This window comes from Ictidomys tridecemlineatus, chromosome 3, assembly GCF_052094955.1.
Source record: "Ictidomys tridecemlineatus isolate mIctTri1 chromosome 3, mIctTri1.hap1, whole genome shotgun sequence".
In the NCBI taxonomy this organism is placed as follows: domain Eukaryota; kingdom Metazoa; phylum Chordata; class Mammalia; order Rodentia; family Sciuridae; genus Ictidomys; species Ictidomys tridecemlineatus.
The window spans coordinates 74,297,037-74,418,932 of record NC_135479.1 but is presented as its reverse complement, the minus strand read 5'-3'; the positions used below and the strand labels follow the sequence as shown (position 1 = coordinate 74,418,932).

Sequence of the window (121,896 nt, the reverse complement as noted above, 5' to 3'; positions counted from 1 at the left end):
CCAGACCACTAGTGGATATGACTTGTATACCTGACCTACCTAATGTCCACACATGTGGGCACATGCCTGTCAGGGATATTGTTGCAATTTCTAAGCCTCTGTGGTACTCTTGGCCTCCACCATGTCCGGTCCAAGCACAGTCCTGACTGAGTCCTAGAGCAATGGGTAACTATGAAGGTCTCACATGGGCTGTCTGTGAGCTGTGAGCAGATGAGGGAGTATGGGGGATCCTAATACTGAAAACGTCAGGAGGGTAAGGCCAGGTGAGAGGCCCCAGGAGGATTTGGGAGTGGACAGTAGCTCAGAGACACCAAAGGTAGGAGATGGGAAGTGAGAATGGACCTAGGAGCTTGGCTGAAAACCAAGTTTGTGGACAGGGCAGAATGGAACAAGCAATCCCTGGGAAGACAGAAATAATCTCTGGGGAGGCATATCTGGGGCATAGAACAGGGATCAAGGAGGATGGTGGGAAAAGGTGAATGTGGAGGGGAACAGGTGGTCATACTTTAGGGGAAGGGGAATCTGGGCTTCAGTTAGCTTTTGAGAGTAAAACTCAGAAGGCAGAGGTAGGATGAGGCTGTGTCAGGAAGGATATGGTTCAGATTTCTCATTAAGCCCCTCAGAGAGGGATCTTGCCTGGAGACCGTCATATCCCTGCCCCCAACATGTGTGCTGAGCCGTTCTCAGCCAGGTGGTATTGGGGATTTGTTGGAAACACAGGCCTTCCTCTCCCTATTCTAACTCCCAAGCCTGGGAAACTGTGCTGGAGCCATCCCAAGTTGTCCCTTCAGATCCCATCTTTGTTCACAGCAATGCCCCTACCTCCAGATAAGATAGGTGGCACACAGAGAGTACACATTGGCTCAGGTCTCTGTTAGTGTATGTTTCATGCCTTCTGCCTTGAGTATAATGACTGGCTGTGACAGATACAGGGTCGGGACAGGTCAGAAGTCCTGGACATAACAAGAAGAATGCTTCAACTTCCTTTCCTTACTCTGCCAGGACCTTTGTGTTCCACACTGAGGGGGCAGGAACGGCTGTCAGCCCTGTGCCAAAAGATGGCCCTGGGAGCTGCCAGTTCCTACCCACAGTCCAGGCTCCTGAGCCAGGGGAGCATGCCTGGTCTGAGATCCTGGATCACCAGGGGGATGGAAGTGTCATCCCAGGGCGTGGGGTTCCAGATTGCCTTCAGAGACGGGGTCTTACACAAAGTCTTTCAGAAGTGAACTGGCATTTGTTGGGCGTCTACTGTGCTAAGGTCTTCGCTGAACCCTTTTCCTACCCCTTCCCCTGGATTTTAAGCACCTCTCAAAGAAAAGATTCTCAAAGCAAAAGAGGAAACCGTGGCGCAGGGAGGGAGGGGCTAGGCACGGCCTCCCAGAGGCATACAGTAGGCGCTCAAGTGTTAGTTTGCAGATTCCCACTGGGACCCTCTCCAATCACCGAGGGCTGGGGACTGGGGGTCTCCCCTATAAAGTATCCGGTGAGCAGGCAACTTGGGTGCTACGGCACGCATGCCGGAAACGCGTCCCAAGTTTTCGCGCAGACACCCAGCGTGTAGCTGGCCCCAAGGCTGGGAGGGGCGTCCGCTTCCCCTCCCTCCGCACCCCTCCTCCTCTACCGGGCGGGGGTTCCGGGAACCGGCCGAGGCGGGGCAAGAAAGCGGGCCGCCGCGCTGGTCGCTGAGACTCTGGCAGCCCCACAACCCCGTGCTTCCGTCTGTCCATTAGTCCGTCTGTCCGTCCAGCCATGGCTGCGCCGATCTCGGCACGACCGACCCTGTTGCTGTTGCTGCTGCTGCTGTTACCGCCGCCTCCGGGTGGTGAGCCTGGGGGGAGGGGCGGTGTGTCCTGCCCAGGGACAGGGTCACTCACTTCCCTGTGCTGCGCCTAGGACCAGCCAGGCAGCACCAGCCTCACAGTGCTCCCCTCCTAATCCTAATACCCCCCGAGGCGGTGCACCAACTTTACGACGGACCTCTTCTCCACTCCAGCACTCCACCTCGCCTGAACTGATACTGCCTAGACCCCAGGCAACTGCCACCTTTGTTCTGTCCTGGCATGGTGATGAGGGTTCAGCCTTCCTCTGATGTTCCAGGGGATTGGGTCCCCAGAGACTGGAGTAGGATTCCCTTGCCTGGCATTGACCAGGCATAAAAGCAAGGAGATGGGGCCCCTCCCTCAGAGGCTGTCCCTCTCAGCCTGTGTTTCCTGATTGCCCCCCTCCACCCGGGGTTGAGGGGGGGTTTGGCCTCCATGGCCCTTGTGTTCCTGCAGACGCTGGACTCGGTGTGGAAGAGACACCACCACCTTGTGTGTGATTGTAGACTGATGACTCATAGACTGGAGAGGCAGGCGAGGGGCCTTTTAGGGATGGGAATTTAAAACAGTCTCCTGCCCATCCTTGAAGAGCCAGAGACACTTTGGGGCTGGTGATTTTCTGGAGGAGAAAGGCTTTGTTTCCTGAGGGCTAAGACAAAACTGGAGGACCTGGGGTGGAGAAATGAGAAGGGGGAGTTCTGTACTTAGAATGAGTAACCCCTAGAGTGAGCAGGAACCTGCGAGAGGATCCCAGGCCCCATGTCTGGGGAGCCTTGAACAGAGTGATTGTCAAAAGAGCATTTGTGTTGTGTTGTGGCCTGGGCCTGAAAGACTCACCAGTATGTGTCTTCAGCCTGACCTGGCCTGTAGCTCTTGCTGTAAAGGCCCAAGTAAAGGTGGATTCAACTTAGCTGCCACAGCTGGGCCATGCTAAGAATACCTGTTTTCAGGTGGCCACCTAGCTGAGCTGGGCCTGTCAATGGTCCTAATCTCTGCTCTATAGCTTTGCTCAGAGAAGGGTTTTTCCTGGAATTGCCAAGAACAAAGTGCAGCCCCATGGCACTTTGTTTCTCAAGGAGTCACTCAGTGTCTCTGTCTTTAGGCTGCCCTCTTCATAGCCTCAGGGTGCATGATACACCAACTACTCTGGGTTTCCAGACACTGCCTGGGGGCCTGGCCAGTTTAGGGTTGTGAAGTCTAAGGCCCACATGCTGTGCCAGGATTGTTTCCAGGCTTACTTCAGGGATTATCATCAGACTTGTCCTCAGCCTACTGTAGTCATATGGGCCTTTCTGAACTGGGTGTTCCATTAGGGATCTGCCTTGGCAGAATCTAGTACTATTCCTCTGGCTTATGGGGTCGAAGTCTATGTTAAGGTAGCCTAAGGAGGGCTGGGGATGTGGCTCAAGTGGTAGCGCGCTCGCCTGGCATCCATGTGGCCCAGGTTCGATCCTCAGCACCACATACCAGCAAAGATGTTGTGTCCGCTGAGAACTAAAAAATAAATAAATAAATATTAAAAAAAAAAAAGGTAGCCTAAGGAAACATGAGAACATCTGACTGTAGCATCTTCCTCAGCGGCCTGGGTCATTGGTTTTCTCAGAATGATCTTGTATATTGAAGTTTGCAAGATTGTCACTAGGTTCCACCTCTGTGTCTGACAGTCCTTGCTCTAGGACTTCATATACTGTCACTGAGAACACTGACATTTCCTAGGCACCTGCTTTTATGGATATGTGTGATGGGTGTGACTGGCTGACTGAATTGGTCAGGAGTCAGCCTGCAGGCATTTGGGGGCTTATGAAGTCAGGCCCTTGCAGATGTGGTATTCAGTAAATTAAGCTGCTGTGGCTGAGTGATTAGGAGAGAAAATGAGAATTATAAACTGAATAGTCCAGTGTCTGGTCTCTGCAGGTGGTCAGGAGTATTACCATTAAACTGTGTACCTGCTGGTCTTGGCAGCTTCTGGAGGAGGTGGCTTGGAGTAAGGTCTGGAAGGATGAGTAGAGTTGAAGGTGGGAGATGAGAAACAGGCAGTATGGCTAGCCTGGAAAGTTAGAGTGATTTTTCAAGGCCCTTTGCAGTCTGCATCCTGCTTTGAGGACTCTGCTTGATCTTGAAGCAGTGGAAACCAAGGGAGGTCTGAGAGTGGGGAGAAGCCCAGTCAGACTCAAACTTGAAAATGTCATTCTTCATCAGAAGGTCAGCAGATTGGCAGGGGGAGAGAGTGAGATCAGTTAGGGCACCTCTGCTGAGGCCCAGGATAGAGGACAAGGCTGGACAATTGGCCACTGACAAGTATGGTCCAGAGCATGCTTGTGCTTGGTGGCTGTGCTGGGGAAGTCTCTGTGCCTGAGGGTCAGAGGGAACAGGTGTGCTTGTGTCTTCTAGCCCATGGCGAGGTGTGCATGGCTGCTCCTGGAAGCAACCTATTCCCTGAGTCCTGTCCTGATTTCTGCTGTGGTTCCTGTTTTGACCAATACTGCTGTTCTGATGTGCTGAAGAAATTCGAGTGGAATGAAGAAATGTGTGCTGTACCTGAGACCAGGTTGGTACACTGGTGGGTGATTGGAGCCTCATTGCCGCAGGAGAGTACTGCTTCTTAGGCCTGTCCACCCTCATAAGATGATGACTGGGCATTGGACCCCCTCCTCTGGGCTTGATTCACTAGACCTACACAATTTGTCCTTTGCTCTGCTCCCCCATCCTCAAGGGCACTGGTTTGCCCAGTCTTGGGCAGAGCAGGTTTCTTAGGCATCGTTCAGTGACCTCAGCTGGCTCTGTCCCTGTGGCTCACTCTGGGTGTGTACCTGTATCAACATGCCCTTAGGGTGGGCATCTGGGTGCCAGGTTGCTCCGACTAAAACCTCAGGGGTCACTCCAGGGGAATTGGGCTGCGTGAAATAACCACACAAGAGACAGAAATATCTTTTTCTTTGGGGGTGCTATGACAGCTCCTCTGACCTTAAGGGTCCACAGAAAGAGAGAGAGAGCGCCCGCAAGCAAGCACATGCTGACCCCTTTTACTAAGGAGAAGCCATTCAAATGAGGCAAGGGGTCAGGTTTCAGGAGGCTGAGTCTACTTAATGATGTCTGCTATCAGCAGGTTGACTGACATCTAGGTAGGCCACACCCAAGGACAGAGTAAGAGAAAGGGACACAGAAAAGACGTTTCCATGGAACATTCTATCCAAAACAGGGCAAGGGGTAATATTATAAAGGAACAGGTAAGCATAGCTCCACCCTTGGGAATGTAGGAAGGCATGCCCAGGCACGAAGATACAGTCACTCGCACCCTAAAAGATGGGGGCAATCATCTCCGTTACCCAGGCAACCAGATCTCAGAGTGACTGACAATGCCACAATGCCACACCTGTCAGCAGGGGAGACAGACACAGTCACCAGCTAGTCGGCCTCCTACATCTGGGTATAAGTGTATCCATAGTGTGTGCATGCATCTGGTTGTGTATGTGTGCTTTGTGCAGGGCACAGGGTATGAGTGTTATGTCCTCCCAGCATGACCCATACATTTACCCTGTATCTGGGGTGTAGATTTTGTCATGGCCTTATACCAAGGTATATCTCCCTTTGCCATATTCTGTGTTTTCTTCATGTTTGACCACAGATGTAGAGAGTTGAGGTGGTCATACTCCTCAGCTTATGTCAGATGCTCATCACTGGTTTGGGCAAGACTAGCCCCTATCTGCCCCCCATCTTATATATATCCTTTAAAAAAATATATATATATATATATATTAGTTATAGGTGGATACAATACTTTATTTATTTATTTTAATGTGGTGCTGAGGATCAAACCCAGTGCCTCACACGTGTAGCACTCTGCCAATGAGCTATAGTCCCAGCCCTAGTTATATCCTTTTAATTGTGTTCTTGCCAAGTCTATATTATGTATTATGTTGTGGGCACATATGTAGGATTACAATGAATTCCCTTACTTTTTGCATTTCCGTGTAGTGTTTGTATGTTTCTGTGTGCACATCTGGCCTATGCCCACCAGCTGTGTGATTCTCCATGGTGTGAATCCAAAAGTGTTGCCATCATAGATGGCTGTGGTAGGTATCCTTATATAGTTCCTCCTTTCCTCTTTTTATGGAGCCTGTAAGAATTACCTGAAAATATCTACTGGAGTACAATTGCTGGATCAGAGGGATGTCACTAAATTACTAAGGACTTCCCAGTGCTCTTGGGAGTGGCTGCATACCTCTCAGTCAAGATTGAGGGTTCCCAATAGATAGATCATATTCTACCCTTTTACTTTCAGTTTTTGGGTATCTTTGTATTTCACAAATACCTTAATTTTAAAAATTCATTATGTAATTTTTGTTGTTGTTGTTGTTTTATTTCTTCCCTTCCTTCCCTCACCCTGCCCCCCACCTCCTTCCTTTGTCTGTCTCACTATGTGGCCCAGGCCGGCTTCCAACTCCTGAACTCAACTAACTCTCCTGTCACAGCCTCCTGAGTAGCTGGGACTATAAGTGTGGGCACCTGGCCTATGATAATTTAAAAAAATAAATAAATAAATAAGCAGGAACATTTATTCCATTTAAGTGTAATGTATTGGCTGGAGGTGTAGCTCAGTGATAGAATGTATGCTTAGCAGGTGTGAGGTCCTGGGTTTAAACTCTGACACTATATAAAAAAAAAAAAGATGTTAAGCCGGGCACTGTGGTGCACACCTTTAATCTCAGCGGCTAGGGAGCCCAAGGCAGAAGGATCACGAGTTCAAAGGCAGCCTCCGCAAAAGCAAGGTGCTAAGCAACTGAGTGAAACCTTGTCTCTAAAATATAAAATAGGACTGGGGATGTTGGTCAGTAGTCGAGTGCCCCTGAGTTCAATCCCTGATACCAAAAAAAAAAAAAAAAAGGTGTTAAATGTAGTGAAGTTATTGATATTATAGAACTCTATTTGCTTCCTGAATAATGTCTTATAACCACTCAGTTTACATAATTCTCAACCCATCCCCCCAGATTGTTTTATATACTGTTACATTGTACACAATATACTCTGTGTATTATTATATTATTTTATTGTACTGTTTATCTCTCTTGTTCTGTACTTCTCTACTTTCTTTTTTTTCCTGTATTGTTTTTATGCCATTTTTTCCCACTATTTACTTCTTTTCTAACTCATATGCCTTTAATCCCTTTTTTCTTGCCTTATCGCACTGGCTAGATGCAGATGTCTATGTCTTATTTCAAATTTTGAGGGAGAGCATTCAGTCTTTCACTTATGATATTACCTGTAGCTTTTTAATAGGTGCCCTTTATTGGGTTGAGGAAGTTCCCTGCTATTCTTGGATTAATTGTAGTTTTTTTTTCTTTTTAGTTATAGATGGACACAATATATTTTTTTGGTAATATTTATTTTTTAGTTGTAGTTGGACACAATACCATTATTTTATTTATTTATTTTTATGTGGTGCTGAGGATTGAACCCAGGGCCTCACACTTGCTAGGCAAGCACTGTACTGCTAAGCCACAACCCCAGTCCATGGACACAATATTTTTGTTTTATTCATTCATTTTTATGTGGTGCTAGGCAAACACTCTACCACTGAGCCACAACCCCAGTCCTCACTTGTAGTTTTAATCTCGAAGGGCTATTGATTTTTTTTTTTTTTTTGTATCAGGAATTGAACCCAGGGTTGCTGAGCGACATCCCCACCCCTTTTAAAATATTTTATTTAGAGACAAGGTCTCACTAAGTTGCTTAGGGCCTTGCTAAGTTGCTTAGACTGGCTTTGAACTTGTGATTCCTCTGCCTCAGCTTCCTGTGCCACTGGGATTACAGGTATGCACCACTGTGTCCAGCAGGGTGTTGAATTTTGTCTAATGCTTTTTCTCTGTTGGGATTTTATGATTTTTCTGTTTTATTCTCTTAATATGATAAATTATGTTAATCTCATTCTAAAATAATATTTTATCTGAGCATGAAACTTAGTTTTATGGCTATTCATTGAATTTAGGTTGATTGTATTTTTCTCTTGGCATATCGAAGTTTCTATTATACACCGTCTTTTAGTGTCCATTATTTCTGTTCAGATAGGAGTAAAACAGTCAGTGTGTCCCTCATTTAAAATAAATCTGGGGGCTGGGGATGTGGCTCAAGTGGTAGCATGCTCACCTGGCATGCCTGCGGCCCAGGTTCGATCCTCAGCACCACATACAACAAAGATGTTGTGTCCGCCGAAAACTAAAAAATAAATATTAAAATTCTCTCTCTTTAAAAAAAAATCAGGGGCTGGGGAGGTGGCTCAAGCGGTAGCGTGCTCGCCTGGCATGCGTGCGGCCTGGGTTCTAGCCTCAGCACCACATACAAACAAAGCTGTTGTGTCTGCCAATAACTAAAAAATAAATATTAAAATTCTCTCTCTCTCTCTCTCTCTCTCTCTCTTAAAAAAAATAAGATAAATAAATAAATAAATAAATAAATGAAATAAAATAAATCTGGTTAGGCAAGTACTCTGGCATGACCTCTACTCCTCAATAAAAATCTCTTCTGAGGGCTTTTAAAGATTTTCTTCTTTGATATTGTTCAGTTACATTATAATATATTTAGGTATGGGTTCCTTTTAACTTTTGGTGCTATGTATTTGTGAGCTTCTTAAATCTGTGGTTTAGTATCTCTCATTAGTTATGGAAAAATTTCTATCATTCTTTTTTTCTTTTTTGGAAGTACTAGGCTTGAAACTAGGCCTGAGCTATATTCTCAGTCCTTTTTATTTTTTATTTTGAGACAGATTCTTACTAAGTTGCCCAGGCTGGCCTTGAACTTGTGATCTTCTGCCTTAGCCTCCTGACTAGCTGGGATTTCAGGCATGTGCCACTGCACCTGGCTGCCATTATTTCTTTAAATATTACTTCTTCCCCCTTCTTCTCCTTTTCTTCTGAAACTCTAATTAGATACATGCTACTCTTCTCTCTCCAGTGTCTGTTTTCTAGCTTCTCTTCCATATTTTGTCTCCTTGATGCTTCCTGAGTAATGTCTTGTAACCACTCAGTTTACATAATTTTCAACCCATCCACCCAGATTATTTTATATAGTTTCATTTTACACAATATATTCTGTATATTATGCACAAGAAAGCACACAAAATAAGTGTACAAACCAGTAATTTGTCACAAAACTTACTACCACCAGCATATACCACCACCCAGAAGAGAACATATATTTGCAACTCAGAAGTCTATTTGAGCCCACTCCCAATCAGTATCTCTCCCACCTCCTAAAAAGGTAACTATTATTCTAACTTTTACATAACTTTTTTCTTCTCTTTTCACTACTGGAAATTGAACCCAGGGCCTCACATATTCTAGGCAAATGCTCTACCATTGAGTTACACCACTAGTCCATTTTTTAGAGTTTTAAAAAATCCTTCCTGCCAGCATGGTGGTGCATGCCTGTAATCCCAGTGACTGGGGAGGCTGAAGAAGGAGAATTGCAAGTTCAAAGCCAGCATCAGCAACTTAGCAAGACCTTGTCTCTAAATAAAAAATAAAAATGGGCTGGTGATGTGGCTCAGTGGTTAAGAACCCCTGGGTTCAATTTCTGGTACCAAAAAACAAAAACAAAACTTTCCTTCCTTCCTTCCTTCCTTCCCTCCCTCCTTCCCTCCCTCCCTCCCTCCCTCCCTTGGTGTGCTTTCCCACTGAGATACATCCCCAGCCCTTTTTTTTTTTTTTTTTTTTTTTTGACACAAGTCTTGCTTAGTTGGTAAGGCTGAACTCAAACTGGCAATCCTCCTGCCTTTGTCTCCCAAGTAGCAGGGACTATAGGCTACTGATTCTGGTAAACTTTTCTTTAGAGTTATAATGCCCAGGTATGCATCTCTAAATTCCTTGGTTCAGTTTTGTCTTTCTTCTTGAGGGGAGAATAGCTTCTTTGGAACCTTGAAGAGAAACTTTTTTTTTTTTGTATGTTGGGGTTGAACCCAGGGTCTGTTCATGATAAGCACATTTTCTACTACTGAGCTACCCTGCCAGACACCAAAACTTCTTTAGGTAATAGATAACATACACATAAAATTAGACAAATCTGAAGTATATAATTTTAGTGAGTTATCACAAGAAAAAGACTTACAAATGTAAGGGAGGGAAGGGAAGAATAGAAGTTCATTGGACTAGACAAAGGAGAATGAAGGGAAGGAAGTGGAGATGGGAATAGGAAAGGCAGTAGAATGAATTGGACTAACTTTCCTATGTTTATATATTAATACATGACCAGTGTTTACTCCACATCATGTTCAACCACAAAAATGAGATTCTAATTAGAGTAAATTATACTCCATGTATGTTTAATATGCCAAAATACATTCTACTGTCATGTGTCTCTAAAAATAATTTTTTAAAAAAAACTCACATTTATATAACCATAACCTATTCAGGCTAAGAATAGAGCATCATAGTACCCAGAAGCCCCTCACATTCCCTCTCATTTTACATCTCTTCTGTTTTCCCCAAAGCAACTGTTTGCCAGCTTTCTCTTTCTCTCTCTCACATATACATACAGGTATGCCTACATACAAAATCTATATATCATACATAGATTGCCTGTGGTTTGGTGTGTTTTCTTTCTGTTAATATTGTGAGTTTGATACACATTGTGTTATTTTCCTGGTGTATGGTATTATAATATTCACCATAACTTATTTATTCATTCTAATGTTGATGAATATCTGGGTTATTTTTATTTTTTTTGTCTATTATAAATAGTTGCTGCTATGATCTATAACTGTTCTTTTTTTTTTTTTTTTGGTATTGGGAATTAAACCCAAGGGTACTCTACCACTGAACCATATCCCCAGCCCATTTAAAAATTTTTAAATTTTGAGATAGGGTCTTCCTAAATTTCACAGTCTGGTCTTAAACTTGACTTAGCCTCCTGAGTTGCTGGGATTATTGGTATGCACCACTGTTCCCAGCTCTGCTTTGGGCATTCTTTTTTTTTAAAGATTTATATATATATTAATATATTATATAATATATTATTAATTAATATGTAATATATATTATTAATTAATACATATATATATATTTTAGTTGTAGATGGACCCAATATCTTTATCTTATTTATTTACTTTTATGTGTTGCCAAGGGTCGAACCCAGTGCCTCGTGCGTGAGAAGCAAGTGCTCTACCACTGAGCCACAATCCCAGCCCCTGCTTTGAGCATTCTTGTACATTTCTTTTGGTACCCTTGTTTATGCTTTTCTTTTCTTTCTTTCTTTCTTTTTTTTTGGAGGGTTAGTATTGTGACTATGGGTTGAACTCAGAAGCCTTTAACCACTGAGGCATATCCTCAGGCCTTTTTTTTTTTTTAGTTGTAGATGGGCACAATACCTTTTTAAAATTTATTTTTATGTGGTGCTGAGGATCAAATTCAGTGTGTCACACATGCTAGGCAAGCAGTCTACCACTGGGCTACATTCCAGTCCCCTCAGCTCTTTTTTATGTTTTATTTTGAGACAGGATCTTGCTAAGTTGCTGAGGCTGGCCTAGAACTTGCAATCCTTCTGCCTAAACCTCCTGAGTTGCTGGGATTACAGGTGTTCACCACTACGTTCAGTTTGTTTGTTTGTTTGTTTCTTTCTTTCTCTCTCTCTCTCTTTCTTTCTCTCTCTCTGTTTCTTTCTCTCTTTTTTCTTTCTCTGTTTCTTTTTTCTCTCTCTTTTTATTTTTCTCTCTCTTTCTCTCTTTCTTTCTCTCTCTGTTTTTTCTCTGTTTGTTTCTCTCTTTATTTTTCTTTCTCTCTCTTTCTCTCTCTCTTTTTCTTTCTCTCTCTCTCTCTTTCTTTCTTTCTTTCTTCCTTTCTTTCTTTCATTGGGATTGAACCTGGGGCACTTTACTACTGAGCTACATCTTCCGCCCTTTTTAAAAAAAAAAAATTTGTTTTGAGACATAGTCTCACTAAATTGCCCAGCCTGGCCTTAAATTTTTGATTATCCTGCCTCAGCCTCCTGAGTCTTTGGGATTATAGGTATGCACCACCATGCCCTGCTTGCATTTCTTTTAAGTATGTGCCTAATAGTAGATTAAGAAAGAATCAAGTTTCATTTTCAAATATAGATATCCAGTTGAACCAGGACCATTTACCGAGAAAAGTGTTTTTTTTTTAATCATTCTTCAGTGATAACTTTATTATCAACTTGAGTGTCTATATAGGCATGGAAATGTTTCTAGGTTCTATTCTGTTGCAATGGTCTATTTGTCTATCTTTGACTAATAGAAGGCTCACAATTACTGTAGTTTCATAGGAAGGCTTGATATTTTTCAATAGAGTCGTGGTTATTTTTGGCCTTTGTATTTCCATATAAATTTTAGAATTAAATTGGTGCAATGGTGCATACCTATAATCCCAATGATTTGAGACGCAGGAGGCAAGAGGATTACAACTTTGAGGTCAGCCTGGGCAATTTATTGAGATCCTGTCTGAAAAAAAAGGGCTAGGGATATAGCTTGGTAGTACAGCACCCCTGGGATCAATTCTTAGCACTATAACTTTTAGAATTAGTTTCATAAAACCATCTTGTATTGTATTGACTCTATAGACTATTGTATTTATTGACTGTATATGATAGGCTGAGAATTTTCCAAAGCTTTTCTTTTCTTTCTTTTTTTCTTCTTCTTTTTTTCTTTTTCTTGCAGTGTTGGATATTGAATCCAGGGCCTCGTGCATGCTGGGTAAGTGCTCTACCACTGAACTTACCCCTAGGCCCAACTTTTCCTAATCTTTATTATGATTAGTTTTTGCTAATTCTGTCTTTGATTCATTTCTTTCTTTTTGCATTTTACTCTAAGCAGTCAAGAAAAATTAAGCTGCTCCTTCAACGTTTGCTTAGAAATTTCTTTAGTCAAATATCCAATATATTTCCTATTTCCTGTTCTCAGGATCACTCACTTTTTTTTTCTTTAGTCTTTGTAAGATCTTCTTTTCTTTAGTCTCACTGTGTTCTTTTTTTTTTTTTTTTTTTTTTTTTGTGGTGCAGGCGAGGCAAGCACTCTACCAACTGAGTTATATCCCCAGCCTTCACTGTAATATTAAACATATTATCCTAATGTGTCTGATAACTTCAGTACTTAAAGTCCCTGTGGACGTTTATATTGTCAGTTATGGCTGTTGTTTTTCTGTTCCTGTTGTTTAGTGTCTTAGTGATCCTGAAAAGTTTCGATTGTGTGCTTGATGGTACATTTGCAAAATTGATTATAGAAATTTGGAGCTCAGGACTCTCCAGGGACATTAGCACTCTAAGATCATTTTGACCTGATTGCAGGGGCTGAGATGATTAGAAGCTCCTTTCTTCTCAAGAAACAGCTTTTCAGTCACAGTACAAGTGAATGAGTGTCATCAGGGCCTCCCACCCTTGTAAGGCTCCCTGTCACCTTGGCTTCTTGAAGCTCCCGATGTGCTGGTTGACTTCCCAGCTGCCTCTCTGAAATTGGCTAACTCCCGTAGGAGAAGAAAGACCTTGGGTATGATGCATATTTATGATCTTTGTTACCAACCTTACTGCCACTGGGTCCCAGCTGTGTATTCTCCATGTCATTATCCTCCAATGCTTTCAAACGGATTATTTAATTATTTATTTATTTATGCAGTGCTGAAGATCAAACCCAGGGCCTAGCTCATGCTAGGCAAATGTTCTGTCCTAGAGCTGGCACAGTGGCACATGCCTGTAATCCCAGGGGTTCGGGAGGCTGAGATAGGAGGATTGAGAGTTCAAAGACAGCTTCAGGAGTGGTGAGGTCCTCATCAACTCAGTGAGACCTGTCTCTAAATAAAATACAAAATAGGAGATGTGGCTCAGTGGTCCAGTGCCCCAGTGTTTAATGCCTGGTACAAAAAAAAAAAAAAAAAATCTATACGGAGTTAATTTTCAGCTCCACACTGATTTTTTTTTTTTTTTAATATGAAAGTCACACTTTCAATATCAGGTGCCACTCATTGTACCTTGAGTGTGTCTTCTTGAAAAGAATATACAATTGTCAAATAATCTTTTAAGAACTACACAAAATATGGACCACTTCACAAATTTTCATGTCATCCTTGTGCAGGGGCCATGCTAATCTTCTCTGTATTGTTCCAATTTTAGCATAAGTGCTGCTGAAGGGAGCAGCCCACAGTGATTTTGGGGGGTTGGGGTACTGGGGATTGAACCCAGAAGCTTTTCACCACTGAGCCTTTTTATTTTTTTTTATTTTGAGACAGAGTTGCTTAGTTGCTAAGTTGCTTAGGGCCTAAGTTGCCAAGGCTGGTCTGGAACTTGTGATCTTCCTGCCTCAGCCTCCCAAGTTGCTGGGTTTACTGGCATGCAACACTGAGCCCAGCTGGAATTGGCTTTAAAATAATTCAGAAAAGGGGGACTGGGGCTGTAGCTCAGCAGTAGAGCACATGCCTAGCATGCACAAGGCCCTCAATTTGATCCCCAGTACTGCTGAAACATAATTGTAATCCAGGTTAAAAAAAAAAAAAAAAAGTAGGGCTGGGGATGTGGCTCAAGTGGTAGCGTGCTTGCCTGGCATGCATGCGGCCCGGGTTCGATCCTCAGCACCACATACAAACAAAGATGTTGTGTCCGCTGAAAACTAAAAAAAAAAAAAATAAATATTTTTTAAAAAAAGTAGTAGGAGGTATATGAAACAATAGAGTCCTGGTAACTATGGAAATGAGTGAAAGCTACATAGCTCCCCTGAGTTCAATCACTGGTAACCCCCCTCCCCCCAAAAAAAAGCCAATTCCAGAATTACAAGAATTTCTCCTTAACTGTTAGCTTTCTTCGTTAAAAATGAGGCCTTTAGGCTTAAAATCAAAATACTATAGTGATGCAGCCATGTCAATATTTATAGCAGCTCAATTCACAATAGCTAAACTATGGAACCAATCTAGATGTCCTTCAATGGATGAATGGATAAAGAAAACGTGGTATATATATTCAATATATTATATATATATATATATATATATATATATATATATATATATATATATATATATATATATATTACTCAGCTTGAAAGAAGAATGAAATTATGGCATTTGCTGATAAATGGATGGAGTTGGAGAATCATGCTAAACAAAATAACCAAAGGCTGAATGTGTTCTCTAATATGTGGTTGATAATTCACAATAAATGGGGGAACTAGAGAAGTAGAGTTACCTTAGATTAGGTGGAGGGAAGTGAAGAGAGGGAAGGGGTGGGGAAGGATAGTAGAACGAAACAGACATTATTGCTTTATGCATATATGTGACTGAATAACCAATGTGATTCCACAACATATACACTCAGAAAAAGGATAAATTATATCACAGCTATGTATAATATATAAAAGTGCACAAATTCAGTCTACTATCATGTATAACTAATTAAAACAAATTAAAAATTTTAAAAAATGAGGTCTTTATATTTTTATTTATTTATTTTATTTTAGGTGCACTTAACCACTGAGCACAATCCCAATCCTTTTTATTTTTTTATGTTGAGAACAAGGTCTTACTAAGTTGGTTAGGGCATCACTAAGTTGCTGAGACTGGCTTTGAACTTTTGATCCTCCTGCCTCATTCTCTCAAGTTGCTGGGATTGCAGGCATGATCTACAGTGCCAGGCTAAAATGAGTTCTTTAAAAAGAAATATGACTACCATATCAGTGACATATTTGGCGTAATTAACAGTAACTCTGTAACTTTCAATATTAGTGTGTGATCAGTTACTTCTCCTAACTTTCAGAATGCCTTTCCAGAGGTGGTTTGTTAAAGTCAGAATCCAGACAAAATTATTTTATTAATTAATTTATTTTTACAGTGCTGGGAATTGCATCGAGCCTTATATATGCTAGGTGTGTGCTTTACCACTAAGCTATACCCTCAGCCTTAGGTTACCATTTTTAATGTATGTATTGTTCCTTTGATTTTCCCTTTTTATTCTACTTTTTTTCCTCTGTTTTGTATCTTTTTCTTTTCCTTAAATAGTCTTGCTAGAGGTCTTTCAGCTTTAGATTTATCTTCTCTATTATTTTCTGTGGCTGTTATTTACTGTTCGGTTTCTTCCTTGTTTTTTGGGGGGTTTTCTCTATTACTTTCATTTTTTTTTAATGGTACTGGGAATTAAACCCAGGAGTGCTCTACCTTTGAATTATACTCCCAGCTCTTTTAAGTTTTATATTTGCAGAGAGATTCTTGCTAAGTTATACATATCTGACTCCAATTTTTTATTATTGTGCCTCAGCCTCTTGAGTAGCTGGGATTACAGGCATGCACTACTGTGCCATACTGTGTTGCTTTCACTTTTATCTTCTTGAGTTCAATAGTCTTATATATTTTTTTAAATTTTGGTATCGGAGATTGAACCCAGGGGTACTTTACCAGTAAGCTACACTCTTTTTTAAAAAAATTTTTTTTTAAATTTTGAGACAGCATCTTGCTAAGTTGCTTAGGGCCTTGCTAAATTGTTGCTGCTGGCCTTGAACTTGTGATCTTTCTTCTTTGGCCTCCCAAGTCAATGAGATTATAGGTGTGCATCACCATGGCCAGCCAATCTTGTTTATTTTTAATCTTTTTTCTTTCCTGATAAATTCTACTAAAAGTATAAATTTCCCTTCAAGAACTACTTAAGCTATATTTCATGAATTTTGATCTGTATTTTTTTTTAATAATTTTTTATCTATATATTTGTTAATTTCCTCCATGATTTCTAATTTAACACACTATAATTCACAAGTTTTTAAAAAATTTGTCTTTTTGAATCATGTTAATTAAGTATGTGGGGTGTGTGTGTGTGTGTGTGTGTGTGTGTGTGTGTATGTGTTTTGTTTTTTAAGCACTTCTTTTATTTATTTATTTATTTATTTAGTACCAGGGATTGAACTCAGGGGCACTCAACACTCAACCCCACTGACCACATCCGCAGCCCTATTTTGAGACAGGGCTGCTTAGTGCCTCCCTGTTACTGAGGCTAGCTTTGAACTCAATCCTCCTGCCTCAGCCTATTGATCTACTGGGATTACAGGTGTGCACCACTGGGCCCAGCCCTTTTTTGTATTTTTAACTTTGTGACAGCATAGTCTCCTGTTATTGGTTTGTAACCTTACCCTATGTGGTTAGAAAAGATATATTGTATATCTGTCTTTTGAGAGCTACTGAGACTTATTTGGTAACCTTATATGTGGTGTGTCCTGGATACTGTCCCTGGTGTGCCTGAGAAGAATGTGTGACATTGCAGTGTGAGATTTGGTGTGTGTAATAAGCTCTTCTGGAGACCTTAAAAACTACCAGTACATGGGCTGGGGAAGTGGCTCAAGCGGTAGTGTGCTTGCCTGGCATGCGTGCGGCCCGGGTTCGATCCTCAGCACCACATACAAATATGTTGTGTCTGCCGAAAACTAAAAAATAAAAATTGAAATTTTCTCTCTCTTTCTCTCTCTCTGTCTCATAAAAAAAACAAAAACAAAACAAAAACAAAACAAAAAAAAACTACAGTACATGATAGCTTTGGTTCATGTTATGTTTATGCCCTAAGATAGTATGTTTGTTCCTGGTATGCAGGTGGGGTTCAAGTGGGTTTCTCATGAGCTTCCTTCTTTGCAGTGCACCCATCCACACGGAGCCACTGGAGCAGCTGGGCTCAGCGATGAGGTTTGGATCTGGCTTTGACAGCGACCCCATGTCAGGGTAAATAAAACTGTGATGCAGCTTCCTAGTAGAGGTGACGAGTGGGCTTGGTGAGACCTGTAGGGGCGGGATGGTGCAGAGTCAATGCAGTGGGGCCCCAAGGAAGTTGTCATCATGTCTGACCATCAGAACTTTTATTTACCTTTTTTGTACCAGGGATTGAATGCAGGGGCACTTAACCATGGAGCCACATCCCTAGCTCTTTTTAATTTTAAATTTTTGATTTAGAGAGAGAGAGTCTCACTAAGTTGCTTAAGGCATATATATTGCTGAAGCTGGCTTTGAATTTGTGATCCTCCTGCCTCAGCCTTCCGTGTCACTGTGTTTATCATGGGTGCACACCACCGTGCCTGGCCACCAGGACCTTTAACTCTTATGTTGAAGAATTGTTTTCCTTAATGTGTTGGGGTGGGGGGCATCTGTGATGGGGTGGGGCAGCGGTGACTGATAGGCTTAGGTGATAGAGGAGGAAGTGACAGGTGGTGAGGGCTGCAGTGATAAAATGTGAGGTAATGATGGTTGTTTTAGTCAGCTTTTTTTTTGCTGCTGTAACTAAAGGACCTGACCAGTACAACTGTAGAGGAGAAAAGATTTATTTGAGGGCTTATGGTTTCAGAGGTCTCAGTCCATAGAAGTCCAGCACCATTCCTTGGGGTTCCAGATGAGGCTGAATATCGTGGCAGAAGAGTGTGGCAGAGGGAAGTGGCTCACATGATCAGAAAGCAGAGAGAGAGACTCCACTCTTCAGATATAAAATATATACCCCAAAGCCATGCCCCAATTCCCACCTCCTCTAGCCATACCCTACCACTTCAGTTATCACTCACTTATCAGGGGATTAAATCACTGATTGGATTAAGATTTGCAGCCCAATCATTTCTTCTTTGAACCTTCTTGCATTATCTCACACGTGAGCTTTTGGGGGACACCTCACAGCCAAACCATAACAATCGTGATGGTCATGGGGGCAGTGGTGATCAGATGAGGCGATGGTCAATGGTGGCAGTCATGGTGGTGGGGTAATGATGGCTATGATGGGGGCAATGATAGGGGCAGTGAGTGTGGTGATAGGGTGATAATGGTGGGGCAGAGGTGCTGGGAGAGCAGATGCCATGGTTGTTGTATCAGAGTTTATGGATCTAGTCACTGTGTTGAGACGCTCATCTCAGGGGACCTAGAAGCAACCCTGTTCCCCAAACCCCAGTCCCCTTGACCAGGCTCCTGCCCTGTCTTGTCATCACCACCATTACAGGTGTTGAAACGCATGTTTGTGTGGGTAGAGTGAGCATGCAGCCACGTGTGCATGTGTTTTCTGAATGGAGTCTGTTTCCTGAGCTGTCTCCTGCCCTGATGTGTCTGTAAGTTCCTTTCAGCAGAAGGGGCCCACTCAGGCCTAGTTGCCCCTTTGTTTTCCTTCCCTCCTTCCTTCCTTCTTCCTTCCTTCCCTCCTTCCTTTCCTCTTTTGCAGTCCTGGGGACTGGTTGTTCTTTTGGCAGGACAGGTACTGAGACCTCAGTGAGCTCTTCCACATCCAGGGAGAGCCCTCATGCAGGAACATGGGCTTTCAGGTGGCCCCATAGAAGTATTATTCTGATACCCAGCTATTGGGGGTAGCCAAGACTGAGCCTCAACTTGAGTATAGTGGGTGCTATAGAGGGTTGTGTGCAGTGCTGGGGTCTATGTGGTATTTTAGGAAGAGGACCACTCTGGCTCCTCTAGAGGATGAAAAGAGCAGATGGAATGGAGTGGGTATGGCAGCCAGCCAGTGGAAGTAGCTGTGGCCCGCTGGCCAGAGGTGTTGGAGGTGAGTGGGGAGATAGTACTTGAGGGGAAGGAAAGGGGGAGGGGGAAGATGGAGTCTGGCCTTTAGTAGCTGCCAGCCAGCAAGACACAAGAGGGTGGACAGACATAGGGGCTGCCCTGGTCTCTTCTTTGGAGACCGGGCTAGGCATCCATCCCTGTGTGGGGATCCAGGATATATGCAGGATAAGTCCTACTCATGGGTTTGGGGTGAAAGACTCATCCCAGATCCTTTGGGTGAGAAGAGTGAGAAAAATGTTGAGGATTGAATCTGGGGGTCAGCGGTGTTTGAGAAATGGCAGCAGGGGGAGATGAGAGAAAGGGTTCAGAGGGGGGAGAGAACACCGGGAAGTTCAGGAAGGTAGTATTGTAAACTGCACTGTGAGTTGGGGACATCACCTTGGCAGAGGCATGGTGCCCTTGGCAAAAGCTGTTCAGTGGAGTAGATTGAGAATTGAGTTGAAAGTGTGTACAGTGAGACAGCTCCCTGGAGAGACTTGGCAGTGAACAGAGGAGTGAGATAGGAATTGGAGGAGGAATTAGTGTGCAGGACTTTATTGGCAGTGGTGGAGACTTGAGCTGTGAGAGTACAGAGGTGATGACATAGAATAAGGAGTCTTTTTTCTTTTCTTTTTCTTTTTTTTTTGATACTGGGGATTGAACTCAGGGGCACTTGACCACTGAGCCACATCCCCAGCCCTATTTAGTATTTTATTTAAAGACAGGGTCTCACCGAGTTGCTTAGTGCCTTGCTTTTTGCTGAGGCTGGCTTTGGACTTGTGATCCTCCTGCTTCAGCCTCTGGAGCTGCTGGGATTACAGGCATGTGCCACCGTGCCCTGCTATCAATGATACTTTTGTGAACACCCTCAGGTGGTTGCCTTTCCGAGACCTTAGGAGACACCCTTTCTGCTGGGTATTCCTGTGTACCATCCTTGGCTGAGGGCTCTGTTTGCCTACTAGAGGGTTGGTTCTTTGGTGGAGGTCCAGCTCCTGCTGCCCCGGCTGTGGCCAGGATCTTGGGAGAAGCCTAGAAGAGGAAAGGCCCTGTGGGCCAGAGGTCTGCACGAGTTCTGCCCCCATTTTCTCTTATCAGCTTTCCTCTTTTCCTCATCTTGAGCCCTCACCTTTGGCTCTCATCTCTGGGTCACTTCTTGGGTTCCCAAAGAATAAGGCACCAGGTTCTTAGAGCACAGGGACCTGGAAGAGCCCAGACCTGCCTCACCTTGAGACATCACACCCTGCTTGGGTTGTGTCCTCCTTCAACGTGGACCTTGGCTTCCCACAGTATGGCCCTGTGGCCTGCATCCACTTGGTGTGTTTTCTCTTTAGAGTTTTGTTGGTCCCCCTATCACTGTTGTTTTGGATCCTGATTTCATTGTCCTGTCCCAGCTCCTTGCCACTCACAGGACTATTGGACTTGACTGGTTCGTTTTCAAGGACCTGAGTAGTAGAATCTCTGGTCATAGTAACCAGGGGGCCAGTCACTATTGACCCTCTGCCCTGACTCTGCTGTGACGATAAGCAGGAAAGACAGGTCCATGAGGTGAGATGTGAGAGCGTCATGAACCTGGGCTGTCTTCCTGACCTCAAAGTGTTCTTTCTGTGGTTCTTGGGTCCATGCACTGTGTTATAGACTGTCTGGTGTCTTGCCAGTATCATGGGTTGTCTTAGTCCAGAGATAGCTCTTTTATTGTCTAAACACTGGGCATCTGCCACCTCCTGGAGGCCCTCAAGCCCCAACCCTACCTGGGCTGTTCGCTCCATTGGTCTCCTGTTTAGGCTGACTCTGCCTTCTGAACTTGATCTTCAGACTCCTTGATTTTGGCTTGACCCCCATTTTAGGGACGCCCCTTCCTTCCTATTGGTGGTGTAGTTCCATTAATTCTGAAACCTGATGTGGCCATGGTCCTCTGCCACATTTTGCAGCCGCTCTTGAGTGTTGCTTGGTTTCCTCAGAGCATCATGCCTGACAGTCCTGCCAGGGGCTGCCCTTGGGGTCCCTGAGTGAATTTATTAATTCATTTATTAGGAACCTGCTATGTTTTAGGCCCCGGAAATATAGTAATTGCCTAAGGCAGGCGTAAGATGCAGTTTATCAAGTGCTCACACAAAGGAATTATTATTATTATTTTGGTGAGGAGGTGGTTTACCAAGGACTGAACTCAGGGCCACTGGACCACTGAGTTATATCCCCACCCCTGTTTTGTATTTTATTTAGAGACAAGGTCTTGCTGAATTACTTAGTGTCTTGCTTTTGCTGAGGCTGGCTTTGAACTCATGATCTTCCTGCCTCAGCCTCCCTAGCTGCTGGGATTACAGGCATGCACCGCTGCGCCCAGCACAAAGGAATTCTTTTTCTTTTTCTTTTTTTTATTGGTTGTTCAAAACATTACAAAGCTCATGACATATCATCTTTCATATATTTGATTCAAGTGAGTTATGAACTCCCATTTTTACCCCAAATACAAATTGCAGAATCACGTTACTTACACATTCACATTTTTACATAATGCCATATTAGTGACTGTTGTATTCTGCTGCCTTTCCTATCCCCTACTATCCCCCTCCCCTCCCCTCCCATCTTCCCTCTCTACCTCATCTGCTGTTGTTCAATTCTCTCCCTTGTTCCCCCCCCTCTCCCCTCACAACCTCTTCTATGTAATTTTGTGTTACATTGAGGGTCTCCTACCATTTCCATATGCTTTCCCTTCTCTCTCCCTTTCTCTCCCCCAACTCGTTTCTGTTTAATGTTAATCTTTTCCTCATGCTCTTCCTCCCTGTTCTGTTCTTAGTTGCTCTCTTTATATCAGAGAAGATATTTGGCATTTGTTTTTTTTTTTTTTAAAGGATACCTGTGCAGTTTTTATTATGCAGGCTTTTTTTTTTTTTTTTTTTTTTTTTTTTAGAGAGAGTGAGAGAGGAGAGAGAGAGAGAGAATTTTTAATGTTTTATTGTTTAGTTCTCGGCGGCGGACACAACATCTTTGTTGGTATGTGGTGCTGAGGATCGAACCCGGGCCGCACGCATATCAGGCGAGCGTGCTACCGCTTGAGCCACATCCCCAGCCCTTGGCATTTGTTTTTTAAGGATTGGCTAGCTTCGCTTAGCATAGTCTGTTCTTTTTTTTTTTTTTTTTTTAAAGAGAGAGTGAGAGAGGAGAGAGAGAGAGAGAGAGAGAGAGAGAGAGAGAGAGAGAGAATTTTTAATGTTTTTTTTTTTTATTGTGTAGTTCTCGGCAGACACAACATCTTTGTTGGTATGTGGTGCTGAGGATCGAACCCGGGCCGCACGCATGCCAGGCGAGCGCGCTATCACTTGAGCCACATCCCCAGCCCTAGCATAGTCTGTTCTAATGCCATCTATTTCCCTGCAAATTTGTCATTTTTCAGTGCTGCGTAATACTCCATTGTGTATAGATGCCACATTTTTTTTACCCATTCATCTGTTGAAGGGCATCTAGGTTGGTTCCACATTCTAGCTATTGTGAATTGTGCTGCTGTGATCATTAATGTGGCAGTATCCCTATAGCACGCTCTTTTTTTTTTTTTTTTTAAAGAGAGAGAGAATTTTTTAATATTTATTTTTTAGTTCTCGGCAGACACAACATCTTTGTTGGTATGTGGTGCTGAGGATCAAACCCGGGCCGCACGCATGCCAGGCGAGCGCGCTACCGCTTGAGCCACATCCCCAGCCCTATAGCACGCTCTTTTAAGATCCTCAGGGAATAGTCCGAGAAGGGCGATAGCTGAGTCAAATGGTGAGGAATTCTTGTTTACATATTGAGGTAGAAAGGAACTTAATTCTGTAAAAGCATTTGTCAAGAAGCCTGACCTCATCTGTAGGGAGCTGATGCTTTGAATTGAGGTTTGAAGAGCGAGAAGGAATTAATGATGTAGGAGTGAGGATGGAGGGAAGAAAAGCACCCACCAGGCAGAAGGACCTGCTTGTACAAAGGCCCTGAGGTAGGACACAGCATAGTACTTTCAAAAACTGAAAGGTTCATGTGACTGGAGCACAGACAAGGAGGGAGTGTGAGAGTCCCAGATCATGACAGACTTTGTAGATCTAACAAGGAGTTTTATTTAAATTTTTAGTTAAAAATTGGAAATTTCTTTATTTTAAGTTTATGTCTAGTTAGACAAACTCCAGAATTTTTTCTTCTTTAATTGTCAACTATAATATACATACAGAAAACTACACATATACCCATAATTTAGCAAGTACTTTACTTATAAAGCAAATTACTGTTTCCAACAGCTAGAAGAGTCATAGTGTACATTTGAGCAGGGGGTGCCATGGTCAGACCTGGTAGGATGGTGCAGTGGGGTGGCAACTGCCTCTTAGTAAGGCCAAATAGAAGCTTGGAGAGTATGCTGGTAGAAGAGGAGAAGCAAAAGGGACCTGCTGGAAGTATCATGTTTGTCATCCAGGGCCCTAGGGTTGTGCTGGAGCGGGTAGGTGGATGAAGGTGCTCATCTGGGAGAATGGCTGCAACAGAGTAGGCAGTAGGGTGGTGAGGAGCTAGAGGTGAGCTTGTGTGTTGTTCAGGCATGCCCAGGCTGGGGCATCTCTCAGATCCCCCAGTGGAGCTATTCTGGGTAGCAGACAGCCTAGGCAAGTGAGGATCAAAGGCGGCTCTGGAAAGGCTCCCAGTGCCTTGGCTTCTCCTTCTCCCCCTTAGTCCCCTCCTGGCTGCTGGCACCTGGGCCATGACTGTGTCTTTAAGAGGGTGGCTCCAGGGCCTCTTGTGTCTGTCCTTCCTGCCGCTGACGTCAGGGATGGGCAGGACCGAGGAGGCGATTTGCTTTTCTTTTCCTTGAAAGGGGAGGAGATTGAAACTCAGTGGCCTCTCTTGAAAAGGGGAAATTCCAGGCATGCGGGAGGCCCTAGGGTGAAGGCGGAGGCTAACATGGGGTGAGCTTGGGCGCCATTCTTTAGAGACTGAGACAGGAAACAGAGCTTGCTCCAGAACTGACGCTGGTTCTGCCTGGGCATGTCATTGTGTATGAATGTGTGTTCCTACATTCCTGCCTCTAGCTGGGCAGGGAGACAGCTATGGTCTGATGGTCCTGTCTTAAGGGCTTGTACTGGCCACTTGGTGGTGATGGCTCCCATCCTGGGAGCTTGCCTGGGTGCTTTTGAGCCTAGAGTGTGCAGAGCCTATTCTTTGGCTGGGGAGCCCAGCCATACTGAGAGTGTGTTGCCCCTCTGGGCTGTGAACTGGAAGCCCGTGTTGGGGTAGGGTGGGACCCACACCCTCCCTGGCCTCCAAGGGGCACATGCCCTGTAGCTAACAAAGCTATTTCCAACTTTGAATGTATATGTGGTGCATTTATTTACCAAGCATTACCTTCTATAAGAATACTTTGGGGCCTCTGGGAACATGGGAGGATAGTAAGGGGCTCTGTCTGTCTTTGGAAGTCTGTGTTGGTGAACTTTCTACCCTGCTTTTTCACAGGGCAAGCCCTCATTCTGTGGGCACCCGGGTTGGTCAGGGAAGTCTCCTACAGAGACCACTGCTCTGTCCACTCTCCCCCTCCAAATCATCCTGTCTACTTTTAGCTTTCTCATCTAGGAAGCATCCATGCCACAGTACCTGGCGTGTGGCACGTTCCTGATAGCCATCTGCTTTGTGGTTGCAGGGGCGGGGGTGGTGATGGACAAGGTGTATATGCAGGGTGGCTCCTTTCCTGAGAGGGGAGCAGAGGACAGACCCTGGGCTAGGAGCTTTACAGAGCTCCTAGTTCACAAATAACCCCATTTTACATGTGAGGAAACTGACACTGAGACAGGTTCAACTACACAACTAGGAAGTTTCGGTATCTATATTGCTTAGAGTCTTTTTTGGTAAGAGGGATGTTCCTTGGAGCAGTTGAGGTATGGACTGCTTCTCCTGAGGAGGGGGAGGGGCCTTGGGTCATGACCAGCTCTTTGGCAGGTTTGGAGCAACTGTAGCCATTGGCCTCACCATCTTTGTGCTCTCGGTTGTCACCATCATCGTCTGCTTCACCTGCTCCTGCTGCTGTTTGTACAAGATGTGCCGCCGACCACGTCGTAAGCATGCCCCACACCCCACCCCTCATCCTACCGGGACCCTTCTTCTGTGCAGGTCCAGATTCCTGGATAGGCAAGGGCAGCTGACCAGAGCCCTATTTTGGCCAAGCTGGAGGGATGAGGGGCAAGCCAACCTCAAGACCTGGGGAACTGGAGTGTCTTAACTGGGATTCTCTTTGCAGCCGTTGTGACCACCACCACTGCCACCACTGTGGTGCATGCACCTTACCCTCAGCCTCCAAGTGTGCCCCCCAGCTATCCTGGACCAACATACCAGGGCTACCATCCCATGCCCCCGCAGCCAGGGATGCCAGCAGCACCCTACCCGACACAGTACCCACCACCCTATCCAGCCCAGCCCATGGGCCCACCAGCCTACCATGAGACCTTAGCTGGTGAGTACCACTGCAAATTCTGTGACCCTGCCTGCCCCTCAGCTCATGCCTGTGCCTCCGTATCCCAGGGTATGTCATTGGATGTTTCTGTCCCTTTTTTTTTTTTTTGCATTACAGCCCACTGTGCCACAGCTAACCAATGTCCTCTTTACTTTCAGGAGGTGCAGCCATGCCATACCCTGCCAGCCAGCCTCCTTATAACCCAGCCTACATGGATCCCCCAAAGGCAGCCCCCTGAGTTTGCCTCTCTAGCTGCCACTTGATTATGTTGTGTGTGAGTGGTGTGCAGGCACAGTTCTTTACTGCCCTGTGTGTGGTGTGTGTGTCCTGTCTAGACACGTGGCTTCCTCTGATACTGACCAGGTAGGGAACAATCCTTGCCAGAGTAGGCTGGGACCAAACTTTTGCTTCCTCACTTGAAATCATGCTTCCTGAAATCTCAAGCATATTCAAAGAATGGGGTAGGTCTTTTCCAACTCACTCCAGGGTTACCAGGTTCAGTCTGTCACATTAGGATTGAAATTTTTATGGGCACTGTGGGCCATGTATTCTGGTTTTAGGAATGGCCAGTTGCTGCTCAAAATCATGGCTTTTTCTTAGGGTTTGGGTTACCCTTTGTAGAGCCTGTGCTGTGAAGCAGGCAAGTAGACAAAGTATGGGATCTGGCTGAAGCTCAGTGCTTTGGGTAGGTGTCCCTGGAGTGGGTGCCATACTCAGTGGAGGTTGGTCGGCTCCTGATGTCAACACACCCCAAGCACAGTCCCATCTACCTGACAGCCCTCTATCTGGACTGTCCTTCCATCCTTCCTGCAGGGCCAGATGCACTCATGATTCCTACCACCAATGGGGAAGCTGTCCCCCTTGCTGCCCAGCCCCTGCCACAGGTGGGCAAGGGGGCATGTCCACCAACACACTCAGGTATCCTTCCTGCAGTGTTTTTTACTTTTAGCCAAATGTTTTGCCTGTTTTCTGTTTTAAGATGTGTGATAGTTGATGTGAAGCTGAAATGTATGGAGAGAAATTGATCCACAACCTAACCTCTGAGACTCTGTTTCCCCTGGTCCTAGCCTGATAGGAATATCCAACTCATATACCCTAATCTATAATTGTCCTGGCAGTAGGGACACCAGGGCCAAGGGACCATCTGGACCAAAGGTGAGGGTGGGGGGCTTGGGTGGCAGCTCTGACCCAGATACAAATACCTCGGTGTACCCTGCCCCTGTTAATGTTTGACCAGGTCTGTTTTAGCTTTCAATCTGTTAATGTGTTTCTAAGAGTCTAGAGTCTGTACCCTTGTTTATAATAAAAACAAATATTTAGAGCTGCCGTCTCCTTTTTTTTTTTTCAGAGCCTTAGTAACTGGGATTGAGCCTTAGGCTGAGTATCGTTTCCATTCACTATTTGGATATATGTATTTCCCCTACTTTTACTGGGCTCAAAGGTTTGCTTATTTTGTGAAGAGAGTAAGGGACAAGGACTACTCCCCAGGTCCCTAGTACAGGTAGAGGCTCCAGCCGCCAAGGAAGCTAGGAGGCAAATGACTACTCAGTGTTGTGGGGGGTCTTTATTAGATTTTCCTTCTCAATTTACTGCCCAGGTGTGGCCAGGGATAGTCCATACAACGTGGCTATCGCCAAGGTGAGGAAGGCCAGCAGGCCCAGAGGGGCCAGCAGCCCCTCCCGGGGTGGGATTCCAGGGACTACTGTTGAAGTAATAGCCTTGGGTCTTCTGCTTTCACCAATGCTGGGGCTAGCATTCTTGGTAGTGGCTAAGGGTGTAGTGGCTGTGACTGCAGACCGTTTTGGGTTGGTCCCAGAAGAGGCTGTGACCCCATACATGGGCCTGATGGTGTGAAAGGGCTTGGCGTGAGTATCCACCCACTGCAGCAGGGCCTTTGGCTTCCACTGACATATGCTAAGCAGAGCTAAAACATCACCCTCAGCCGTGTGTGAGTCCACTGGGGCCTGCCCATATAGGCGGGTATAGATACTGCCCAGGCTGTAGCTCTTCCTTGGGCCATGCTCTGAGGGGTTGCTAGCTTGTTCCAAGGCCTTCAGGGCAGCAATGCTGTCCACACAGAAAGCACCATCCAAAATACTGGCAAGACCCAGCATAGCCAACTCTGCCTGGAGCAGGGGGAAGTCGTAGCGGTCACCGTTGTGTGCCACCAGGCACCAAGGCTGTGGCTGGCGCTGCAGGAAGGCTTGGAGCAGGTTGGCCAGGTTGTTATCAAAGCGTTGACGCCCATGTGCTGCGAGCACAGCTGTGCTCAGACCTGTGATCTCGCTGGCTGCAGGACTGCAGGCTTTTCCAGGAGCCACGCACAGTGAAAGCTTGTCTGCCACGCGTGGTGGCAGGGGCACTGTGGGTGGTGACCCTTGAGAGGTGAGAGTATTCTCCAGGGCACATCTGTGGACAGCCAGCAGGCACAACTCCGTGACCTTGGGTTGGGAGAACGGCAGGCCAGTGGCCTCCAGGTCCAAGAAGATGAGGGTCTGCATGGGACCAGGAGGTGGGGCCTGTGAGCCCATGCTGGGGTAGGTACCTGCTGCTGTGCCTGGGAAGGAGCATGAGGTTGGAGGTGGAGCATGTGAATGCAAGGGAAAGATCTGAAGTGAGCAGGCTCTGGGGGCAAGGGTGGGAGGAGAGTGGGCATAAGTACATTGTAGGTTTTGCCTGCACAGTCAGGCACTGTCTGAGAGCTCTAGAGCCCATTTTCAGGGCAGGAAATTGGTGAGGGTGGGGTAGCTTCCTTAGAGGATGACTGTACTTTTGGGGAAGGTTCCCTCTTCCTCACATGGGTTTGGTCCCGCCCTTAGTGCCCACCTAGTACTATGTGGGGGAAACCCATGACATTCTTGCCCTGCCCCATCCCCTTGGGGGTCCACACTTACCGGAATAGGGAGGCAGCAGTGACTAGGAAGAATCAGGCACGCACACTCTTGCTGGCCCTGCTGTTGGCAGCAGTGGCGGGAAGTGAAACTGGGTCTGGGCCCGCCTGCGAGCCTGCCTCGTGAGCAAGGCCCGCCCTGCTCATCAGCTTGCCTAGTCTGTGCCTCTTTTGCTAAAACCCCTCCCTCCCCAGGCATCCCAGAAGATCTGCTCAGATCCACAGCTGTGGGCCTGCTGGCTGACACTGTGCACGGGGGGGGGGGGGGGGGGGGGGGGGGGGGGGGGGGGGGGGGCCCTCATGCTGCCGAGAGCCCACAGAGAAGACAGCTGCCTCAGCGGTCTCCAGGTGCCAGGCTAGTTCCAGGTCTCAAGCAATGCTGTGAGCCCCTGCCATGGCCCTTTTGTGCCTAGTCCTTGGCCTACTTTCCCAGGTTTAGTTCTGGCCTAGGGCAGCCTCCTATCTGCCACACAATGGTTTCTCCCCACGGCCCCAGCCAAAGCAATGACTCAGGACAATTCCACCAACAGGCCAGGGCTTTCCTCAAGGCAGATTAGTTACCATGGGGACCGTCTCAGTTCCAGCCAAGGAGATGGTGGGGGAGGCGTCTAGTCTTCCTGGGTCCCTGTCCAGTTCCTTCCCTCCCACTCAGCCAAACAGATCAGAGAAACAACGCATTCTCGCATTCTCGGCAGGAACTGCCGGTCATTGCTTTTAATCAGAGGATGTGGTGTGTGAGGAAAGCAGCAGTGCTGGTGCCCCCTTGTGGCAGGATGCTCAGGGCCTCAGCCACAGTCCATTTCAGGGTCCTCCATGTCTGTCTCCGTGGCACAGAGGTCATCCAGGGCTGCCTCTGAGCCAAAAGGAAGAGGGAGGGTTCAATGATGAAGGCCTGAAGGTGCTAGGACCTGGGGGAAGTCCCACCTGTCCTCCCCCAGCACCTGCAGGAACTAACCAGTCCCTTCCATGCCCAGGCCTTGCTCCCTCAGCTATTATGAGCAAAGTGATAACAAAGGCAATTCAGATCAGGATATTCTGGAAAAACCGTGGCTCTGCAAGGCCAACTCAACAAATATGGGCAAAGGGCAGCCCAATATTTTCAGAAGAACCACAGCATTCAGGGCAGAAGGTCCTTTGAATAGGAATCTGACTTGCTCACAAGGATCAGGGAGAACCCACACGTGGGCTTATTGGCTCACCTTCACAGTCGGTCACATCAGGAAGCCCTCGAATCAGCATGCTGACCCCTGGCATCACCTGGTCATACTGATGCAGGACTTCCACACAGTGCACAGTAAAGAGCTTGTCCTTCTGGGAAAGACTGTGCAGGAGCAACACTGTGTCTCGCAGACACCGCACTGTCCGCTTCTGCTGGTCAGTCTTTGGGAGCCCCCCTGCCCTTTGCATGGTCAGCCACTGTCTGTGCAGCATCACTGTGAGAACTCTAACCACCTGGAGTGAGAAAGTGTGCAGACTGAGGTTTCCAATCTTTCTGTGCCCTAACACCCTGTTCAGCCTAGCTGCCCCAGGGGAGCAGGGCTCTAAGTGGGTCTTGTGCAAGGTTCCTTTATTCACAAACAGAGCTGCCATGTTGTTGGCACTGGATACTCACCTCTACATTGCATTGACAGTCAGAGCCAGTGACTGTGGGGGGAGGGCTATACACACCCAGTTTGGCCAGGAGCCACACTGCCTGGAATAAAAAAAAAGATTCTATTTTATCCTGTCAGAATAAGACCCTTGTCATTGTGCAAGGGCTCTTTCAGGCATCTCCTACAAGAGCTCTAGCTGCTTTGGCAACTGCTTGCCTGTACAAATGGGGTCTTAGAAGCAGTGGTATGGGGTTTCCAGGCTAGACTCAGGACTAGCACCTGAATTTCACCAATAACTCGCCTGCCTCCAGACTCGGATTTCCAACTACCAGGCCCCAAAGCCAGGATAGCATCAATTATCAGGTAACTCAGCTGAGTCCCATTACAACCTGTATTGCATCTGTGTGGGGAGTCCCTAAATGAGTTGCTTGATAAGCTGCAAGCTGCTTGATAAAAACTCTTGTTACCAAAAAGAATTAGTCCCCTTTCTCGCCAGAGAGGAGGAGAGAATTTGTGGTCTTTTAAGATGGGGCGATGAGCAATCTCCATAAGGTTCCCTGTTTTACCTCTTGTTCCAGCTGAAGCCACTGTATCTCTGAAGCCGCCTTATCAGGCCTTGATGTGATGTACATGTACAGCAGCAGAAGGAGGCAGCTTTCTGAAAAGGATACCCCTATCTCACTCAGGGTCCCCTTTCTGCAGAAGCCCTCAGGAGGCCCCTGTCCCTGCCCCAACCCCTCCCTCCCTCTGTAAGAGTGCAGGCCCACCTTTACCAGAGTGGGAACAGAGTTGAGGTGCAAGGCTATCATGGTCCACTAGGAGGGAGAGCAGCTGGACAGCCAGCAGCACACAAGGCAGGGGTGTCTCTGGGCTGAGGCACCGTGGCAGCACTGGCAACACACACTGGAACCTGAAAGATGGGCCCAAAGAAATGTGACACTCCTTAAAAGGAGATCTGGTTCAGCCAGACCGTTTTGGGTTGGTTCTCACACTGACTACTTAGTATGAAGCTGTCTCATGTGAATGAATGGACATTACCTTCACTGCAGACTGCTATGGCTCAGAGATGACGGCCCTCACCTTGCACAGCAACACCCAGTAAATGGGAGCGGATTCCCTGGACCTGGGATGCCTGGCCTCTACAAGCTCCTGGTCTCTTCCCTGCTTGTGCTCCCAAATAGGGATGCAGGGCATAACTTGGTAAGTTCTTGCTTACCACCACAGGACTCAAGAAGTGACAAAAAATGGACCTGGCTATGGCTGGATGTTATAAGGCCACTCACAGAGCAAGGAAGACCATTTTCTCTTCAGTAAACACTGGTCACCTCTGCTGTCACTGTGGGGTGTGCATGGGTAAGAGGCTCTGGGTATACTTTCTCCCAGGTCTTAGGGGGAAAGGGATAGTTATGACCAAGGGACCAAAGAACCAAGTCTCAAGGCAACTGCTGCTATTTGCTCAATCGTCCAGCCTGCAAGAGCATGACAGGGAACTGGCCTGGTGACTGGGGAGCCATCATCTAAAACACTCTGTGGGTTAGACTATATAATATCTTAGCATGAAGATCAAGAATATCCCTCAGTATGTCACTATTTGGGTGAACTCATTTTATGGCATGTCCTGTAAGCATGGAAGAAGTTGCATTTTCTTTAGTTGCCAGAGACCCTGGAACTTTGTGGGAAAATGGAACTTAACCTGGTTACCTGCTCTCATTGTTCAGCTGCAAGTGGCCCTTAATTAGTCACTAAGGCTCCTGAAAGTATCTGCAAGAACAATTCATCTTTGTATAAAACACAGTGGTTTCCAAGTTATTTCTTGCTAGAACAGGGAACTTTTTAAAAATGAAATTTCATGTATAGCCTTTTTATACAAGAGAAGTCATGCTGTTCCAGTTAAAACTGGGAATGAGCTAGGTGCAGTGGTTCACAAATGTAATCCCAGTGACTCGGGAGGTTGGGCAGCAGGATTGCAAATTCAACTTGGTAAGATCTTTCAAAAATAAAAAAAAGGCTGAGCTGGGAGTAATGGTGCATTCCTGTAATCCCAATATCTCAGGGGGCTGAGGTGGGGGACCCCAAGTTTGAGGTCAATCTCAGCAACTTAGTGAGGCCCTGTCTCAAAATATAAAATCAAAAGATCTGGGGATTGGGGCTCAGTGGTAGAGTGCTTGCCTAGCACACATAAGGTGTTGGGTTCAAACCTCAGCACCACATAAAAATGAAATAAAGATATTATGTCCACCTAAAACTAAAAAAAAAAAAAAAAAAAAAAAAAAAATTAACACCAAAATAAAAACCCCTTCTAACTCTGAACCCCAAACTACAATATAGTGAAAAGACAAGGGACAAACTGCTTTGAAGACTGGGTAGGTAAAGATTGGTAGCAGGAAAGACGGAGAGTTTCCTGGCTATTTGTACTGTATCACATACTATGTTCAAACCCTGATAGCATCCCCTGCCCTAGTTTTCTCTGAGGCAAAAAGAGAGCGGTGTGTTAGTGGGGTTCAACTTGAGCATGGAAGTATGAGGATTTTTTTTTTTAATGCTGGGGACTGAACCAAGGGTGTTTTACCACTGAGCTATAGACCTAGTCCCTTTTATTTTTTGAGACAGGGATTCACTAAATTGCTGAGGCTGGCCTTGAACTCAGTGATCTTCCTGCCTCAGTCTCCTAAGTCACTGGGATTAGAGGCATGCCCCACCAGGCCTAGTTAAGCATGGAGAATTCTGAAGAGAAGCACTGATTGAGAGATGTGTCAGAGAGTTAGGCAATGGCTCAGGACAGAGTTGGTTTAGAACCAACCCCAGAACACTCCCTATGGGATTTTTCAGACAAGTTTTCCTCTCTCACCATAGGGTTTATTCAATAATTACTGACTAACTGCTTAGAGTGAGCCAGGTTCTGTGTGAAGCAGAGGATGCAGGGCCATGTATGTCACATGAACCAGCGAATGGAGGGCATCTGTGACTGGCCTATACTGACTATCCATTAAATTGCTATTTTTGAATACCTCTGGGGACAAGTTCAACAGGAATGGAATGGGGTGCATCTACTAAGAGAAATGGTATGAACTTGGTTTCTAGAATTCATTCACTTAATATACATGAAAAAGCAAATAGTCACTGTGAATTGGCTCTTGTGTAATGATTCTGTCCCCTACTGTGTTGCCCATATTGTGCTGTAGTTGTATCCAACTCTTGAGCAGCACCTTTGGAATGGATCAGACCAACCAGAAAATATTCACATGGAAACTAGGATCCAGAAGTGTTTTTAGGGAACAGGCTGCTGAGCTCAGAGATGAGAAAACTTAAAAGTTTATGTCCAGTCAGTGGAATCATTCCAACACAAGCGCTGGCATCTTGGAAGAGTACTATGAGGGAGACTGGACAATGGTGGGTTGGATGGTGTTTCTATTTGCTCCCATCTCACAGCTCTGGACTCTCAAGTTAGGAATTTTTTTTTTGTACCAGGGATTGAATCCAGTGGCACTTAACCACTGAGCCACATCCCCAGCCCTTTTTTTAATATTTTATTTACAGACAAGAGTCTCTCTGAGTTACTTAGGGCCTCACTATGTTGCTAAGGCTGGTTTTGAACTCACGATCGTCCTACCTCAGCCTCTCTAGCTGCTGGGATTATAGGGCATGTGGCTCTAAGTTAGGAATTTATGATAACACTGTAAACTAGGTTCATTATACTTCCACTTCTAACACAGCCTATGAGAGGCAAGCAACAAGTAACTCAAGTTAGAGGTAGAAACAATGATGAGAGGCAGATATTCAGGAAGGTCAGCTTGTGGCTGCAGACCTTCCCCATACCCTCTGCTTCCTTAGGGAAATTCAACAAACTTAAACATGTTGTGCCACATAAGCTTCACCCCTGTTCCATTATCTCAGGTTCAGGGCCTCTTGGTTTAGCCTTTGTCCTGGGACAGGATACTCTTCCACAGTGGCTAACAGCTTCCTTATCACATGTGTCTTTTGCTTACCTGCAGTCTAGAATTAAACCACACAAACCCCACTTATTTGGTTATCTGACCTGTGATCCCACTTCTTAACACCTCAGAACTATCTGCACCAAGCAGAGCTGAATAGTGGGATAAGTGAAGATGTAAGCAATGTACAAGGGCCAAGAGGTCAGAGAAGACACATAAAATCATGCCTCCCTTGCTGCTTTATACCTGGGCAACAAATCAGAGGAAGCGTTTTCAGCTAATTTCACCAAAACTTTGAGGCACTGGCTCGGGACACTGATGTGAAAGTGACCTGTTGCTGCAGAAGAGAAAGCCAGTAAGTGAAGTAGCATCTTCAATAGTGGATGCAGTCCTTGGTCGTCCACAACCTCCTTGGGGACTGAGATTGTATCTCCACAACTCTGTCTGTGAACCAGGCTCTCATTTCCTTCCCAAGCAGCAGAGTCTGCCTCAACTCCTGATAGTAAGAGGCAGACAACTGCTCTGCTGTGGCACACCAGGTGCTGAAGAATGCTAAGTGAAGCTGCAGAGAAACCTTCCAAGTTGCTAACTGAGTCATCAGGGTTGGCCTCTACCCCAGAGCTCAAGCAGGAGGTATGTGTTGGAGAGTCCCCAGGTGCTCCACTCCTCTTAGCAGCTGCCAAATCCTGCAGAGCCTGGCAATACAAGCCAATGAAGAACTGGATAAGGGGGAGAAGGTGCACAGCTCCAGGAAGCTGGCAGAGTGGGAAGGCCATTTTATCTCCTTCTGTGTCTCCATCACATAAGCCTTGATTCCTGGCAATCAGATTCAGTCCTGTGAATGCCAGATTCTGTGCTTCTTTCAGGGCCAAGGGGCAAAACGATCCACTTCGAGAATTTGTAGCTCTGAGGCCTGAAATCCCAGTCAAGGTACTGGCAACAAACAAAACAAAATAGATAAGGTCAAGGGCCTCAAATAGCCTGCCTGCCAAATTCTCCAGTCTCTCTGCACATCCCATAGATCTCCCAATGCTGGTCAGGGCCAGAAAGGGATTGACTTTCTAGAGACAAGTTTTTCAGGAGTATCATGCTTACCTGCCAAACCCTGGTGGCTGCAAGAGGGTGCTAGTAGGAGTTTCAGAACAACTGCTTAGGAGGTGACAAAGACTTAGGGATGACCCTGAGATCAAAGGCTGCTTCAGGAGCAGATTTATCAAAATGGAACCTGTAGGAGAAAACAAGGTAACCTAGAAGGTTCTGACATGTGAGACCTTTTCTATGGCTTCAGAAGGAAAAGATGAGAACTCTTTGGATGCCAAGTGTCTTCTAAGCTGACACAAAGCTCTGTAAGATGCAGAAGGCTCTGGGATGTACCTGCTCTTTGGCCCCCCCAACCCCTTTATTTTTGTGTGTGTACCAGGGATTGAATTCAGGGGCCCTCGACCACTGCCACATTCCCAGCCCTATTTTGTATTTTATTTAGAGACAGGGTCTCAATGAGATGCTTAGAGCCTCGCTTTTTGCTGATGCTAGCTTTGAACTTGTAATCCTCCTGTCTCAGCCTCCTGAGCTGTTGGGATTACAGGTGTGTACCACTGTATTTGGCTTCCTTGCCCTTTTCTTTTTAGAGATGAAGTCTTGCTGTGCTGCTCAGGTTAAACTCCTGGGCTCAAGCAATCATCCTGCCTCTGTTTACAAGTAGCTAGGACAACAGGTATGCACCACTGCACTAAGCTTGCCCTTTCCTTTCTTTTTTTTCAATTAATTAATTCATTTTGTGGTTCTAGGGATTGAACCCCAGTAGTGCTCTACCATTGAGCTACATCCTCAGTCCTTTTTGGAGTTGTAGAGATAAAAGATGTGCACCACTGTGCCTAGTTGCCCTTTCCATTTTATAAAGTCATAGTCTCCTACTTGCCTGAACTCTGCAGGTCTGCCTGGGGCATGGATTCTCAGAGAGCCAGACAGTTTACAGGCAATTATACTGTGTGTGACAGAAGACGATAAGAGTCATGTAAGTCCCTGCAGGAAAAGCAGGAATTTTTGGTACCTTGAGTCTTTGACTTTTGCATCCAGCTATCAGCAAAACTTTTCTGTACCTCTTCTTGCATTTTGGGATTACCTCTCAGGCTGTGGGTCTTATTATCTGAAACTAGAAAAAATGAGAATCAAAAGTTGAGCATAAAAGCACAGCTGCAACTCTGACATGCAATGAATTTCAAACACAATCAGATTGTTCTACTTCTTTAACCTTGGATAAAGAAAGACTCAAAGCAGCTCAAGATCCCTCACATCTTTTGCCTTTCTCATGCAAAACAGGAATTCACAAAAGAAAAATCAAGCTGTTTGCCTTACTTCAAAATGAAATAATAAGGTGAAAACAGTAACCACTAACAGTTATACAGGGCTAAGCAAGGTCAGACACTGCTCTAAGAGTTTTAAACATATTAGCTCCTTTGCTTCTCAAAGCAATCCTACCAAGAGGTGTTATCATTCACTATTTAGATATAGGAAAGTTGAGACACAGAGGTTAAGGCACTTGCCCACATCAGCTAAGCCAATAAGTAATGTGGATGGGATCTATATCCAGACTATTAGGCTCTACTATCTGCTTGTAATACTATCCTGCAGTACCCTATTAGTTGCTAGACACCAAAAATATGAGTGGTCTGCAGTTTCTCAGGAGTGATGTGATGGTCAGTGATTTGAAAAGGCTGATGGTAAGAGTTGATGTATTTGAATTATACAATCATCTAGCATGGCAGAATCTCAGAGTGAAAACTATTAATGTAGATGATCTTTCTCTAGACAGTGGCAGCATTCCCTGTCTAGAGTGGCTATAAAACTCATGGCTGGACTATAAAAGGAACACAGGTCCCTGCAATCTAGCTATGTTTCTGGTATGGTCCATGTAAAATGACTATGATGGTTTCAAAAGATGGTCACAGAGGATGAGGATGTATGTAGCTCAGTTTAATGGTAGAGTGCACAGCAGATGAATAAACAAACAGACAAAAATAAACAAGAGGGAATGGAACCACCATTTGACCCTGCTATTGCCCTTCTCGGACTATTCCCTGAAGACCTTAAAAGAGCATGCTACAGGGATGCTGCCATATCGATGTTCATAGCAGCACAATTCACAATAGCTAGACTGTGGAACCAACCCAGATGCCCTTCAATAGATGAATGGATAAAAAAAATGTGGCATCTATACACAATGGAGTACTATGCAGCAATAAAAAATGACAAAATCATAGAATTTGCAGGGAAATGGATGGCACTAGAGCAGATTATGCTTAGTGAAGCTAGTCAATCCCTAAAAAACAAATACCAAATGTCTTCTTTGATATAATGAGAGCAACTATGAACAGAGCAAGGAGGAAGAGCAGGAAGAAAAGACTAACATTTAACAGAGTCATGAGATGGCAGGGAAAGGGAGAGAAAAGGGAAATTGCATGGAAATGAAGGGAGACCCTCATTGCTATACAAAATTACATATAAGAGGTTGTGAGGGGAATGGGAAAATAAACAAGGAGAGTAATGAATTACAGTAGATGGGGTAGAGAGAGAAGAAGGGAGGGGAGGGGAGGGGGGATAGTAGGGGATAGGAAAGGTAGCAGAATACAACAATTACTAATTGGGCATTATGTAAAATTGTGGATGTATAACCGACGTGATTCTGCAATCTGCATTTGGGGTAAAATTGGGAGTTCATAACCCACTTCAATCTAATGTATGAAATATGATATGTCAAGAGCTTTGTAATGTTGTGAACAACCAATAAAAAAATTAAAAAAAAATAAATAAATAAACAAGAGCCAGGTGCAGTGGCACATGCCAGTAATCCTAGCTGCTTGGGAGGCTGAGACAGAAGGATTCAAGTTTGAGACCAGCCTGGGTGACATAGGAGACCCTGTCTCCAAATGGAAAATAAAAAAGGGCTGGTAGAGTGCCCCTGAGTTCAATCACCAGTAAGGGAGTGATGATGACAGATAAATAATCAATGTGCCTACAAATTCTTTCCCTTCAAACAGTACAGCCTCTTTTCCTTCCCACTGAATGTGCCAGATCCTCATTAATTTGCTTTTGACAGAGAACGTGGCAAAAGTGATAGTATGTGACTTCTGAGACTAGGCCATAAAAAGAAAAGCTTTTTGCTGGATCTCTCTGAGTTTGCTGGCTCTAGAGGAAGCCATCTATCAAGTTATGAGGCCACCCAGTAGCCCCATGGAAAGGGATTATGTTGTCAGTCATGTGAAAGAGCCACCTCGAGAAGGTTTCAGTGATTCTAGTCCCTATAGAGCTAAGCCATCCTCATTATGTCCCACCTGAATTGTTAACCCACAGAAATCAGGAGAAAATAAATAATTGTTGTTTAAGGTTGGGTAGTCAATTAAACTATAATAGATGACTAATAGACTGACTTACCCTCTCTGCCCACAAGAGACTTGTATCCTGGCTCTGTCTGGCAAGGGTGGGGAAGGGACATGTTAGCATTAAAAGACTCCTTTGTAGGGAAAGATGTTTTTCCAAACTGTGGAGAATATGCTTCTGGCTTTATAACCACAGAAGGGCTTTTCCTAGGACTGGAAAAAGTTAACTGTGAAAGCAAAGAAATGATCTACTAAAATCACTTAAAATACCTTGTTAGAAAACTTTCAACAAAACTTAAACTTTTCATGTCTAGGTGTTTGACCAGACTGCATCTGTTATTTATATGTCATTCTTTGTCCAGGAACACAGTATAAAATGTTCATTTGGTTATTTTGATCTAAATTACTGAAAAAGTATTTCATTTATTTTCATATTCTCCTAATCAGCCAAAAATATTGGCCATGATTCCTTTACCATTTCCAATTCCACTGAAACTTTTCAACATGAAACAACCTATTTTTTTTAAAATTTATTTTTTAGTTATAGTTGGACACAATATCTTTATTTTATTTTTATGAGGTGCTGAGGATTGAATCCAGGGCCTCACATGTGCTAGGCGAGCACTCTACCTCTGAGCCACAATCCCAGCTCCCACCCCCCCACCATTTATTTATTTATTTATTTGGACACCATGGATTGGATCCAAGGGTGCTCAATCACTGAGCCACATCCTTAGCCCTTTTTTATTTTGAGACAGAGTCTCATCAGGTTGCTTACAGTTTTGCTAAGTTGCTGAGGCTGGCTTTAAACCTGACATCCTCCTGCCTCAGCCTGACAAGCTGCTGGGATTACAGGCCTGTGCCACCATACCCAGCAAAGAAGCTAATTTTTAATAGGGACTATTAGAAAATGTGTTGAAAACTGAGCAAGGTGTTCAGAGCCAACATCTTCATATCAGAGAAGCAGTCTTAGCCCTCTGATCTGAGGTTTTCCTGTTGTTAGCTCTCTTGTCTCACCTGAAGTTATATAAGGCAAGAAGTTCAATTATATTCCATGCCTGTTATGAGCAAAGGCAGAATATTTAATACCAGAAAAAGTTACTGTGACTGACATTGTTAAATTTCAAGACTAATACTGACAGTGCCAGACTGCTTTGCCAGGCAAAGAAAGGGCAGGATACAATTAAGCTGAGCACATCTGCTCAGCAAAGGAGGGGCTGATAGACAAAGGTTCCAAGGAAGCAAATCATCGGAAATATTCTAAAGAACTAGGATTGAAATATACTCATGCTTGGGCAAAACCTGTTATGTTAAATAAATAAATTATATTGAAATGAAGACTGGCCCATCCCACAAATTTGCTAATTATTTTTCTAGTCTCAGGTATTGTGTTTATAATGTATGATTCAGAGAAAGTATTTCCAGATGGTGGGCCTTTATGCTGTGATACCTGAAATCATTCAGCCTGATCCAAACCATCTTTGAATTCTTTACAAAAGAGGACCTCTGACCAGGTGGCAGGATCTCAATGGTCTGAGAGAGTTCTGTAGACTTTTTACTAAATAATGCAAAACTTAATAATTTCTCCAGCACTATCCTTACCTGGCATGGGAAACAGAAGAAACAGCAAGTTTATTTGCTCGTTCACTGCTCTGAAGCCTTGTCCTTAATTCATTCATTTCTGCATCTTTAAACTGGAGTTCAGACTGCAATGATTGGAGCTGAAAGACAAAGGAAATATACTTGCAATGTCACCACCACATTCACAAAAATATCTCTGGGTTTCAAAATCCTAAGCTAGAAAAAGAAATACAGGGCCGAAAACTAAAAAATAAATATTAAAAAAAAAATTCTCTCTCTCTCTCTCCCCTCTCTCACTCTCTCTTAAAAAAAAAAAAGAGTAAAAAAAAAAAAGAAAGAAAAAGAAATACAATGAAAAATACATATGAAAGTTTGCTATGATACAAATGTCCTAAAATATCAAACATTAGCCTTCTTCCTAAAAGATAGCACGATACTTTTAACTATTGTGAAGAAAGTTTGTGAGGGTTTAAATCTTGTCCCATCATTTACTTAACCTGGCTGAATCTGTAACATAAATTCTGTCTTCTTCATACTTGGGAGGATCAAGAACAATGAATATAAAATACCCAGCACAGAACTTGAGAGGATGTCGTATCTTAGCGGTAACATATTTCTTTATTTGATAGAGTCTTGCTATATTGCCCAAACTGGCCTTAATCTCACTATCCTGCTGCTTTAGCCTCACAAATAGCTGGGTTATAGGTGTGTGATACCATACCTGACTGTTATATTTTCATCAACATAGTGGTCACAATTCCAGGTCTTCATGAAAGTCTTAGCAGGGTATCTGGAAGTTTTACCTAAATCCTGTATGCATATATGTGTGTGTGTATTTACGCTGTGATTCCTCAAACCATTCAGCCTGATCCAAACCACCACTGAATTCGTCACAAAAGAGGACCTATACACACATACATACATATACAGAGGAAAGAAAAAGAGAAGCAAGGGTGGGGTGGTGGTGGGGGAGACATCAGATGATTTGCCTCCAGGCCTGTAGCCAAACAGTATTCTCCACATACACATTGTACCAGACACAGCATCAGTAACAATAAGTGCAGGAATGTTTGAATCTCTTAATACCCTTTCTGGGGCTGGGTTGTGGCTCAGCAGTAGATCGCTCGCCTGGCACGTGGCAGGCCCTGGGTTCAATCCTCAGCACCACATAAATAAATAAGTAAATAAAGGTATTGACAACTACAACTAAAAAATAAATAAAAATAAATATTTAAAAAAATTACCCTTTCTAGTTATTTTCTGAAACAGATAAACGAGTCATGAAGCTTAGGTCATTACCTTGAGGTCATCACTTGAATGTGATGATGCCTGGATTCAAATTCTAGTTTGGCTGACTGCAAATTCCTTGCTCTTCTCACTTACATTAAAACTCAACTACTGGGCTGGGGATGTGGCTCAAGTGGTAGCACGCTCGTCTGGCATGCGAGCGACCCAGGTTCGATCCTCAGCACCACATACAAACAAAGATGTTGTGTCCGCTGAGAATAAAAAAAAAAAAAAAAAAAAAAAAAAAACTCAACTACTGTGCTAGGCACATGTGTGTATTTAAAGTTTGCTGAATGAAGTAATGGCAGAATAAGACCCTATGTCCTTTAGGCTAAAGCACTGGGAAGTGATGAAAGAAAGTGGTGGTATATACTGGTTACCTACTATTTGGTTTTTCTTTCCAGAACAGCATCTCCCTTTCCCTGAGATATAATCATTTCCCTATCTTAGACCATGTGATTTGAATGGGAGCTGTAATCTCTTTGGTATGGCAACTGGTCCAGGGATAGACACCCAACTCAAGTTTGAACTGTGCTATAGAGTTATGAAATAGGAGTAGGAGCTCAGGAGCTACTGGAAAACAAACCCTCTGTCATAAGGATGGAACCTGTCTACAGCATAGAGAATAAAAACAGGAGTGAGATGAAATCTCAGAGTACTTTTTATTTGCATTTCCCTGACTGTCCTGGTAAGGTTTAAGTCATTTGAGGCCCCAGTACACCCCTGTCTTCCAAGACTTAGTTATGGAGTCCAGTACATTTCCTTTTGGACTAAACTAGATCAACTGAGTTTCTGATTACAAAGAACCCTTAATTAAGCATGTTTCTAGAAATTCTAAGCTAGTGATTTATTCCTGGCTACCACAGCAAACTCAAGTTCTTTTTCAACCCATAAGCAGACTCTAGAAGAAAAGTGAATGGCAATTTTCTAAAAGCAGAAAGTATTTAAGAAAAACAAATAACTAAACAGATTATTTCTTGAAAGAAGAAATACAAGAGGCCAACAATTATATAAAAAAATGTTTAGCTGGGTGTGGTGGTATATGCATGTAATCCCAGTGATTCAGGAGACTGAGATAGGAGGATCACAAGTTCAAAGCTAGCTTCACCAACTTAGGCCCTAAGCAGCTTAGCAAGACCCTGTCTCTAAATAAAAAATAAAAAGGGCTAGGGATGTGGCTCAGTGGTTAAGTGCCCCCATGTTCAATTCCCAGTACCAGAAAAAATTAAAAAAATGTCCAACATCTTTAGCAATCAAGAAAATGCAAATTAAAATTATGCTGAGATTTTATCTCACTCCTGTTAGAACGGCAATCACCAAGAACACAAATAATAAATGCTGGTGAGGATGTGGGGAAAAGAAGCATTTACAAACTGTTGGTGGGATTGTAAATGAATATAATCACTATGGAAAGCCCATATGGAGATTCCTCAAAAGACCAGAAATGAAGGGGCTGAGGTTGTGGCTCAGTGGTAGAGTGCTCACTTAGCACGAGCAAGACCCTGGGTTCAATCCTCAGCACCACATAAAAATTAACAAATAAAATAAAGGTACTGTGTCCAACTACAAGTAAAAAATAAATTTTAAAAAATCTTTGGGCTGGGGATGTGGCTCAAGGGGTAGTGCGCTCGCCTGGCATGCATGTAGCCCGAGTTCGATCCTCAGCACCATATACAAAACAAAGATATTGTGTCCGCTGATGACTAAAAAATAAAATATTAAAAAAAAAAAATTCTCTCTCTCTCTTAAAAAAAAAAAAAAAAAAAAAAAGACCAGGAATGGAACCACGTGACCCAGACATACCTTAGTATTTATCCAAAAACATTAAAGTCATCATATTATATCAATACATTCATGCTCAGGTTTATAGCAGCACAATTCACAATAGTCAAATTATGGAATCAGCTTAGGTGTTAGTCAACTGATAAATGGAAAAGGAAATGTGGTACATATATATAATGGAGTTTCATTCAGCCATAAAAATGAGCAAAATTATGTCATTTGCAGGAAAATGAATGGAACTCGAGAGAATTATGACAAGTGAAATAAGCCAGACTCAGCAAGTCAAGGGTTGTTGTGTCTTCTCTCATATGTAAAAATTAGAGAGAAAAAAGGAAAAAAAAAAAAGGTGAGATAGAAGATTTCATGATAATAAACGGGAAATCAGTAGAGTAGAGGAGAAGTTCAGGAGGGAAGGAAGAGAAGAGGGAAAGGGGAGATACTAGGGAATGAAACTGACCAAATTTATGTCATGTGCATGTGTGAATATGTAACAATGAATCTCACCATTATGTATAATTATAATGGACCAATAAAAACAAAGTAAAAATGAAAACAAGCATAAAATAAACTGTTGAAACCTCTTTGGAAGATTTATAGGCAACACTGATCATTGCTTCTAAAGGAACTCAAGAGCAGCAAAGATGCTGTGTCCCTAACATGCAAAATAAATGCTCTAAGTCACCTTTTTGGAGAACTCCTTTTCTTTGTCACAGAGTGCTTGGGTTTTCTCTTGCTCAAGAATGAAATGTGATCTTCTCTGTTCTTCTAGAATGAATTCCGTTTGATGTAGTGAGTCCCGCAAAATTTTAATTTCCCCATTTTTAATGAGGACTTCTTCTTCCATTGCCTTCAGCTGTAAATACCAGATTAATAGCAGATATTTAGCAAGAATAGCTTAGGGGCTGAGGTTGTGGCTCAGCAGTAGAGTGCTTGCCTAGCACATTCGAGAACCTGGGTTCGATCCTTAGCACCACATAAATATAAATAAAATAAAGGTATTGTGTCCAACTGCAACTAAAAAATAAATATATTAAAAAAAAAAAGAATAGCTTAAAGACATACTTGTCACTAATACATGCAGAATCTTTGGGCTTTAACAGGCATTTAACAACCTTTGTCACAAATATCAAAGAACTAAAATGCCACATTATGTTTCTAGTTCTCTTAGGACCTACAGATGGTCACATGAAATATGTCTTTCTTGTTTTCTCACAAAACTGCTAACAAAATAGCAACCTTATGATGTTGCTATTTTGTTAGCAGTTTTGTGAGAAAATATATACTATAAATTCATCTCAGTGCTTTCACAGTGTATATCTCTTTTTGGATCTGGTGTATAGTTTTTTTTTTTTTTTCATTCCCTTGCCTTGCTGTTGGAAATCTATTTAGTGTCTTTTAGTCTAAATTTTCTGGCTTTCTTTCCTCAACCATCTTTCATTTCATGGGGACAAATCTAGATGCTTGTTTTAAAATCTTTTTTTTTTTTTTGTTGCTGTTGAACTGGAGATTGAAACCAGGGCCTTCCATATGCCAGGCAAGTGCTCTACAAAGTTACATTTCTAGCCTTTAATTTTATTTTGAGACAGGGCAACACCAAGTTGTCTACAGTGGCCTGGAAATTTTGATCCTCCTGCCTCTGTCTTCCAAGTAGCTGGGCTTATAGGTGTGTGCCATATCTGGCTGTTTTAAAACTTCATTTTAGCGGGTTGTGGTGGCATATGCCTGTAATCCCAGCAGCTTGGGAGGCTGAGGCAGGATGATTGTGAGTTCAAAACCAGCCTCAGCAACTTGGTTAGGCCCTAAGCAACTCAGCGAGACCCTGTCTCAAAGTAAAAATTCAAAAAAGGGCTGGGGATTTGGCTCAGTTATTAAGTGGCCCTGGGATTAAACCCTGGTACCAAACAAAACAAAACAAAATAAAATCCCACTATTTTTTTTTTGGTACCGGGGATTGAACCCAGGGGTACTCTACCACTAAGGTACATCCCTAGCCCTTTTTATTTTTTGAGTCAGGATCTTCCTAGGTTTTCCAGGCTGGCCTTGAACCTGTGATATTCCTGTCTCAGGCACCTAAGTTGCTAGGGTTACAGGCATGTGCTACTGTATGATGAGCTCAGTGATAGAGCATCCCTGGTTCAATTCCCTGTCCTGTAAGCAAGCAAGGAAACAACAAAAGAAATCCCACAAGTTGTCACTTACCTTTTCTTTAAGTTCTTTGTATTGTGTCTGAAGAACTTCTAATTCAAAATTATCTTTAACTGGAGCACTTTCTCTGTTTTTCCCTGAAGGATTTTTTGACATTCCATCTAATCTGCGGACCTTATGAACACCTATAAAAAACAATTCCTGTGTACATTTTTGGACCCAACATTTTCCCACTTTTGCTAGAAAATGCAGAATGGAATTGCTCTTTAAAGCAAAGTAGAAAAGATCTAGCAAGCAATATACATCAATATTTTCCAACCTAAGAAAATAATGTAAACATATAAATAATCCTTACAAAACAACAGACCCTGTACCCTCTCTCCAAAGCTCATTGAATTTCAAGGGTCTCATTTAAATGTTGGAAGGTACCACAGAGATTTTACAGGCCAGAATTGTGATTTACCAAGCACCCAGAATATGGCAGGTATGATGGGAGTCTCTAAAGATACAATGGTGATGAAAATGATCCTTACCATTACAGGACATTCAACAAATAAACACAAGAATAAATATAAAATTACAACTATGATAAGAACTGCAAAGGACAAATACAAGAAAGCCTATAATAGTGGAATCTGACTCAAATGGAACGTCTAGAATGCTTCCCTAAGGAAGACCTTACTGAGCTGAGAGCTGAAGGACAAGCAAGAATTAAACATATGAATGGAGATGGGGAATTGGTGGAAAGGACAATTAAATACAAGAAAAAGCATGTGCAGTTCCTATATTGTAAGGAAGCAGGGAAAATTCAAGAAAGAAAGAAAGGTCTGTTGTGGGCTGGGGATGTGGCTCAAGCGGTAGCGCGCTCGCCTGGCATGTGTGCGGCCCGGGTTCGATCCTCAGCACCACAAACAAACAAAGATGTTGTGTCCGCCGAAAACTAAAAAATAAATATTAAAATTCTCTCTCTTAAAAAAAAAAAAGGTTTGTTGTGGTTAGAACCTAAAGAGAAGAGAGGAAAGAGAGAAAGGGTCAGACCATGTTGGTTGGGCTTTGCAGAGTGTTAAAAATTGGTCTCTATATTAGGAGTAGTGAGAAGTTATTAAAGGGTTTTCTTTCTTTCTCTCTTTTTAAGCTGCTGCATAGGGTTTACTCCTGCGTGGATTAAAGGGTTTTCAATATGGATACACATATGCATCTATCTGAAACATGTCCAGAACTGAGTTCTGAAAACATGACTCTGGCTGTGGTGTGAAGGGAGTCAAGACTGGAAATGATGAGTTAATTTAGTAGACTGCTGTCTAGGGTTAAGTATCATGGTGGCATAGATCAGAGTTGTTAGAAATGATGTGAATAGGATGAATTCCAGAGACGAATAAAGAAGATAAAGATTTAGAAAGGAATTAGATGTAGCGTTAAGGACAGGGGAGAAGTTGCCTTATGACACTGGATGGAGAGTGGTACTAGTCATCTGTCACATGAACAGTTGGTCATCAGTGAGTACTTTCTAAATTTCTGTTTTGCCTGTGCTGCAGATGCTGAGGGCTGAATTTCCAGGAAATAACTTTTTTTTAATAATGTCTTAACTGTGAGGTACATATGTTAGCTGACCTTAAGACCATTCTTTTTTTTAAAAAAATATTTATTTATTTATTTTTTTAGTTCTCGGTGGACACAACATCTTTGTTGGTATGTGGTGCTAAGGATCGAACCCGGGCCGCACACATGCCAGGCGAGCGCGCTACCACCTGAGCCACATTCCCAGCCCAAGACCATTCTTTCTGGCAACCTGGCAGGATTTCACTCATTCCCCAACTAGAATATGATCTCCATTGTAATGGTTAATTTGAATTGTCAACTTGATTAGATTAAGAGATGCTGATGATTAAGAAGCTTCTGGGTGTGTCAAGGAATAATTGGCATGTGAGGTAGCCAACGGAAGTGGAGACCCTCCTTAAGTATGGGTAGCACCCTTGAATAGAATGGTGGCTTGGATAGAATAAAAGTTGGAAGAAAAAGGAAGCAGCAACAGATGCAAGCTCAATTCCTCTTGACCAGGTTCTAGATTGCTGCAGGGATCCTCTGAGGATATCTGGACTCTCCCTTCTTCACTCTGTGACTGTCAGTGATCCTCCAGAGTTTCCAGAGCCTTTGATCTCTGACTAGTACCCTCTAGCACTGTAGATCCCTCTTGTTCTGGGCCTTCAGCCTCTTGGACTGCACAGCTACTTGTTCCTCCAGCTCTCCAAGCCTGCAAGCGGCCACTGTGTACTATTCAACTTCTGGTTGAGTAAGCCAATCTGATAAATCCCCTTTTTATAATTATACTTCCTGTTGATTCTATTCCTCTAGAAAACCCTAATACATCCATGGAGGAAGGAATTTTTAACCTTTGTTCATTGCTAGGTCTGCTGTAATTCCTAACCATTGGGCACCTAGTGCAGAATATTGGTTGTACAAAATAATAAATCTTTCATGTCTTGCCTCTGCCAGGCCGCTCCTCTACTCATACCGCCAGAAGGACCAGTGGCTTCATAAAATTTAAACTCTGTCACTTGGGTTGTGATGGTTCTGACAGTGGTGGTAGTTGTGTTCTAAGGATCTCTGCTTAGAACCAAGAACCACATGGCCTAAACTTTAGAAAAGAAATGTTAATCTAGCTGTCCACGCTTCATATCGGCTGTTTGATATTTTGCCCCCACCCCAATCACAGTGTTTTTGGAACACAACCGCTGCTTAAATCAGGGTTTAAAAAGTAGAAAAGGCAGTATCAGTGCTAGACACAGGGGCAGCACTCGCTTCAGGATTCCGAAGCCACAGCCCTCAAGAGGCCAGGCGAGGTCTGCGCCACCCGCCGGGGAAAAGACCCTCAGGAGCACTCACTGGATACTTCCAGAACGGCGGCCGGGCATTGGCTCAGGGCCTGTGACGCGAGGATGTCGAGCTCCTCCAGGTCATCGGCGGTGAATTCCCCCTGCGCACCGAAGGGGTCTTCGGGATCCGGGGAGGCGGCCACCGGGAAGCCCCGAGCTCGCTTGCTCGGAGGGTATCCGGTGCCGGGCGGTGGGCCAGGGCGAGGTGCCAGGGGCCCGCTCCGCCTCCTGCTGCCTGGCCCGGGTGTCCCAGCCATATCTTCTTGGGGCCCCAAGCGTCCGAGGGCGCTGATCCCAACACAGTGAAATTGAAGCCTTAGCAGGACCAACCGCCCGCGCGCCGCCGCTCGCCTCAGCTAGTGCCCCGCCCCCGAGTCCAAGGGCCAATTAGCAGCCAGCTGCCAGGCGCCGAGAAATGACATACAATAGGCGCGCGCACCGCAGCGCTCTGCCAGACCCCTGACCATCTGGCTCCGCCCCGCTCCGGCTGGCGCCTAGCGCTAGCGGCTGGATTCGCTAGTCGGCGGTAGGACTCGGAGCGGCGCTGACAAGCATCTGTCAGTTCTCACTCATGGCTCCGAGGCCCCTCCCTGCGCTGTGTGGAATAGAGTCGTGCAGGATCAGTTTGGCTTCACATTCGCACATGTGCCCTTGAATTGAGGCAGGTAGCTTCAAGGGATCTAGTCTCTTTTACCTCACTTTTTTACTTTTACCTCGCCTGACACACCTCTCACTTACCAGGAGACTCCCTAAGGGAGGAGGCTGGAAGAGCGAGGTTGAGGGGGGAGTATGCGTGGAGCTGTTGTGAGCAGGGATCTTCTAGAATAAGTAAATGTTTCAAATGTTTGCATTTCCTCTGGGGAGGTCTCAGGAGCAGGAAAGGTCTGAGGTAAAAAAGGATCCTGAGGAATATTGTGCTGGTGTTGGAGGGAATGAGAATTGCTCAGACTGTTAACATTCATTCATGCCTCCGAGAGTACAATAGTGTTTTTGTGCCAAGCGCTGGTTGTATAGAGGTGAATGAGGCTCAGGAGGTAAAGACTTTCCTTTCCTGGAAATGTCCTCTAGATTTTCCTACAGGTTGAGTGGAAGTTAGCCAGAAAAATATGTAAGAGGCTGTAGCACAGGGTTTTTTCAGACAAGAATTCAACATGGAAAGCCAGATAATAAGTTATCTATGGCAAAAATGGATAAATGCCCCTGGGTTCAATCCGTGGTAAAAAACAACAAAAAAACCCCACACCTTTTTATAGAAGGTAAAGCTTCACAAAGGAGCACGAATTTGAGCCGGGTTTGAGTGCCTGCCAGGATTTTGAGCAGCAGTGGTGTGCAGAACAGTTAGCAGCAATTAGGCATTGGTATTGGAGAGCAACTTTTTTCAATCTTGACTTTTTCAATCAAGACTTTTTTCATTCTTGCATGCTCAGTGAGTAGCCCATGTTTGCCAAAACATTACATGTAAGATTAAATGAAAAGGGAGATGTCAGGGCCTAGAATGCCTAAAAATTCAGTCTTTTAAAGCAACTGGTAGATTCCTTCAGATAGCTGCCCAAATGTTGAGTGGTTGTCTTAACTGCTTCATGCCTCTGGTCCTGGAAACAGAATCGTTCTTTTGGTGGAAGGGATTAGGTTGACCAAATAAAAGAGCAGTAACTTCCTTTTAGGGCAATGCACTCAGAATGGTTGTCTACAGCAGCACAGGGCTTGGCAAGGCCCCATGAGTAATGCCTAAAACCCAAAGAAGGTACTGCTAACTGCAACTTTCTGGAGGACCCAAACTAGTGTCCCCCCCCCCCATTAATATCATGTTCATTGTAGTCATAAAACAGTTTCAGTCTACCAAAACCTTTTCTAGAGTTGGGTGTGATGGCATACACCTATAATCTCAGCAACTTGGGAGGCTGAGGCAGGAGTATCACAAATTCAAAGCCGGCCTCAACACAGTGAGACCCTAAGCAATTTATCCAGACCCTGTCTCAAGTGAAAAAGCAAAAAAATGGGCTGGGAATGCGTCAATGGATAAGTGCCCAGGTTCAATCCCTGTTAACAAAAAAACCCTTTTTATAGTTCTGATTTAGTAGTCTCAATGATTTGAAAGTCCTTTTAAAATACAAAGCTTATCATTATTCCCAAGTTCTATCAAGGCCTGGAGAGGAAATCAAAACTGGTGGCTCTTAACCAAATGTTTCAATAAATATACATGTAGGGTGTGGCCATGCATGTGTGTAATCTCAGCTACTTGGGAGCTGAGGCAGTTGGATGGCAAATTTGAGGCCAACCTGAGCATTAAAAAGAGCCAACGTAGAATAAAATAATTAAAAAGGGCTGGGGATGTACTTTGGTGGTGGAGAACTTGCCCATGTGAGAGGTCCTGGGCATTCCACTGAATATACATCACATGATAACAGCCTTTCAGATGAACTTGTTTAATTCCGGGTGATACAGAATTCAAACTCTGGCAAGATTCTAGGATGGGTCTACTTTAAATTCACAGCTGAGGTAGGAATGCCTGAATGAAACTAAAGAGACAATGAGCCACTGTGTGTGTGTGTGTATTATTATTATTATTGTTATTTTACAAAAGTTTATTAAATTTACAACAGACTCCAACATAACACTTCATTCTAGCTATAGGTGGCAAAAGATATTACAGCGGGGATCCAGATGTTTAAATAGGAATGAATCAACGGTCACCATCATTTCAGGCACAAGAGTCGGCTTACTTTTTGCCAGATTTCTTAATTCCACCTGTGGCTACAAAAGGAAAAGTCACAGTTAGGGAAAAACATATTTCTTATGGCAAAAATCCCAATGAGCTTAATGTATATTCCAGTAAAGCTTAACTCTTACCCTGGGAATTCACTCTCACATAAGTGTGCACAGTGGCTTTACTGATACCATCTATTCTGAGCAAAGGCAGAATGATGTTAAGGCAGGGGCCCAAGCAATAGCTGTGTACTTTTCTGCATCTACAATATCATATACTTCACAGATTAGCTCATAATCCTCTTGCCATGCATCCCACTTTACAGATAGTCTTTGTATTTGGTGTTGTTCAAGGTTTTAAACTGGTATGTGACAAACCAGAATTCCAATCTGGGTAGTCTAATTTCTAGATCTATACTTAACTGCCACATTATACTACACTCCATTCCATATTATGTTCCTGGGGCCTGGTTTACTCAATGATTTTATTTTACCCAATTAACAAATGATAATACATTTGGCAACCTGTAGGTAATTTAAGCAATAACTGTAGAATTAATTCCTGATACCAGAATGAAGATATAAAAGGATTCTGACAAAATGAATCTTAAAAAAGTTACATGATTCCGTTTGTGTATAATGAAATGAAATGCATTCTGCTATCATGTAACTAATTAGGAAAAAAAGATGTTGGGCTGGGGTTGTGGCTCAGTGGTAGAGTGCTTGCCTAGCATGCTTGAGGCACTGAGTTTGATCCTCAGCACCACATAAATGTAAAATAAAGATATTGTGTCCACTTAAAACTAAATAAATATTAAAGAAAAGAAAAAAAAAGATGTTAAAAAAAAAGTCAGATGATGCTCTACGAGAAACAAATAGTACTGGTCGAGTATCCTGTATCTGAAACGATTGGGGACCACAAGTGTTTTTTTTTTTTTTTTACTAGACCAGAGATTAAACCCAGGGGCTGGGACACATCCCCAACTCTTTTTTTATTTTGAGACAGGGTCACATTAAGTTGCTGAGACTGTGCTTGAACTTGAGATCCTCCTGTCTCAGCCTCCTGCTAGGATTACAGGCATGTGCTACCACACCTGGCAGTGTTTTGGATTTTTTTTTTTTTTTTTTTTTTTTTTGGTATCAGGGATTAAACCCAGGGGTGCTTAACCACTGAGCCACATCCTCAGCCATTTTTATATTTTATTTAGAGACAGGGTCATGCTAAGTTGCTGAGGCTGGCTTTGAATTTGTGATCCTCCTGCATCAGCTTCTTGAGCTACTGGGATTATAGGCATGCACCACTGTGCCCAGTGGATTTTTGAATATTTACATATACATAATAAAATATTTTTGGGAATGGGACCCAAGTTGTAAATCCCAGAAATTCTAAAGGCTGAGACAGGAGCATTGCAAGTTCAAAGCTAGCCTTGGCAATTTAGAAAGATCCTACCAAAAAAAAAAAAAAAAAAGAGATATAGTTTAGTGGTAAGTTCAATTCTCAGTACCAAAACAACACAAAATCCATTAATGTTTCGCTCTGCATATCCTTATATACATAGCTGAAGGTAATTTTATATATGTTTAGTGCATCTGCATTTTGACTCCAAGTCACCACATGAGGCCAGGTGTGGAATTTTCTACTTCTGACATCAAGTTGCACTGAAAACATTTCAAATTTTGGAGCATTTTGGATTTTCAGGTAAGGGATGCTCAATCTGTACAGGGTTTTGCTAAGGACTTACCTTCTCCCTATATACAGTCACAAATTAAGGGAAGGTGCAAGGTACCTGATATAATTCTGAAAACAGCTTATAGTAGGCCCTGGCCAGTTGCAGTGGTGCAGGCCTTAACTCCAATGACTCAGAAAGTACAGGCAGGAGGATCACAAGTTCAAGGCCAGCCTCAGCAATTTATTGAGACCCAGTCTCAAAATAAAAAGAACTGGGGAAGTAGCTCAGCCATAAAGTACCCCTGGGCTCAATTCACAGTATATTACCCTCCAACTAGCACACAGTACTAGGACAGCAAGTAAAATGTAATCCATTCCTTTCACAAGAAGGAAAAGAGGAAAAAATGGTGGGGGGGTTAGACTAGAAAAGCACATGGAACAATAGCACTCTAAGGAACCTGGACTATAGTCTAGGCACACCTAGTAGTAACTCAAAATGAGGAATCATTTATTATAAATAATATGAGCAGTAAGTAAAAGTTATTAGTTGAGTAGTGTTACAAAGAATAAATAAACTAGGTGTGGTGGCTCATGTCCGATAGCAGCTACTTGAGGGGTGGAGGCAGAAGGATCACAAGTTTTGAGTTCAGAATGAGCAATTTATGGGCTGGGGATGTGGCTCAAGAGGTAGCACGCTTGCCTGGCATGCGTGCAGCCCGGTTCTATCCTCAGCACCACATACAAACAAAGATGTTGTGTCCGCCGAAAACTAAAAAATAAATATTAAAAAATTCTCTCTCTCTCTTAAAAAAAAAAAGAATGAGAAAGTAGGCAGACCCTGTCTCAAAATAAAATTTAAAAGGCTGGGTATGTAGTTCAGTGGTAGAATACCCCTGGATTCAGTCCCCAGTACCAAGAAACACAACATAACACAACAAAACCAATAAGCAGTTAGTTACAAATTTGGGGCAAGAAAGCATGTAAGAAAAATATTCATAAACCTAACCATATAAATTTGTGCCTGGGGTAAATTTCTGCAGCTTTCCTAGGAATGAAAGCTCAAGACTGCCTGGAAGGTAAGATTTCTTTTCAGATAAGGGATACTGTCAGGATTTTGCTAAAGGTTTACCTTCTCCAGTTCTGGCTTGCGTTCAAATCCAAGATTGGCTAGGGCGATCCGCCGGGGCGGACACCAGGAACTGAGACCTCGCAGCTCACCAATGATACAGGGAACATCTCGGCCCTCATCCCTAAAGATGCTCAAAGTATGTGTCCGATTTGAGCGCCCCTCGGTCCTCACTTACCCAGGGGGCCCTTCCCCGCGGCCTTCGCTTTTAGCTCCTCAAGTTTCTTCTGCTCCTCTTTTTGTTTCTGTTTGAAAGCCTTATCTTCCTAGAGAGAAGCACAAGTTTCACTCCAGGCAAGTCTCCCAGTCCCTCCGCACGCCCGCTCCGACCGCGCCTCCGAGCCCGCTCTCACCTCATCCATCTCCTTGGCCTGCTTCTTAGGTTGTTTCAGGGGCTTCTTCTTGCCACCTGTAGGCGACAGGAGCACGGTCAGCCCGTTCCCGCCGCCGGGCCCTTCCCGGCCGTTCAGCACCTCCCCACGGTCCCCGCAATCCGAACACACTTACCTTCCCGGCCGGACATGGCGCCTGCCGCCCCTACCCCAGACCTTGTTCCTAAACCGGAAACGGAGATCCGAGTCCCGCCTCCTGTTCGTATACCGCGTTGCGGGCCCGTTGATTGGGTCCTAGTCAGGAAGTTGCCCTCCCGCTGCAGGATGCGGCTCTCCAGGGGCTGGCGCTAAAGGGTCAGAGGTCAACTGAATGGCAGATGCTTTGTCGGAGTTATAGCTCCAGTGCTCCAGATTAGGTGTACCAGGTACAAGTGGGAAGGGTCGTTTCCCCAGGGGTCTCTGGAACTGTGGGAAAGGTACCTGACCTGAATGCGCCGGGCCTGCAATTGCATGCACCGGAAAAAAGAGGATTCCGGGTAGAGGGGAGTGCAAGTGCCAGGAGCTTTTCTTGAATTCAGAAAGTAGTTACTGAAGGGAGATAGGAAGATGGCAGAAGTGGGAGGGCTCTAAGTCACCAGATCCTACAACTTTGGAAGTCGTTGGAAGGAGTTTGGTTTTTATAAGATAATCAGGAGTGCACTTGTTTGTGAATTCTGTTTATTCATCCATTGTACTTTTGTTGAGTATGTACTATATTTAGATAGTATATTAGGCTCTGGAGATTCAGCAGTGAACAATACTTCTTGTGCTGGTGTAGCTTAAATGTAACTGAAACAGATTATAAACAAAGTATAAAAGTGAAATACATATCAGAGTTCATGAGATGTTTTAGGAGAAAAAGAGGGAAAGTGGGTATTGAGTACTGGGATAAGGGTGGATGGCCATTGCTGATAGGGTGGCCACAAAAAGACCTCCCCAGGAATTCATATTTGAGCAAAACTTAAAGCCAGAGAGCAAGCAGTGCTGACCATGATCACTGGTCACTTAAGGATTGGAAAACCTTTAGGAGGAACAGTCTAGTGTTTTCTAGCATCATGAAAGTCCATGTGACTGGAGCAGAGTGAGGAAAGGGAGAATAGTAGGAAATGAGGTCTGAGAGGTATGGGAGCTTGGGGCTCTATCCCCTGTAGGCTGTGGAAAAGACTGACTTTTACTTTGTGAGAAAAGATTTGAGGATTTGAGCAGAGACGTGGTCTCACCTGTGTTTTGAGAGGAACACTGGCTGCTCTGTTGACAGTAGTCTATTAGGGCTAGAGTAGGGAAACCTGTCAAGAGGCTTTTGGGATAATCCAGGAAAGGGATGTTGGTCATTGGGACCATTTGGTAGCACTAGAAGAGATAAAAGGAGGAGTGATCCCAGTGGACATTTGCTGATCAATTAGATGTCAGGATAGGAGAGAAAGTAAGGAGTTTTGGAGGATGTGAGGTTTTCAGGCTGAGCATTTGGACTTGAAGTTGCCATCAACTAAGATGGAGAAGGTTATGGGAAAAGCAGGTTTGGGAGGCTTTATGGTTTGTATCTGGAATGTCCCCACAAAACACATGTGTTGAAGGAAGTGCAGCAATGTCCAGAGGTAGGGCTTTTAGAAAATAATTGGATCATGAGAGCTCTAACCTCATCAGTAGATCCATCCATTTGATGGATTAATAATTTGAATGGACTACTGGGAGGAGATAGAAATTGTAGGCAGGTAGGGCATGATCAGAGGAAGTAGATCACCAGGGGCATGCTCTTGGAGACTATATCTTATCCTTGATCCTTCTTCCCTGTCTGCTTTCTGGCTGTCATGAGCTGAGCAGCTTTCCTCTACCATGTCCTTGCCATGATGTTCTGCTTCACTTTAGGCTCAAAGTGATGAAACTAGCCAACCATGGACTGAAACTCCTGGAAATATGAACCAAAATAAATCTTTCCTCCTCTAAGTTGTTCTGGTCAGGTATTTTGGTCACAGCCAGGAAAAACTGACCAAACCAAAATAGAGGGGAAGATAAGATTTACCATTAGATTTTATTTTTTTATGGTGCTTGGTATCAAACCCAGGGTCTTAGGGAACACTGGACCTGTGCTTAACCACTAAGCTACATTCCCTTCCGACTCTATTAGTTTTTAAGCAAAGATAAGGGTTGGGCAGTTTGATAAATAAGCCTGAATCCTGAGGAGAAGTCTGGATTGGAGAAGTCAGTATAGTTTTTAATTTTTGGGTTTGAGGTGCTAGAGATTGAGCCCATCATTCTAGGCAAATGTTCTACCAATGAGCTATACTTCAAAGCGCTCTCTCTCTTTTTTAAATAACAGCTTTATTGATATATAATTTATCATACAATTCAATTAACCTATTTAACATCTACAGTCCGTAGATTTTAGTATAATCAGAGCTGTGCAGACATTACCACAATCATTTTTATTTTTTATTTTATTTTATTTTATTTTTTTAAAGAGAGTGAGAGAGGAGAGAGAGAATTTTTTTTTAATATTTATTTTTTAGTTCTCGGCGGACACATCATCTTTGTTGGTATGTGGTGCTGAGGATCGAACCCGGGCGGCACGCATGTCACGCGAGCGCGCTACTGCTTGAGCCACATCCCCAGCCCCCGCAATCATTTTTAAAAGCATTTTCATCCGTGTGTGTGTGTGTGTGTGTGTGTGTGTGTGTGTGTGTGTTTTAAATATTCTTCAATTGGTGTTGGACATAATACTTTTATCTATCTATCTATTTATTTTTATGTGGTGCCGAGCCTCGTACGTGCTGAGTATTCTACCACTGAGCCACAACCTATATATATTTTTTTAGTTATAGGTGGACATAATACCTTTATTTTATTTTTATGTGGTACTGAGGATCGAAACCAGTGCCTCAAGCATGCTAGGCAAGCACTCTACCACAAAGCCACAACCCTAGTTCCCACCCCCCTTTTTTTTTTTTAAATAGTGCTGGTTGTTGAGCACAAGGTCTTGGACATTCTAGGTAAGCATTCTGCCACTTGACTGCACTTCAGCTCTTTTGCATTTTTTTTTTTAATACTCACTTGACAATTTTGTTGGAAGAACATATTTGCCACCAACATCAAGTACTTATTTGTTCTCATTATAATCAATAATAACAATTGCTACCACTTCTCATTTTGTTCTGCCAGGTATAGATCTAACAGATTTAATTTAATCCTTTAAAACACCTTGGGTGTGTGGTAATTTGTCATCTAAATAGGGCTACTAATGATCTATAAGTACAATGAATCAAGATCTAACATTATTTATTCCATAGGCATAATTTCATTAGTATTAATTCTTTTTTAAAAGTAGTTATACATAGTAGAAAAATATGGAATGCTTCATGAATTTTTGTGTCATCCTTGTGCAGAGGCCATGCTAATCTTCTCTGTATCATTGCAATTTTATGCTGCTGAAGTGAGCACCCAATACCATAGCATTTTTTTGTTATTTTGGTACCAAGGATTGAACCCAGAGGTGCTTAACCACTGAGCAACATCCCCAGCCCTTTTTATTTTTTATTTCGAAACAGGATCTTGCTAAATTGTTGGTTTTAAACTTGTGGTCCTCCTGCCTCAGCCTCCCAAGCCACTGGGTTTATAGGTGTGCGCCATTATGTACCCAGCATTTAAAAATATTGTATTAGAAGTCTGAGCCCTGAGCCCTGAGGCAAATGTTTAGAGGTTAGGGAGATGAGTGGGGGACTAGGATCCAAGTGAAAGTGGCATTTGAAGGAAGAAGGTTGCTATCATGAGGCACAGATTTCTGACAGGGCAAATGAGATGAGCACTGAAAGCTTGTCATTGGATTTAGTAGTGTGGTGATCCAGACAAGTACAGTTCCAGTGGCATGGTGGGTATGAAGGCCAAAGCAGACAGGGTTTGTGAGAGAACAGGAGGCAAAAAAGTGGAGACGGTGAGTTCAGGCAATCTGTGGAAGAGTCTGATGTGAAGAACATAGAAATGGGGCAGTTGCTGAAGGGGATGCCACATCAATTGTTGAGCAGTATCTGAGGAGGGAGAGGAAATGGGACCTGGTACATGCATTGGTCTTCCCTAGAAGCATAGATTCTTTATCCTGAGAATCAAGAGAGATGGGGAGTTCATTCTATAAACTTTTCATTTTTTTTTCTTTTGTGATGCTGGGACATCAAACTTTGGGCTTCAAGCATTCTCAGCAAGTGCTGTACTACTGAGCTACACTTCTAGCCCATATCGTTTTATGTCTTTGATAGTGTCATCATCTTTTTTTTTTGGTTGTGAGGATTGAACCCAGAGGCACTTAATTACTGAGCCACATCCCTACCCCTTTTTTATATTTTATTTTGAGACAGGGTTTCATTAAATTGCTTAGGGCCTTGCTAAGTTGCTGAGGCTGGCTTTGAGTCCTCCTATCTTAGCCTCCCGAGCTGCTAGGATTATAGGCATGCACTACCACGCCTGGCTTTGATAGTGTATTTTTTTGGAAAAAATATTTTCTGTTAGTTGTCGATGGATCTTTACTTAATTATTTTATTTATGTGTGGTGCTGAGAATTGAACCTAGTGCCTTACACATCTACCTCTGTGCCAGAATCCTAGCCCTGATACTGTCTTTTGAAGCACAAAAGTATTTCATTTGGTAGGGTCCAGTTCTCTCTCTTTCTCTCTCTTTCTCTTTTTTTTAATCTCTTTTTTTTTTTTTTTAACTTTTGTTTATTGTGCTTTTGGTATCACATCTAAGAAGTCACTGCTTATTTTCTTCTAAGATTTTTGTAGTTTGATATCTTACATTAAGGATTTTGATACATTTCAAGTTAATTTTTGTATATAGTGTGACATACAAGTCTAAATTAATTCTTTTGCAGTTATTCCAACACCATTTTTTAAATATTTATTTTTTAATTTTTGGTGGACACAATATCTTTATTTGTTTATGTGGTGCTGAGGATCGAACCTAGTGCCTCACGCATGCTACGCAAGCGCTCTACCACTGAGCCCCAGCCCCAGCTCTTCCAACACCATTTTTGCCGGGGAGTACTGGGCCCAGGGGTGCTTTATCATTGAGGTACATACCCAGGCTTTTTAATTTTTTTGACAAAAGGTAAATTGCTGAGGCTGACCTTGAATTTGTGATCCTCCTGCCATAGTCAGTTGCTGGGATTATAGGTGTGGGCCTCCTTTCCTAGCCCAACACCATTTTTTTTAAAAAAAATATATATATATATGTGTGTGTGTGGTGCTGAGTATTGAACCCAGGACCTTGTGCATATGAGGCAAGCACTCTATTGACTGAGCTCCCCAGCCCCCAACACCATTTTGAAATGAGTGTTTTTTCTCTGTTGAATTATTACAGTATGGTCATCAAAAAGCAATTGCCCAATCAGGTGTGGTGGTATATGCCTGTAAAACAGCTAAGGCAGGAGGATCATCAAGTTCAAGTCTAGCCTGGGCAACTTGGTGAGATCCAGTCTCAAAATTAATAAAAATGGCTGGGGATGTGATTCAGTAGTAGAGTGCCCCTGGGTTCAATCCCTTGTACAACATTAAAAAAAAAAAAGAATAATAAAAGAATAATAAGAGTAAAGAGAGAAAGGAAATGGAGCAGAAATCGGGAGTTGGGAAGGTATTATGGGAGTTTGTTGGAAGCTCCCTTCCAAATTCATATTTTCTTGGTGAGGAATGAAGTAGGGCATCAACTGTGAATGAAGATAAGGTACAGATAAAAGAGGGTTGAAGAAAGAGCAGTTGGCAGGAGATAGTCATCTAGATGGAGTGGGAGAATGGATTTGGAGGGGCAAGATTCCAAGCTTGACTCCTGGGACCCTGTTCAATTGAGCCTCTGTCCATTTGTCTAGCTTCTCCTCCATCCACCCTTGTCTGCTTCTACTCCTGCATTGCACTGACTGCCTTTCAGGTTTTGGACAACCTCAAGTGCTTTCCATCTTTTACCTCTGCCAGTACCATTCTCCCTTTGCTGGTTAAAGGGTCTGGAAGATACCTAAGTGGGGAAGATAGGCCAGGGATTGGGATGGGCCAGAGAGGCTGAGAGGAGGGAAAGGAGTGGAGAAACAACTCCAAATGTTATTGACACATTTCTTCATGAAGTCCCTGTGTCACCAAACTTATGTTCTTAGTTAGGAAATGGATGTCTAATAGAGAAAAATGAAGCAGGAAGGATGGCCATGCAATGAGTGGCCAAGGAAGGCCTTACTGAGAGGTGAGCTATGAGGAAAGACATAAATGTCAAGATAAGCCATGTAGATTTACTGAGGAAGAGAGGCCTGGGTTGGAGGAGCAGCGGGGCATAGAGCCTGTGATAGGATCCTGCTTAGCATGTCAAGGTGGCTGGAGCAGAGTACAGTGATGGAGAGAAGGAAGAAGGTAAGGGCTGAGAGATTTGTTAGCTGCTTCCAGGCTTGGGGTTCATGCTAGGTAAACTGGGAGCTGAAAGATACGATCTCTCTCACATGTTAACAGACCTTTGGGCTGCTGTATGGAGAATGTCTATGGAAGGCAGGAGAGGAAGCTGAGATTGCACATGTGGATGCTGTAGCTATCATCTCTCCCAGGGATGGGTGACTCTCTTGGGGTCCACGAGTGGGCCTCTGCCAGAGGAAAGGAGATTGAGCAGATTGGAGGAAGCCAAGAGGGCAGTGATTTCAGGAAGAGAGGGTATCAAAAGTTGCAGAGAGGCTGGAGAAGAAATTTGAGAAGCAGAAATAGGAACCTAAAAAATTGGAAGTTTTGAGGGGCCTGTAGGGAACAACCTTGATCATGGAGTAGGATCAAGAGAGGGAAAGAGGAGGGAGTGGTGATAGCCAAGGTGATGAACCCTTTTTGCCAAGTGTTGCTGGGAAAGAGAGTGGGTGCTCTGTTTGGTGGGGTGCAGTGCCATGTTGCTTTGGTGAAGGGTACACTGGCAGGGCTGTTGTGGGGCCATGGTCTGTGTGCTGAGGGCACTAGTATTGAGGATTTTGAGGCTCACCCATTCACTGGGGCATGGAAAGTGTGATTTTCCATGGTTCCCAGCCTTATGAATGAGGCTGGGGGTTCCTATACAGCACACCTTGGAACCTCTGTTAAAAGGAAGCTAAGACCCTTTAATGGCTCTTAGCTTGGGTGCACTGTGACCAGAAGGCATGTCCCTGCCCATGAGGCTTATTTTCATGAGGGCCTGAGCTTCTTCACAGGTGATGAGGTTGAGGCTGGGATGCTGTGGGCAGATCTCTGTTTCACATCATCCTACCTCAGGAAGCCTTTCTGTTTGGCATCTGATGTACCTCCCTCAATCTTTCTGTGCCTAGCTCCTTTTGCTTTTTTTCTGACTGACTTGGTTATTTGGCCACCAGATGTCACTCTGACAGCTAGGATCAGTGTTTAGGGGCTTTGAAATGTGCTTTGGCCAGAAGGTGGTGCCAGGTTTTCCTGAGAATATGGGTAACTGACCTCCTTTTTAGTGCTGTTCTTGGGCTGGGCAAGGCCTGACTCTGGGATACTGGGAGATTCACTATGTTGTTCATATTCGGGAAAGTAGGCATTGTTAAGGCCCAAACATCAAAGCAAGGCTAAAAGGGAAACTAGAGAAACCTAACCTGTTGAGCAGTGCCTGAAGTTGGAGAGGAAGGAAAAAGCTCTCAAGAAATGTGAGACTGGGACTTGGTAGTCTGGAAAGTTGAGTTAGATGGCAGGAGAAGGCTTGTGAACCTAAGAAAAGCTGTTCTCTTTGGAGAAAGCAGATTTTTTTTTCTTCCTCTGGAATTATCTTCTCAAAGAGTGATGAGAGTTTTCTTTGTTGGGATATGAATGACCTGTGTCTTTATGTCCTTGCACATAATTGAAACTTTGCTTACCCAATGGGAGGATGGCTTCAGAAGTCTGGGAAGTTGAATGTGAGGGTTATTTCCAGAAATGACCCTGGATCTTAATCTTCTCTGAATTGCCCTCAGTTCCATCACTTTCCAGGAAGTTTTCATGAATCTTTGTGAGGCTTTGTCAGCAAGGACATAACTCAGGTTTGGTATCTTTCTTTGAAATTATCAGAAAACTGGGTTGTAGAATTATCATCCAGGTCACATCAGAGAGATGCAAGGAGGTGGGAAGGTCTGTTTTGAGTGGTGTCATGGAGGAACATGGAAGATATGATGTTCTACATAAGCTTTTCCCCGAATGTGTTCCATTGTTCAGGAGACCTGGGGGAAACTTACCACAGGGCTGCAGTCTCTGGGATGAACAGAGTGGTTTAGATAATTTTAGTGTGAATCTGTTCAGAACTATCCCTAGACCTTGAGACTTAGCTTCTGTCCAGCCTTTCTTAGCTGTGAGCTCATCTCTCTGATGTCCTTCTCATAGATCTCCTGCTGATGGGGTGTAGTCCTGTGTTTGCCATGCAGCACATCATGGATCTATCCCATGTACTGATGCGAAGGGGTCTCCTTGGAAGGGACCTCTTTGTGGCCAGGACTCTCTGCAGCCCAGGCCCCACTCAGCCTGGGGATAAGCGACCAGAGGAAGCAGCCCTTGGGCTATATCACCGCCTCCCAGCACTAGGAAGAGCCCTGGGGCACAACATTCAACAAAGGGCGACCTCTACAGCCAAGACTTGGTGGGACAGATATGAAGAATTTGTTGGACTTAATGAGGTTCGAGAGGCCCAGGGAAATGTGACTGAGGTGAGCAGGGGACTTGGGGTGGTTGGCCCTGCCCTCAGACTTGGGAAATGTGCTATGTTGGCTACTACCAGGTAAGTTATCAGCCATATGCTGGTGCTGGGAAACCACTCCAAATTTGCCTTTCTTTCTTTTTTTGGTGCTGTGGATTGAACCCAGGGCTGCTTTACCACTGAGCTATATCCCCAGAACTTTTTATTTCCTTCCTTCCTTCCTTCCTTCCTTCCTTCCTTCCTTCCTTCCTTCCTTCCTTCCTTCCAACCCGGGGTTCTGTACCATTGAGCTACACCACTAGCCCTTTCTTATTTTTATTTTGAGACAAGAGTTTTGCTAAATTGCCCAAGCTAGCCTTAAACTTGCGTTCCTCTTGCAAGTTGTTGGGGTTATAGGTGTGTGCTATTGCGCCTGGCCAGACCTTCCTTTTCTTAAACATCTCTGGAGGAGGGATTTGACTTATTCTTGCATGGAAACCTGGGTCTGACACGTCTGGGATGAAGGTCTCTATGTAACTATGCCCCCTAATCTCTGTGAAAATAGTTGCTGTGTGCCAGTAAGTCCTTGGCCATTAATATATATTCAATTAAGCCAATGAACATCCTTCACAGACTGTTAGGGAGGGTTGGTGGTGAGACTTCCAGGCAAGGGGTGTGTGATTCTGCCTTATTATGTGAAGGTAGAGGGCCTGAGGCAGTTGTCAAGTCCTTTGTGGCAGCAGAAATTCATTGTATCACCTCTAGTCCCACTCCTGCTTAGGCACAAAACATTGTAGCAAGGCAGGAAGAATCTGAGGATTGTGAGCTTGGCCAAGCTGGACTTTCCTCGTGTATAAACTGGAGAGTTGTAGCAATGCCTTTGATGGCCTTGTCCTGAGGCATAAGTAAGGTAATACATGGGAAACAATGTAAGAACATGGGTTCTACTGTGCTTTGTATCTGAGTTGGCTGGATTTAGTGAACACCAATTATATGCATTGTTAGCTGTTTTCAACTTTCTCAGGGGCACATTATTTCTGTTTGAATGGATAAATCTGGTGATTTGGAGGGGTGTGGCCCAGGGCTATACCACTGGGTGAGCCAGGAAGAGCATCAAAAGAACTGTTTCTACCCTTTGCAGTTGACACCCCAGTGACCTCTTAACCACTGCCTTTTTGGCCAAGGAGTTGAGCTTGTGTGGGTGTTGAGGGAGGGGACTGATGACCTCTGCTGTTCTTTCTGCAGGCAGAGAAAGTGTTCATGGTGGCTCGTGGGCTTGTCCGAGAGGCTCGGGAGGACTTGGAAGTTCAGCAAGCAAAGCTGAAGGAGGTGAGGGATCGCTTGGACCGTGTTTCCAGGGAAGATAACCAGTACCTGGAACTGGCTACTCTGGAGCACAGGATGCTGCAGGTAAGCCTCTTATGAGGTAGCCTTTCTCACCTGCACAGGGCCCCTTGCCTGGTAAATTGTAGAGAGACTAAGAGGTGAACCAGAAGCTCTTGTGGAGGGGTAGGGCCCCATGCTTCCAGAGCCTGTTCATGTTCTTCCTGTTGAGTAGTGGGGTTGACATTCTAGGACCCAGATTACTAAGAAGGGCAGATTATTGGAGGGACCAGCCCAGGCAGCTCCAGACACATCATTTCCTAAAAAACACCTTTGGGAAATATAAGTGCACTTCTGGCCAGACCCAAGACTGCCCAGATGGGAATATCATGCCACTACTTCTACACTCCCTGTTTCTCTGCCCCTACACCTAGCCAGGTTTATGTGGCCTTTATCATTCAGCAAGTGTAGTGGAACCAGGGGCAGAGAAGTGACCCAGGTGCCACTGGCTGTAGCCACAGGGTCTCTTGCTGCTATGTGACATGTTTTGTTTCCACAGGAGGAGAAGAAGCTCCGCATTGCCTATATGCATGCAGAAGACTCTGAGCGTGAGAAGTTCTCCCTTTTTTCTGCAGCTGTGCGTGAGAGTCACGAGAAGGAGCGGGCAAGGGCCGAGAGGACCAAGAACTGGTCTCTCATTGGGTCAGTCCTAGGAGCCCTGATTGGTGTGGCTGGCTCCACCTATGTAAACCGTGTTCGGCTACAGGAACTGAAGGCTTTACTTGTGGAGGCACAGAAAGGGCCTGTGAGTCTCCAAGAGGCCATCCGTGAACAGGCGTCTAGCTATTCCCTCCAACAGAGGGACCTCCACAACCTCGTGGTAGACCTGAGGAGCCTGGTGCATGCTGGGCAGAGCCAGGGATCTGGGTTACTGGCAGGTACTTCCCCGGATCGAGAGAGAGACACAGATGTCCTTTCAGCTGCTTTGAAAGAGCAGCTCAGTCATTCTCGGCAGGTCCATTCCTGTCTAGAGGGTTTACGAGAGCAGCTTGATGGCCTGGAAAAGACTTGCAGCCAAATGGCTGGGGTGGTTCAGCTTGCAAAGGCTGCAGCACACCCAAGCTTGGTGGAGCCAGCAGATGGGGCTCTGCTTGGCTCCTTGCTGGAACAGCAGAGTGTGATGTTGGCTCTGTCTGACATGGAGCAGAGGGTAAAAGTTCAAGGCAACAGGAACACCATCTACAGCACACTGGTCACTTGTGTGACGTTTATGGCGACACTGCCTGTGCTCTACATGCTGCTCAAGGCCAGCTAGCCCCTGGATCTGCCTATTGAAGGTCTAAGGGGATAGAATGTGGCTTTCATTAGTGAATTCCAGTGATGAAGCAAGTCTTGGGACATATACAGCCTCAGCCTGAGTCTGAACACCATCTGCATGGCTTACCATCTGCATGTATTTTGCTTTGCAGGCAATGCTTATTTACATTAATTATCACAACTTTGAATGTGCAATTAAAATGTCTTAGAATGTAAGGTGGTGCTCTGTACTTGTTTTGGAGTACTGGAGATCTGGCATATAGTAGAAAGCCTACCTACCCTTTCAGAGTACACTGAAGTTGTACCTTAGATCTGTGGATGGGAGCTCATTCATCTGTGCCTCTGTAAAAGTGTTCTGCAGAAGTCAGTAAAGTGGAAATGTTTTGTATTAGGTACCCTCCTCTTGGAGCCTGTGCTCAGCCCAGATGACCCCACTAGTCCTCTGAACCTTTGAGTATCTGGTCCCTCAGTCATTTGGTCAATCCATCTTCAGTGTGTGATGTTTCCCCAGAATGGCATGGGATGGAATGACCTCTGTACTGAGTGTTCATTATTCTAATGGCACAGGAGGTACCTTATCTGTATACAGATCAGGAGGTCTGTGGGGTGAGTCCAGATTTACCTATGGGGTAAGGTAGTTCTTGATGTTTGTGCACTTGAGTGAATGGATTTGGGGAGGAGAGAATTCTAGGCATGCAAAAGGTGATACAAATGGCTGGGGTTGTGGCTCAGTGGTAGAGTGCTTGCCTAGCATATGTGAAGCACTGGGTTCAATTCTCAGCACTGCATATAAATAAAGGCCCATCAACAACTAAAAAAAAAGGGGGGGGGAACAGCTTGGATCCTACAAGCTGTAGAGATAGGAAAGCTAAAGTGGGTGAGGGAGTTGGGGCAAACTCTCCTGGCTGAGGTAAGAATGGTTGTAGGGGAGTTGGAGATTGTATATTTAGAGAATGGGGAAGAGAGTTGTCAGTCTCTGAGGCTGGAGCCTAGAGGTGAGGGAACTGGAAAGGGTTGCCTTGCTAGTGCCTGTAAGGTGCTGGAAGCTTGGGTTTAGGGACTGGAAGTGGGGATGAAGGAGAGGGGAGACTTGAGAGGTATTGGGAGGGTGAATCTGGAAGGCAGATGAATGAGAATAGAGACCCTGTGGGGGGGGGGTAGGAAGTTTGAAGAGTAGCCAGTGTGGAAGACCTGAGCCCCCTGGTTGAGGTTTCCTTTAGTTTGTGAACACCCTGGAAGGTTCTGTGACAAATTTTGTCTCATTGGAAGCCGTGGTAATGGCGGGGCCTGGTCTTTGCTTAAGACACAAATAGGCCTCAGGAGAAAACCCTTCGCCCAGGGTTTCCTCCTCAGGAAGGCCCAGTTGTTTGATAGTGAGGGAGCCCAGACTTGCCCAAGGTTTCTCAGTTTGGGGTGAGTCAAAGTACAGTCCTGAGAGGAAAGGAAGTGAGACCTTGCTTGTGCACCTCCGCAGCCTGTGTACCCTGCTTCACAGACCTGCTAGGGGAGCTGTCACCCCCACTTGTAGATTAGCAAATAGGTGGTGGTGGTGGGTGTCAGGTTACACGGTTTAGTGATGGCGCAAACTCAGGTCCAAAGCCCGAGCTCTTCTCAAACAGCCAGGGGTGGGGGCCGGAAGGAGAGCTTGGTTGTTGGGGAGATCTGGAAGAAGGAGCGGTGGGCAGAGCCAGGTGTGAAGTGGAGAAACAAGGCGCCTAGGAGTTCAGACAAAGGAAATTGGGGAGGATCGACTACACGATCCCGGTACCAGAAGGAAAAAAGAGCTCCAGGCACTGGGCGAGGCGGGCTGGTGGTGGTGGTCACGGGCCAACAGCCCAGGCAGGTGAGAGGCGCGGGTCTCACCCGGTTCTGGTGAGGCAAAGAGGCTGGGGCGCTTTATCAAAAGCACATGGGGTGCAAACCGCAGCGACCATCCGGGCCTCTTTGGGTGGAGGTGGGGCCGCGAATTTCGGTGCCAACCTTGAGCGCAGGTGAGGCCCGGAGGGGGTGGGGCGGGATCGCCCTTGCTCCAGGTTTCACTCCTTAACACCCCCCTCCCCCCGCGGTCCGCGTTGCCATGGCTACCTCTAGGGTGAAGCATTACCCCTGTGCTGGAAACTGTCCCCCCCATTCCACATCCGTGGGCAAACACTAAGCCCGGGGGAATAGAATGCGGGGTCCCGGGCGGTTCAGGGCTGCGCGTCCCGCTTTCCCCGCTGCTTCCGGCCAGGCCCTGGCGGCGGGAGGGGGAAGGGCGGCCCGGCGGGCAAGGGGGGGAAGGAGCGGAGCCCTGCCCGGCCGACGCGGCTTTGTCTCCTTTGTTCCCAGCGGTGGCAGCGCCGCGGCGGGAGGGGCGGGCAGCGGGCGCAGTTTTCCGCCCCTCGGTCTCCGGGTAACTGCAGCGGCTTCGCCAGACCCACCTCCCCGGGGGAGGCCGCTGCGCGCAGATCCCGAGCGAGTCCGGAGCGGCCGGCGCCCGCTTCAGCGTGCTCATCCCGCGGGCTGGCTGGGTGGTGAGTGCGGGGCTCGGGCCGGGGCAGTGGGACTGGGACGAAACCACGCGACCCGAGTGGCATGGCCTGAGGCCTCGATCCGGTCGGGCAGGGGTTGCCTTAGTGAGTGGTGGGCGGCTTGGATCAAGAGAGTTGGAACTACACTTCTGAGCGCGAAAGCAAACTCTGGTGGCTCCGCCTGTAACGCGATTGGGAGACAGAGGAGGTGGAGCTGCTCCTCCGCGCCCCCTCCTCGCCGCCGCCGCCACCACCACCGCGGCGGTACGGTCCGGCCGGCCCCTTCCCCGCCCTTCCAGGACCACTGGTGGGGTCCTTTTCCTTGCCGCAGAGTGAGGGAGGAGGGTTGGGGGAAGAGCCGAATGGGGTGGTCGAGGTATTCCCTCAGAAGAAGCAGCCCTTTGAGGTTGCGCTTGGTGAGGCTGACAAAGGCGGACCATGAGTCTCCTTACACTAGAGTGGGACCCCCTCTCCACACTCAAATTCAGCGGATGATTGATGAGCACGTCGGGTCATCGTGGGTGGCTGGTAAATGGTGGCTCCCTTCACTCTACTCAACACCCAGAAAAGAGAGAGGGCATTGTGCACCACTATCAATGAATATTTTCTCCCTTTGGTGGACCATGGGAGTGGGGCAGGAGGATGGAAAGGGCATGCCAGTTTCCCACTAACTCTCAGACAAGATAAGTAAATATACAGGTGTGGGAGGACCAAATTTGTGACCCTTTTGGTTGGTGAGGACAGCTGCAGGAGGTTCCGGTGGTGCTTGCTCTTTGCAAACTTTGCAAGCAATCTTGGGCCCTGCTGAAGAAGTTCAGAGAGATGGGCCCAGAAGAAACCTGCCAGACAGGCCTGGGCACAGGCAGTTAGGCTTTGGCTGTGAGCCTAGGCAGGGCCTGAGTTGTGGGGAGTAGGCAGGAGATCGCGGCCTGTGCAAGTTGGGGACTCAAGGTTTGGCTCAAATCAGCCATCTCAATGTGCTCTTGCCTGGTGGTTTAATAAAAATGGAGCCAGTGCTTTGCCCTGTCTAAGGCCAAGTGGCTTTGAGAGGCATGTGTAAGCCTCATATCTCTCCCAGGGACAGAATTTCCTTGGAAGTGAAATGGAGGTTCATTCACCATGCTGGGAGCCCCTGCCCTCTGCTAATATCTGTGCTAGTTGCTGGTGACTCCAAATCAAAAGCCGTACTCTGTCTTTAAGGAGCTTCAGGTCCAGTGTGGAATGATGTAATGGGGAGAAGTGGTCTTCTTGGGTAGTGCAACTAATGCCAGGCACACACATTATCACTTTTACTGATCAGAGGACTATCATTCTATCATTGGGAAATCAGAGGCTCAGAGCCCAGCTGGCAGAGCACTGTACTCCAGGTTGGTGACTGGGTGTGTCCATTCTATCTGCCACACAGGCAACTTCCTCAGGAGCCTGGGAGGACTGGGAAGGCTCCCCAGGGAGGTGATGGCTGGGCGTGGGAGTTAATGAGATAGAGAAGGAGTGGGCATTCCAAGTAGTGGGAACAGTCCTTGTGACAGCAGGGAGAAGTGGAATAGCCTGCAGTTCAGGCAGGAATGAAGAGCATGTATGGGGGAGGATGTGGACTCTAGGGGCTTGACCTTTATCCCTTTGGCTCTGGGGTACCCCAAAAGCTCTAGAGAGAGAGAGATGCACTCCATTTCTGTTCAAAGAAAATCTTGTGAGGTTGGGGGTGGGGGTAGATTAGGGAGGCTGCTCTGTGCTGTGTGGCAGAGGTTAAGTAAAATAAGTGTGCCTAACATGGAGGAGAAAATGTCACTGTCCTTTGTCTTCCACCTGCCCGTGGTATGCGGGGAAGAGTGCAAGGCCTTGCTTCATGGGAAAACTGATTGATTAAGCCTGACGTTGTTCCCTGTAGTGGGTCAGCCTTCGATTTTCTATGTGCCCTGGTCAGAAGCTCTTCTGTTCCCATGCATTTCTTTCTTCCTGTGTGCCCCTCAACTCAGTTGTGATTTCACATTTGGGGAGTGTTTTTTTTTTTTTTTTTGTATGTGTGTGAGTGTGTTTTTGCTGCCCCTTGAGGCCTGGAGAACTTTGGCATGCAGTAGGCTCTAAGCAAATATTTGCCAGCAAATGAAACAGTGAATGTCAGTCTAACTATAGGACCCTACGCCCAGGGCACATCCTTGGCATGAGGTGGCAGAAGGAATGGGCAGCAGCCAAGTGCAGGAGGTGGCCTCTGACTATCCTCAGGTGGACTCTCTTCCTAGAGGAAGAAATTTTGTCCCCCCATTCTGTGGAAACAAGGTGGGGGCTCCTAAACAGCCTGGCCTTGCCACCGTCCTGAGCTTCTGGCTGGTTCGAGACTTTCCCTGCCACCTCCCACCCCCCCTTGGGTGACAAACAGAGGCAGCCTTGTTCCCGCTCCCATAGAGCTGCCCTGTTCTCTGCACACTAAAAATGGAAACCCCCAAGCTATTTTGGGAGCAGTGCCCAGCCAGGCTGTGGCCACTGTGTCCCTGCTCCCACCAGGCTGCTGGACCCTCCTCTGAGCCTTGTGCCCAGCCCTGCTTACATAGGGACAGCCATAGAGCACCCTGCTGAGGCCACTGATGGGATAAGCTGAGCTGGGCCATTGGAAGTGAGAACCCTTGGTACATTCTGCACAGACAGCCTGGCAGCCGGGTAGTGGGAGGGCTGCGCAACATGGCCTGAGCATAGACAAGTGAGAGTTGTCTCCCAGTTTGGGATGCATGCTTGGTGTTCCTAGTTGGGGACCACTGGGGTCTGGGAAAGCTGGTGTTACCATGGTTTCTTGGTTCTGGGACTCAGGAGCCCCAGCTGGAGGGTAAGAAGAGCAAATACCCAAAGTTTGGTCAGGTCCTAGGGATGGAGGATGGACTGAGGGTTGGTGTACACAGGCATGATGACTTCCTCAGGGTACACCCTACTCATCCCACACCCTGGGCCCTGGCTCAGCTCTGTCCTGCATGGGAGGAAATAGCAAAAGATGGCCAGCCTTCTACAGTTCTCTAGGACTTAGTAGTTGAGCCAGGGAAGCGTGTGTGTGTGTGTGTGTGTGTGTGTGTGTGTGTGTGTGTGTGTGATTGTCTAAATGTGGGTGGTGTTACCTATGTCTCTGGGTATGACATGTGCCTGTGCAGAGTGTGCCATGTATGTGTGTGTTTGGGTGTGTAGGGATTGTCTATGGATGTGACTTTATGTGGTGTCTGGACATGGAATGTGCCTGTGTTTCTGTGTGTGTAGTCATCATATCTGCATGTGTGTATGTATATGTGCAAGTACCCATGTGTTTATGTGTGAGTGTATGCACACAGGCTGGTTGGTGTGTACAAATATGTATCTGCCAATGTATTGGTTCCCATTGGGGCTGGGATGGCCCTTGGCTGGTGTGGAGAGTGTATACTCTGGTGCCTCTACAGGGAAGGGTTTGGACAGAGGATAGAGAGTAGACAGTGCTGAGAGGAAGAGAACTGGGTGAGAGAGCCACGTTGGGGGCCTGATTTGGCCCTGATGGCCATGTGGCTCCTTACTAGCTGACCTTTCCCAGGCCCCTTGGGTGCCTGGCTTTGCTGCCCTCCCCCTCCTCATGTGGGTGCTGAGGAGGCATCCTCTGTGGAATGTGTTTGGTGGCTGAGGGCCAGGCTGGGCCTAGCTGTACAGGCAGGCTGGGCAATGGGGAGGGGGTAGTTTTGTGTTACCTCCACAGTGGGAGCCCAGGGTTTCCACATGCCTACAGCCTAGACCCCAAATTCATATTCTGCTTTCTCCCTGGCTAGGTGACTCCTACTTAGGTCATGCTGTTGTCTCCTGATCCAGCTGGCCCTACCAGGTGAGTCTAACTTTACTCCTAGGCATCTGGGGATGGTGTTATTCCCACCTGTGCTCAGGGCTCTCTGAGATTGGGCCCAAGCTTTTACCTCCCACCCCTCTCAGCCTGGAAATTCCTCTTCCCTCTGGCCTGTTGGTTCTGTGGTTATCACCCTTCTGGATTCCTGGCCAGAAAGGCCCTTCACCCAGTTCTTGCTTTACTCAGATATGCTAGTGGCCCATGAGTCTTTGTTTTCCCTCTCCACTTTGCCAGGAAACCAACATTCATGCAAAGAGGGCCTCTCAGTGTTCTTGGCCCCTTCCTTTTCCTCACTTGTTTTCCTATCTCTTCCAGGCCCTTCTCTCTCTCTCTCTCTCTTTTTTAATATTTATTTTTTAGATTTAGGTGGACACATTATCTTTATTTTACATTTATGTGGTGCTGAGGGTTGAACCCAGTGCCTCGTGCATGCTAGGCGAGCACTCTACCACTGAGCCACAACCCCAGCCTGAGGCCCTTCTCTTTTTGATCCATATGGTGGCACAGCATAGCAGGAGTGAGGGTGGAGTGGGGTGGATGTAGGACTCTGGAGAGCATAATGCCTACAGAGAAGGGTTGGTGTTGAAGTTTCCAGGGTTAAGTGTTCCTGTTTCTTCCCCAGATAGTATGTGGTCCTAGGGTCATCCTTGACCATAGTGCTTATCTAAGCCTAGTCCTCCTCTGCTTACCCTCAGGTTAGGAGGCAATTCCTATCCCTTATTAGTCATGTTAGAGCACTCTGCTGGCCACATGAATCCCATTCAACCTTTCTTCCTAATAGGTGATCATGCCTGCTCTTGGCCCAGCTCTTCTCCAGACACTCTGGGCTGGGTGGGTCCTCACTCTCCAGCCATCTCCACCAGCTGCTTTCACTCCCAATGGCACACATCTGCAGCACTTGGTGAGGGACCCCACATCAGGCACCCTCTATCTAGGGGCCACCAACTTCCTGTTTCAACTGAGCCCTGGGCTGCAGCTGGAGGCCACAGTGTCCACAGGTCCTGTGCTAGATAGCAGGGATTGCCTGCCGCCTGTGATGTCTGATGAGTGCCCCCAGGCCCAGCTTACCAACAACCCCAACCAGTTGCTCCTGGTGAGCCCAGGAGCCCTGGTAGTGTGCGGGAGTGTGCACCAGGGTGTCTGTGAGCAGCGGAGACTGGGACAGCTTGGGCAGCTGCTCCTGAGACCAGAGCGGCCCGGGGACACTCAGTATGTGGCTGCCAATGACCCTGCAGTCAGCACAGTGGGGCTGGTGGCCCAGGGGTTAGCAGGGGAGCCCCTTTTGTTTGTAGGGCGGGGATATACTAGCAGAGGTGTCGGGGGTGGTATCCCCCCTATTACAACCCGGGCCCTGCAGCCACCAGACCCCCAAGCTGCCTTCTCCTATGAAGAGACAGCCAAGCTGGCAGTGGGCCGCCTCTCTGAGTACAGCCACCACTTTGTGAGTGCCTTTGCACATGGGACCAATGCCTATTTTCTGTTCCTGCGACGGGACCTGCAGGCTCAGTCTAGAGCTTTTCGAGCCTATGTGTCTAGAGTGTGCCTCTGGGACCAGCACTATTACTCTTATGTAGAGTTGCCTCTGGCCTGCCAGGGTGGCCACTATGGGCTGATCCAGGCTGCAGCTGTGGCTGTGTCCCAGGAGGTGGCCCGTGGGGAAGTGCTCTTTGCAGCTTTCTCCTCAGTGGCTCCCCCCACTGTGGGTCGGCCCCCATCTGTGGCTACTGGGGCATCTGGAGCCTCGGCACTCTGTGCCTTCCCTCTGAATGAGGTGGACCGGCTTGCTAATCATACACGAGATGCTTGCTACACCCAGAAGGGCCGTGCTGAGGATGGGACTGAGGTGGCCTACATTGAGTATGATGTCAATTCCTGCTGTGATCAGCTGCCTGTGGTGAGTTCCAGCATGGCCTGGCCTTTGCCCTTCTCCAAAGCCACTGGCCAGGCACTTGCAGCCAAGAAGGTACCCAGGGAGCCTGAAAGGAAGCTGGTAGTGGGGCAGGGAATGATCAGGTTAGCAAGTACTAGGTACTTCCTTTGGGTCTAGGTGATGAAGGGGCCTCTCAACACAGCAGAGCATTCAGGGTGGCAGAAAATAGTACCAGGATGGGCTTAGAACAGAATGTTGAAGAAGTAGCATTGTAGAGGTGGGCTGAGGTTCTAGGATAAGAGCAGAAATGTTGAAATGAGACATTGTTTTAGGTTCTGGAGCAAGAGATGAAGAAGAGGTTGGGACTTGGGGCTGTAGTCTTTGGATGGATACAGAAGGGAAGAAATTGCTCATAGCAAGACTGAGTCAGGGAGAAATGCAGAGGGCTTAAGCCAGTGGTCTGGGAGGTGAGGAGGCCAGCTTTAGGAAATGGCTCAGGAGAAGGCAGAACACAGAGATCAGAGGAAGCAGCTCCCAGGCCAGGGATGGGAAAAGATGCGGCTGCAGGCATTGGATGAGGAATCAAAAGAGGGAAAGGAGCCATTGGTAACTGTCTATGGCAGTAATAGATTAAGTGCATTGAGTTAGTGATAAGGATGTAGTTGTGGCAGGTGCTGCCCAGGCTAGGGTTGTCAGGGAGGTCTGGTAGAGAGACTGGGCTGGGAGGAGGTTGTCCAGGAAGGATGGGGCAGGAAGTTTATCTAGTGAGAGACTTAATCAATTCTTCTTGTTGCCTGCAGGACACCCCGGATGCTTATCCCTGTGGCTCAGATCACACACCCAGCCCTATGGCCAGCCATGTTCCATTGGAAGCCACACCAATTCTAGAGTTGCCAGGGGTTCAGTTAACAGCTGTGGCAGTCACCGTGGAGGATGGACACACCATCGCCTTCTTGGGTGACAGTCAAGGACAGCTGCACAGTGTGAGTCTACAGGAAGTACCAGCCCTGTTCCAGGATCTAGAGAGAACAGGCTTCTAGAGAACCCAGCCTATGTGGAGGTACCCCAGTGTTCTTTGAGGCTGAGATATGTCCCCAAGACCTGGGCTGGGAGAGATAATCTGTGTTCCTCTTCCTAGAAATGGATGGGTTTACCTGTAACTCTTCTATTCACTCTGGGACTGGTTGCAATGAGTTGTGACTTCCTAGGAGGGGATTTTATCTGTAAATTGCTTAAATTGTGAATGGGAGAAGGCTTTGGGTTTGTGGCCCTGGAATTGGTGCCAGACCAATTCCTGGTCTTTAATTTCAGGTCTATTTGGGCTCGGGAAGTGATGGCCAACGATACTCCATACGGAGCATCCAGCAGGGGTCTGCAGTGAGCAGAGACCTCACCTTTGATGGGACTTTTGAGCACCTGTATGTTTTGACCCAGACTACAGTGAGTGTCAGGCATAAGCAAGGGCATGATTGCTGGGAGGGTCCTCTGGGTGGGGCTGGGGACCCACATGTGGGTGAGCCACTGGTGTTTGGATTGCTGGCCTCAGGTCCTCTTTGCTGTCACAGCTTGTGAAGGTTCCTGTGGCTTCCTGTGCTCAGCATCTGGACTGTGCATCTTGCCTTGCTCACAGGGATCCTTACTGTGGGTGGTGTGTGCTACTCGGCAGGTTAGTGTTCCACCATTTCCTGACCCCTCCTGACCCAGCCTCATGCCTGAAGTGCTACTGTATAATTGTCTCATCCAGGATTCTTGACCCTTGGCCCTTGACTCTTAAACTCTGACCTTTAGACACCCCTATCATCCACCCTATCTGCATCACTGTCCTACCAGGACAGACACAGGATCCTGGTGTTATCTATCACTGAAAGGGCCTGCCTAGAGCCTCAGTATTGTAGTTGTCCCTGCCCTATGAATGCCCAGTGGGCTCTTGAGCGTCACAGATTAGGTACTGGTCATTCTTGCTCAGGTGTAGTCGCCGTTCAGAGTGCTCAAGGGGCCAAGGGCCAGAGCAGTGGCTATGGAGCTTCCAAACTGAGGTGGTCTGTTTGCGAGTGGCAGCCATAAGTCCTGCCAACATCAGCCGAGAGGAGAGGAGGGAGGTGAGTGACCAGAGTAGGCAGGGCCCCTGAGGGGAGGGCTTTGGGGATGGGACCTTGCATTTTGGTATTAGATGTACTAAATACCACATGGCCTTATATAATTACTCCTTTTGGGGCCTCAATTTCTCCATCTGTTATCAACCCAGTTCAGAAGGATTTTGTGAGGTTTTGGGGTGGAGGTACTGGTGCCAGCCCACATTGGGTACCCTTTAATGAGCCCTGATCTACCTACTAAGCCGTAGTGGGGCCTTAAAAGTGTGTGCTGGCCTTTCTTGGCAGGTTTTCCTGTCAGTGCCGAACCTGCCACCCCTGTGGCCGGGGGAGTCATATTCTTGCCACTTTGGGGAACATCAGAGCCCTGCCCTGCTGACTGGATCTGGTGTGATGTGCCCCTCCCCAGACCCTAGTGAAGCCCCAGTGCTGCAAAGAGGAACCGGTGGGTGAGAAAAGCTGCCAGTCCCACAACTGGGGAGCCCTACCCTGCTCTTATTTTGTTTCAAAGGGTGTGGTCAGGGTGAGGTGTGAATCCAGGCACAAGAACCTTGAATTGATGCTTTTCTCTGAGTCCCTTCACTGATGCCCCAAACCCTAGAATGTCTATTTTGTGCCCTGTAGACTGCCTTCTCTGACCCTGGTTTCCTTTACCCATTCTGGATGGTAGCACCACCTCTGTGTGGTCTCAGCATGTTAACTCTGGGTCTGAGTGCCCTCCCCACTCCTTAGCCCTGGGCCTCTCTCCCACTTTGCAGACCATATCTCCGTGAGTGTAGAGCTCAGATTTGGCGACGTGGTAATCACCAAAGCTTCCCTTTCCTTCTACGACTGTATGGCAGTCACTGAGCTTCGCCCATCTGCACAGTGAGTTCCTCATCCTGTCCCTCAGCTCTGAGCTCCCCTGTGGTGATCTCTGCCCCATGGTTGTACTCTGTGCAGGTGCCAGGCCTGCGTGAGCAGCCACTGGGGGTGTAACTGGTGTGTCTGGCAGCACCTGTGCACACATAAGGCCTCATGTGATGCTGGGCCCATGGTGATGAGCAAACAGGTGAGTGGGACCCCAGGATGAACCACACATGGGCTTTGGGTCCCCAGTGTGAGGGTTTTCTGATGGCCCGGGGTCTGTGTGTCTGCCTGCCCATGTGAGACTGTGTCCTGAACGCCCAACCTGCTGTGTGTGACGGACTCACTAAAGAATGGCTGCTGATCCGTCCATCCTGTTTCAGGAGAGGACATTTGTAGCTGAGAGGCGGGAGGTGTGGCCTTCGTGCCCCACCTCAGCACAGACACCCCTGGAGCCTGCCCTCTGTGTTTCTCCTTTGGAGAATTAATGGGCTGTTTTTGTTTCTCTTTTCCTTGGTCTCCTTTCCTTTTAACATACCCTTTGCCTGCCTGCCTCCTGCTCCTGCATCTGCCTGCTGAGTGGCCCTTCCTGTCTTTCTCTGCCTCCCCCTTCAGAGCCCGCTTCTCTCCCTAGCACCCCCTGCAAGAGATATACCCACCCTCTTCCCACCCACCGCCCCTGCATCCACAGTCACTCCTGTACCTGACACTTTTCCTGTGGACCCAGGAGCCACAGACTCAGATGTCCCAACTGGGGCCAGACCTTCTTTGCTCAGCCCCTGGGGGCCATGGGCAGGTCCTGGTCCCATTCCTTCCCCCACCTCTTCAGAATCACATTTCCATGAGAAGCCCCTCCTTCCCAACCTCCCTATCATACCTAGAACCACTGTTCCTGCCCCCACTAACTTGGGACCTGCAGCCACACCTGAGGACCTCTCGGCCTCCCATCCATCACCCTCAGATGCAGCACCAATGCCCCCTGCAGAACCTGGCCCTGAGACCCTTCCCTCCATGGTGGCCCTGGATCAGCCCCCTGGCACTGTACCTGCCACCACTTTCCCAGGGGCCACTGGCTCCACGAAGCCCGCTCTGGACTGGCTCATGAGAGAAGGTGGCGAGCTGCCCGAGGCCGACGAGTGGACAGGGGGTGACGCGCCCGCCTTCTCCACTTCCACCCTCCTCTCAGGTGATGGAGACTCAGCAGAGCACGAGGGCCCTCCTGCCCCCCTCATCCTCCTGTCCAGCCTCGACTACCAGTACGACACCCCCGGGCTCTGGGAGCTGGTGAGGTCCAGCCCAGGAAGGAGGCCTCGGGAGGGAATTGGGGAAATGTAGCCCCTCTCTTGCCTTGTGATTCTCCCAGTGGAAGGGCAGGGGCAGGGTCTTGCTCTTGAAGTCCAGCAAGACAGAGGCCTGAGGTAGGCAGCATGGAGTCCATAGATTGCCTTGCTCTTGGTACCTGCAGGGAGAGGTGAATTGGGGGCCAAGCTCCTGCCCCTGTGTAGAGAGTGTTCAGGGCTCCACATTGATGCCAGTCCACGTGGAACAAGAAATTCATCTGCAAGGCAGGAATCTGCGCCTTTTCCAGGTGTGTGTGTCCTGCTTGCAGCTGTCCTTGCAGGCTTTTTGGCTGTTGTCAAATTCTACACTACTCCTGGGGAGCAAAAAGAGGGTGTGGCCCTGGGTCCCAATTATAACTCAGAAGCTGTCCTGTGGACCCATGTGACTCATGGGGCCTGTTCCCAAAACTGCCCCACCAACTGTGTTCTCTGCCCCCAGGATAGCCCAGGAGACAATGAGTGTGTATTGGAGCTGGAGGGCTTTGAAGTGGTGGTTGAGGCCCGTGTTGAGTGTGAGCTGCCTCCAGATACCATGTGCCATGTCACGTGCCAGCAGCACCAGGTGCAAACCACAGAAACTTGGGTGGGCAAGGGTGCACTGGCCACAGGCTGGCTACATCATGCTTGACTCAATCCATGTTTTGACCCTGGAAAACAGATGGGTACCCTACCTCTAACTCTGTGTCACATGGGGTCTTTGCATTGAGGCTGACCTGTAAATAGAAATCCCAGAGAGCCCCTCCATTCCTGTTCTGCCTCCTACCTCCAACTGTTTCACTCTATGGGGTCCCTGCATCCCAATTTTGATCTCTGATCCTGTGTTACCATAACTAGTCATTTTAGTCCTTTTCTGAGCACCCCAACCCTAGGCTGTGATCACACTCCTACTTTTTCAGCTTAGCTATGAGGCTCTGCAGCCAGAGCTCCAGGTGGGGCTGTTTCTGCGTCGGGCTGGCCGCCTGCGTGTAGACAGTGCTGATGGGCTGCATGGTGAGCTACTCACTGGTAATTGGGGTGGGTTGGTGGTAGCAAGGCTCTTCTGGGCCTGCCTCTCACATTTGTCTTTGCTACTTCCAGTGATACTATATAACTGTTCTGTGGGCCACTGGGACTGTAGCCGCTGCCAAACTGCCATGCCCCAATATGGTTGTGTGTGGTGTGATGGAGAATATCCACGTTGTGTGGCCCAGGAAGCCTGTGGAAAGGCTGAGGCTGTGGCCACCCAGTGCCCTGCACCTCTCATCCACTCAGTATGTTGAAATGCTAGCACATCCCTTCCTCAGTGCTGTATTTGGTGGGAGGGTTGTGCCTGTGCCATGAATTCAGGGAACCTAAAGGTGGGAGGCTGGGCTTGCCTCTGCAGACTGCCAGAAGTCTACAGAGGTGGGTAGAGGTGAGCAGTCCTTGTCTTGGAACAGGTGGAACCACTGACTGGGCCTATAGATGGAGGTACCCGTGTCACCATCAGGGGCTCCAACCTGGGCCAACATGTGCAGGATGTGCTGGGCATGGTCATGGTGGCTGGAGTGCCCTGTGCTGTGGATGCCCAGGAGTATGAGGTCTCTAGCAGGTGAGCTGGCTGGACTCAACATGGGAGGGCTCTATGGCTGACTTTCTTACTCAGGGTTTACTACCTGCTACTCATCTGCTTTCTATCTCCCTGTTTCCTTGATTCTGGTTCTAATGCCTTAGTGCTGGGGTTGCCACTGAGGCATTGAAGTACCCACCTTGGCTTTCTCTGCACATACCTGCAGGTCACTGGTTTGGGGTTCTTCCAGGGCCTGTGTGGGGCAGAGAGGACTGGTAACTCTGCCTCTTGGCTCTGGTTAGGTCTTCTTATCTGACTTTCTGAGTGATAGTGGATATAGTGGTGCTAAGTAGGGTTCCCAGATCCAAATAGCTGGGATAAGGGGCTAGCCTTCTCATCAGCTGTCCTTACCCAAGTATTGGTCTTGCTGGGCTCTCAGGAGGTATACTTGTGGCACACCTGTAGAATGCCAGACTTCTCTGTCCAGCCTCTAGGAACCCTGCCGCCTCCCCAGGGCTCATGGCTTACTGAGGTTCTAGTCATGGTAACCTGGTCAGTGGTTCAGGGTCCCAAGGTACACATGTGGGACATTCTAGAGGTGGTGGCCACAATCAGTGGCCCAAACCTGATTGAATATCAGGGTAACTTGGAGAGAGAATAGGTCTCTGATTCTACCCTCAGAGATGTGGATTCAGAAGGCCTTTGATGAGACCCCACAATCTGTATTTTATTATTGATTGATTGTGGTGCTTAGGATTGAATCTAGGGTCTTGTGCATGCTAAGCAAATGACCCAATAGGTATTTTAAACAAGGACTATTTTGCAAGAGCATGGAGTTTTCTCTAAAATGTGTTATGACTGAAAAACCTAAGGAGACTTTATGGACTGTTAATGATTCCAGAACTTTAAGACTTACATGGGTTACAAAGTAATTTATAAACTGATTAAAATATATTCTGACTGGAACCTCCCCTGAGTAGTTCACACTTTACTTGTTCTGTTTTCCCTGAGTGTTTGCAGTGACTGTGACAATGTCATGGAATAGAGCCGCTGAGACTTAATGTTCTGGAAATTAATTTTCCCTAACTTTTGGCTGATAACCAGCATTTTCTTAGGCTGTTCACTTCTACCCTCAGATCTGACTGGAGACTTTCAGATTTTTTTCGAGATCAAGTTTTTACCACTTTGTGGGTGGGTACTATGCCATGAGGTGTTGGTAGAAGACAGGGTGGCTGGCTAGGCCCACTCTTCAGCTTGACCACCCGCCACACCAGCCTTACAGGGCTCCTTTAAATTTATGCCATAACAGAGGTTTGATCAACTCTTCCTTGTTGAGAGCCTCTTTGGGGTAGCACTTGAATGGTTAAACCACAAATATTAATTCTCAGATGCCAAGGCCAGCTAATGTGCCTTAAGAAGTACCAAAACAAGAGAATCCCAATGTGTTTCATGGAGCATGGGAAAAGAAAAACCATTTGGCAGTGGGGTGGGGAGAGGGACTACTGGGTTACTTTGAAGGGAGCCTTTGATACAGCCTCATACTTCTTGCCTGCCTTGTACCCACAGTCTCGTATGCATCACTGGGGCCAGTGGAGAGGAGGTGGTTGGTGCTGCTGCAGTGGAGGTGCCAGGAAGAGGGCGCAGCATCTCAGAGCTCAACTTTGCCTACCAGGTACCAGATTGTTGAGCTTCCCCTAGCTACCAAGTGGCTAGTTCCTTTGCCAGCCCCTCACCATTTATTTATTTATTTATTTGTGGTGCTGGGATTTGAACCCAAGGCCTTGTGCATGTGAGGCAAGCCCTCTACCGACTGAGTTATTTTCCCAGCTGACCCCCATCTGGTTTTGCCTCCATGTGGCTCTCCACCCCAGGGCCCTTTTGTGTGACTCAAGCTCCCCTGTTTTTGTTTTCTATCACTCCCTGTCATTCTTTGTATAGGACCCAAAGGTGCATTCCATCTTCCCAGCCCATGGCCCCAGAGCTGGGGGCACCCGCCTCACCCTGCATGGTTCCAAGCTATTGACTGGGAGGCTAGAGGATATCCGAGTGGTGGTTGGAGACCAGCTTTGTCACTTGTGAGAGCTGTTTCCTTATCCTTCAAAATTCCATGTGCTCCAGGGAGAGAATGGGAGGGGTTGGGATGCTGGGGAGAACAAAAGTGGGAGAAGGCAAATCTGTCCTGTGAGACTTTGGTCAGGCCCTCTTAAAGCTGGGGCTGTAGTGGGAAAGCAGCCTTCAGAGCTACCTGGTGGAGATGGCAATAAGCAAGTAAGCTGAGGCCTTGAGTGGGTCTCTAGTTCCCCACTCCTACACATCCTCCAGCCCAGGTGACCTGCCTTCTACTTTCACCTTTCTCCCCAGGCTGCTGGAACAGCAGTCAGAGCAGCTGCAGTGTAAGACCAGCCCACACTCCATACCTGCCACGCTTCCTGTGACAGTGTGGTTTGGGACCATTAAACGGAGGCTTCAGCATGGCCAGTTCAAATACACATCAGATCCCAATGTCACCTCAGCTGGCCCCACTAAGAGCTTTCTCAGGTATGGGACCATGGGCATGGTTGTATGGCAAGTGAGCTTTTGCCACTCCCTTAGTGGGGATAGGGCTTTCTGTGTGGGCCCTTGAATCCCATGCATAGGGAAATGGGGTCATGTGGCTTGGGCTGGGCTGAGCTAGCTGGGACTGGCTGTCTTTTAAATTCTCATTCATAGCCAGGCAGTGGTGCATGCCTGTAATACCAGCAGCTAGGGAGGCTGAGTTCAAAGCTAGCCTCAGTAACTTAGCCAGGCTCTAAGCAACTTAGTGAGACTCTGTCTCAAAATAAAAAATAAAAAGGGCAGGGGATATAGGCCATTGGTAAAGCATCCCTGGGTTCAATCCTTGGTAACAAAATAAAACAGAAAACCCTGATTCATGTAAGTCATGAATGGCTCATGGGCTCTATTTCAGTGGAGGACGTGAGATATGGGTTCGTGGCCAGAATCTGGATGTGGTGCAGACACCAAGAATCCGCGTGACAGTGGCCCTAGGAGTGCTGCAGCCTAGCCAGGGGAATGGGCGGAGGCGCCGTGCGGTCCTGGAGACAGTGTGTTCCCCTGGAGCCTCCTGTGGCAGTCATCACGTAGGAAACCCTTGGACCTCCCTGCCTCCACTGGGCTGGCTGCTGCTGTCCCTTTTCCCTTCAACCACAGATGGCTGGTACCAGCTCTGCCCTCTTCCTACATGGCCCTCAGTTGACCCTCTCTTGTCTTTTTCTGCCAGTTTGAAGAGCCATGTTATGTGAACTCCTCCCATCTCATTATGTGCCGTACACCTGCCCTCCCAGGCCTACCTGAGGACCCCTGGGTCCAGGTGGAATTTGTCCTTGACAACCTGGTCTTTGACTTTGCAACACTGAGCCCCATACCCTTCTCCTATGAGGCTGATCCCACTCTGCAGCCCCTCAACCCTGAGGACCCCACCATGCCATTCTGGCACAAACCTGGAAGTGTGTTCTCTGTGGAGGTACTGTTCCTTCTTGAGCTTGGCAGGGCCCAAAGACCCTCCCTTTGTAGGACAGCACTGCACTAATGGTAGAGAGGCCAGGACAGTAGAGCAAGGGCTAAGAGGTTTATGGAGTAGGGGAACCCTAGCTCTTGGCAGGGGTTTGACTACTGGCCTGGGTTCTAACATTTCATGGTGGGTGTCTTCATGACAATCAGTAAATGACTTGGCACACACAGTGGCTTGGTGGTGTGCTACTTAACAGGTAACTGGGCTGATCCCTATGTGGCAGCCTGGCTTACAGAGACAACACTAGGCACATGTTCTGACATGCATGGTGGGCAGTAGGTGGGTATTTAGGCCATAGGTAGGTAATCCATCACCCACCTGTGGGGTCTTCAGACAATGGGGCTCTGGCTTTGTTAGTTAATTCTTCAGCACTCTGTAGGCAGTTTTAGGTTCTCCACATTTTTAGCTCTATAGAAAAAGTAGGGAGGGGCAGAAAAGGGTCATGAGGAGCAGCCTGAAGGATATCTCCATAACTGTCAGCCCTATCTACAGGGGGAGTAGTGCTAAGGGACTGTTAGCCCTGTATCTTAGGTGGGTCTCAAAACCATTGTTCCCATATGTGGGGGGATAGGATCTGAATGGCAACCAGCTTTCTCTGGGAAGTGTTCTAAGTGACAGATCAGTGACCTCATGTTCCAGGGGGAGAATCTGGACCTGGCAATATCCAAGGAGGAGGTGGTGGCCATGATAGGAGATGGCCCCTGTGTGGTGAAGACACTGACCCGGCACCATCTGTACTGTGAGCCCCCTGTGGAGCAGCCACTGCCACGGCACCATGCCCTCCGGGAGGCACCTGATGCTTTGCCTGAGTTCACAGTCAGTGGGCAGGTCCCAGGCAGGGCTGGGCATTGGGAATGTGCTGAACCCTTTCTCACAGGTGACTCCCCACACAGGTGCAGATGGGAAACTTGCACTTCTCCCTTGGTCATGTGCAGTATGATGGCGAGAGCCCTGTGGCTTTTCCTGTGGCAGCCCAGGTGGGCTTGGGGGTGGGAGCCTCTCTTCTGGCTCTGGGTGTCATCATCATAGTCCTCATGTACAGGTGGGTATAGCCAGGTATGGCAGGGCTGGGCTGGTCTGGGGCAGTAAGTGACATGAGGCAGATTGGGGAAGGGGCAGATTTGACCAAGGCTCAGCAAAGGACCAGAGTAAATGTTTTAGACTTTGTGGGATGGATGTCTCTGTAGGATGGATGTGTCTATTGCAATCAACTACCCAACCCTGTAATTGGGCCTAAGAGCTGCCAGGGGCAATATGTAAACACATAAGTGTGGCTGTGTTCTAATAAACCTGTATTTGTAAAAATAGGTCACAAACCAAATTTGGTGCTGTTGTAGTTTGCTGATCCCTAGGCTCAACTGCACTGATAGGGTACGGGTGGGTGTGGCTTGCTGGGATAGGGCAGACTGAATTATTCTGGGCCATGCCTCGTCATCCCTGGGTTAGACTGTGCTGGACAAGGTCAGGGTGTGCCTAGGGCTGGGTCAGGCAGGCCTGACTAAGTGGAACCCAGCAAGGGCTTTGGCCTCTTGGCTGTCCCTTCATGATCTTGGTGCTAAGCAGGAGGAAGAGCAAGCAGGCCCTGAGGGATTATAAGAAGGTTCAGATCCAGTTGGAGAATCTGGAGAGCAGTGTACGGGACCGCTGCAAGAAGGAGTTCACAGGTGAGGCCCTAGAGCTGGCTCCTGCCTCTAGGGTTCTGCCCAAGTCCACTCCTGTTACACAGGATGGGCACCCAACTTGGTTTCTGCTCAACAGACCTCATGACAGAGATGACTGATCTCACAAGTGACCTTCTGGGAAGTGGCATCCCCTTCCTCGACTATAAGGTGTATGCCGAGAGGGTCTTCTTCCCTGGGCACCGGGAGTCACCTTTGCACCGGGATCTTGGTGTGCCTGAGAGCAGGCGACCCACTGTGGAACAGGGCCTGGGGCAGCTCTCCAACTTGCTCAACAGCAAGCTTTTTCTTACCAAGGTGCTTTCCCACCCTCAGCTGGACCCTTCCTATCCCATCTTATCCCTAACTAGACTCCTGGCCCGGCCCTTCTCCATTCCACCATTTCTGATCCCCTCCCCCACATATCTTCTCCCTGGCCCAGTTCATCTACACACTGGAGAGTCAGCGAACCTTCTCTGCTCGGGACCGTGCCTACGTTGCATCTCTACTCACTGTGGCCCTGCATGGGAAGCTTGAGTACTTTACTGACATCCTTCGCACCTTGCTCAGTGACCTGGTAGCCCAGTATGTGGCCAAGAACCCCAAGCTGATGCTGCGTAGGTCTGTAAGGCTGTTGTGACTGGGTGGGTAGTGGACAGTTGGAGGCAGGAGCTGAGGCAGGGCTTTGGGTCCGGTCTGGGATCTGTAGAATAGAGAACCCTGAATTGCACTTGCTAATTCTGGCTTTCCCATTTTTTGTCCTCCCAGGACAGAGACTGTGGTGGAAAAACTACTCACCAACTGGATGTCCATCTGTCTTTATACCTTCGTGAGGGTGAGGGAGGCAGAGACTGATAGAGCTTCTATTCAGAGGGAGTTGAGACCTTTAAAACACAAGCCCTATGTCCCCCAATGCAACTTAGCTTGCATACATGTGCCAAAGCAGAGACCCTGCCTAGCATGTCCTCAGTCACCTTCAGCTTGCATCCTGTCCCTTTCCCCAGTGTGCATTCTGTCTCATAGACCTCTGCTGCCTGCCTGGGGCCCTAACTGCCTATACTTTCCTAGGATTCAGTAGGGGAGCCTCTGTACATGCTCTTTCGAGGGATTAAGCATCAAGTAGACAAGGGGCCAGTGGATAGTGTGACTGGCAAAGCCAAATACACTCTGAACGACAACCGCCTACTCAGAGAAGATGTGGAGTACCGTCCCCTGGTGAGGGTGTGCATGTGTGTGGTCTGCAATATCAGTGCTCAGTTGAGGTACTAGCTTCTAGTGTCTGTATCTAGATGTAGAGCCAGGCTGATCTCTGGCTACAGGCTCAAGGGGGTCTTTGCTTATTTATTTTTGATGCTGGATCAAACCTAGAGCTTCAGATATGTTAAATAAGCATTCTATCACTCAGATGTACTCCCAGCCTAAGAGAGGCCTTTAGACAATCTTAGGAGGATAGAGGATTGAGAGCCAGACCTTGAGAGTACTTCAGAAGGTCCAGGGTCTGAGAGGAGTCTGCCCTGTCCTGGAACATCAACCTGTGTTGTGATTGGGCCTGAATATCTTTCTGACCACCCTGTCAGGGATGTGGCCTTGTCTACCAAGTCAGAAGGCTGGCTGATCTTCCTTTTTTTCCTCTGGATTTGCTTTCCTTTAGTTCCACATGAGGGTTCCTTTGAGGAAGTGCCATGCAGACTCTATTAAACTTGCTTCTCTGTCAGATAGGGCAGGGAATCTTGGCTTATGTAGGTTTTCCTCAGGCACTTCAGCCTGACCAGTTCAGCCAAGCACCTGGGAACCTGAGTGAAGAAGGGTTTGTGTCACTTAGGTATTCTGCCATTTACCCCATAGATGTTTACAAGCACACTGTCTATGTGCTGGGGTCAGTGAATGTAGGAAGCTGCTGTTCCTGGGGGAGGCAGGTGATGAGACAAGAATTTAGGGTTGCTTGGTACTTGGGGGTCAGAGGCTGTGGCTTTCTCATGTTTGTCGCTGCCTTTAGACTTGAGTCTTGGTCATTTGAAATGTCACACAATACTCATGGTTCCCATGTGTCCTGCTTAGACCTTGAATGCACTGTTGGCTGTGGGGACTGGGGCAGGAGAGGCCCAGGGTGTGCCTGTGAAGGTCCTGGACTGTGACACCATCTCCCAAGCCAAGGAGAAGATGCTGGACCAGCTTTATAAAGGAGTACCTCTTGCCCAAAGGCCAGCACCTCGTACCCTAGATGTTGGTAAGTGTGGAGAGGGGCATGGCCTGGGGACCTATGATAGTGCTGGGCCTGGGATGGCCTAGGACCAGCCCTACGGGGACATCTTATCACTCAGAGTGGGTGATATTTGACAGTCTCTCCTGTGGTTAGGCCCTTGCTGGTTTTTAGAGAATTTGGGGAGGGATTGCCCCTGATAAAGGGATGTTGTCCTTTAGGAGGATAAGATGGGTTCCTTTATGACAAGGGGATCCTAAGAAGCCCTGGACCAAGTCCTATTTTATTCTTATAGAATGGCGATCTGGGGTGGCTGGACACCTCATCCTTTCTGATGAGGATGTCACTTCTGAGGTTCAGGGTATGTGGAGGCGCCTGAACACTTTGCAGCATTATAAGGTAGGAGGGTGGGAGTTGGAGGAGGGGTATGATGGGGTGGAAGTGGTAGAGGGGTCACCAGCTGTGGTCATCAGGTCCCAGATGGAGCAACTGTGGCCCTTGTTCCCTGCCTCACCAAACATGTACTCAGGGAAAACCAGGATTATGTCCCTGGAGAACGTGAGTACCTAACCCTCCCAGTCTTCTACACTTGCTTTGCCCAGTCCTGGGTAATGGGGGACAGTTCTTTGGACCTCAGGGTGGGCTTGTGCCTATTTTCCTTCTACCCAAGAAACCTCAATCAGGTATCTCCACTCCTGGGAAGGTTGGCAGGACCCTGGAGGCCCAGGAGGTGGCACCTGATGTGGGGCGACAAACTATGGGGTCTTGGCACAGGAACTCCAATGCTGGAGGATGTGGATGAGGGGGGCATCCGACCCTGGCACCTGGTGAAACCGAGTGAGGAACCAGAGCCACCCAGGCCACGGAGGGGCAGCCTTCGGGGCGGAGAGCGTGAGCGAGCTAAGGCCATCCCTGAGATCTACCTGACTCGCCTGTTATCCATGAAGGTGGGGCTGGATGGACTGGTCAGGGTTGGGACTAGGGATAAGACGAGCAGTGGGGTCTGGACTGTGAGGGAAAGTGGCTACTGATGGGATTTGGGCTGGTGCTGAAAATCCCATTGCTGATCACACCTGTCTGCTTTCCCCTTTTACTATAGGGCACCCTACAGAAGTTTGTGGATGACCTGTTCCAGGTAATTCTTAGTACCAGCCGCCCTGTGCCTCTAGCTGTGAAGTACTTCTTTGACCTGCTGGATGAGCAGGCCCAGCAGCATGGCATCTCTGACCAAGACACTATCCATATCTGGAAGACCAACAGGTGGGCAGGGGCAGGGCTTAGAGAATGTATGAGGTCCCCCCTTCACCCCTGCAACATGATCATCAGCCATGTTTTCCCCACTCACAGCCTGCCACTGAGGTTCTGGATCAATATAATCAAAAACCCACAGTTTGTGTTTGATGTGCAGACGTCTGATAACATGGATGCAGTGCTCCTTGTCATTGCACAGACTTTCATGGATGCCTGCACCCTGGCTGACCACAAGCTGGGCCGGGTGAGCAGGCTGGGCTGGATACAACAGGAAGGGGATGGGGGCATGGGTGGCATGGGCTGGGGGTGAGCAGTGCTGTATGTGCACACAGCTTTCAGGTTCTCCTGAAAGTTTCAAGGAAGAGGGTTAGGGGAGGCCACTGACCTAAGACATTCCCTAGCCAGGCTTTGTTTCAAGAGCTTTCTGGAAGGTGGCAATTGGTTAATCTTAAGGGATGAGCAAGAGTAGGGGGCACTATGTGCCAAATTACAAGATTAAGATGTAGATAGCAGTTGCAACCTGGCAGGCTTTGGGAGTAGTCCAGGGCCACTTGGTTAGGTCTCCCCATGGGGGCAATGGGGAGCCACAGAAGACCTAGGAATGGGGGTATGGTATGATCAGTTCTTATGAGAATTTGGCAGAGCATCATGGCAGCTAAGCAGTGGGGGTCCAGAGGAAGCTATGCTGTTCTTTGGACAAGCAGTGGCCAGATTCAAGCCAGCAACAAGGTGCAGGGCAGAGATAAACTGTAGATTGGATGTGGGGGATATAGAAGAAGGACAAATACGCATGATCCCTGTGCCTCTGGCTATGGTGAGTTCAGATTTAGAGGTAAGCCTTTGGTATTTGTGGAGCTACCACGTGATTTCCAGTGGAGACATGGATTCTCCAATCTGAGTGCAACTCTGGGCTGCCTGGTGGATTTGGTTCTTTAAGGTGGTGGAGATGTCTGTCTGCTAATGGTTTAGAGGGGAGGAAGGTCCAGGAGAGAGTTAGGTTTGAGGGTTGTGCTGACAAGGGCATCTGGGAAGCATAGACAAGCGGTCTCTGGTAGTACCAAGGTTGGGAGTATGTAGTCAAAGCCTGAGTCCCATCATATATGGGGTCCTTACGTGTTGCTCAGACACCCATTAGGCAGGGCCTTTATGGCTTTGCAGTTCCATGAATGAAGTTTTGCTTAGCTCAGACCTCTGGGCTATGGTTGGTCTCTGATCTCTTTTTTTTTTTTTTTTTTAAAGAGAGAGAGTGAGAGAGAGAGAGAGAGAGAGAGAGAGAGAGAGAGAGAGAGAGAGAGAGAGAGAGAGAACTTTTAATATTTATTTTTTAGTTATCGGACACAACATCTTTGTTTGTATGTGGTGCTGAGGATTGAACCTGGGCCGCACGCATGCCAGGCGAGCGCACTACCACTTGAGCCACATCCCCAGCCCAGTCTCTGATCTCTTAAGAGACATAACTGTAAGAGTTAGTGAAGAAGCAAAATAGAAAGTTCCACTTTTTAGTGCTGTCTTTTGTAGCCATTTTTGTTCCACATGTTCTCATTATTCTGCCTATGATGAGCTGAAAATCACAAAGCCATACCAGGGCTCATGGGTCACCTCTAGGGATGGATCCTGTGTGGTGATGTTTAGTTTTTTTTTTTTGGCCAGGTCTTCTATCTGCCTTCTCTTTCCTACAGAACAACAAATAGTTCCTGGGTAGCTTAGGGGAATAGTCTAAGCCAGGAATGCCAAATGTGGAGAGTTGAGGCGATAGCATACATCCTGACTCAGGCTGAGGTAGAACCTGGACCTGTTCTAATAGGGCAGTGCTGCCCAAAGATCTTTCTCCTCTTCCTGGCAGCTTTAGCATGAACCAGAAGTCCTGATAGCAGAAGTATGTGGCCCAGTGGTCATGGCTGCTGGGACTTGAACCCAGTTTGATGGTATAGGTTGTATCTGAGTGTGTGAAAATTATGGTCTTTGACTTGAGAGACTGGCTTCAAATTTTAGCTCAGTCACTGGGGAGTGAGATGGTCTGGGGCAATTTACATGATATTTTGGGTCACAATTTGCTGATTTTTAATATAATTACATGAGGAATTACTCTGCATTCTGGCTCCAGATGGAGGCATAATCTCAGAATAACAGGGGAGGATCCTTAGCTGAGGATCTCAGAGAATGAATGTTGAAGCAGAGAGGGAGTAGAGGAGGATCCTGCAGAAGAAAGTGGGCTAGGGTTACAAATCATCCTGGTTTGCTGTGGACTGAGGGGTTCCCAGGATGTGGGACTTTTAGTTTTAAAACTGAAGCACTGCTGAGAAACCCTAGGGAGTCAATCACCCTAACAGAGGCTGTTATCCTTCTTTCTTTCTTCACTACCCTCCTGCTGGCGGTGCTAGGACTCCCCCATCAACAAACTTCTGTATGCTCGTGATATTCCCCGTTACAAAGGGATGGTGGAAAGGTACTGGGGAAGGGAGTGAATCTGGAGAGGGTGTTGGTGGATGGGCATGCATACAGCTGAGGTCTTGGGGGTGAGTCCTGGTGGGGACTGGGAAGAATGGGCTTATTTACCAAGCAGCTGTTGTACCCGGCTTTTTGGCAGGTACTATGCAGACATCAAACAGAATGTCCCAGCCAGTGATCAAGAGATGAACTCTGTCCTGGCTGAGCTGTCCCGGGTAAGGCCTGCCTCTGCTTTTTGGGTTGGGTACAAGCCTCCTACCATGACAATCCTGCCCTCCTCATACTGCTCCTTGGCAGGGAAGCCCTTGGGACCTTAACAGCCCTGTAAGTTGGTTGGGACATGATACACACCACCAGTATAAATGTAGAATTATTCAATTGCTAATGCAAGATATCAGCACTTCTAGCATCTCATCACGGAGTAAGCAGGGGTCTTATTCTGAACCTGCCACCTAATCTGATTCAGTCAGGTGCTTGGATGCCTGTTGGGGTCTATGGAATGCTTGGGATCAACTCTAGGCCTGCTAGCATTTGCCTGCCCACATCTTCCCACTATTCTGCTAACCTTTATGGTATAGTCATGCCCCTACCTACTCCTCAAACAGTTTCAGAAAGGTGTTTCTGAAATGACGATGTTGATCACAAGCACAGTACTAACAGCAACTGTACTTTTGTGGTATTGGCTTTATTTTATTTGATCCCCACTAGTGCTCCCACAAGTTAGGTGATATCAACACCAGCATCCCAGTTAGGAGGTTGACACTCAAGTGTCTCCATGGAAAGACTTTAGGAAATCCTTGAGTGAGATCAGAGCAGAATTACACTGGGTTGACAGCCTACAAGTGAGTTTGGTTCTGCTTGGCCCTGTAGAACCAAGAGGCATGGGCATCTCTGAGGGTTCAGACCTGACTAGGCTGCATGAACCATGAGAGAGGAGGGTTCAGGCACAGAATGAGGATGACTAAAGGTACAAAAGAATCAGTAAGGGGGTTTTCTGGAGGACCCCTGGGCTGGGCCTGTTACATGTCCCCTGGGAAGGTGAGGGGTTCCAAGTGACATTCTTGACAGAGAGAGAGGTAGGTCTTTGAGGAAACTGCAGAATGGAGGCTCTTCCTACCAAGAAGACTCCTGTCCTCAGGCTAGGCATGCCTAGCATGAAGTCCCTAGTCTGTGGTGGGATTCTACTTCCCACTATAGGGCCTGTCCCTTGCTTTACCTCTTAGGCTTCCTTCTTTCTTCTCACCCTCACCTCGAGTCCTGGGCCTGCTTGCATGGCTGGCCAGACCTCTCATCTCTCTCACTTCTTATCTGCCTTCCTTCTAGAACTACTCTGGTGACCTCGGGGCACGAGTGGCCTTGCATGAACTCTACAAGTATATCAACAAATACTATGACCAGGTGGGCAGCCCTGGGCCCTGACTGGGAAGCTGACCTCAAGGTACCCTCTGGGAGGCTGAGGGGATAGATGTGAAGAGGTGTGACTCTGTGACTCAGGGTGGGTGGGAGGGAGTCTTTGGGGGCTCCCTCAGCACAGAATAGGGTAGGGACTGGGTCCTTTAATGGTTTGGAAAGTGTCCTATAGGCATGCTTCTTGGTTAAAAGAATAGCTCCTCTTGGCTCTAAGAAGTTGGCTCTGCTCTTCCCAACTCCCCATCCCAGTTCCTTAGCAGGGCTCCCAGGCATGGTGATAGTGATTGAGTGGGGCTGGGGAATCTATCAGGGCCTGGAAATGGTGTGTAGGATGTGTTCTGGGACCATATAACTGCCATCTCTACCTGGGCCATGCTTTTATTCAACCCTTATCAGATTCTGAAGTAGGCAGCATTCGGGGCATGGGCACCTCTGTGGGTTCAGACCTGACTGGGCTGCATGAACCATGAGAGAGAAGGGTTCAGGCACAGAATGAGGATGACTTAGGGTACAACAGAGTCAGTAAGGGGGTTTTCTGGGGGACTCCTGGGCTGGGCCTGTTACATTAAGTGTTCATCAGTCAACCTACATTGCTTAATGGAATCATTCACTCACATGTCTGGGTGGCACTAGTGATACGGCTGTTGCTGTTCAGTGTTGAACCTTCCTTGTGGCCCATAGCCTGGTGGGACAGCAGTCATTTGACAATGAGTGGATGCACAAATGTGGAGTCCAGGCTCTGCAGCCTTGCTTAGCATGGGGGCTAAGGCACTGGGCAGGTGGGGGTATGATATAGTTGTGCTCCTGTATGGAGACAGAGTGGGAGATGGTTCCTCTCCCCCAACTCTGCTGTTCTCCTGTTCCCTTTCTTTTTCTTTTTCTTTTTTATTTTGAGACAGGGTCTCACTAGTTTGCTTACATCTTCACTAAATTGCTGAGGCTGGCTTGGAACTTGTGATCCTCCCGCTTCAGCCTCCTGAGCTGCTGGGATTACAGGCATGTGCCTGGCTTCCTTGTTACCTTTGAGGCAGCCCCCTGTTTATGGCTGCTCATTAATTGTCTCTCATACAACATCTTTCTGGCCATAATTGGGTCCCTGATCTCTGCTTGGCATCTGACACACAGGGATTCAGGATTTGCTATTGGCTGGAGGGCAGGTGAGCTGGGATGGCTGCAGCAGGGCTTCTGAGGGGCTTGTGGTGAGAAACCAGTTGGGGGTTGGTCTCCATTCAACAATTTTACTTAGTGAAGTATATATATATATATATATATTTTTTTTTTTTTACCATAAGTGCTAGGTAACTGAGTAAAATATATCATTCCCTACCTCATTAATCCCTAAAACTCCATGGTGACTTTACTCTATTATCTCTCTCCAGTGAGATTCTGAGGTCATACAGGAAGTGAGGCATTTTGCTGGATTTCTCAGGTTCTTAGTGCCAGTTTTTCTTCTTTGGAGGCCTGTTGATGTCTGCAGTGAATGTGTGGGCCAAAGATCTCCCCTAATGGTGTTGGTGTCTGCGTTTCAGATCATCACTGCCCTGGAGGAGGATGGCACAGCTCAGAAGATGCAATTGGGCTATCGTCTCCAGCAGATTGCAGCTGCTGTGGAAAACAAGGTCACGGATCTATAGGGACCAGGGTGTCCTGGCCTGCTGTTGCCTCAGTTCTGCCTGGACACTCCTGGAACCTTAAGGAGAAGACCACCTTCTTAGATGTCTATAGTGACTGACAAGCAGGTTTAGTGGAAGGTGGTTCCTAGTCTCCTGGTGGCTCTGGCCTTAGCCCTGCTAGACTCACCTTGTAGGCATGGGACCTTGAAGCTCATGAGGTGGTGCCTGGCTTGCTCTCTGAGCTCAGTGGCCCTGTGTACTACTTCCTGTGTGACATCAGCCTGCCTGGATATGGGATTTAGGGTTTCCAGAGTGTTTGGAAGGGCCTCCAGGACCCTGGGGAGACTGTACTATTCCTGAGCACTGGCCTTTATCCCAACAGGATTCAGAGACTTTCTGTCCTCCATCATTCCTGACCTTGGTTTAGTTTCCTCTGTCCTTGTTGCTGCTGCCACATCCAAGGTCTCTTAGATAAAGCCTTTCCTAGGTCATTGCAAACTGACCTCTCAGCAAGGCTGGCTGCCTCAGGGCCATCCTATCTTCCAGGCAGCCAGTAATGAGGGGTATCTGCTGAGGGGGTCTTGGGGAGAAGGGTGGCCCACTGACTCAGCTTTTCATTAAAAGATAACACACTGAGTAAGTAGACTGTGATGTGTGGGCTCACCCAGCCCCTCCCATCATATGAGGGTGGTAGCTATGCTTGGCAAGCACAGGGTAAGTGTGTTGGGGGGTGAACTTTGTACTTTGGAGGGGTCTCAAGGCCCCTACTAAAGGCCCGTTGCAGGTCTGGCTGTCCTTGGCTCCTGGGACCAAAGCTTTTGGAAAGGGAGAACTTCATCCAGGACCAGTTGGGGAAGGCCTGTGACCCAAGTTGGAGGGGTCCACCATCTCTTCAACTTAATTTTTATAACTTCTGTACTCATGTTTCATTTATTTTGAAAGGAATTAGGAAAGGGTGGCATTATTACAGGTGACTCTAGGCAGCATAGGTCTTGAGGGCCCTTTTCTATGGCTCCATTTCTAGACCTTTGGTTTCCAAGTCAAGGCACCCTTAGAGCAAGGGATCAACCCAACTGCCTACCTGCATGAAGGCCAGCTTGGGTGGTTTTACCTGATACATAGCTGGAGGTGATCTTTGAGACAGTCCTAGTGGGGTCTTACATTGCTAGCTGGGTTAGTAGGCTGAGGTTGATGGTTTTGTGACAGAGACTTCCCTCAGGAGACCAGTCCTTCACTGAACAATGGTGAAATGGGGGCTCTTCATCTCTTAAGGTCCTCAAAAAGTACACTCCTTTGGTTTTCTGCCTACTCCTTGTAACCCTGTGACCCCCAGCCTCCCCTTGGGGTCTTCTTTGAGGGTTTGAAGGGACAGGCTGCTCTAATTCTAGGAGTCCTTTCCTGCCTCCCTTTGGTACCCAAAACCATCTGTAAAATTCTTTAATGCAGCAGGACTCAAATTGGTCTTGTCCATGCCAGAGGTAGTCATAGCTGCCATTCTGTTAGCTCTAATGTCCCTCCTTCTCTCTTTCTGCTAGATGTGGGTCAGACCACAGTTGGACAGGTTAGTGGTCAGGTTTCGTCATTTGGGAGCATGTGAGCTTTAGTTCTTCAAATGGGTGCCATAGCCAGGTTTTTATAGTCACTCAGAATGGTTCTGATGCTCCCCCAGTAGTTGCTTTGGCAAACTATGGAGCTGACAGTCTCTAGAAGCAGGGCAGATGGAGAATGCAGTTTGGGGTGGACTTTAAGCAGGCACGTAAAGGGAGGCAGTCTTGGTTAATACCACAAAGACCACAAAGCGAAGCCTCTATACCATACTCGGCCTCTGCAAGTTTTAGAGGCCTTTAACTGAAGGTGAGGGCTCCCAGGAAAAGAAGGCCAAGTACTTGCATACCTGGGCACATGTACATAGGGGGGTGAGTAGTGAACTTGTTTTGAGTTACTCAATTTTGTGACTCACCTTCACAAAATATTTGTTTTGTGGTGCTGGGAATGGAATCCAGGACCTCATGGGTACTAGGCAAGCACTCTATCACTGAGGTACATCCCTGGCCCGGAACTTTGTTGTAATAGAAGAAATATAAAGAAAAAAAAAATTCCCACCACAATAAGATAGGAATCCCTTCAAGTCTTCACTTAAACACCATGGCTCACAATGGAGATGCCATCACTGACAAGCTTTGCTCATTTGGGTCCAGTTCACAATTTCAATGTAGAATGTTTGTAATTCAGTTTAATCAGTCTTTTTCTTACCAAGATTTCAAAGGTATGCTCTCATTACTGTTTTCTATAAGTCTGTTAGCATACAAAGCACCTTTGTTTCTCAGTATTACCTGGGACTCCTTAGGGAATTTATGGAGCAAATTGCTTTATTAAAATAGCTTTCACTAATTTAAATATTGGAGTCATTGTCCAAATGGTTATAAGATCTAGGAGGTTTGTATTTATTTATTTACTTTATTATTCTTTAAAAAAATATTATTTTAATTGTTGACAGACCTTTATTTTATTTATTTATATGCGGTGCTGAGAATTGAACCCAGTGCCTCACCCATGCCAGGCAAGTGCCCTACTGCTGAGCCCCAGCCCCTGTGTTTATTTTTTGATATGGAAAGAATCATTTGCTAGTCAATGTAACAGCTGAATTTGTGCGGATACATTTTGTAATCTTTTGAAAGAACTTGGAGTCTTGGGAATGGACAGAAGCACCCTGACTCCTACTAGCCAATGCCAGCAGGTGGTTTTGGCTGTGTTGGGGGCCACAGGGTGAGCCTGGTTGCCCAGGTTTCTCCTGGACCCCAACACCTACTGATGTTTTTATTTCATCTTCCAAGCTCCTAAAGTATAACACATTGAAGAAAAAACACATCTCCTACATCACTGAGATCAGCTGATTGGCAATGGTTCATGGGTCTCTTTAAAAGTGTTCTGTCCTAATAAAGGATGATAGTTTATCCAAATCCAAATTTACCAAAAATAGAAGACAAGAATATTGTCATGATGTTTGAAAGGGAATTTTTTCCTTTGGGATTCTCTACCTTAAGTGCTTGGATTATCTTACTGATGTGTGTACCTTAAACAGGTGAGTTGTGGGCTAAGCCTCATGAAGAATTTTCTGGTGCAGGAATGTGCTCATTGCCCAGTCCAGTCCCAGCTAGTATCTGGGTCCCAAGTGAAGTATTAAAGTGGGCATGGTAATATACTGCCATCTTCTGGCCATAGTGTAGAATATGAAGCAGATAAGGAAAGTTTCTTTATCTTGAGTTGTTTAGAAAATTACAGTGGGAGTCTGTAGCTCTGGGGCTGGTCTCTAATGTAAATTTTGGTTTCAGATTACTACATCCAAGGACAGAATTGAGATACTATATCACTGAGTGACTAGTCAGGAAAACAAATTACTTTAGGAGTTCCTAAGTTGGACAAATAGGGAGTTGAATGACAGGAACCCTGTTCTGAGTGACAGAAGGCCTGGGTTCTAGTTTCTCCTTCCCTGCTATGACCTGGTGAGAAGGGTAGAGATTCTGGCATGTGGTTTGAGCCACCCTGAGTTCTGGGTTACATCCAGGTTGGCACCTGGCAGGATTTAATGAAATATTTTAGGTGCTGGGTCTGTCCATCTCCTGGCAGGATGCTGATGGCATATACCAGAAAAGATGTAACCAGAAGAGAGTTTAACCAGGGAACTACATATAGAGCTTCAGGTATAAGGGAAGCCAATTATGGACAGTGAAGTGTAGCTTTCATTAGCCCTGGGCTCCAAGGGGGCAGGGACAGAACAGTTATCAGGACCAGTGGGGCTGTAACTGGAGGAGGGGCTGCCCCCCAAGTAGCTGCAGCCTTTAGAGAAGGAAGGCAGCTGCAGCAAACCTGCAGGAGGATGCTGGGGATAATTATCCTGGCCTCCTGCTCCTTGCACTGCTCAGACATCTGTCAGCTTGCTTGGATATCTGGCCCTGAAAGCCAGAGGACAGGGGAGCCTTGCTGGTGCAGATAATGGGGATCAGCTTCTGGAGTGCAGAACAGGGTGCAAGTCATAGAAAGGACCAGTGGTGCAGCTCATTTGAGTACACCTACTGCCCTGTGAGACACCTAGTAGGCTTTCTATCATGAAAGGCTGTGGTAGTTCCTGATATAGCAGGACTTGTTTTTTTAGCCTCCCAGTTCCCAGGATTTTCTCTACACACCATACCCTGATGTCACTTGGAAAGGACTACATAGTCTACCTGAAGGACCTTGGAAACCCCAACTTTTCAGGGCTCTCATACTTTTCTCCAGGTTGGGTGTGATGCTGGGTGTAACCCAGGAAGTAACCCAAGGAAGACACAAGTTGCAGGCTGTGGAAGACATCTTTTCTGTTCTCTGTCTACAGTTCTCTGTCCAACCCAGAGATGCAGAAGCTGGTGCCCCTGCATTCCTCATATCCATTGAAGTTTGTGAAGGCATTCCAAACCCCTTGCAGAGAATCTCACTCACCTGCACCCAGGCCAGCCTGCTCATGTACTCGTGTGTTTGTATTTGTGCATACATGTACTCATGATGTATACATCTTTGGGGATAGGCAGAACCTCTGTTATAAAGGTGCTGTGGTGGAAAGTCCCATGGAGTTGGAGCATAAAGTCAAGGTTTGGCCTGGCTTGACCACTGTGAGACAACTACCTCTTTTTCTGAGACTTGGGTTGTTCTTTTGTAAAATTGGGTCTATAACCACCTTTCTAGAGGAAGCATTCTTTGAAAACTCATGGCAGGGGGAAGGGCCCTGGTGATTCTCAGAGTTTTTAGAAATCCTCCACATCCCAGGGGCTGGGCTTACCCCTGCTGTAGGTGTCACACTGGTTGACATTCCTCCCCCCACCAACACACACTTGAGGCTTTGTTGGAAAAGGAGAGGGGCAGTCAGAAGTATATCTTACCATGTCCTCTACTGGGATGGAGGGAAACATGAGCACATGGAGGGGTGCAAGCTGGGATCCAGAAGTCTTGTGTGCCTGCTGGGCCTCAATGCCACTACTGTGTACTGCATAAGAAAGCCCTCTATCATGAGGGCCTCTTCACCTTGAGCTGGGTTTGTGATCTGAAGCTGAGCATGCCTGGCTCCATGTTTAATTTCACCTGACCCTTATCTTTAATCAGTTGGAGTATGTTTTCTTTCATAACCATGAATTTGACAGCAGGCCCTCTGGATAGCTATCCCTCTAGCCTGTTCATTGTGTAATGTCTCAGGTACTTCACATAAACAAACTAGTTAGTAACAAGAATAGCTGAGAAATAATGTTTTTTTTTTTTTTTGGTACCTGGTTGGAACCCACTAAGCCTTTTTTATATTTTATTTTGAGACAGTGTCTTGCTAAGTTGCTTAGGGCCTTACTAAATTGCTTACGATGGCTTTGAACTGGTGGTCCTCCTGCTTCAGTCTCCCAAGCTGCTGGGAAATAATGGCTAGACTTGGCTAGGAAATAATGTCTTTGACAAAAATAATCACTTTTTATTTATTTTTGGTACTGGGGATTGAATCCAGGGGCACTTAACCACTGAACTATACTGTCAGCCTTTTTTATTTTGAGACAGGGCCTTGCTAAATTGCTGAGGCTGGCTTTGAACTTCCTGTCTCAGCCTCCTGAGATGCTAGGACTTTTTGTGTTTTTTGAGATTAGCAGAACTGAAAATATTTTGTAACTAGGTGATTAAAATCAAATGTGTGTAGGGACTGGGGCTTTTGCTCAGTGGCAGAGCACTTGCCTAGCACGTGTAAGCCACTGGGTTCAATCCTTAGCACTGCATAAAAACAAAAACAAATAGTGCTCTCATTCTACAACTACAAACAACAACAACAACAAAAAAAAAACCACACACACACAAAAACAAATCAAATGTGTGTTAATCTGGCCATAAATCTTCAGCTGTGAGAAGGCTACAATTATTTATCTCCTATATAAACTACTGTTAATTCAGCTTCCTGGCAAGATGGTCCTTATGTACCAGTCATGCTGTGATTGGCTAGCTCATCACTTAATTAACTTCTTTCTCTACCTCTGCCTTGTCTCTTAACTGGTTGGCTTCTGTTGTGTGGTGAGCAGAAAGATTTTTATGATAATAAATTGAACGGCACAGCAACTGCTAGGTTCAGAGACACCAAGTTCCTGCCCTGCCACCTGTCACATCCCTGCAATCTCCTGAGAGGTTTTTTACCTCTTTCTCCCATGCTCAGGGTAGATTCCTGAGTTCTTCAAGGCTGTAGAGATCTAGAATCCAAGAGATAGAGGAAGGCCCTTTGCCTCTGACTTTCACATATATGACCCCCATATATGTGAAAGGTGCTGCTCTGGCATGTAGGCTAGAGAAGATGGAGAAGGTGTCCCTTCACTGGGGAGCTTGAGTCAAGGGAAGAGGAATGACTTGCTCAAGAACACAGCAAATGGGACTAGAACCTAGGTCTCTGGACCCACAAATGGAATCCAGGTTTCTGCTGCTTCAATGCTGCCCAAGTTCAACCTCTCACCATACTCTTTTTCCCTGGATTCATCCAGGTCACCTTCTGGAACCTTCTGTGCCTTTAACTCCATACTGGACCAGGATTCTGAGCCTTTTAGGAGACAACAAAGTCCAGTTCCTTCTCTGCTTCTTGTTCCCTGACTCCTTGTACTTCAGTCTTTTGGTTTCCTATCAACTCCCTTCTCATTCCTCTCATAGTCCATTTCTCATTTTAACTCTTATCAGTCTTTGTTCCTACATTTGAAGGACTATTACATGCACGGATAGATGTTTAGGATTTTTTGTATCTTGAATGTTTTATCCTTTTTTATTATTAAAACTTCCTTTTTATTTCTAGTAATACTTCTTATTTTTATTGGTGCATAATAATTATACATAATAGTGTAATTCATTATGCCATATTCATACATTCACATAACAATCTACTCAATCTTGTTCTCCAGTACTTTTCTTTTCCCTCCTGTCCTCCCTTTCCCTGATCTATTTGCTCTATTGATCTCCCTTCTGTTATTTTAGTTATTACACTATAATTATAAACATAAGTGGGATTCATTGTGGTATATTCATATACATCTCGTAATACTTTTGGAGTTTGCACTTCCTGTTTGAATGCTGTTCAATATCCAGTGTATAATAAAAAAAACTTTAAAAATATTTATTTTTAATCTACATAATATTTGCACTTACTTATAGGGGATAGTATAATTTGATACATGTGTACAATGTGTAATGATAAAATCTGAGTAATTAGCATTTCCATTAAATATTATTATTTCTATGTGTTGGGAATCTTCAAACTCTTCTCTAGTTATTTTAAAAGATGTAATTAATTGGTTACTCTATATTCAAGAATACCCCAGGTGGCATTATTATATTATTATATATTAATTATATATTTCTCCTATGTGCTACAGAACATCAGAACTACTTTCTCCCTTCTAGAAATATGAAAGTATTTGAACCCACTTTGAAAATTCTATAATGGGTCACTTGTTGACAACTCTTGACTTTCATGAAATTAAACTTTAATTCATTACCTGTTGTTATAGATATTAGTAATACAACTGTGATTTTGATTTTAAGATAAAAATCAAATTTTTACAAAAGGAAATATATCAAAGCCAGCCCTCAAATTAATTCATAGTTTCTAGTACTTATTCACTTTTAAAATTTTTAATAAAAAGCAAAGGCAGTGAAAATAAAATTAACCACATGGTAAAAAATATTGAAATTACTAGTCTTAACCTATTAATTTGAATGAAAATAAAAGAAAATAAAACTTGAATGCTATAATATTTTAAAAATTAAAAATCATAAGGACGAGCTATTCTTGGAGGATATTCTCTATATTTGAGAATACCCCAAGTGGCATTATTATATTATATTATTATATATTATATTTTACACACATATATATATAGTTCTCCTATGTGCTATAGAACTTCAGAACTACTTTCTTCCTTCTAACAGTATTTTGATGCCCATTATCTATCCTTCTATTCTCCCTAACTGCCCCCCTTCTTAGATTCTAGTGACCTTTATTCTACTCTACTTCCATGTGATCAACTGTTTTAGCTTCTGTAAATGAGGAAAACTTGTGGTACTTGTTTTTTGGTGTCTGACTTAACATAATGTCCTCCAGTTTTATCTTTGTTGCTGCAATTATTACAGAATTTAATTTTTAATGGCAGAAAAGTATTCCATTGTTGCTGAGAGCAAATGGCCCCTGGCATTTTACCAGAAGTATGGTCGAGAGGCGAGCCATTAAGATGATGTTGGATTGAAACAGGTTGTGTATTCAATTGTATATTAGACCTTTACTGTCCGGTAATAGGATGACTCTTGCTGCCTTGGGTGCCCGCTACTTTGGAGTTCCCCTTGAGTTCTCGCGGGTTTCCGAGAGTGAGTGTGTGGTGTGTACCTGGAGGAGCCGGGTGGGTGGCGTTCAGGAGAGTTCCCGGGGAGTGTGCGTGGAATGCTGTGGGAGTTCGGAAATAAAGTTTGTTCTTGCTTGAGTGGCTCATGATTTGTGCCCAGCCAGACTGCGGCACACTGTGTATATATACACCACAGTTTATTTGTTTTGGCTTTTTTGTGTGGGTACATTGTGTATGGTGTTCAGGATTGAACCTAGGGCCTGTGTATGCTAGGCACTTATTCATTCTTCCATTAGTAGACGAATTCATTGAATTCCACATATTCGATATTGTGAATAGTGTTTCAATAAACCTGGACTTTCAGGTATCCCTTTGGTATACTGATATCTATCTATCTATCTGTTCATCATCTATCATGCATCTATCATCTTCTTTGGATATATGCTCAGTAGCAGAATTGCTGGTTCTTATGGTAGTCCTGTTTTCAGTGTTGTCCATAATGGTTTCACTAATTTACCTCCCCACCAACAATGTATAAGCATCCCCTTCTTCCATATACTTGCTAGCATTTATTTATTTATTTTTTTAATTTTTGGTAATTGCCATTCTAATAAGGGTGAGATGATAGCCCAATGTTTTGATCTGCATTTCCCTGATAATCAGTGATGTTGAGCAGTTTTCAGATACTTCTTGGCCATTCATGTCTTTTTTTTCCCCATTTTTTTTTTTTTAGTTGTAGATGGACACAATACCATTTATTTTTATGTGGTGCTGAGGATTGAACCCAGTGCCTCACATGTGTGAGGCAAGTGCTCTGCCACTGAGCCACAATCCCAGTTCCATTTATGTCTTTTGAGAGCTGTCTATTCAGATCATTCCCATTTCCCTTTTCCTTCAGTACTGTGAATTGAACACAGGGCCCCATATGCTAGGCAAGCACTCTTTCAGTGAGCTGTATCCCCAGCCACCACCACCTTTAAAAAATTTTGAGACAGGGTTTTGCTAAATTGCCCAGGCTGGCCTCAAACTTGTGATTCTCCTGCCTTAGCCTCTGGAATAGCTGGGATCACAGGCATGTACAATCATACCCAGCTTCTTTGACCATTTTAAAATTGGGTTATTTGGTTTTTTTTTTTCTCTTGAGTTCTTTGTACATTTGGGATATTAATCTCTTGTTAGTTCAGCAGTTTCCAAATATTTTCTCCCCTTTTGCAGGTTGTCTCTTCACTTTGTTGTTTCCTTTGCTGAACAGAAACTTCTTACTTTGTTTATTTTTCTTTTTGTTGCCTGTGCTTTTGGGGTCTTATGTGAAAAATCATTGCCTATATCAATGATTTAAAGTGTTTTGTGTTTTCTTCTCATAGTTTTACAGTTTTAGATCTCTCATTCAATTCTTTGATCCATTTTGAGTTGGTTTTTATATGTGGCAAGAGATAGGGGTCTAGTTTCATTCCTTTATATATGGATATCCAGTTTCTCCAGCACCATTTATTGAAGAAATTGTCTTTTTTTCTAATGTATGTTTGGCACTTTTACCAAAGATGTATTTCTATTTTTATTTTGCTCCATTGGTCTGTGTGTCTGTTTTTATGCCAGAACCACGCTCTTTTGGTTGTTATGACTTTGTTGCATTTTTTTGGTTGTTGTTGCATGTTTTGAGGTCAGGTATTGTGTTATTTTCAGATTTGCTCTTTAAAAAAATAATTTAACCTTTATTTATTATTATTATTATTGTTTATGTGGTGCTGAGGATCGATCCAGTGACTCACCCACGCTCTTCCATGACCTACAATCTCAGCACCAGCTTTGCCCTTTAAATCAAGATTGCTTTGCTATTTGGGGTCTTTCTTCTTCCACATCAACTTTAAGATTAGGATTGTTAATTAAAATTTTAAAAAAATAGGATTTTTTTTTTCTAGTTCTGTGAAGAATATTGTAAGGATTTTAATGGGGACTACATTGAATCTATAAGTTGTTTTGGATATATGGACATTTTTAACAATTCTTGCAATCAGTGAATATGGATGTCTTTCCATTTTTTTCAATATTTTTCTTTTAGTCATTGATGGACCTTTATTTAATTTATTTATTTGTATGTGGTGCTGAGAAGTGAACACCACACACATGCCAGGGCCTCACACATGCCAGGCAAATGCTCTACCACTGAGCTACAACCCCAGCCCCATGTCTTTCCATTTTAAATGTCTTCTTTAATTTCTTTCATCAGTGTTTTGTAATTTTCTTTGTAGAGATTTTCACTTTCTTGGTTAAATTCATATGTATTTATTTTTGGTAGGTATTGTGAATGGGATTGCTTTCTCAATTTATAAAATTTTTGACTCTCTTTAATTTGGATTATTTGTATTTTATACTTTGTGATTTCTTTTAGGATTGCTTTGCTTTTTTCCTAATATTTTGACTAAAAAGCTTAGTTAATTTTCTTTTTCCAAAAATCATTTATTTGTTTTTGCATATTTTCCCACACAAAGTATTGGTCTAACTATATCTGAATTTTTTTTTTTTTTTTTGTACCAGGAATTGGACTCAGGGACACTGAACCACTGAGCCACATCCCCAGCCATTTTTACTTTTTGAGACAGTGTCTTGCAAAGTTTTTTAGGGCTTCATTTTTAACTTGCCATCCTTCTATCTCAGCCTCCTAAATCACTGGGAATACAAGTGTGCACCATTGCACCTGGCTATATCTGACAAATTTGAAAGTAATGTTTTCATTATTATTCAATTTGAAGTATAATCCAAATCTCATTACAAGTATAATGTACTATTTGACTCATGGGTTACTTAGAAGTTTATATTCTTTTTTAAAAATTTATTTATTTATTAAAATATTTATTTTTTAGTTTTTTTTAGGTGGATACAATATCTTTATTTTATATTTATGTGGTGCTGAGGATTGAACCCAGAGCCTCACATATGCTAAGCGGGTGCTCTACCCCTGAGCCACAACCCTAGCCCTAGAAGTTTATATTATTAAAGATGTATTTTTCCTATCCATTTTTGGTTTCAGTCTAATTCTGTTATAATTACTGACCATGAGATATATGACTCTGACTTGTGATGGTTGTGATGTGAGTTGAATACTATCAGCATTTAGAAATATCCTATTTGGAGCTTAGTATGGTGGTGTACACCTATAATCTCAGTGGTTTGGGAGAGGCTGAGGCAGGAGGATTGAAAGTTCAAAGCCACCTTGACAACTTAGAGATACCCTAAGCAACTTAGCAAGACCCCAACTCAAAAACAAAAAAACAAAAAACATAAAAAGGGTTGGGGATATAGCTCGGTGGTTAAGTGCCCCTGGTTTAAAAAAAAGGAAGGACAACAAAGAAATATTCTATTTGTATTTAAGTAATCTGTATATCCTAACTTTGGAATGCAGAGTTTAATATCTGTCCATTGTATAGTTAGTTACCCAGCCTCAGGTATTTTAGCAGTGAAAACTAAGACAGCAGCAAAAGCTAATTTGTAAAGTCATCCAATGGCTGAGGACAATTCTTGGCTATATGCTTTAAAAGCTGCAATGAAAGTTTATTATTGATAAGTCAAGAAACTGATATGTGGTTAGTTAAGACAGGATATCAACCTGTATTTCTAACAGAAATTTAGGGAACTGACCATAGTTAAGTTCGTCACAGTAAATGAAGTTCACCATTGACATTACTGGTTCAATAATGAGTGATAGTTAAATATTTACCTTGGAGTAACTGCTGATAAATAATACAATGAATAACTATACATTTATATTTTCACAAGTTTTGTAAATTTGTCTAATAGTCTTGGACTGTCACTGTTTGACCCATCTGTTACTCAGAAGTTTAGAGTCTTAAAAATATACTTTTTTGCTTGTTTGTTTCAGTCTAATTATATTGTGGTTATAGAACATGGAATATGTATCTCTGACTTGTGGTTTGAATTGACTATTGTCAGCATTTAGAAAAATTCTATTTATAGGATATTTATTGCCACCAATAGTAACACATTTTAGTATGTTCTACTTCAGGCTTTTTCCAGATTGTTTGAAAGTATTCTCACATATTGTTGTTCCATGTAGATTACTCATAAAGGCTAATTCTTTAGTTACTTTAACTCAGCAAATATCATTCAAACAAACAACTAAGGAACATTGGTAACTTCTGTAGACTCATAGTTAAGGAAAACCACTTGAAGTCACATGCCTTTATTTTATTTTATTTTTTAAAATACATGACAGCAGTGGAATGCATTACAATTCTCATTGCACGTATAGAGCACAGTTTTTAGTGTCTCTGTATATAAAGTATGTTCACGCTAGTTTATGCCTTTATACATGTACTTTGGGTTTTTTTGCATTATAATTCTTAATACACATATATACCACAATTTTTCATATCTGTTTGTATATAAAGTACGTTGACACCCAATTCAAGTCTTCATACATGTACTTTGTTAATGATGTCCATCCCATTCCACCATCCTTGCTAATCCCCTGCCCCCTTCCTTTCTCTCCCACCCCTCTTCCCTATCTAGAATTAATCTAATCCTCCCATGCTCTCCCTCCCTACCACACTATGAGTCAACCTCCTTATATCAGAGAAAACATTCAGCATTTGTTTTTTGGGATTGGCTAACTTCACTTGGCATTATCTTCTCCAACTCTATGCATTTACCTGCAAATGCCATGATTTTGTTCTTTTTTAATGCTGAGTAAAATTCCATTGTGTATATATGCCACATTTTTTTATCCATCCATTCACTGAAGGACATTTAGATTGGCACCACAGTTTAGCTATTGTGAATTGTGCTGCTATAAACATTGATGTGGCTGTGTCCTTGTAGTATGTTGTTTTTAAGTCCTTTGGGTATAGTCTGAGGAGAGGAATAGCTGGGTCAAATGGTGGCTCCATTCCCAGATTTCCAAGGAATCTCCATACTGCTTTCCAAATTGGCTGCACCAATTTGCAGTCCCACCAGCAATGTATGAGTATACCTTTTTCCCCACATCCTCGCCAACACTTGTTGTTGTCTTCATAATAGCTGCCATTCTGACTGGAGTGAGATGACATCTTTAGAGGAGTTTTGATTTGCATTTCTCTGATTGCTAGAGATGATGAGCATTTTTTCATATATTTGTTGATTGATTGTATATCCTCTTCTGAGAAGTGTCTGTTCAGGTCCTTGGACCATTTGTTGATTGGGTTATTTGTTTTTTTGGTGTTTAGCTTTTTGAGTTCTTTATATACCCTAGTGCTCTATCTTATGTGTGAGGGGCAATGATTTTCTCCCAGGATGTAGGCTGTCTGTTCACCTCACAGATTGTTTCTTTTGCTGAGTAAAAACTTTTTAGTTTGATTCCATCCCATTTATTGATTCTTGGTTTTAATTCTTGCGCTATAGGAGTCTTATTACGGAAGTTGGAGCCTAATCCCACATGATGAAGATTAGGGCCTACTTTTTCTTCTATTAGACGCAGAATCTCTGGTTTAATTCCTAGGTCCTTGATCCACTTTGAGTTGAGTTTTGTGCATGGTGAGAGATAGGGGTTTAATCTCATTTTGTTGCATATGGATTTCCAGTATTCCCAGCACCATTTGTTGAAGATGCTATTTTTTTTTCTCCAGTGCATGTTTCTGGCAACTTTGTCTAATATAAGATAATTGTAATTTTGTGGGTTAGTCTCTGTGTCCTCTATTCTGTACCATTGGTCTACCAGCCTGTTTTGGTGCCAATACTATGGTGTTTTTGTTACTGTTGCTCTGTAGTATAGTTTAAGGTCTGGTATAGTGATACTACCTGCTTCACTCTTCCTGCTTAGGATTGCTTTAGCTATTCTGGGTCTCTTATTTTTCCAGATGAATTTCATGATTGCTTTTTCTATTTCTATGAGGAATGCCATTGGGATTTTGATTGGAATTGCATTAAATCTTTATAGTGCTTTTGGTAGTATGGTCATTTTGATAATATTAATTCTTTCTATCCAAGAGCAAGAGAGATCTTTCCATCTTCTAAGGTCTTCTTTGATTTCTTTCTTTAGGGTTCTGTAGTTTTCATTGTATAGATCTTTCACCTCTTTTGTTAAGTTGATTCCCAAGTATCTTTTTTTTTTGAAGATATTGTGAATGGGGTAGTTTTCCTCATTTCCTTCTCAGAGGATTTGTCACTGATATACAGAAATGCCTTTGATTTATGGGTGTTGATTTTATATCCTACTGCTTTGCTGAATTTATTTACTAGTTCTAGAAGCTTTCTGGTGGAGTTTTTTGGGACTTCTAGGTATAGAAACATATCGTCAGCAAATAGAGCTAGTTTAAGTTCTTCTTTTCCTATATATATCCCTTTAATTTCTTTCGTCGAATTGCTCTGGCCAGTGTTTCAAAAACTTTGTTGAATAGAAGTGTGAAAGAGGGCATCCCTGTCTTGTTCCAGATTTTAGAGGGAATGCCTTCAATTTTTCTCTGTGTAGAATGATGTTGGCCTGAGGCTCTTAGTGTAGCTAGCCTTTACGAAGTTGAGATATATTCCTGTTATCCCTAGTTTTTCTAGTGTTTTGAATATAAAGAGCTGTATTTTGTCAAATGCTTTTTCTGCATCTATTGAGATGATCATATGATTCTTATCTTTAAGTCTATTGGTATGATTAATTACATTTATTGATTTCCATATGTTGAACCAACCTTGCATCCCTGGGATGAATTCCACTTGATCATGGTGCACAATCTTTTTGATATGTTTTTGTATTTGATTTTCGAGAATTTTATTGAGAATTTTTTGCATCTATGTTAATTAGAGATATTGGTCTGAAGTTTTCTTTCTTTGAAGTGTCTTTGTCTGGTTTTGGAATTAGGGTGATATTGGTCTCATAGAATGAGTTTGCTAGTGCTCCCACTTTTTCTATTTCCTGAAATAAATTGAAGAGTATTGGTATTAATTCTTCTTTAAAGGTCTTTTAGAACTCGGCTGTGTATCCATCCGGTCCTGGGCTTTTCTTGATTGGTTATCTTTTGATGGCTTCTTCTATTTCCTCACTTGATATTGGTCTGTTTAAGTTGTGTATATCTTCCTGACCCAATTTGGGCAGACCATATGACTTAATGAATTTATTGATGCCTTCAATGTCTATTTATTGGACTATAAACTTTCAAAATAAATTCTGACTATCTTCTGTATTTCTGTAGTGTCTGTTGTTATATTGCCTTTTTCATCACATATGCTGGTAATTTGAATTCTGTCTCTTCTTCTTTTCATTAGCGTGGCTAAGGGTCTGTCAATTTTATTTATTTTTCAAAGAACCAACTTTTAGTTTTCTCAATTTTTTCAATTGTTTCTTTTTGTTTTGATTTCATTGATTTCAGCTCTAATTTTAATTATTTCTTGCCTGCTACTGCTTTTGTTGCTGATTTGTTCTTTTTCTAGGGTTTTCAGATTAGTGTGAGGTCATTTATTTGTTGATTTTTTTCTTCTTTTGAAGAATGAACTCCATGCAATGAATTTTCCTCTTAGTACTGATTTCATGGTGTCCCAGAGATTTTGATATGTTAAGTCTGTGTTCTCATTTACCTCTAAGAATTTTTCAATCTCCTCCTTGATGTCTTCTGTAACCCATTGTTCATTCAGTAGCATATTGTTCAGTCTCTGTGTGATGCAGAAATTTTTATTTTTTATTTTGTTGTTGATTTCCAAGTTCATTACATTATGATCTGATAAAATGCATGGTAGTATCTCTACTTTTTTGTATTTGCTAAGCATTGCTTTGTGGCATAGTATATGGTCTATTTTAGAGAAGGATCCATGTGCTGCTGAGAAGAAAGTGTATCCGCTTGATGCCAGTTGAAATATTCTATGTCTGTCAGTTAAGTCTAAGTTATTAATTGTGTTATTGAGCTTTATAATTTCATTATTCAATTTTTGTTTGGAAGATCTATCCAGTGGTGAGAGAGGTATGTTAAAGTCCCCCAAGATTATTGTGTTGTGGTCAATTTGACTCTTGAACTTGAGAAGAGTTTGCTTGATGAACATAGTGCACCATTGTTTGCAGCATATATATTTATGATTGTTATGTCTTGTTGGTGTATGGTTCACTTGAGAAGTATATAAAGTCCATCTTTATCCCTTTTGATTAACTTTGGCTTGAAGTCTACTTTATTTGATATGAGTATGGAAACCCCTGCTTGCTTCCACAGTCCATTTGAGTGGTATGATTTTTCCCAGCCTTTCACCTTCAGTCTGTATATCTTTTCCTATCAAATGAGTCTCTAGTAGGCAGCATATTGTTGGATATTTTTTTAAAATCCAATCTGCTAGCCTGTCTTTTGATTGGTGAGTTTAAGCCATTAACATTTAAGGATACTATTGAGATATGGTTTGTATTTCCAGCCATATTTTTTATTTAACTTGACTTGGTTTTCCTCTTTTATTAGTTTTTCCATTAGTGTACTACCTTCGTGTGCTGGTTTTCGTTGTTGTTTTTCATTTCCTCTTCATGAAATATTTTTCCAAGGATGTTTTGTAGTGCCAGTTTTCTAACTGTAAATTCTTTTAACTTTTGTTTATTGTGGAAGGTTTTTATTTCATCTTCAAATCTGAAGCTTAATTTTGCTGGATACAAGATTCTTGGTTGGTATCCATTATCTTTCAGGGCTTGAAATATGTTGTTTCAGGATCTTCTAGCTTTCAGGGTCTCTGTTGAAAAATCTGCCATTATCGTAATTAGTTTACCCTTATATGTAATCTGATTCCTTTCTCTTGGGGCTTTTAAAATTCTCTTCTTGTTCTGTATGTTGGGCATTTTCATTTTAATGTGTCTTGGTGTGGATCTGTTGTGATTCTGCACATTCAGCATCCTGTAGGCTTCTTGGATTTGGATTTTCGTTTCATTCTTCATATCTGGAAAGTTTTCTGGTAGTATTTCATTGAACAGATTGCTCATTCCTTTGGTTTGGATTTCTATGCCTTCCTCTATCCCAATAACTCTTAAATTTGGTCTCTTTATGCTATCCCATATTTATTGGATGTTCTGCTCGTGGTTTCTTATTTTTGCTGTGCTAGCTACATTCTTTTCAAGATGATATACTTTATCTTCATTGTTTGATGTCCTATATTCTAAGTGGTCTACTCTGTTGGTGATGCTCTCGTTTGAGTTTTTAATTTGGTTTATTATTTCTTTCACTTCAAGTATTTGTTTTTTTTTTTTTTTGCATAACCTCTATCTCCCTGTTGAGGTGATCTTTTGCTTCTTGGATTTGTTTATGTAGCTCATTGTCAAAGTGATCTTTCACTGCCTGTATTTGTTCTCCAATGACTTCTTTGAGATCCCAAAACATTTTAATCATGTATATCTTGAAATCTTTCTCTGTATTTTTTTCTGCTGGAGCTGTCCATTCTTCTAATGATCTGTTGTCTTGAATTGTTTGTGGTACTTTTCTTCTCTTGTCTTTTCATGTTGCTCATGTTTCTTTCTTTCCAGCTCTGTGGGACTGGTGTGTTATTGTTTTTACCCTATAGATTTGTAGTGGTCTTCTATGGTTCCTTTGAGATCCCTCCTTTGTGGGGAAGGACAGTGTTAATAGATTCCAATATCAACAATACATCACCTATGAACAAATTATTGTTATTAAGACATTTATAGTTAGTCTCAATGTCCAGAAATGTTGGATTCAATTATTATTTAAAATATAATCAGTAGTTTCATAAAAGGTGTACAATTTCTGGTGGCGGACAGTGAACTGGGAGTCGGGCGTAGGACAATATGCTAAGGGGGAACGATGTGAGGGTATGGGGTTAATATAACTTAGGAAATTTGGAGGAGAACTCTAATGAAGAGGGTTAGTAACAGGGGAATAGAAAGGAGGTAATTTAGGGTAGACAAGTACATGGGAGGATAGTAGAGTACATAAAAACAAATACACATATGTATTTAGAAAATTACAGGATGTAAAAATAGTAAAATTTGGAGGTTGAAAGAAGAAGAAAGAAAAAAAAGGAAAGAAAGAAAAAAAGAAAAGGGGCGGGGCTTATGCAATTCCTCTATATTATATTATTCTGGTGACTCAGTTCTCAATGTTCTATTTCATGCAAAGTTCTTGGTTTCACATATGTTGGGGTTGTGAGGGCCAGAGGATAGAAGGGTAGAGGAGAAAGAAAAAGGATAAGAAGGAAAAAAATACTCTTAGAATTCCGTTTATTTCCTGCTTCTCTTCCAGTAGGTGGAATTGTCTATTTTAAGCTTGAATCTCTGCCCTCAGGGTGGTGTAGGTAACCAGGGTGAGAAGACTTGAGTCCCCCCGCCACACCCCTATCATCTCTCTCTCCTGCCTGGAGCTTCCTCAATCCTGGTCTCTCTGTTTTGCTTCAGGTTTTAGACCCTCTCTTGCTTATCAGGTCCCAACTGCAGGACCTCTTGCAGTTGGTGGTTCACACCAGGTGGGCAGCACCCTGGTGGCACTGCGCTTCTGTTCTACTGAGAGAAATTTTTGTGCTGGGTAGTCACAGTGCCAAGTTTTCACAGCTGGGGGGAGGGGGAGTTAGATGCCAGGTACCTCTTCAGTTGGAGATCTACACCCATGCCCACCAAAAAATGGTGAGAAAGGTTTTCCAAAATGGAATTAGTCTGCTTCCAGCACCTGGGTATCTGGTGAGGTGGGGGTAGCTGGGATGTCCTTGTGCTGTGACTAGAACACAGTCAGGTGACCTGCGTGGGAGTGGAGCACAGTCTAGAGTTCTGCATACGTGCTGATTTGGTGATTCTGCTACACCACTTGAGAGCTGTGTGTATGCTCGAACTGTGGGCTTTGGGTCTGGAGTCTGGAGTCTTAGTGGAACACAGAGGCTCTGCTTTCTGCACAGGTAGTCTCAGCACTGGTTGTTTCTGTGAAAATCTGTTGTATAGGGGTCCTGTCGCATGCTCTTGAGATGTTGTATTCTGTCTAGGGAGACCTTGTGGAGAAGCTGCCTGACTGCTTTCTTGGATTCATGCACAGAGCAGCCAGAAACAGTTTCTCCTCTATTCCATCATCTTGGATCCCCCCACATGCCTTTTTTTTTTTTAACTTTGAGACAGGATCTCACTAAGTTCCCTAGCTTATGATCTTCCTGTCTCAACCTCTAGAGCTGCTGAAATTACACTGTATCCAGCAAAGTTCCTTTTTATTTTTAAAATAGTACTGGGGATTGAACCCAGGGGTACTTTACCACTGAACTACATCCCCAGCCCTTTTTTAAAATTTTGAGACAGGATCTTAAGTTGCCCAGGCTGGCTTTGAACTTGTGTACTTCACCATGCCTGACATGTCTTTTTTTTAAAAAGACAAACCATCTGCCTTTATGATAAATGACATTCTTAGTGGGGTCACATTTGTTTTATGCACACACACACACACACACACACACACACACACACAAGGGATTCTTTATTTTGAGACAGTGCCTCTAAATAAATAAATAAATAAATAAATAAATAAATAAATAAATAAATTTGTAGATGAATACTTTTATTTTTATGTGGTGCTGAGGATCAACCAAATGCCTCATGCGTGCTAGATAAGTTCTTTACTGTTGAGCCTCAGCCCCAGCCCATCATATCTACTTTGAACAGCTGTCAGGTAGGTCATTAAATATTAACTTCTATGTCTTTTTAACACATTGTTTTTTGGCTCAGATTTGACAAGGTTTTTTTTTGTGTGTGTGATTGTTTATAGGCAAGAACATGGATTGAGGCTGATTTAAAAGTGAAGGAATCTGTGTCAATCTAAGTTTACAGTTGAAAATCTTCCCCATAACATATTCCCCTTGAATTGTTTGGAATTGTGTGTCTATGACTATTTGCATTTTATTACCTTATTTGCATTCTAAAGGATGTTTTGCTCCACACTCTATCTGTATAGCGCCTGTTCATAACATCTGTCATGAGTCTAATTCACTATATATATAACCATTTCTTAATAGCATTTAAATCATCATTCTGGTCTTGCAAACAGAATTATCTTTACTACATCAAGGAGAAGGATGAGGATGCAAAATTAATTCCATTGGTTTCCATGTTACACATTCAAAATATTTATCACTAGAATGTTGGATTCATGAGCTCTTGACACCACGTGTACTATGCTCATGTTATCACATATTGCCCGGGAGACCTGGCTGCTGGCAGAAGAAACAAGATCAATGGGTGAAATGGAAACTAGATATATCCATTGTTGATATTAAATTAGAATCCAACAAAACTATAAGTATTTCTCCCAATTGGTTCTTTAATCATACTCTTAAATATTGAGTAACTGCATAGATCCAGCCAAGTTATACTGAGTATCATCTGAAGGAGTAGCAATCCCAATCTGCTCATGGGGTTACAGCCTTGTTGACCACTTTTGTACTATGGTAAGTAGAAGTGGTATCCCCTTTCTCTCGAGTATGCATAGACAAGTAATAACTTCCTAAGGAGCTGGGGTACAGTTCAGTGCTAGACCTCATACATCGCATTCACAAGACCCTAGGTTCAGTCTCCAACACAAACAAAACAAACAAATAAAAAAGAAAAATCCCCAAACTGGTAAATCTACAGATTCAAAAAGCTGATCAAACCCAAACACGTTAAACTCTTAAGAAATTCACACTAAAAACATCATAATCAAGTCTCTGAAAACTAAAGACAAAGAAAATAAATCAGAGAATAGCACATTTTATAGAATGACAGATTTGAATGACAATGGATTTCTCAGTAGTCAAAGCCATCTTGACCAAAAAGAACAAATCTGGAGATGTGACAATACTGTTTCAAAATACATTACACAGAGATCTGGAAATCAAAAGATCATAGTACTGGCATAAAAACAAGACACATCAATCAATGAAATAGGTAGTATTTAGAGCCCAGAAGTAAGCTCACAAATTTATGGTTAGTTAATCTTTTTTGCGAGGGTACCAGGGATTGAACTCGGGGGCACTCAACCACTGAGCCACATCCGAACCCTAATTTGTATTTTATTTAGAGACAGGGTTTCAGTGAGTTGCTAAGTGCCTTGCCATTACTGAGGCTGACTTTGAACTCGCAATCCTCCTGCCTCATTTTTGACAATGTTGCCAAGAACACAGAATGGGGAAAGAACAGGCTCTTTAATAATTAGTATTGGGAAACCTGGATATCCATATGCCGAAGAATGAAATTAGATTTTATCTCACACCTTATATAAAACCCCAAAGTGTAAAACTCTACTAGAAGAAAATAAAGGGTGAAAGCTCCATGACATTGGTCTGGTCAGAGATTTCTTGGATAAAATTCCAAACTCAGAGGCAATAAAAGCAAAAATTGAAAAATGGTATTGCATCAAACTGAAAAGTTTCTGCAAAGCAAAGGAAATAATTAACAGAGTGAAGAGAAAAAAAACACAAATTGGAAGAAAATATTTGCAAATTATATATCAGATAAGTGACTAATATCCAAATAGATAATAGAGCTGAAATAACTCAATAAGAAAATAAATCACCCTATAAAAAACAGGGGCAAATGACCTGAATAGACCTATCCCCAAAACACATATATAAATAGCTAACAAATATAAGAAAAAATGCTTAATATTTTGCATCAAAGAAATGGAAATTAAAACTACAAGTATCACCTCACATTTGTTAGAATGGCTATTGTCAAAAAGACTAAAGATAACAAGTGTTGACAAAGATGTGGAGAAAAGCGAACACTTGTAAAGTGTTGGTTGAAACTGTAAATTTGTACATTATTGTGGAAAACAGTATGGAAGTTCCTCAAAACATTAAAAATAGATTTACTATATGATATAATAATCTACTTCTGGGTATATATCCAAAGGAATGGAGATAAGTATGTCAAAGAGATACCAGTACTCCCTTGTTCATTGAGACATTCTTCACAATATCCGAAATATGGGATAAACCTAAGTGTACATCAATGGATAAAGGAAGAAAATGTGATATATATATGGAATACTATTCAGGAAAATAAGGACATTTGTCATTATTTTGATGTCTTTTCATGTCTATTGCAAGTGCTGTGACTCCAAGAAGAATCAGCATGGATGAATCACTATGTGAAATTATTTTTGCTAAGTGAAACAAACCAGATACAGAAAGACAAATACTGTTTGATTTCAATTATATATAGAATCTAGAACAAAACTGAACTCATTGAAGTAGAGAGTAGAATGGCAATTGAGTGTGGGGTGCAGAAGGGGAATGGGAAAATGTAGTCAAAACGTACAAAGTTTTAGACAGGAATAAATTTTGGAGATCTTTGGTGCACTATTGATGTCTACAGTTAGTAGTAATTAATTCTTTGCAAATTTCCAAAAGTAGATTTTAAATGTTCTCATCTCAAAAAATTATGTGAGGTGATGGATATGTTAATTAGTTTGATTTAATTATATACAAATGTATACATACATGAAGACATACATAATATATACAATTATTTGTGAATCATGGATTTAAAAATAAAGTTTTATGTCCTGATCAAAACAAAAGGAAGTTAATTAATATAATTCACCCTACCAATAATCTAAAGAAGAAAACCCGTATGCTTATCACAATTTATGTGAGGAAAGCATTTGGAAAAGTTAAACATTTATTCATGACAAAATTCTCAGCAAACTAGGATACAAGAGAACTTCCTTAATCCAATAAGTGGCATCTACAAAAATATGGTGAATATAATAATGGTTAAAGACTGAACACTTTTTTATCTACTCCAACATTGTGCTGAAGGTTATAGCCATGCAGTATAAAGTAGGATTAGGGAGTAAATGCACATGTTGGAATGGAAGAAAATAGTCTCTATTAATATAATATGATTGTCTACCTAGAAACTTCCCATAATTTGTCTGCAAATAGAAATGAAATATATTAGATGTTGGAAACAGTGGCAGATACTTGTAATCCCAGTGACAAAGGAGGATAAGCCAGGAGGATCAAAAGTTCAAGACCAGCCTCAGTATCTTACCAAGACAATGTCTCAAAATAAAAAATAAAAAGGATAGGGGTCTAGCTCAGAGGTAGCATACCCTTAGGTTTAATCTCCAGTACCACAAAAAAGCAGAACAAAACAAACAAAACCCCTCCAAAAATCTGTCCCCCACAAAGAATAAACCAAAAGAAACCCTGTTAGAATAAAGAATAAATAAGTTTAGCAAGTTTGCAGGATGAAATTAATATATAAAAGACACTTGTATTTCTACATACTAGTAATGAAAAATATTGAGACTACTATTTATTTATTTATTTGGGTACTAAGGATTGAACTCAGGGGCACTCAACCACTGAGCCACATCCCCAGCTCTATTTTGTATTTTATTTAGAGACAGGGTCTCACTGGGTTGCTTAGCACCTTGCCATTGCTGAGGCTGGCTTTGAACTCACAATCCTCCTCCCTCAGCCTCCAGAGCCATTGGGATTACAGGCATGCACCACTGTGCCTGGCAATGTGTAAAATTTTAAGGAGACATCTTTGTTGAAGACAAGCACTCCAAAAGGAAAATAGCAAAGTGGAAGTAAAGGCAGCTCACAAAGAGGCAACACAAATGACTAATAAACTTAAAAAAATAAAAGGCCCAAATCTTGCAGGTAAAATAGGATATTGAGTATCCTATCTTCCACTTACTGCTTGTGGAAATAAAAATTGAGTGCCATTTTGGAAAGTCTTTTTATGTCTATTGCAAGTACCGTGACTCCAAGAACTACCAATTCTCTCTTTAAATTTTTTTATTTATAGATGGACACAATACCTTTATTTAATTTATTTATTATGTAGTGCTGAGGATCAAAACCACTGCCTCACACACGCTAGGCAAGGGCTCTGCCACTGAGCTACAACCCCAGCAATTCTTTTTCCAATTATAAGTTTATTCATATACTTATCTACAAAGAATTCCAAAAACCTATTATCCTTTCATTTATTTTTATATAGAAATAAAAATTCACAAGAAAAGTCTGTCACAAAACAGGGCTTACCAGCTTGGTGTCAGACTGTTCCCCAGGTATTCCAGGTGACAGCACTTCTTGAGATATGGGTAATAGCCTCCCTCTTCCCACATATACTCATGTAAAGAACAATCCATGGATGCTGCAAGGACATGGAGAGAATCCTTCAAAGGACACCTGAGAGTGAATGGAAAATGAGTCAAGCTCAGATCAAAAAATAGGGAAAGGGACTAGGATACAGCTCAGTGGCAGAGTGAGGCCCTGGGTTCAATCCCCGACATGGGAAGGAAAAAAAAAAGGGAAAGAAGCAACGTATATACCACCCATATGTTCCTGATGATGCTCTGGTGGCCCTCACATCATTCTAGCATGAGGCCATTAATGATGAAGAGGAACAGGTATGGCCCACTCTCAATGACAATAATACTTCCATCACTGACTTCCATCCAATTAGGGCTGTTTGTATGAACTGGCAACAGGAAACTTGCAATCTGATGTGCTGTTTTCATATAACACACACACACACACACATATACATATTATAGGCAAATTGTTTAGTTAGGACAATAACTGTGGGCAGCCAATCTGAATGATTTATCATTCTCCTTCCCTGAGTGGAGAGGCTCTGACCATCACTACATCTTGTAGTGACCTGGATGTTGCCCCAGTCTTGGAAGTTTGAGAATGCGTCTTCAGACATAGGCGTGTTGCCCCGTGGATTGAGCTACACTCACCTATTCCTTTGTGATATTACCCCTTTGCCCTGTTTGGGATAGAATATTCCATGGAAATGCCCTTTATGTGTCCCCTTTTCTTGCTCTGCCTTTGGGTATGGCCTTCCTAGATGTCAATCTGCTGACAGCAGACATCATGAAGCTAGACTCAACCCCCTGAAACCTGACCCCTTGCTTCATTTGAATGGCTTCTCCTCAATAAAAGGGGTCAGCACGTGCTTACTTGAGTTCTTTCTGCAAACCTTTAAGGTCAGAGGAACCATCACAGGACCCCAAAGAAAAAGGTATCTCTATCTCATGTATGGTTATTTTGTGCAGCCCAGTTCACCGGAAGTGACCCTAAATGTTTTATTCTTAAGGAATAAGACAGATAACCTTGCATTGAGTAAAAAAAAAAAATACTTCCTACTTCCATGGGACTCCAGTCCAGTGAGGACAATGAAGTGGCCTGACAAATCCATGTCACTGACCATGATAATAGGTACCCTGACATAGGAACAGAAGATTATGGACAACACATAATAGCTTAAACATTGAAAAGAAGCCTTTACTGGAAGTGTGCATTGGAACCCAGGCCCTAGAACATAATAGAAATTAAAATGTTTCTTCCCCAGAGAGCAGGGTGACTTAAGAGATCAGCATGAATAAGAGTTAAATAGTCACGGGGTCACATCCAGCTAAGTAAATTCTCTGGTCCCTTTACACAGACCAACCTCTTCATATCTATTTGTAGCTTAATAGGAGTGCATGCAGAATAAGGAATAGAAACAAGTATTTCTAATGTTGCATAGTCTACCTGGGATGACTTTTTAACCCTCAGGGCTTTCTGTTGTTCGATCAAAAGTGGTAAATCCTGGTTTTTTTTTTTTTTTTTTGTGGGAACCTCTCCGGTACATCAGTGTTATCCTGTTTTCTCTCCTTGGAGTCCAGCAGCCTCTGTTGCATGATGCAAATGGGAGAGTGAAATACAGGGGTGTGCTACGTTCTGATGGTCTCAATAAACACTCTGTGAAAAAAATCTAAGGAGAGAGTATTACACATGAAATCAGGTGAAGGGGGAAGATAGAGAATCCTCAGTATAGGAGGGACTCCAGACAAGCCACTGTAAGAGTTCTCCTCCTATGCCCAAAGCTCTGTTCTGCCTCTTAGGAAAGGTTAAACAATTACTGCTTCTATTCCAAAGTATAAAGAGGAGCTCACTGTCTTCTTATCTTACCAGGATGTTCACAGATAGAATGGAGTCCTTGATGCAAGGTTGAAGGGTTACAAAATCATCTTGCCACATTGGATTCCTGATCAAAATGAGATGGTTATATCAATTTTCCCTTCTTGGAAAACTAGTCAAGGTGCCATGCTACAGATGGCCTGCTCAGAGGCCAAAGACTTCCTTAGGGTAACTTTAAGAGACACACATAGGTTTCTTCTTGGACTTCTCTACTTTCTAACCAAGGTAGATAAAAATTTGGAAAGCAAAAGTGAACAAACTCACTAAAGATACTTTTTTAAAAAATTATTATTTTTAGGTGTAGATGGACACAACACAATGCCTTCATTTTTATGTGGTGCTGAGGATCGAACCCGGGTCCTGCCCTGCTAGGCGAGCGCTCTACTGCTGAGCCACAATCCCAGCCCCTCCTTTTTTTTTTTGGATCTCCCTTTCACTTTCCTTTAGGTTTCATGAACATATTTCCATTAATAAACATTTGTCACTGCAACTGGATACTATTGCTTAAAGAAATACTGTTTTCTGACTATTTGAGCAGATTCTGCTTATGAACGGATTCTTCTTAGAGAGGAGGGAGCACTATGCCAATTCCTTGCTGACCCTGCAGTTCCTCAGATACTTCCCAACTTGATCTTCCTAATGCTTGACCCTCCTATCCTAAACTTGAAGTTTACAGAACAGCACCTACCTTTGAAAAAATATGTTGATGTATCCCACATGCAAAGACTCATTTCTTGTCAGGATAGCAGTGTAGAATATCAATGCTATGTTGAAATGCATGGACTTCAGAAATATCCCTTAACTCAGGTATTGTAAATATGTGGATGTTACCATCAGAATCACCCACCTGCAACCAAAGCATCACCACCATGTCAACAGAAAAAGATGTGATATCCTAAAGTACTCAATATATACTGCCATTTCTTCAATCACTTATTGGAGATCCAAACTTCTGATCAGCTTGCCTCCCAAAATTGTTGGGATCATACTATGGAATAGAATTTCCTAAGCCCCCAAACACTCTTGCCAAGGACAGTTATTTGTAGGCACTTTGGCACTGTTTTCTTCTCAATGTTTGCCAAAATTCACATCTTACCCTCCACTGTCCCTGCCCAAGTTCATGGACAACAATGTACACTGAAAGAAGAGACATAGATACAACAGAATTCAGGGACTTTATTTTCCCCATAGAATTATGGCTGGGGAAATATACGTGAGATAGGTCAAAAGTCAAAATGGAATGGAGGTTTTTATGGTCAAAAATCATTGGTATTTTGTGATCAACTCCTAGGGAAGAAGACAGATCGAGATATGACAGTAATAGGACCTCAATGTCTTCAAAGCAGCAGCAAGAATTTCATTTTGTGCACCCCCATCCTTTGTGAGAAAAGCATTCAAAGAAAAACAGATTTGAGCCATGGCTCAGGTAGCCAGAGGATCCCTGTCACGACAGTTCCACACTTTGATAGTTTTCTCCATATCTGCAGTGATCGCTAGATGCATCTGAGGGAGGGTCTCCAAATTGGTGATATTGAACTGCTGTACTGGGCTTGACCAGATCATAGTGCCCTAGAGAGCAAGAGCAACATTTAGTGTTCCAGGAATTCTTCATACCCATTGTGTTTTCATTCTGCTAATGCTTATTTGGAAACTTGTCCCAACCTAGACCCATTTCTTGCTTTTGGGAACAGGACATCAAGATCCTAAACATCTCAATTATTTGATGGTGAGAGTGACTATGAAAACAGGAACTATGCATTGTGCTCAGAGGCAGGAACTCAGAATGTGAAGAACATAAAGAATGATCATACTCTGTGCTCTAATCAGTTCTGCCTCTTAACCAACATGCAACATCCAGCAAGTTACCTCCTATTGTGGCTTCTTTGGGGGCTGTTATTATATTTATAACATATGAAACAGAATTCTGTCTTGGGAATTCTAGGAGTTCAAAATGTATCAATCATCATGAAAATAATTATTCTATCATCAACATTTTATACTGCAAACAAAACAGAAGAAATTGTTACTTCTGCAGACTTTTCTTTAGTCTTTTTAAAATTGTGAGGTATATCATATAAAAAAAATATGTATGTGAATTTAGTAAATTATAACCACTTGGTTATCAATTCAA

The 121,896-nt window shown here is 44.6% G+C and overlaps 6 protein-coding genes, 1 long non-coding RNA gene, 1 other non-coding gene and 1 pseudogene across 19 annotated transcripts in view; 3 read left to right on the top strand and 6 right to left on the bottom strand.

The window, feature by feature from the left end:
- The first annotated feature begins 1,605 nt into the window (after positions 1-1,605).
- Shisa5 (shisa family member 5) lies at positions 1,606-27,072 on the top strand. Of its 3 annotated transcripts, XM_005326871.5 has the most exons (6): positions 1,606-1,822; positions 4,212-4,368; positions 17,417-17,500; positions 25,241-25,356; positions 25,539-25,751; positions 25,910-27,072. In XM_005326871.5, exons 1-6 carry the CDS (start codon positions 1,750-1,752, stop codon positions 25,987-25,989), a joined length of 723 nt encoding a protein of 240 aa, XP_005326928.1. In that variant the 5' UTR covers positions 1,606-1,749; the 3' UTR covers positions 25,990-27,072. The 3 variants fall into 3 exon arrangements, with proteins under 3 accessions (XP_005326928.1, XP_013214913.1, XP_013214914.1); XM_013359459.4 differs by lacking the exon at positions 17,417-17,500; XM_013359460.4 differs by lacking the exons at positions 1,606-1,822; positions 4,212-4,368; positions 17,417-17,500 and adding an exon at positions 24,059-24,216.
- LOC144376554 (U6 spliceosomal RNA) lies at positions 13,846-13,952 on the bottom strand. Its single transcript, XR_013437139.1, has one exon. It is a non-coding gene; the product is annotated as a U6 spliceosomal RNA (small nuclear RNA).
- Positions 27,073-27,296: 224 nt separating the features above from the next.
- Trex1 (three prime repair exonuclease 1) lies at positions 27,297-28,916 on the bottom strand. Of its 2 annotated transcripts, none has more exons than XM_078043151.1 (2): positions 28,646-28,916; positions 27,297-28,376 (listed from the first exon to the last, which is right to left on the bottom strand). In XM_078043151.1, exon 2 carries the CDS (start codon positions 28,280-28,282, stop codon positions 27,338-27,340), a length of 945 nt encoding a protein of 314 aa, XP_077899277.1. In that variant the 5' UTR covers positions 28,283-28,376; positions 28,646-28,916; the 3' UTR covers positions 27,297-27,337. The 2 variants fall into 2 exon arrangements, with proteins under 2 accessions (XP_077899277.1, XP_005326927.1); XM_005326870.5 differs by having other exon boundaries at positions 27,297-28,308.
- Positions 28,917-29,318: 402 nt separating this feature from the next.
- Atrip (ATR interacting protein) lies at positions 29,319-48,597 on the bottom strand. Of its 5 annotated transcripts, none has more exons than XM_078043147.1 (13): positions 48,220-48,597; positions 45,391-45,521; positions 43,874-44,044; positions 40,144-40,262; positions 38,597-38,754; positions 36,216-36,311; positions 35,261-35,390; positions 34,412-35,098; positions 31,001-31,143; positions 30,800-30,891; positions 30,254-30,334; positions 29,841-30,093; positions 29,319-29,494 (listed from the first exon to the last, which is right to left on the bottom strand). In XM_078043147.1, exons 1-13 carry the CDS (start codon positions 48,464-48,466, stop codon positions 29,427-29,429), a joined length of 2,376 nt encoding a protein of 791 aa, XP_077899273.1. In that variant the 5' UTR covers positions 48,467-48,597; the 3' UTR covers positions 29,319-29,426. The 5 variants fall into 5 exon arrangements, with proteins under 5 accessions (XP_077899273.1, XP_077899274.1, XP_013214918.2 ...); XM_078043148.1 differs by having other exon boundaries at positions 31,007-31,143; XM_013359464.4 differs by having other exon boundaries at positions 36,216-36,317; positions 48,220-48,596.
- A 5,465-nt stretch (positions 48,598-54,062) lies between these two features.
- Positions 54,063-54,409, bottom strand: LOC144376243 (uncharacterized). Its single transcript, XR_013436476.1, has 2 exons — positions 54,218-54,409; positions 54,063-54,119 (listed from the first exon to the last, which is right to left on the bottom strand). It is a non-coding gene; the product is annotated as an uncharacterized LOC144376243 (long non-coding RNA).
- Ccdc51 (coiled-coil domain containing 51) lies at positions 54,344-65,565 on the top strand. 2 transcript variants are annotated; one of them, XM_013359377.4, is made up of 4 exons: positions 54,344-54,467; positions 62,421-62,740; positions 63,955-64,119; positions 64,592-65,565. In XM_013359377.4, exons 2-4 carry the CDS (start codon positions 62,432-62,434, stop codon positions 65,345-65,347), a joined length of 1,230 nt encoding a protein of 409 aa, XP_013214831.1. In that variant the 5' UTR covers positions 54,344-54,467; positions 62,421-62,431; the 3' UTR covers positions 65,348-65,565. The 2 variants fall into 2 exon arrangements, with proteins under 2 accessions (XP_013214831.1, XP_040125593.1); XM_040269659.2 differs by lacking the exon at positions 62,421-62,740.
- On the bottom strand, positions 57,417-57,514 carry LOC120884723 (U6 spliceosomal RNA; annotated as a pseudogene).
- A 1,333-nt stretch (positions 65,566-66,898) lies between the features above and the next one.
- On the top strand, positions 66,899-95,901 carry Plxnb1 (plexin B1). 4 transcript variants are annotated; one of them, XM_078043145.1, is made up of 39 exons: positions 66,899-67,192; positions 67,678-67,862; positions 71,630-71,682; positions 72,482-73,594; positions 74,371-74,553; positions 74,882-75,010; positions 75,136-75,236; positions 75,537-75,669; positions 75,949-76,105; positions 76,419-76,527; positions 76,603-76,711; positions 77,122-77,790; positions 77,972-78,094; positions 78,286-78,408; positions 78,743-78,836; positions 78,924-79,096; positions 79,265-79,416; positions 80,941-81,046; positions 81,313-81,449; positions 81,736-81,912; positions 82,322-82,493; positions 82,634-82,876; positions 83,564-83,740; positions 83,818-83,966; positions 84,488-84,588; positions 84,683-84,900; positions 85,025-85,203; positions 85,351-85,417; positions 85,651-85,797; positions 86,641-86,809; positions 87,078-87,181; positions 87,256-87,340; positions 87,557-87,729; positions 87,882-88,042; positions 88,130-88,277; positions 90,415-90,479; positions 90,621-90,696; positions 91,805-91,879; positions 93,421-95,901. In XM_078043145.1, exons 4-39 carry the CDS (start codon positions 72,488-72,490, stop codon positions 93,523-93,525), a joined length of 6,396 nt encoding a protein of 2,131 aa, XP_077899271.1. In that variant the 5' UTR covers positions 66,899-67,192; positions 67,678-67,862; positions 71,630-71,682; positions 72,482-72,487; the 3' UTR covers positions 93,526-95,901. The 4 variants fall into 4 exon arrangements, with proteins under 4 accessions (XP_077899271.1, XP_077899272.1, XP_013214879.2 ...); XM_078043146.1 differs by lacking the exon at positions 67,678-67,862; XM_013359425.4 differs by lacking the exon at positions 66,899-67,192 and having other exon boundaries at positions 67,601-67,862.
- Positions 95,902-121,140: 25,239 nt separating this feature from the next.
- Fbxw12 (F-box and WD repeat domain containing 12) overlaps positions 121,141-121,896 on the bottom strand; it is a 15,605-nt gene continuing 14,849 nt past the window's right edge. The window contains exon 5 of the mRNA XM_021727409.2: positions 121,141-121,334. Within this exon, the coding sequence (XP_021583084.2) occupies positions 121,188-121,334 (147 nt within the window). The 3' untranslated portion in view covers positions 121,141-121,187. The remainder of the gene's footprint in view (positions 121,335-121,896) is intronic.

Bases quoted from the DNA above. Each gene is read 5' to 3' on its own strand.
- Shisa5 (XM_005326871.5), top strand. From the start codon at position 1,750: ATGGCTGCGCCGATCTCGGCACGACCGACCCTGTTGCTGTTGCTGCTG. The intron at 1,823-4,211 runs GTGAGCCTGGGG...TGTGTCTTCTAG, and splicing joins GTTACCGCCGCCTCCGGGTG to CCCATGGCGAGGTGTGCATG. The intron at 25,752-25,909 runs GTGAGTACCACT...CTTTACTTTCAG, and splicing joins CTACCATGAGACCTTAGCTG to GAGGTGCAGCCATGCCATAC.
- Trex1 (XM_078043151.1), bottom strand. From the start codon at position 28,282: ATGGGCTCACAGGCCCCACCTCCTGGTCCCATGCAGACCCTCATCTTC.
- Atrip (XM_013359464.4), bottom strand. From the start codon at position 48,466: ATGGCTGGGACACCCGGGCCAGGCAGCAGGAGGCGGAGCGGGCCCCTG. The intron at 35,099-35,260 runs GTAAGCATGATA...GTTTGTTGCCAG, and splicing joins CAGCCACCAGGGTTTGGCAG to TACCTTGACTGGGATTTCAG. The intron at 30,094-30,253 runs GTGAGTATCCAG...TTCTCACTCCAG, and splicing joins ACTGTCAATGCAATGTAGAG to GTGGTTAGAGTTCTCACAGT.
- Ccdc51 (XM_013359377.4), top strand. From the start codon at position 62,432: ATGGGGTGTAGTCCTGTGTTTGCCATGCAGCACATCATGGATCTATCC. The intron at 62,741-63,954 runs GTGAGCAGGGGA...TTCTTTCTGCAG, and splicing joins CCCAGGGAAATGTGACTGAG to GCAGAGAAAGTGTTCATGGT. The intron at 64,120-64,591 runs GTAAGCCTCTTA...TTGTTTCCACAG, and splicing joins TGGAGCACAGGATGCTGCAG to GAGGAGAAGAAGCTCCGCAT.
- Plxnb1 (XM_078043146.1), top strand. From the start codon at position 72,488: ATGCCTGCTCTTGGCCCAGCTCTTCTCCAGACACTCTGGGCTGGGTGG. The intron at 73,595-74,370 runs GTGAGTTCCAGC...TGTTGCCTGCAG, and splicing joins GCTGTGATCAGCTGCCTGTG to GACACCCCGGATGCTTATCC. The intron at 84,589-84,682 runs GTGAGGCCCTAG...TCTGCTCAACAG, and splicing joins CTGCAAGAAGGAGTTCACAG to ACCTCATGACAGAGATGACT.